This window comes from Sceloporus occidentalis, unplaced genomic scaffold (genome assembly GCF_023333645.1).
Source record: "Sceloporus occidentalis isolate IW3139 unplaced genomic scaffold, rSceOcc1.0.p SCAF_3, whole genome shotgun sequence".
In the NCBI taxonomy this organism is placed as follows: domain Eukaryota; kingdom Metazoa; phylum Chordata; class Lepidosauria; order Squamata; family Phrynosomatidae; genus Sceloporus; species Sceloporus occidentalis.
The window spans coordinates 220,150,995-220,295,173 of record NW_028316983.1 but is presented as its reverse complement, the minus strand read 5'-3'; the positions used below and the strand labels follow the sequence as shown (position 1 = coordinate 220,295,173).

At 40.6% G+C, this 144,179-nt stretch overlaps 5 protein-coding genes and 1 non-coding gene across 11 annotated transcripts in view; 3 read left to right on the top strand and 3 right to left on the bottom strand.

Annotated features, from left to right (window-relative positions):
• The window catches only part of POP1 (POP1 ribonuclease P/MRP subunit), a 27,724-nt gene extending 2,962 nt beyond the window's left edge, over positions 1-24,762 (bottom strand). The window contains exons 1-15 of one of the 3 annotated variants that reach the window (XM_089517690.1): positions 24,656-24,762; positions 21,711-21,857; positions 20,718-20,792; positions 17,290-17,465; positions 15,361-15,609; positions 13,764-13,851; positions 12,356-12,543; positions 11,081-11,334; positions 10,883-10,976; positions 10,242-10,353; positions 9,085-9,201; positions 6,428-6,543; positions 5,002-5,193; positions 1,916-2,070; positions 24-359 (exon numbers count right to left, since the gene is read on the bottom strand). In XM_089517690.1, the coding sequence (XP_089373816.1) occupies positions 24-359; positions 1,916-2,070; positions 5,002-5,193; positions 6,428-6,543; positions 9,085-9,201; positions 10,242-10,353; positions 10,883-10,976; positions 11,081-11,334; positions 12,356-12,543; positions 13,764-13,851; positions 15,361-15,609; positions 17,290-17,465; positions 20,718-20,792; positions 21,711-21,857; positions 24,656-24,680 (2,324 nt within the window). In that variant the 5' untranslated portion in view covers positions 24,681-24,762. Of the gene's footprint in view, positions 1-23; positions 360-1,915; positions 2,071-5,001; positions 5,194-6,427; positions 6,544-9,084; positions 9,202-10,241; positions 10,354-10,882; positions 10,977-11,080; positions 11,335-12,355; positions 12,544-13,763; positions 13,852-15,360; positions 15,610-17,289; positions 17,466-20,717; positions 20,793-21,710; positions 21,858-23,328; positions 23,386-24,258; positions 24,317-24,655 lie in introns of those variants that run through there. The other 2 variants (XM_089517691.1, XM_089517692.1) reach the window with 2 other exon arrangements.
• Positions 24,751-41,478, top strand: RIDA (reactive intermediate imine deaminase A). The gene is made up of 6 exons (XM_089517698.1): positions 24,751-25,144; positions 34,151-34,256; positions 34,856-34,910; positions 36,370-36,438; positions 37,652-37,707; positions 41,003-41,478. The coding sequence occupies exons 1-6, from the start codon at positions 25,080-25,082 to the stop codon at positions 41,063-41,065; spliced, it is 414 nt and encodes a 137-aa protein (XP_089373824.1). The 5' UTR covers positions 24,751-25,079; the 3' UTR covers positions 41,066-41,478.
• Positions 41,479-42,141: 663 nt separating this feature from the next.
• On the bottom strand, positions 42,142-56,634 carry ERICH5 (glutamate rich 5). Of its 4 annotated transcripts, XM_089517693.1 has the most exons (5): positions 56,470-56,634; positions 48,855-49,373; positions 47,145-47,254; positions 47,020-47,057; positions 42,142-43,919 (listed from the first exon to the last, which is right to left on the bottom strand). In XM_089517693.1, the coding sequence occupies exons 1-5, from the start codon at positions 56,561-56,563 to the stop codon at positions 43,910-43,912; spliced, it is 771 nt and encodes a 256-aa protein (XP_089373819.1). In that variant the 5' UTR covers positions 56,564-56,634; the 3' UTR covers positions 42,142-43,909. The 4 variants fall into 4 exon arrangements, with proteins under 4 accessions (XP_089373819.1, XP_089373820.1, XP_089373821.1 ...); XM_089517694.1 differs by lacking the exon at positions 47,020-47,057 and having other exon boundaries at positions 47,144-47,254; XM_089517695.1 differs by lacking the exon at positions 47,020-47,057 and having other exon boundaries at positions 42,142-43,916; positions 47,144-47,254.
• Positions 56,635-67,738: 11,104 nt separating this feature from the next.
• Positions 67,739-74,529, top strand: RPL30 (ribosomal protein L30). The gene is made up of 5 exons (XM_089517689.1): positions 67,739-67,801; positions 67,885-67,939; positions 71,092-71,237; positions 73,306-73,436; positions 74,429-74,529. Exons 2-5 carry the CDS (start codon positions 67,919-67,921, stop codon positions 74,476-74,478), a joined length of 348 nt encoding a protein of 115 aa, XP_089373815.1. The 5' UTR covers positions 67,739-67,801; positions 67,885-67,918; the 3' UTR covers positions 74,479-74,529.
• On the top strand, positions 74,081-74,213 carry LOC149317524 (small nucleolar RNA SNORA72). Its single transcript, XR_016280796.1, has one exon. It is a non-coding gene; the product is annotated as a small nucleolar RNA SNORA72 (small nucleolar RNA).
• Positions 74,530-77,356: 2,827 nt separating the features above from the next.
• On the bottom strand, positions 77,357-140,373 carry MATN2 (matrilin 2). The gene is made up of 23 exons (XM_089517688.1): positions 140,259-140,373; positions 135,570-136,139; positions 132,965-133,087; positions 127,446-127,568; positions 114,220-114,342; positions 113,569-113,691; positions 113,052-113,174; positions 108,958-109,080; positions 105,326-105,448; positions 104,919-105,044; positions 102,217-102,339; positions 102,002-102,124; positions 101,790-101,912; positions 101,577-101,699; positions 101,365-101,487; positions 101,154-101,276; positions 99,653-99,775; positions 98,185-98,598; positions 94,948-95,100; positions 93,031-93,093; positions 88,067-88,177; positions 80,956-81,052; positions 77,357-77,601 (listed from the first exon to the last, which is right to left on the bottom strand). Exons 1-23 carry the CDS (start codon positions 140,371-140,373, stop codon positions 77,544-77,546), a joined length of 3,429 nt encoding a protein of 1,142 aa, XP_089373814.1. The 3' UTR covers positions 77,357-77,543.
• Positions 140,374-144,179: the final 3,806 nt, after the last annotated feature.

Here is a 144,179-nt window from a genome sequence, read left to right as displayed (position 1 = left end):
GGAGATCAATGAGCTCTTCACACCTGAGAACGCAGAAGCTCTGGCTTGATGTGGTTTCATCTTCCTTGCATAAATCAGTCGCCTTTTTTTCTTCTTCCATCTGCATATTTTGGGAGGACATCTCTATTTGTTGATCTAATGCACATGTCACAGGAGATTCCACCTCATGTGCCTCAGAGCTGAGTCCGAGGGAAATCTCTTCTCCAGATGCAGAAGCTTGATTGTCTATAGCTGCAGCATCTGTGTATTTTCTGTTTTTACATCTAGCCTCCCAGTCATGGGTGAGCTTACTCCAGGGACAGAAAAAGGGTGCCAGGGTCCCATGTTTAACATAATTTGCCCTTTTCGCAGGAGGCCGCCTATTATTAAAAAAAAAATACTTTTCATTTTGTAGTAACAAAACATGAAGTTCAAAACAAAGTTTCCTGTTGTTATCCTTTACTGAAACTCATACATCCACTCTTTTTCTAACTAGCTATAATGTTTTTATGTCTTTAGTACAGATGGACAATTCTCAGTTTCACTTATTATTGGTTTCTCATTTCTTCCAGTCCTCAAAGCATTTAATCCCATTTCCAGATTCTGACTTAAAAAACAACAACATAAAAATATATGTTTTCATGCCTATTTCCCTTAATATATGCATTTTTGCACTTAATTTTGCCTAATGTATGCACTCTGCATGAGCAGTCCCCACGTTATGCTTTTTTCCTATTTCTCCCCATTAACACTCATTTGTGTGTACCGTACTAAGAAATTGGAATACATGAGGAAAATTGTGTTCCATTTTGCATACTGAATTGTAAAGTGTAAATTTGTTAGTACACACCAAAAGGTGAATAGAACTAAGTTTTTCCACATCTGTAGTTCTTAGCCTAGCCCTTTGCAGGGCTGAGTATCCCGCTTGATGGGGGTAATTAGCTTATAACTGTAAACCGCTTACTGCTCAGTGTGGTATGAAGCGGTATACAAATGAAGCTGCTGTTGCTATTTCCATATGAGCACCTTATATTTCAGTTTATATCTTCTGTCAGCCCCAGCCAGAATAGTCAGTGGCCAAAGATGACAGCAGCTATAGTCCAAAACATTGAAGACAGCAGGATGGAGACTGCTGTCTTAGTTATAATAAACTTCTAAAATTTCACTTTTAAAATTTCCTTTGATTTCTGAAAAGGTAGTTTCCTGAACATTTAACATGAATGTTTCTATAATTATAGCTGTTTCTATCAGAAGTATTATTAATTTTACATGCTACATATCTTGTCCTAGGTCATCCACATATATTTTAGTTTGTTTGGATTAATTGGGATTTCTGAATAGTGACTGAGCCACAAGAGAATGCCAAAGTAAATGTGTCCTTCATTATTACACCTTTAAGTCACTTGCAGGTAAGCCATATTGATTCCACTTATGTCCAGAAGCCTTCTGTCCAAATCCTAAACACAACTGCCAGGATCTAAAGGCAACTTTAAACACATGCTTAAATGGATTTGTCTCCAAAAGCAGACCCTCTGCTGTCCATAGGTTACTTATGAACAGCCCCACCCAGGTTCAAAAGAGATATACCATGCATGCAGCACAATGGGAAGTTCAACAAACAGGCACAAAACTCATATGGGAAGAAAACTATCTGGGAAGTTTTTGGGTCACAGTTATCCGCTAGCTCATTAATTTCACATGATTTCATTGAGACTACACTCATGATCATGATGTTATCCTATGGAGACCTATTTAATTTAATTTTATTGTTAGCTATTTTGATCGTCTTCATCTGAAGGGAGGAGGAAAGGATGATACCTTTCACTTTTTTTTAGTCTCCTCAAGCAAGTAAAAATTAAGAAGGCAAAATGCACAATCAACTGGGTTCTCTAAACATAATGGACCAGGCTTCTTAATCTAAATTGTAGACATTTACCTCTTAAACTTTTCAAGAAGATCTCTCTCTAGTTCATTGGCAAACTGAACACCAGCAGGACAGTCTGGATAATCGTGGGGCACATGAGGTGTTCTCTTATACAGGGAATGTTTCAGAGCCTCTTTCAAGCCACCTATTCGTGCACCTTGATAGATCTACAAAGCAAAACCATCACAATGTCTTGGAAGATTCCAGGTGCAAAACCTCCAAGAAAATTCTTAGACAAGTACTCCCTACTTCCCTTTTCACTATGGAGTTTTAGAGGGTTTATTTCAAAAGGATTGCCAAATTCCAGCACATGAGCAGTTGTTAACAGAAGTATCACAACTCTGGTCCAAGAACTTTTAACAAGAAAGCCAAACTTTCTGAGAACTATGCTCAAAGACTGGGACATATCCTAACCATCAACAGCTAAGGAACGGATTGTTCTTGATTTCCTTACAGCTCTTGAGGGTAAGGGCTGTTCGACAGTGGAACACAATTCCTTGGAATGCAATGGAGTCTCCTTCCTTGGAAGTCTTTAAACAGAGGCTGGATGGCCATCTGTCGGGGATGCTTTGATTGAGAGTTCCTGCATGGCAGGGGGTTGGACTGGATGGCCCTTGTGGTCTCTTCCAATTCTATTATTCTATGATCCCTTCAAAAGTCATTCTTGGACAAGGGTGGGCACAGTGTGGCCTTGAAGCTGTATGCAGATCCAAAGGCTGGTTTTGCAAAGATCAACAGCCTTTCCTGGAAGGCTGCGGGAGTATTGATTCACCTTTTTCACAGGTTGCAAGCATGCCCTCCACTACCATAGAGAAATATTCATTTGTTAAAATCAGCAGCAGATTTCCAGTTACCTTTGGGTTTCCCCTTAATTTTGGTTGTCTGTGTTGGTATCAGCTGAAGAAAATTGGCTCCCTGATCTAAAGCAGTTTGGCCCTCAGACCCAAAGCAGCAACCATCCACTTATGATAATTGGGAGTCCCTTCATTTATTAGAGCCTTCTTCTCAGATAACAAAGGGTTAAATGTGGAAGAATGTATAGTTACATTTTAATGAGGGATTACATCACAGCTGATAAAATGGCAATGGTCCAATGAGATGTGCTGTTGGGGAGAAGCATAAATTATTTGGGGGGAGGTTTTAAAAAGCCTGTATGCAACTTGAGGCTGGTTTAGGACTGCCTATCTGTCTGTTGGCTCTCATGAGGCAGACCACGAGAAAGCTGGTAGAGCTGGACAATGGAGTGCAGGCTCCCTGCTATCCACAAACATCAAACACTACAAATCCCATCTGAGCTCTGAGTAAGAATAGGAACATGTACCAGTTAGTGGCATCAGGATTTTTGGCCGGTTACAAACCGGCACTTGGGACGTCCACAGGACGTCCCATTTTAAAAAAGGGGCGTCTCTTCTAGACACCCCTGGGTCTAATACGGACTCTGTCCATACAATATGGCGCCGGCCGTTCCACACAGCCGGCGCCATCTTTACGTATCGGACACTGTGCGTCCGAACGTGTCGCGGCGCCTGTGACGTCATGAATGCGCCCCTGGCACCTCGTGACGTCACAGAGGCACCGCAGAAAGAAGCTCCATTTTGGAGCTTCTTTTTTGCTCCGTAAGGGAGCCGCGCGGTGTGGCTGCGACCCCGTTTTGTTTTACTTGTTGGCTGAAATGATTGTACTCTGCTACTTATACTGTCTGCCTGTGCATGTAGGACAATTTGGTCCTTTATGTAGTGATATCCTTTTGTTCTAGAACTCCTCTAGTTACAATAAAGCTTTTCTTTAAAGTACTCTGCCTCTTTGCACTCCTTTTCACATGCCTTACTTTGGCTAGTTCTTCCCTAATTTGGCCAGGAAAGGTCCAATGGAATTCTAGAAATGTCCCAAGGTGTTGCCAAGGTGTAACAAGTTAAACACTGGGTGGTAGCCATAAATTCCTTTTTTTTAAAGATAAAGGGTGGTCTTAAGGGATCCCATCCAGCTCAACAGGAGATATGGTGGGCTATACAGAACCTTCACACCAATGTGCCAGGTGTGGTTGGGCAATTACTGCTGGAGGGATACTTTGTGCATCATGTCCCACATTTCTGGTTCCAACTCATTCTCTTTTAATCATATAGAATCGCTCATTGTTTCACTGCAGAGGTTTGTGGAAGCTGCCACCACAAATATGTAATTTCATAATCAGTATAATGAACTAGATGTCAGTAGGAGCAAACGATTAGGTAGAAATACTTGAGTCAAGATTGTACGGTGTCAATCTGCTTGTACAACAAAGATCTAGATCATTAAACTGACAATGTCAACAGTTTTACATTTTCACTGCATATGCACTGTGGCATTCAGGACCTTATCACACAAGCAGAAGTCGCACTGTGCCAATGACAATCACTGCAGCAACAATGGCTAGAACAAATGAAGCCAACATTAGTATGCTAGCAGGGATTCTGCTCCATTATGACTCAGCAGAGTCTTCTTGGCACCAGTTCAGTTCCTTCTTTCTCATTTCCTGTGGTCAGGAATCTTTCAGCAGCTAGGCTATTAGGTACATTTATGTACATTTAAATAAAGCACACAAGTTATTATCAATTCGGAACAATCACTATTTTAGTTTGCATTTTTTAGCCTTACCAAGGACAGGCAGCGTGGAATCTGTGGGTCTCATGAAGTCTCCCTTGTTTGCACTATTGTTTGCACTATTGCTGGCAAATTTTGTTACGTTTCCTGGAAATGTGTAGGGAGTTCAGTCTACATTAAAAATGAGGTGTGCCGCCCTGTATGCCTTGTTTAGTTGAGAAAAATGCTTTGTCAGCACCCCGTGAAATTTGGGGTCACAGAAGATTCAGCAGCAGCATAAATAAGAAAGAGATCACTCTTGTAAAGGCCTGATTTTTTTTGCAGGTGGCTTTGGGAATAAGCCATGGGCTACATGATATCAAATAAGTAACAAATTGCCCATCCTGGCTTAGATGCTAGTATTATAAATATTTGGGGATGGCCATCAAGTTTCAAAAATCTTGAAAGAGCATCTCTATATGTTCATGTGTGTACAATATTAATTTTCTCACTATATTTCAATCTGAAACATCACTTACAAAAGGAAGCCAGAAAGCCATGCCCCAGCCTTTGGGGAGATAAATATCCCAGCCACTTCCCCAACCTGGTCGATCTTGTCCAGCTTTTTTTCCAGGATGCTGAACCAAGAGTATAGGAATTTTGGATTCTTGAGGGCCCAGGTCAAGATGTGATCCAGGCACCAAGAGTTCACTTCTTAAACGATTCAATTCCTAAGGAAAAGGTACAAAGTACTGTGAAGTTAGCTTTTCTTAAAAAAAAAAAAAAAACTTGAAAAACACAGAAAAAAGATTGTTGCTCCTAACTGTGAACACTCTGACCTATTGTTATCTTAAAATAAGTAGTTGAACATCCTCTGGTCCATTCACAGAATACAACATTTTGTCATTAAAGCTGGAGTTTCACATGGACCCTAGCCTCTCAATCAAGAAAGAAAACAAGGAGAATTGCAGGACCATGCAGCGTAGCTCTACACCCGTAAGTCCAGAAACCATGAGAAACTGATCTCCACAAATACTTATACATTACCATAGTGAGCCTCTATATCAGAAGGAGATCTCCCTTTGTTTTAGAGCACAAGCACTTGTTTTTGCTGCTGCTCTGCTGAATTTCAATTGTGTAGTGGCGCTATAAGACTAAAATCCTAGCTTTTTCAAATAGATGGCAAATCAGTGGCCATGATACAGAACATGTCAAATTATACAAATACTTTGGAGCAATACTTCAACTTTCCAGTGTATGGAAAGGGAAGTCTACACATATCAGGAATGCCTGGACCAGTTGCTGCCATTTTGGGGTTTTTGTTTTCCAAGGAAGGCTCAGATATTCTATGATAAAGTATTCCAGGAAAAAGTAATACCTCAAGTTTTCTATGGTTTTTAACTGTGTATTTATAAGGACTTTTTGTGTTATGTTTCACTTTCATTAAATGATATTAGCCTTCATTTGGTACCAGTATTGGCTGCTGTACTGCCACCCATGTTTATACAGTGTGCTAGGAATATTTGTACTTGTGAGCAGTCTTTGCTTTTCTTATTTCTTATTGCCTTGCAGCCATCTGGCTTGTTTCTAATCTGTGATCCTAAGAAATTACATTGTTATTGCTGCTGTTTTAGGAAGGGAATGCAAACATGTTTTAATTTCGAAAAATTATCTGACTTTACCTCTAAAGAACTAACAGCATCACTACCACTACTTACTTGCATTGTGTTCAAAAGAACCCTGCAAGGTAGTTTAGGCCACCAGTTCAACTTCTGGACTGAGAACAGATTTAAAGATGAGTCTTTCCAAACTAAGCACAGCACTCTAGCACTACACCACACTATGAAGATCCATAAGCAAACATTTCAAATGTATGGTTTCATATCCCAAAAGTAGGTGTAATATACACACAGACAAAGACAAACTATCTGTATCCCCGTTCTCTATGGTTAACGCTCAAGTTACCTGTTCTGGCATTTTGGTGTCTGTGACACTCTTACGAATATTCTGGTCCCAGAGAAAACTCTGTGCACATTCTGCAGGCACGCCTTCTAAGATCAGCTGTTTCACTTCCTTATTCTCTAAAAGAAAAATGGAGAAGCCCATTATGCCAGAAAGGCTAGCAGCTGGCAAACACACAACAAAAAAGTCCTGTGGAATCTTAACACATTTTATTTAGCCTACAGTTTTATAGAGTACAAGAGAATTGCACAAAAGCAAACTGTAGAGATTATTAATGCTTTTAACCTTAATAATTTTCAGGTCACAGCATCAGAGAAGTATTTGTATGTTTATCTTAAGAGCATAATGGCCTTTGTACTTGGTTCAAGAGGACAAAGAGCAAAAAAAAAAAAAAATGAATAAAAGCAAATGGACATTAAGGACTAGAAAAAATGAACATGACCATAACATTATTTCCAGGAGTTTATCGAATTGAAAAACTTCTAATTTTATGTAAACAGGAAACATTTTGAATAATATTTGCTTTAAAAAGCAGGAATAAAGATAACAAATTCTGCTTTCACTTTAGTGTTAAATTATGGAGTTCCTAGACCTTAGTTTATCAAATCAGATGCTGATGTGCCATTTGCTGATTCTACAGTTAAGCTTTATGAACACTTTGTCTAAAGAACCTCTAAACAACCTTTTACTCTGATCTTCATAGAGTGCATGCAGGAAATCAATTTGCCTGATCTTTATTTAGACAGCTGGCATTAGGTTTTTAGGGTGTGTAAGGACAGTTGCTGTGCTTATATTTAATGTTGACAGTTGTGAGAACATAGGTTTATTGTCTTCATTTTTGTTTATCTTTTGGTATGCAGGTTGCATACAAATCAAAAATGGAGAAAAGGGGGAAATGAGTTACATCCTTAGCATATCAGAACATTTGCCTAAAGACTATAATTTTGACTGTGCTATTCAGAAGACTTTATCAACTTTAATACACAGAATTTTTTTTATAGATGAATATTGATGTGATGAGAAATGTCGTTGCTCTTAACTATTTTGTAGAGACTGTAGAACCTTTGTGAATAAAATGCATTGCTCATGGGAAAGATTTTCTTGCCAGGTAAGAAAATGAAATAATAAACAATTATAGTGGACAATTAATTTGCAAGTATACAAAAAACAAATGCATTGTTTTCTCTGTGAAGATCATGATGACTCAAAGAAAAGCTGTGAAGCATTTTCTTTTAAAATGCTATCTTCCCTTTGGCTGTTTGCAAAAGGGGTCTTCAATCATCCAAGCCATTGCTGTGTTCCCCACATGTATCCATTTAAAATCTTCTCATTCTACCCCTTGTTCTTCTGCCATCAGCTTTGGCTCACATGCACTGCCTGCAAGCATGCACTGCCTGCAGAATGTCTTGAAACAGAAAGTGTTGTTAGATTCAAAAGTAAACAGTGAAAGGCTCAAGAGACTGCAAGTGACAATTTGCAAGTCCTGACATGTTCCTTCTGTCTCATATATCCAAAATTCAGATCCAGGCTTTTTAAGACTATAAAAGATGCAACAGACCATGATGCATTTGTGATTATAACACAGTCATTCACTAAGTATACATCAAACTACAACTGCTAGACAGCAGAGGCAAGGAGAAAACCACCTCTACTGCAGAGCACCTAAATTGGTTGCATTGGGTTCGGGGACAGAGAGAAGAGTCTGATAAAGGGGAGCACTCTAAAGGGACCACAAGTAAGCAAACACACATATGCTTTGCTCATAGAGAAACCAGGCATTAGTCTCTAGCTCAGTGGTCCCCAAATTGTGCTCTTTAAGGGATTTTGGACTTCAGCTTCCAGAATCCCAGATTATTGGCCAACATGGCTGAGGTTTCTGGGAGCTGAAATCCAAAATCTCTTAAAGAGCAAAGTTTGGTGACTACTGCTCTAGCTTCTTCAGTTAAAGGTTCCCAGACCACACAGCTGAGAAAATACTCTTCCCGTGAAGATACTAGTCTGGTAGACCAAATGTATTAACTACCTAAATTCAACTGTGGTACAGATATCTCAAGTGAGACTAGTGCCAAAATGTGGATGTATTAAGAATTTTATTTAAAAGTATGTTATATCCTCAAACCACACTTACAGGAAAACAAACAATTGTGTACAAATAAACTGTCAGAAGGAAAAAATTATGAACAAAGTAACACACAAGTAGGTTCAGTGACACCGAATACTGAATTCTTGGCTTTGTATTTCCAGTTACAGATAAGAATTTCCATATTTATGCATGCACTACAAAGCAAACATTTGATTTACTAGGAAGAATTATTAACCCTTCCCCCTGAAAAGTACATTCACAAGAAAATTCAAGCAGGTGGAAATGAAATACTGCATCTGAGGTTATAGCACCTGTTGGCCTCGCCAGGATTCGAACCTGGATCATCTGTACCATTTAACAGAGGCTTCCATTGAGCACAAGACCAGTTTGGTGCCAGGTCCCTTCCTCACAATTGCTACATAACCTCTACTTAGTGAGTGTGCATCTGTTGAATTTATTGACTACAATGCTAAGTCATAAGAGGACCAGTATGCTCAAACACACATTACCTTAAACTGGTATGAATGAGACTATTTTACTCTTCTACAAAAACATGATGGATAATGACATACTTTACCTTGATATTTTTCTGGATTTGGCATGGCCTTTGATCTCTTTTTTGGCAAATTCACTCGAGGATCCCCAACAGTCAAACCCAGTACAGTACCTGATGGAATGTCTGATGAACTTAACTCTTAAAACACACAAAATGGATGCATCATTAAAAAGAAAGCTCTGCCAGCAAGTATTACTAGTATACAAAGACATTCTCCATGGCATCTTCAGCTTTACCATTGTCTTGCTAAAATGCAAACACTATCATATGTGTGGGAAATGGTCTATGAGTATATCTATTTCTATACAAACTGCTTCTGACCTTAAACCCAGGACTTTTTATGGCATCAAACTGTGTCAACTGCTGTTCATCTGTGGTTTCATTGTTTCAGATATAAGAAAGAAAATATAACTTTTATTTTTATAAGTAAATTGTTGTGTTGTACATTAGTTTCAATTATCTCATTTCTTTAAAAAACTTCATTAGCTTTCCATTTCTTTTTGTTGCTTTAAAAGAGAAAATGGCATATCTGAAAAACCCCAGTCAAAATATCTCTAAAACGCCCCTGAAAACTAATTTTTAAGCTACTTCAAACTGGTACTCATTACACAAATAATTTAACTTCACCTCAACATGTTACATTACTTTTGGAATGAAAGTTCATCATGCTGCTGGTATCAGAAAAGATAGTACATTTCTGGTAACTGCATTACTTGCAACTGGTTACTTCTACAGTAATCTAAGCTCTAATCCCATTAAATAAAAACTCTGGCACTTGCATAACAACATCTCTCTTAGTATGTGATACTGTGCAGCTTGGACAAGGCAAGACTGGTTTACACCACATTTTATTATTTTTCAAACATTATGTGCACTTTTTCAGAAGAATGGAATGAAACTCTATTTCACCTAATAGTGAAGGAGGCACAGAGAACTAGGATGGCTTATCATAACTGTTCTCTCCACTGATGGATATGGCTCACAAGAGCATAAAGGCCCAGAATCTTATTTGAAGAACAGCTCAATAGCAACAGAAAGAGTTACCAGTTATCCAGCCCCAGCAGCCAAATGTCAAACAATCTAACATATTAATACAACGGACCATTGTTCAGTGAAACATTAGGAATGCATTAACAGCAGCCCATATGGAAAGATTAGGAGCACTACTAGCATTTTACCTTGCAGCAATTGAAACGTGGATTCCTGACGGAGATGAACGGACACCTGATTAGGGTTTTGGCATTTTTCTATCCACCAACTATTCATTTCAGAATCTTTGGAATCCATTTCCTAGTAAATCAATAACAACTTGTAAGGTATTGATGAAATGCCATCTTCTGCAAAGGATCTGTTTCTTCATATTTATCTAGAGCTAAGTTCAGGCAGCAATAAAGTTGTTTTCAGAGATAAATATAAATCCCTGGAAAAACAGTAATGTACTGACATGAAACCCAACTTTTGAAGACATGGCCGAAGGTTGGAGTAAGTATGCAACAAGAAGTCCAAAGCCTGGTAATACACAACGACACACCTACATCTCTGTGCACAACAGCAGTTCTTTCTCCTATATACTGAGCTATGGAACATGTACCAGGGCAATATATGAGAAGGAGATAGGCAGGCTAGATGTACTAAATCCATGGGTCTTCCTATACATACTGAAGCATGTTATAAGCTTCCAGCCACACAAGTATGTACACCTCTGACATACTTTGAATCTGTAACACAGGAAGTTGGATCCTAACATTTTAATTCTAGAAAATCAACACCATCTTGGGAATAGCAAAAGAATGAGTGTGTCAACTGCTGATCTACTTACTGTATGTGCAGAAGCAACTTTGAGTGCTTCTGTAAGAACACAGTGAGAGAGGGGACCAATTAATCGGTATCTGAGGATCTCCATTGTCAAATCACTGGAAGAGACAAGAGTTAGATATTAAAATGTGAAATACTGAGACAGCATGAACTGATTAAATAAACAGAGCTTTATCAGAACCTAATCAAGTACAGTGATTACCTTATCACAATCCCAGTAATCTGTGATGCCCAGCAATAGGGCTGGTGTGGATCTCTGGTTCCATCACCAATTATTTTTTTCACTGGGACAACCACCATTTCTCCTCCTTGGTTTTTCCTCTTCCTTTTCTGGCCAACATTTTCAGCAACATACATTTTACTTTCTTCTTGAGCCAATGTTGGAACAGGTTCAGGATTACAAATATCCATGGGTTCAGAACACTGGAAGACTGTTTTTAACTCAGCCAGTATGTCCTACAGAATAATGGGAAGAATGGCTGAAGTGTGAATGTCCTGTTTTAATGTTTCAGCAAATACAATAGTAGCATGCCTTGAAATAAATGAAGTCCTAAGATTACTTATTCTCAATGTTCTCTATTAGTCTATAAACTGAACACATCTACTGATTTGCTAGGCCTTACTGCCAAAAGGAGCCATGCTCATAAAAAGAATTTCAGTTGCTACTTAACAGTAGAAAAATGTTATGTAAAACATAGTGTATAAACCATCTTTCTAAGCCTGGCTTCATTTTTGCCATACCAGGTTTCTTCATGTATTTTTGCTACTACTTTCAGGAGAGGCCATAGGCAGATCAGTGACAGAACACATACTCTAGAAGCAGGAAATCATAAGATTCAGTCCTTGGCACCTGGTAACTGGTTATGTGAAAAATTTGTCAGAAATCCTACAGAGCCTTTCTTTGTTAGTACTAGGCTAGGTGGACCAACAGTATAATAAGGAATAAAGCAGCTTCCTATGATCGTCTTACTGTGGCAAAGGAAAAGAAGCTGGTACTCCATCATTTGTACGTAGCACTCCAGGCTCTAGGCTGTTAACATCGTCTCCACCTTTGCAGGAGGGATTCATTTGAGTTAGGGTTCCACATAATGTCCACTCACCCACTGGATTAAGATGCCATTTAGCTAAATAAGCATGTAGACTGGTCAGCTTACATTTTAAGTCTTTTAAATACAATGCAAGGGTTTTTTGTTTTGTTTTCATAAATAAATATACAAGAAAAACAAAATGAAACTTTTACCTTGTAAGTATTGAAATTTTATCTTCATTTAACCAATCTCTATTAGGAATTTCTTTTAAATTGCTCACTGTTTAATTCTTTTTTAAAGGTTATTTGTTCAATTTTATGATTGGTGGGAGGGTAGAAAAATTCTGATTGTGATTTTAATTGTCTTATGTTTTAAATATCTGTTGTAATCCGCCTTGATTCCCATTGGGAAAAGGGGAAATAGAATATATTTATTCTTCTTATTATTACCTGCTTAAAGGCTGGGTGTGTCCACATCCACAACTGTCTGCTTTGAGGAGACTCATCAGACCTATTTGTGGGATTCCAAATGAAAGTAACTGGACCAAGTGCATCTTCAGGGTAGCGATCTCTCCGGTATAGCATGACAGCACCTTCACGCTTCCCAGTAAGACAAGGAACAGCTGCAAATGTTGGACCTGAGGAACAGTGTATTCAAAAATGAACCATTTTCAAATCACACAACAAATGCTGAGAATAGTGCCCCTTTAGACCCCAGAACAGTTTTAGTTACTGGGGACTAGAACTATTCAGGAATATTTACACAAGCTGAAACCTGATGGAGTAGACTAGGACTATGAGGATTTCCCCTTATGATTTCAGAGCTGGGTACTCCTAATTTCTTGAGATTTTAAAAAGAATTTACCTGTCTTTTGGAAATGTGAAGTAAAAAGGAAAATATTGCTTAATTCCCTCTCCATTTTCCATAAGGTAGGCTTGTTACTAATCATTTTCCTACTCAGTTATGGCAACTAAGAATTTCTCCAGGTTATCAAGTGTAGACTTATTGGTAAATTAGAATGCTTGTTTCATTTCCTCTTTGTGTAGGAAATGTACCATGTATCAAACTCTGGGTGCATCACAGAAATAATGTCGTCACGCCACTTTAAATGTAGTAACTCCATCCTACAGAATACTGGGATTTGTTGTTTTACAAGGTCTTTAGCCTTTGCTGCCAAAGAATGCTGGTGCCTCACAAAACTATAAATTTCAGGATTCTGTAAGATTGAGCCATGGCAGTTAAAATGGTGTCAAACTGTATTATTTCTACAGTGTAGATGCACCCTCTGGTTATACTCTAAATCACAGTTGGGATGGTCTCCAACAAACAAAATATGCAAGTGCTCAGTAATTGCATCTCTCTTGCACGTGGTATTTTCTTCATTATTTTAACTGTTGCTTAGACAAGATAGCCAAACTGCTTTGAGCATCTCCTCCAAATCAGAATCAAAACTGGTTTGGATAATTATCTATGCATGTACATGAAAAGCTACTCTAAATATATGATAAGCAATTTGTGTGAGAAGGTTACATTTTATTTCATAAACTTACAATATACCTAATTACATAAATACATAATTTGTACATTATATAGTACAATAATGAACTATAATGATCAATATCAACCGCAGAATGGCTAATGCTAACTCCCATGGAAACAGTAAGTATCCAGCAAGATGGGAAGGGGGAAAAAACCTACTCAAAATACTTAGTTGTCTATTATATCATTTCCCTTTGACAATACTTGGCTGCCCAAATGTGAACAGGCTTAGCATTGCCCAGCTATAGAAAACAGAACTATTCTAGACTAAGTAGTCAGGATCAGATCATTTTAAAAAGCAGTCTGAGGACGTATTACCTGCATCTACATTACACATTCGAGCAAGTGCTGTCAGAAGCTGCTTCTCTTTTCCAATCAACTCCAGACAACAGTAATATGATAAATCCTGATATAAAAGAAGAGCTATTGAATTTCAAACTGTAAAAGAGAATCTTAGCATACCAGAGGGGCAAGCAGAAAATGGAATAATTTATTTTGTTTTTAAAATGTGAGCTATCAATTCCAAACTACTTTCAGGTGCTCAAAGAACATACAGAGGGAGGAAAGCACAATAAATCCAACAGAGGGACCTATATATCAAACCAATTATGCTGCACTGGCTGACAATGTCCTAGTAGCCTTTGCAGTAAAAGGATTTTTCAGATGGCAACAGGATGCAGGTAGAACCTATTAACTGGTAGTCTTAAGAGTTGTACTGGACTGGAGAAAGTTCAGCCCCCGGGTTGTATGTGACCCACCATCCCTTTTGCAGTCTTCTAGTCCCCACTACCCTGCTGAAAACCTCCATACCTTCCCACACACACACCCCAAGGGGGAATAAATCATCCAAGAAGAATCAACAACTGATCCAGGAGTGACAGATTACTTAATTTCAGTTTCCCAATCCTCCTCCCACCGAACAAACATGGAAATTGGATATGACTTTTTGTCACTTTCGAGTTGAATTTTGAAGGGCTCTGCAGGATGCCAGATAGGCACAGGGATAAGATGCTTGTGGCAGCAGCTCTTCCAAGTTGCTTAAATCCAAGATTTAGCTGCACTTCGAATACTGTGTAGAATTTTGCTGACCACATCACTGAAAGGATAGATTGCATAATCTGAAAGGATAGCTGAAATAACACCTCTTGATCAAAGGTGAAGGGGGGCTACTTAAGATATACAGTGGTACCCCGGGTTACGAAATTAATTCGTTCCGCCGCCGCTTTCGTAACCCGGAAACTTTCGCTAGCCGAAATGCCCTTAGGCGCTAATAGCGAAAGCCGCGATTCCGTGTGAAATCGCGCCGAAAAGCACCAAATTTTTTTTCGTAACCCGAAATAACCTTCGTAACCCGGAAAAATGTTTTTAAATGGATTTTTTTCATAACCCGGAAATTTCGTAAGGCGGCGCATTCGTATCCCGGGGTACCACTGTAGATAGTATTACACAGGAGCAGGAGAAGGTAGGTAGCTTACAAATTCATCGAGAATAAAGCCTCCAGTAAGGGATGGGTTCAGAAGCCAGTTTTCTGCCCTCCAAGTATCTCATGGACTATTAAAATGCCAAAAAAGGGGGGAGTGGCAGAAAGTCCATTTGTTGTTAGTCAAATTTGGATTTTAAAAGGTAAAAAGAGCAGGATGGCCCTGCAACATATTTTTAAAAGTGGCAAAGCCATTAATTATACCAAAAGTTGAGAATTTTGGACTGAGACAAGAAAATAATTAAAAATGTCAGGCACAGTATTAGATATTTTATGGTAAGATGGCATTAAGGACGTTGTGCATCAATCCACAATCTGTGTTCTTCCTACAAGCAACAGCTTCACATTATTAAATACAGCACAAAATCCAAAAATTAAACTAAGTTTTAAAGACAACATGGTATACTTTGCCCAGAATGGACAAACAAACAGTACCTGGAGGAGGCAATGATTGGTCATGGCTCGGTAGCAGGCCCGGTAGCTCTTTGTTGTGGGTCTGTCTCCTAAGCAATATCCCCATTTCTTCACCATATGAAACCTTTTTGCATGCCAGATGTGCGTTTCCAACCAGATATTTTTCTTTTGTCTGCGATTGAATTCTGCCACCAAGTTTGTATGGCGTCTTCTGGCTTTACGACATTTGCTCTTTGGGAGGTCTTTCTTTAAATGTTTAGATTTCTCTGTCTGTATTATTAGAACAAGAAATATTATTTTTCTTGTACCAACTGTAGGCCAAATAACTCTGATAGCATAAGGCACTAAATAGCTTGGGCCCAGGGTACCTCGAGGACCGCCTCTCCCCGTACAATCCGCCCCGCACACTCAGATCATCAGGGCAGCAATTGATAAGAATTCCAGAGGGGAAATATATGTCCACTTCTAGGAGGGCCTTTTCCATCTTGGCCCCCAACCTCTGGAACTTGCTGCCCTTTGAGCTCCGCTCAACCACTTCCCTAGCCCAATTTAAGAAGGAGTTAAAAACCTACTTATTTGAGCAGGCTTACCCCTGACCTCTGCCCCAGAATACTTCCTCCCCCCCCCTTTTTTTTCGTGGTCAGCATTGTTTTGCCGGTATGAATTTTATGAATTGTATTATTATTATTGTATTGTTTTAACCAATTTTGTATAGTTGTAATGTTATATGCTGCATATTTGCTGTACACCGCCTTGATTTTAAGAAGGGCGGTATATAAATAAAATTTTTATTTATTTTTATTTATAAGGGTGGGAGGAGACATGCAGAACCCAATGATTTATCTTGAAGAGATATTCATAATCCCTTGGGTGCTTGCAGCAAAGAATGAGTGCCAATGTGGTGTAGTAGAGTTTTGGACTGGGACTTGGGAATGTGTATGTGTTTTTATACCTACTTTTAAGGCACTTGTCAATTTGTGCCGACCCAATAATTTCATAGTGTTTTCTTAGACAAGAAATACTCAAGTGGTGGTTTTGCCAATTCCTTCCTCTTGCTATTCACTGCCAGACTCCCATCCAAGTACAAACCAGAGCTGACACTGCTTAGCTTCCAAGCTCAAATGGGATCTTGTGCCTTTAGGGTATTTAGGTCCCAGCAGGCTTGGGAGATCCAGGGGGTCATCCAGACTCTACGTTTTTTAAAGTGTGACTATGTCACTATCTCACTCACACATTCCATTTTTATTGTTCAAGCTATTTTTTTTTTTACTGGAACTACATCTATTTGCATCTCTACGAGATCTGTTACTCACATATGTCAGCACTGCAAATAAAGATGGATTCGACAATGCAATATGTTCAAGGCATGCAGAATTTTATCCCGGGTCTATTTGCATCAGTTATTCACACAGTTGACAATGTAATTTTTTGGGGAAAACTAGGGAAAACCCCAAAATAGTGGGGTTAAGTGGCTTTTTGGCAGCCCCCCACAAACTTAATGGGATATGTTCAAAATGCATCTGAACAACAAAGATTCAGCCCAGATTCTACCAGGATTATTTTCACCATCTGAATAACCCACAGGTTCAACACCCACTAAGCCATGAAACTCACTGGGTAGCCAGCCACTCACTCACTCGCTCGCTCGCTCGCACCCACACATTGTATCTCTCCCTAGCCACTCTGACAGTGTTGCTATGATGGTAAAATGGGGATGAAGGGAACCAGATATTCTACTTTTAGCTCACTGGAGAAAGGGTGGGTGATATATGTAATAAAGAAACAAGTCTGAAGAAGTCCCACAGAAGCCTGCCATGTCCTCTTATATTAGCACTCCCTTGTGATTCAAGGTAACTAGATTCCTACAAATTGTTTTAAAAGTAACAAGAATTATCATCCAGTATACCACAGTACTATAGCTGCAAGTTAATGGGAAAAATAAAGCAACACCTCTATTCTGGCAAGTTCATGGAGTCGCCTGGGTAGACGCTTGATATTGTGGCTCATAGCTCGCCTCCTCATGTGTCTAGGTAGAGACTGAAACACTAAGGTGTTGGATGACTTCTGTGAAACTGCCTTCAGCATAGCTTTCATTTCAGCAGCACGAGCTTGAACAAAAGGAGACACTGAAAGAAAAAAATAAGTTGCTCAGGCAATGAACCCTGATGAAGAGAAAGAGCCTAAATGAGTTCTCTACTTTGCAGCAGTGAGGGTTTAGAAAAGTCCTAGCACAACATTTTATGCTGTTCCATCCAACAGCTGTTGGGTGGTGAGGGAACTGACGGTGATGCTATCTACCCAGAACCCTCTACTTAACCCAACAACGGCCTGCTGTGATGCTTTTAACAACTACTTTGCAGACAAAATCTCTCAGATAAGAACCCATTTGGATGCCAACGTTGAAGCAAAACCAACTACTGAGGTGTCCAGTAAACCCGTTTATGAGATTAAACTGGATCAGTTTGAGCTTGTGAGTACTGATGACGTGGACAAGATCCTTGGAAAGGTAAAAAAGACAACATGCCTCTTGATCCCTGCCCATCATGGATGGCCGTCCAGGGGGGTGATGCATTGATGGCACTTCTTAGACGTATCATCAATGCTTCCCTTGGGGAGGGTCATATACCATCCGCTTTGAAAGAAGCGCTCGTTAGACCGCTCTTGAAAAAACCCTCCCTGGACCCACTGGAGATGAAAAATTATAGGCCTGTTTCTGATCTGCCATTTCTGAGCAAGGTGATCGAGAGGCAGTTGCTCTTCAGCTCCAAGCGGTCTTGGATGAAGTCGATTTTCTTGATCCATTTCAAACGGGCTTTAGGACCGGGTATGGGGTTGAGACTGCCATGGTCGCTTTAACTGATGACCTTCGTCTAGCCATCGACAGAGGGAGCGTGACTCTGTTGGTGTTGCTGGACCTCTCAGCGGCATTTGATACAGTAGATCACGATATCCTTCTGGAACGCCTGAGAGAGTTAGGAATTGGAGGCACTGCTTTGCAGTGGTTCCACTCCTTCCTCTCGGGCAGGTTCCAGAGGGTGATGCTCGGGGACAGTCTCTCTTCAAAAGCAGAGCTTAATTGTGGTGTCCCTCAAGGCGCCATCCTGTCCCCGATGTTATTTAACATCTATATGAAGCCACTGGGAGAAATCATCCGTGGATATGGGGCCGGGTGTTATCATTATGCTGATGACACCCAAATATATTTCTCCATGTCCCGGTCATCAGCGACAACGACAGATGGTATCTCTCCCCTCAACCAGTGTCTTCAGGCAATGGATTGGATAAGGGAAAACAAGCTCAAGTTGAATCCAGACAAAACGGAGGTACTTATGGTAGGGGCCCCCAAACCAGGGATTGGGCTGCAACCTCCAGTCCTAGAGGGGCTCACGCTCCCCTCAAAGGACTGTGTTTGCAATCTGGGAGTGCTTCTTGACCTGTCGCTTCAGATGAGGAATCAGGTGAACGCGACGGTCAAGAATGCCTGCTATCAGCTTCAGCTGATACGCCAGCTGTGCCCTTTCCTGGAACAGGGTGACCTCGAAACTGTAGTACATGCTCTGGTAACCTCAAGACTTGATTTTTGCAATGCGCTCTACATGGGGCTACCCTTGCGCCTAGTCTGGAAACTCCAGTTGGTACAGAATATGGCAGCCAGGTTGGTCACAGGAACAGCAAGGAGTGACCATATAACACCAATACTGAAGTCACTCCACTGGCTGCCTATCAGTTTCCAGGCACAGTACAAGGTGTTGGTTATCACCTTTAAAGCCCTACATGGCTTGGGCCCAACCTATCTCAGGGATCGCCTGCTTCCATATAATCCGCCTCGTACACTCAGGTCCTCTGGGAGGAATCTATTACAGCCCTTAAAGACCAGGTTGACGGCGACCTCCCAGAGGACATACTCTGCAGCCGCTCCCAACTTATGGAATGGTCTGCCGGACGAGATCTGTCAGATCACCAATCTAGAGAGCTTTAAAAAGGCCATTAAGACGGATCTCTTCCGGCAGGCCTTCCTGGAATAAAATGCTTGGCCACAAATAAGACTTCCCATTCAGTAAACTCTGCCCATGATGATTTTTATTTAGCTTAGTCGGTTTTAATATGTAGTTTTTAATCTTACATTGTTTAATCTTGTTTTAAGGGGGGGGGGGGGGTATTATGTATATATGGATGTATTTTAACCTGTTGTATGCCGCTTTGATTGCCTGGCAAAAAGCGGGATAGAAATAAAAATTTTATTTATTATTATTATTATTTATTAAAATCAACTTAAAATACATGAATATACTAAAAGAGGAGACCAAGCCTCAACTGGAGTTTTCAAAGGCACTGCACAACATCACAGACATGTAGTAATTAGACATCTTTGATTAGCTACCAAGGCTAGGTAAGATTTGTGAACCTTTGTTGGATTATCAATGCTTATGCAAGATAGTATTTTTTCCAGGAGAGTAGGAAAGTTAAGTTTTACAGAAGTCCATTCCTTCCTTTTACAAACCCCAAATAGATGGCTTAGGTAAATGCAGGCAGATAAATAAAAGTTGCATGCTAGTAAATTTTGTGGACTTGTTTTCTAGACTGCAAAAGGGATGAAGTCATTTTAGGACACTGCAGTATTTTATGAACAAACGTAACAATGACTTTATTCTACTTTTCACCTATTTTGACATGAACACCTCTATGATCATTACACTGAATTTTTTTTCCCCAAAAGAACTGCTGGCCCTCATCCCCTTCCCCACCATCACTCCCTTCTCCTTTTGTGTCGTGTCTTGTTAGACTGTAAGCCTGAGGGCAGGGAACCGTCCAATTAAAAAGATTCTATGTACAGCGCTATGTAAATTTACAGCGCTTTATAAATAAAGGTTAATAATAATAATAACAAAAGCAAGTTACTTTTGTGTGCCACTTATCCGTAGGTTAAACATAACTTCTTATGTTTTAAAAAATAATTTATTATTATTATATTTAATCTTAACACAAGAATCTGAGATCAAAGCTTTCGAATTTCTACTTGAGGACATGCCAAAAGAAGAGGGGGGGCACAAGAATTCAATGATCATTGCAGCTCACCCCTATTATGCTAAACCAGGTTCAGCCACTGTAGCCCTTGACATCCTGATGGACTGCAACTCTCATCAGTCTAGTTAGCATAGACAATGGTTTAATGTGATGGGGGACTTTTTTCCATGAAAAACAACTGACTTATGGGAAAAATCATTTGGGAACCAAGATTCAGGCACAGCTGAATCTGAAAAAAGGGTAAACAAACCTACAGTGCATCCAAGTCAAAAGGGATTGCACTGCCCTGGCTAGTACATAACTAAACATATAGGAACCACAGCAAAGATTGACCGTATTTTGTGGATGCTTACCTGTCACATATTTAGGTATTTCATGGAAAGGTTTCTGATTCATGAAGCTCTGTTGTGAGGTTTCAAAGCGCTTATCTATTGGTGGATCAAAGAAACAAATATTATGACCCAAGGTAAGTGAACTACACACTGGATACATAGCTACAATCCATACCAATGATTAAAAGACTGTAAAGGATACCATCTATACTGGTGAGCTTATATTATGGAGTCATAGTCCATTTGATCTATTAAGTATAAAAAAAAATTAAATATTTAAATAGTATTTTAAATACAGTATCTATACTACAGTATACTTGGACTACAATTTCCAACGTTCCTCGCTATCTCATTTGGAACAACACTGATAGACAACTGAGATGCTTTTAATTTTCATGCAGCCGTGTCTGCCTCTCTTAGTTTGGGGAGCTACTTCAGCCAGGACATTTCCACCCCCAGCAGATGTCTCCCTTTCTGTGACCATAATGAACTATCACTCCCGACGCTGCCACTAACCAACTTGCATTTATCTATTTATTTTGAGTATTTATATGCCGCTCTTCAGCCACAAAGGCCCTCAGAGCTTTCATGGCCCAGTATGCCAGACAGGTTCTTTTGGGGTGAGGAAGTGGGTGTCAGATTTTGCCCTGAGCTTAGCAGTCAATGGTCCAATACAGACAGGCCAAAATAAAGCTTCTTCGGGTCACTTTGGAGGAATGATGTTTAAATAATGCATGCGTCCTAAGAGTCCGGAAGCCGCACCAAAGCCACGATCCAGTCCTAAGGACTGGTGCACAGCTTTGGTGCAGCTTCTGGACCCTTAGGACACATGCATCATGTAAATAGCATACCTCCAAAATGACCTGAAGCAGCTTTATTTTGGCCTGTCTGTATAGGGCCAATGTTAAGCAGTTCTTGGAATAAGGATTCACTTTTACTATTTAAGTGACTCTTCCGTTCAATTTTTTAACTCCCAGGCTTATTATTAAAGTCAATAAAAGCTGTAACAACTACCTGTCTTCTTGTGCTGAGAGGTTTTGTCACCACCGTTGGGAAAGTATATTTCATTGTGACTAGGCCCACTGTCAAAGGGAAAAGTCACACTTGAAGGCTGATTCTTCATTTTCTTGGCTCTTTTCTTTTCTTTTGCCTTTGACATTTCTGCAGAAGAAAAAATAAGGCATTTAAGGTACAATCCCACATCCATTGCGTAGAGTCGGAATCACAGTGAACATACACATAGTGACACAAAGCTGACCAAGACAAGACCCACATTTCTCTGATAGCTAGCTGAGAGTCATCTCAGTGTTTGATTAGTACAATATTGCCAGTTCTTCTCTTCCATTGCCCTGTATGTTTTGGAGTCACTCTGCCATTCTCACACTGCAGAGCTAGATGCTGAGTCAAACACAGGCTTCTTGCCACTACTGCATTTCATCCTTTCCAGAATAGATTAGATCAGTGGTTCCCAAACTTTGGTCCTCCATTTGTTTTGGACTTCAGATCCTAGAAGCCCCAGTCAACTTGACCAACAGCCAAGAACTCTGGGAGCTGAAGCCCAAAACTTCTGGAGGACCAAAATTTGGGAACCACTGAGAAAGACTTAGTCTAGAACAGCAGAAAATCTTAAAACAGCAGCAGCTGTTTGGGATTGAAAAGGTTCTGGTTAATTACTATTAGTAAGAAGCCAGCGTGGAGCAGTGGGTTCGATTCCTGGATCAGGCATGAAACCCAGTGGGTGACGCTGGGAAAGTCACATGCTCTCAGCCTCTTGGGAAGGCAATGGCAAGCCTCCTCTGAACAAATCTTGGCAAGAAAACCCCGTGATAAGTTCGCTTTAGGGTCGCCATGAGTCAGAAATGACTTGGAGGCACACAACAACAACAACAACAACAACAACAGAGTAAGAGGCTAAGAGCTGGGAGGACATGTCTGACATTTCAACCTTCTGTCCAGGAGGGATTCCAAAATGTCCTCCATTCTGAGCAGGACTAAGAAGCCCAGTCAAGTAACGCCACATTTTCTGTTTCCCCTTTTGAGAAACGGATCCACTGGGCAGTCTGCCCTCATGGCAAACAGAGCGTTAGGATGGATCCTTCTAAAGTCCTTTATTCTTTGGTGCAGCAGCAGCAGCAGCAGGCAAGACTCGCACCCAGAGCTTGGGGTGTGTGTGTGTCTTGGAGGGAGGAAGAGGGCAGCAAACGGTGTTAGGCAATGAGCTGCTTGAGGACACAATGTGAATGTTGAAAGAGGACCCTCCTCCCTTTAATTTCAGCACAATGGAAAAATGGAAGGAATAATTTTAAACGTAGATTCAGTCAAGGGTTTGTTGCTAGTGAAGTACTATTGTAAGCCTTTGTCTTGCTGAGGGATCTGAAGGCCTGGGGGAAAATTAGGGGGGAAACATTTTTGTTTATGTTTTTCCTGAATCATGCTAAAATAAAGTATTCCATAATTGATTTTCTTCCTTTTTTCATCCTCCCCCCCCAATAAAAAAACAAATCTTGCTGAGAGTTCTGGAAGTCTCTTCCGAAAATAAGCTCTTCAGAAAAACATGGCTGAGAACATATTAAAAGACATTCTGTGTGACCCGAAGGCCGGCGGGGTTTGAGTGTGACTCATGCAGACCCACCGGGAGACCTTGGGAGAGGCACACTCTCTCGGCCTCAGAGGAAAGCAGTGCCAAAAGACCCTCTGAAGAGACTTGCCAAGAAAGCCCTTTGACAGGTTCACATCAGGGTCGCCACGAGTCTGTTAAGGTACCAAAACAGGAGAAACAAACAAACTAGGTCCGTGATCCAAGACGGCCTTTATCTGCATGCAAAAGAACACAGGGGAATCATTCACCAAGCTGTGCCCCCCCCCCCCCCCGACCAAAACAGGGAGCCAAGCTTTTATAGCATCCTGACATTCCAACAGGATAACTTTCGTTTCTATAAGCAGACTCTCCTTATCAGTCTACTATGAGGCTTCTTTGTTCTCCCGGGGAGCCAAGGACCTTGGGCATCTCTGACTCCCTTTTGCATCCCATCCTCCCCTGTGAAGGCCTCCTTCCAAACTATGCATTGATACCAAAGCTTGCTCATCATTATTCTTATTATGTGTTGAGGCTGAGAGAAGGAAAATGGGGAGAGGAGAGAAAGGAGGAGAGGGGGGTGAACTCAGCCAAAGGAAGAGCTGTGAGAGAGAGAGAGGGGGGGGTTATCAAACCCTCACAAGTCGGAAACGACATGAAGGCAAACAGCAGCAACGTCGAACACGGGACCAGGGACGTAGCCAAGGGTCCGGACCCCCCTTCCATTAGGAAAATGAAGGGTGCGTGCTGCTGCGCCGCCACACCCAAGCCCCATTATGATGGTGGCACTTAGTCTGGACACCCCCCCTTCCTAAAATCCTAGCTACATCCCTGACGGGACGCAATGGAACAAAGGACGGCACTTGCCCACAAGGAGCCCTTGGGGGATATTATCTGTTCATAGGGAAACATGAGGGATACTTGCCCACAGAGAATACAGAAGTCGGTGTTCTCCTACATCCAACCCCCAAAAGGCATCCTCCTCACCTGCCAGGCTCCTCGGGGCTGAATCCCAGGCCTCGGGGGAAGAAAGAGGGAAAGAACCCTCCTCAGCCACAGCCTCCGCTGCTCCCCTGCAGTCAGACACGCTGCGTCCACTTCCGCCCAGGCTTCTTCCGCTTCTTCTGTCTCTTTCTCAGCTCTCCAGACTACATCCCCCAGAATCCCTCGTCACAGTACGGTGGCCGAAGAGGTCCTTAGAGGACGAAATCCACACGTGAACCTTCGTCTTACCCGCCGAAACCTTATCTTTCTTTCCCCCAATGCTCCGGACTACATCTCCCAGAATCCCTCTGCGCACTACGGAAAGCGAAGAGGACCTTACAACGACAATGACAGAAGGGACGGCACGCTGGAAAATCCACACTCGAACAGCCTCACCCACCGACAGTCTTTTTTCCCCCTATCATCGACGCTCCAGGCAAAGGCAAATCCCCCAGAATCCCTCCTCGCTCGCAGGACGGTGGGCGAAAGGGCCCTTACTTAGAGAAAGACAGGAGCAACTGTCACACGCGAACAGACAGCGTCTGCTTTTTCCTCAACGCTCTAGGCAACATACGTACGGTGGACGAAGAGGTCCTTACCCAGAGAAGGTCAGGAGCAACGAAAACGCACACAAGAACAGCCTCATCCACCGACATCTGTTTCTGCTTCAAACTACATCCCCCATAATGCCTACGGTGGGCGAAGAGGCCCTAACGACTAAAAGTGACAACAACGGAGGAGGGCTGAGCGTCGCGTGAAGCGGGAGGATAAAGTCCAAAGGCGGAGGAAGGAGGCCTCCTTGTGTCGCTGCTGGGGCTTCTGCTATGGCCGCGCTAGTGAAGAAGATCATCGCCACCGCCAAGGCCCCCGCCGCCATGGGGCCCTACAGGTAGGGCTTCACGGGCGCCTCGCCTCGCCTCGCCTCGCCTGCGGAACTCACTGCCCCAAGAAGACGCTCCAAAACACACTGCAGAAGTAACCCACTTTGAGACCGGTTTAACTGCCCCCTTGGCTCAATGCTAGAGAATCCTGGGAACTGTAGTTTTGCGAGACGTTATGCCTTCTCTGTCGAGAGAGAGCTCTGGGTGCCTCACAAATAAACTACAGTAGTTCCCAGGATTCCCTAGCACTGATTCCCAGGATCCTCAAGCGGTCTCAAAAGGTGTGCTTTGGACCCACGAAAAGTGGAACTGGCTTTGTGAGGCATGGACCAAAGTCCATAGAGAAATTATAATAATCTATCCATTATACATACATATATATTATAATAACTTAATTATGTTTGTGAGCCGCCTTGGGTCCCAACTTGGGAGAAAGGCGGGTTAAAAAATAAAATAAGTAAAATAATAAATAAAACAATTCCCTTTTTAATGTACTTTTCTCTATGTTTTTAATAGTACTGTGGTTCTTTTAATGTTGTGAAGGCGCTCTGAGTCCCAGTTCTGGGAGAAGGGCGCTATACAAATAAATATAACAACAACAGCAACAACAAGCTGAGGGAGAGCAAGGCCAATCTAGCTTCCATTAAAAAGAAATAGTTTTATTGTCTTATTTTTGTTCCGAATGACTTTTTCTTTCCCCTCTTGTTCCCCTGAACTTGCCATCTTTTTCTGCAGGGTCACCAAATGTCACAAATGTTCTAGCCGCAAAGGAGGACAAGGCACCGTAAAATGTAGGACATTCAAGAAAAATTAGGGACATTACAACATAAAAGCATTCCTTTGTTGTTGTGTGCCTTCAAGTTGTTTCCAGCTTACAGCGACCCTAAGGCAAACCTGTCGTGGATTTTTTGGGGGGACAAGATTTGTTCAGAGAGGGTTTGCCATGGCCATCCCCTGAGGCTGAGAGAGTGTGACTTGCCCAAGGTCACCCAGTGGGTTTCCATGGCTGAGTTGGGATTCGAACCCTGCTCTATAGAGTGTTTGAATCCAACGCTCAACCCACAACACCACACACTGGCTCCATATGTACAGTATATACACTTATGCTTCCCATGCTTCTCGCATTCTCTCAGCCTCAGAGGAAGGCAAAGGCAAATCCCCTCTGAACAAATCTTGTCAAGAAAATCCTGTGATGGATTTGCCTTAAGGTTTGCCATAAACCCTGTGAAGGGTTCGCCATAAAACATTAAGAAATGGCTTGAAAGCACACAACAACAACAAGAAAATTTAATTCTGTCTTAGTGCTTTTTGTACATTTTACTGTATTACATTTTTAGTTTGTTTTTATTAACATACAATTTTTTTGTATATTTCTATTAAGAGAGTCCACAGAGTTGGACTATGACTCTGGAGACCAGGGTTCGATCCCCCCCCCCCCCCCCCGAACATAAAAACCCACTGGAGTGGCCTTGGGCAAGTCACACTCTCTCAGCCTCAGATGATGGCAATGGCAACCCCCTCCCTGAAGAAACTTGCCAAGAAAACCCCTTGGTAGGTTTGCTATAAGTCAGAAATGACTTGAAGGCACACAACAAGGCTGCCCAGAGGTGAGATAGTTTGTTGGTTATTCTGGGAAACTAGTGACTGGGCAAAGAGGTCCGTAGTTCCAATCCGCCAGTGCTGGATGCTTTGATGTTATTAGGATTGATTTTATAATGTACATCCAAGTGCTGAATGAGAAGGAGTGTAGGAACCTGACTTACATTGAATTAAGTCTGTGGTTCATCTAGTCCCGTTACCCAAACTGACTGACATTTTGAGCACAGTTCCCCCCCCCCCCCCCCGGGAGCTCAAAACCACAATCCAAAGCAGGTTCCCTGTGACACTTACAGACAGTCCTGAGCCTGTAGCAGCATCCAGAACAACAAAGTTATAAAGAAGGAACCATAGAATCCTAGAGTTGAAAGAGACCTCAAGGGCCATCCAGTCCAACCCCCTGCCATGCAGGAACTCACAATCAAAGCACCCCTGACAGATGGCCATCAAGCCTCTGTTTAAAGACCTCGAAAGGAGGAGATTCCACTGCTCTCCAAGGGAGTGTGTTCCACTGTTGAACAGTCCTTACTGTCAGGAGGTTCTTCCTACTGTTGAGACAGAATCTATCTCTTCTTTAAAAAAAATTACGTAAAATTCATTCATCATACATATATTCCTGAAATCAAATTGAACTATTATTAATCAAACATTTCTATATATAACTTCCTTCATGGTCTGTAGCTACCCCTTTACTGGCCAGACCAGGGCTGCGGCAATTTCACACCATGGCCCCAGTCCAGCCTCTGGAGAGTGCAAAAAGGAGCTGCAAAAAGCAGCTCCTTTTTGCACCCTCTAAGGGGCGCCATGGCTTTATGATGCCCCTTCAGCTCTGCATCATCTGGATGCAGGGCTGGAGGTGCATCATGATGGCGCATGCTGTGCGGACTGGTGTGTGCCAAAATGGTGCCCTGGGACCGGGGTTAGGGCATCCAGCATGAGGACGCTGCACCCTGACTTTCTGCCGGTCAGTACAGGGCCTCTGTCTCTGGAGCAGCAGAAAACAAAGAATTTTCTTTTGAGTAAGCATACATAGGATTGAGAGCTAGTGTGGTTTGAACATTGGACTGTGACTCTGGAGACCAGGGTTGAATTCTCCACTTGGCCATGGAAACTCACTGGGTGACCTTGGGTGAGCCACACACTCTCAGCCCCAGAAAACCCCATGATGGGTTGCCATGCAACTTGAAGGCAAGTAACAACAACAGTATATAGGATTGCAGCTAACACAGCATCTAGAAACTAATGTGCATTCCCACTGGTCCCACTTAATCATGTTTTGCTTTCTCAGGGCCTCTCTTAACATATAAAAAGGTTTAGGTTATTTCAGATATGTTTTGTTAGGAAATTTTTCCCCCCTGTATTCTTAAATTACTGCACTATTGGTGTCAGTCACAGAAATCATATGCACACACTCACACTCATAACTACCTTTGCTGTTTCAGTAGGGGAGACAATGCCTTTTGTTTGTTATCTCACATTCTCTATTTTCAACAGAATAAATCACTGATTTGGTCTACAGTCCCAAAACTAAAGTTAATGAGTAATGTTTAGTTTGCTTTGAGATTGTTTTCTTCCTTGCATAAGTTCACAAAATGCAGAGCTTTCAAGGAGGAAGCAGTTTAATCAATTTTGGCTGCAAAATAAAGATATGTTGAGGTCCCGGAAATTATGGAAGTATTGGATTCGTTTCATTTATCTCTTCTAAAATAAATATTTGAAAGTAATGTATCAGTTGTCTTGCTGATACTTGTGAGAAAAGAGGTATGAAATAAGGCATACGTACAATATTGCAATGTGTGGGCAATGAGAGTCTGCTGTCCACTCCTGTGTGAAATCATTTGGATTTTCTGGAGCTATATTTTGAATTGAAACAGTGCAGTCCTATGCCTGTCTACTGGAATATCAGTCACACTGACTGCAATAAGACTTATTCAAGAGAAATTATAGAATTGTATTCAGCATCGGTTGCATTGTTCAACATGATTCACTTCTGCTCTTAAAGAATTTTCACTTGTAAATGTAAGTGCAATTTACTTCATTCCAGAAAGGGCTACTACATACCAGGAGGGTCTAAAATGAGCCATAGGTTGGTGGTATTTTGAATTAAGACAATCCCCAGTGCAGTTCCTGAAATTACCAATTACAATGACCAGGCGCTGGATAAGCCTGTAACCTATGGAAGATTGCTAACAGAGCAAAATACTGTTATACTCTGGAAAACTACTGTTAGAGTAACATTCCTTAAATTAAACTTAAGGCCTGGACCCTGACTAGGGGTGCGTGGGGGCTGAGCATTTACACACTCAACAACCCTGCCACGCACCTCGGGCACCATCTTGGCATGCCCCCCTACAGACAGGTCATGCCACAATGTCTGTGTGGCGCAGCACCCAAAACAACACTGCACCACACTTAGGTCAAGGTCTCCCAGAGGCCACGCCATTTGGTTGGTGCAGTCTCCATCCGGGAGAGAAAGGGGTGGTGTCTCGCCACCCCTTTCTCCCCATCTGTCCAGCCCCTTAGTTGCTGCTATTATGTGCTTTCAAGTCAATTTCAACTTATGGTGAAGCAATCATAGCATTTTCTTGGCAAGGTTTCTTCAGAAAAGGTTTGTCATTACATGCCTCTAAGGCTGAGAGAAGAAAGTGCAAAGGCAAGGCATACTGCTGAACATAAAGAAAACAAAAATAATGACCATGGAGGATCTACATAAAGGAGAGAAGAGGCAGGGACAGCTCCACCATATCTAAGCCCATAAAGACCCTCCATCCATCTTAGAATCATAGAGTTGGAAGAGACTGCAAGGGCCATCCAGTCCAACCCCCTGCCATGCAAGAAATATCAATCAAAGTATACCATCCAGCCTCTGTTTAAAGACCTCTAAGGAAGGAGACTCCACTACACTCTGATGGAGTATGTTCCACTGTCGAACAGCCCTTACTGTCAGGAAGTTCCTCCTAATGTTGAGGTGGAATCTCTTTTCCTGGAGCTTGCATCCATTGCTCCGGGTCTTAGTCTCTGGAGCAGCAGAAAACAAGCTAACTCCCTCCTCAATATGACATCCCTTCAAGTATTTAAACAGGGCTATGATATCACCCCTTAACCTTCTCTTCTCCAGACTAAACATCCCCAGCTCCCTAAGTCGTTCCTCATAGGGCATCGTTTTACAATATTTCAGGTGCAGCCTGACCAGAGCAGAATAGAGTGGCACTATTACTTCCCTTGATCTAGACTCTATACTTCTATTGATGCAGCCAAACATCGCATTGGCCTTGTTAGCTGCCGCATCGCACTGTTGACTTACGTTCAATTTGTGGTCTACTTGGACTCCCAGATCCCTTTCACATGTAGTCTTGTTCAGCAAGGGTCACCCATCCTGTATCTGTGCATTTTATTTTTCTGCCCTAAGTGCAGTACCTTACATTTCTCCGTGTTGAAATACATTTTGTTAGCTTTGGCCTAGCTTTCTAATCTATTAAGATCATTTTGAATTTTTGTCCTGTCCTCTGTGGTATTAGCTACTCCTCCTAGTTTAGTATCATCTGCAAATTTAATAATTATGCCCCCAATTCTTTCATCCATGTCATTGATAAAGATGTTGAATAGCACTGGGCCCAGGACAGAACCCTGTGGCACCCTGCTGGCCACTTCTCTTAATCTGCTACCACCCTGGCTTTGGAGGGAGAGAAGAATCAACAGGATCTGCTAGACCTGATCCTTTTCCCCACTGCCATTCTCTTTTAATTTTGTGTCATGTCTTTTTAGATTGTAAACGTGAGGGCAGGGAACTGTCAAATTAAGAATTTGTAAACTGCTCTGGGAGCATTTCTGAAAAGCAGAGTATAAATACAATAAATAAATAAATAAATAATCTGGATAATGAAGAAATTGAAATAGTTAAAGACTTCCCATACCTTGGCTCAAACATTGATCAAAATAGACATTGCAGTCAAGAAATAACACTAGAAGTGGGAAGGCCAACCATGAAAGAACTAGATAAAAAATGACTGACTATATAAAGAACTAATATGTAAAACAGTGAACTTCTAGTAGAATCACAACTGGTGCAAGTTGTTTTTCCCCCCTGTGAAAAGGAATCTGTTGTAATCATCACATGCATGTATGTGAACAAAGAGTTCATATTAATATGGCATCTTCACTCACTTCAGTGCTTCTGTTGTGATTTTGTCTGAGCTCCGTGTTTTTAAATATTCCTTGTTTAAGCATATAGTACTGTAATAACTTCCCCACCCTCTGCAACAATTTAGTTGGGGTGACACCCCGTTACTTTGCCATTTATTCCTTCTCAGCTCTTTCTCCCTACATAAGAATCAGGAATTCATCATATTAGTTGCTTCATCTCTTATATTATGAGGATATTCACTAACGTTGTGGACCATATTCATGAATACATAGAAGGCTTCTTGCCTGCTTCAAGATGGGAAATGCTGTCATACATAATAGTAACTGATCTATTGAGCAAAAGGCCTGATTTGCTGTTGGTGCACTTTTCATTCATTAATGCAGAAGCTAGCTTAGATGAAAATCAATCAGTGTAGCAAATAAAAATGAGAGAGCCAAGCAGTCTGTATTCAAAGCAGAGTCTTGAGCAAGTTTTAGTACAATTACTTCTGACAAAAATGCTTCATAATCATCCTTGATAACATGCCAGTGTTGCAAAGGTATTTCCTTGTCCAACAAGATAAGATGATATTAATTATCTGAGTATGGAGCGTCATATAATAAACTGCACTGTCCACATACATGTTCAGAAGACTTGTGAGAGTATCAAGTTCTTTAAAAATAAAAACTAGGTTTTTTTTTAAAAAAAACAACTAAATGGGGTACAAAATAACTCAGTGAAGGCTGTTGTGGGCCTTCATTTCCAACTTATGGCAATCCTAAGGTGGACCTACCATAGGGTTTTTTTTGGCAAGATTTGTTCAGAGGAGGTTTGCCATTGCCTTCTCCTAAGGCTGAGAGAGTGTGATTTGCTCTCCAAAGTCATCATCCAACACTGATACCATGCCAAATGGTTGCTGGGAAAATGTGGTTGTCTCAACAGGACCACTCTGCAGCTTCTGTAGGTCCCATTTGTCATTCCTGAACATGAGATAATAAATGAGACAACAATCTTACTATTTCAGATAAAATAAAAGGCTCGTGTCATTAGGTGTTGAGCTAAAAGCCATGTGATTACCAACTGAATACCAACTGAAGAGATTTTTCTCCATGTACATAGTGAAAGCCAGTTTGTTCTAAATAAATGTCTTCAGTGTTCTGCCATAGATAGCAGAAATGCTGTTTTCAGAATATCCTTCCAGCATTTAATTTCATTTGAAAGCTTCCCCATTTATAATTGAGCATTGCAGTCTGCTGTTCCAAATGAGCTGGCACAATCACAACGTATCTGGAAGAGGTTCCAGTCTGCTGAACTTGCAAGTAATGGAGTGCTGGGTGACATTCTTGAGTTGTCTGTGAAGCAATTTAGAGAAGTTGCAAGAGGATATATCAGTTTAGATTTCCAAATGCGCTATTTAAATTGGCATTCTTGTACCTTATCATAGACTTAGTACTTGCTTTGCCTTGACAACATAAGAACTGCGGGGATGGACACTTCTGTACACAACCCTGATGGCCTGGAATTCCACTAGCATCACAACTTCAGCTGATTATGAATATCTTTGTGAGACAGTCACATAATCCAATATACATAGAACTCATAGACAATCTTGTTTCTGTCCCTGGATTTCAATTACTCTTACCGTAAACATTACCACTGATGTGAAGATCATATTGCTGGCTTCTCCTAGAGGACTCTTGAACTCCCTTCTGAATGAAGCCAGAATGGCCCCTCCTTGTTGTTATTCCATTGGCAGGCAAAACCCTTTTTATTTTGACAGGCATTTACTACAGAAAGGTTTTAAAGAACGGGCTAAGGGGTGCTCTTTTTAAAACAATTTTAAAATCTTTTGAATTGTATTTAAGTATAGTTCTAAACTATTTCATACTTTGATTGCTTTAATTCTATTTTAGTGTTCACTTTTTGTGGGTTTTTTGTTGTATTGTTCTTTTTATGGTGCCTTGAGTCCTAATTTTGGAGGAAAAGCAGGGTACTAACAACAAGAAGAACAATATAATGTGCTCTGAACTCACCCAGATCCTTCTGCAAATGGGCAGAGGCCCTAGAATGGGTATTAGTGGAATAGATCAGAGTTCTTGGTGTTGCTCTGGCTCCATTAAATGAGAAATGTTTTGGTCCTGAAGAGGAAAAAAAGAACTCAAACAGCATGTCCAGTTGAAGGCACTGTGCAATTTCCTGATGTGAAAATTAACCAGGTATAATAGCTGGGTGCCCCAAGTTGAGATATATGCAGCAGATAACAAGTCTGTGATTTTGCATGTTGTAATCAGATATAAGGAAGTTGATTAGATGAGTCACGCTAGTACATTATTTATGCTATGGGGCAGTGGTCCCCAAACTGGGCTCTTTAAGGGATTTTGGACTTCAGCTCCCAGAATCCCAGCAACATGGCTGAGGCTTCTGGGAGCTGAAGTCCAAAATCTCTTAAAGGGCACCATTTGGGGGCTACTGCTGTAGGGGTTAACTAAGAGCTGTGACTTTTACAATTACTAATTAAATATAATCTTAGAAATAATTTCTTAATTAGTGTGTGGGCAAAAGTGTTGGGGTTGCTACATGTAATCTGGTTTATTACATCTGTTTAATCTGGCTTGGTCCTGCAAGTTTCAAGCGTCTCACTTGATTCTAAGCTACACATTACGCTCAATTTTTAATGATTTAGCAGAAGTAAGAATAAATCCATGACTCTCAGTGGAGCGTCAGCAAGAAGCTTCTTTAAACAATCTTTAAGACTGTTTTCCTCACTCAAAATGCCCCCAGCTGTTCTTCCTCCACAGCACTATGCCTCTTAATACCAGTTGCATGAAACCCCACTGGGTGACCTTGAGGAAGTCATGCTATATCAGCCTCTGAAGATGGCATTTGCAAACTCCAGTTGAACTTGAAGACACTTACCAAGAAAACCCTGTGATAGGTTCGCCTTAGGGCCTAAAGCTTAGGCTCTCTATAAGTTGGAAATCATTTGGACACAACAACAGAGAACACAAGTACTTGCTTGTGTGAGCTTAGCCTGCTTGTGGGCTTCCCATAGATATCTGGTGGCTACTGTGAAAACAGAATGCTGGACTAGATAGATGTCTGGTCTGATCTGGAGGGGCTCTTGTTAGGATTTCCATGTAACAGTCTTAACTGCTTGTCATTATAGGTAGAAAATATGTGGAAATCAAACTGTTTCTAAAAGAAAGTGCTAAAAAGGACAAAAGAAGGTACTATCCAGCTTTTTCTTTTTTCACCTCTCATTTCAAAAACTCTCTACTGAACTGTTAAACCTTAGTCAAGCGGTATTGGTCGACCGGACTATGTACATCGCAGGACAGCTAGGCATGGATCCCGCCAGTGGACAACTTGTACCTGGAGGAGCAAAGGAACAAGCTAAACAGGTAAAACATAATCTCACTCTCATTATCTTATGCTGTGTGTTGATTGCTAAGGGCATGTCCACAAGGCTAGTAATTGACAATTGGGTGTACCATTTCACCATCCAGGAGGGCTCAATCTGCCTAAAGCTAGACCTATATTGAACAATGTAGGTAGGAAAAGTGATGCCTTTCAGTAGGAGCCCACAAAAGTGAAGGTACCCAGTGTTTCCAAGGCAATATCTGCACTTCCACTTGTGTGTTGCAGTGGTAACTAGGAAGAGCACAGAAAAATGTGGATGTGCCAAAAAATATTTTGTGCCTTTTCCATTGATTCCTAGCCTTTCAGGGAAGCCCCAGTCAAGAGAATGTTAGTTGCCCTTAAGTTCTTTTTGAAGTTAATAGGCTGCGAGTTATTTCCTTTAGACTGAGGCTTCATAGTTTTTAATATTTTCCTAAATTTTATTTCTTTCTTTACATATAGTGGATTTTTTTTGCAGATGTTTCATTTTGATGTAGCATGATGCTATCTGTGCTTGCATAGAATGTTCCCTGTCTTTAGTCCTAGGAATAGGTTATGAATAAATAAACCACTGGAACTCATTTGTGTATTTTTCCTTAAGGCCCTTCATAATATTGGGGAAATTCTGAAAGCTGCTGGCTGTGACTATGACAATGGTGAGTAAATTTCGATTGAAGTAAATAACTTGAGTTACCTTTTCATTTGAAGAGAAAAAGAAAGCATAATTTATACCATATCAGAAAGAATGAGTTCCCCTTTGAGGTCTCGTTTCATTTTTGACACAAGTTTTGATACAGGTATTTTGCTGGGGCCCCATTCTGTGGGTGTCAGGTTTTTGAAGGATTCCAGTACTTCATATTTTCTTTACTGAGGGAGAAAATTCTGAATTAACATTCATCCATGACTCTGGCAAGATGATCCATCAATGGCTGTTTCTTATACTTATGTTGTACTCTGCTGCCACATTCCAGAAATAAAGCAGTTTAACACCACTTTAACTTCCATGGCTCAATGCTATGGAATTCTGGGATTTGTAATTTGGTTGGGCACCAGAGCTCTCTGACAAGGAAGGCTAAATATTTAACAAAACTACAGTTCTCACAATTCCATAGCATTGAGTCATGGTAGTTAAAGTGGTGTCAAAGTGCTTTATTTCTGCAGTATGGATACAACCCAAATTGCACTGGAACACATAGGATTCTTTTGCCTGAGAAATTGAAGTCAAAACAGATTATCTTCATAAGCAAAGAAAAAAGCAGGAATTTGTATCATTTTTAGGATTTGTACACTAGGTCGGAAATAACTTGAAGGCACAACAACAACAACAAAACAGTGTTTTATATTTCCTATGCCTTTATTTCCAACTTTGGTCAGTTCTGTATAGAATGAAAGTTGTGAACAGGATTTGAAAAAAATTTGAGAATTAGATGATAGAATTCAGAAAAATGAACGACTGTGTTTTGAACTGCTTGCTACTTGAGTTGCTGGGATGACACAAGTTTGATGGTTGGAAAGGGTATCATATATGCCAGGGACATAGCTGGTTTAATTGAGACAGCAAATACCCATTTGGAATTGTGAGATAAGTTCCCAAATAACACTGTCCTCAGAGAGGAAAAATTGCTAAGTGTTCCATATAATGATATAATGCTAAAGCAGTGGTTTGCAAAGATTGGATTATTCTAGTTGCATGGGATTTCAGGTACAATAAAACACATGGCTTAGTAAATTTCATGCATGGTTCAGCTAATGGCAAAGATGTCCTAAGCACAGACACACTTCATCTGCTGGTTTACCTTAGGGCAGCAAGTCTAGTGCCTTCCAGGTGCTTTGAACTACTGGGTCAGCATCCACCCCAGCAATCTTGGCCAATTAGAGGCTAACCTAAGTAGACTTCTCCTTATGATTACTTGAAAAAAAATTAAGCCTTCACACAATCAAGAAATAAAACCTAGGGTCAAGTTACTTGCAGTGCATTCCTATATAGTTTCACTCTCAAATCTTCCTGAGTTTAGTGAGACTTACTCCAAACAGCTGTGCATAGCAGTGCAGCCTCAATTGTGCTTACAACATGATCATTTGGAACTAGTTTATAACTAGTGTTTCTAACTTCAGTGGTAAAGACTACTGTGCTGATGGCTGACATGAAGGACTTTGATGATGTTAATGAAATCTACAAGCAGTGTAAGTACCACTAGTGATTTGTAATATTTGCATGCTTCTGGTCACCAAGAGGAGTTCAGTGAATAAGGCAGCTAGGATAGGAACGTCATAGTGGCCACTGAACAATGTAGATAGGTTGTTTAGATTCCAGTACTCATTTTCTGTAAAAATTTTACTTTTTGTACTAAGAATAGAAAAATCCATGTTCAAATCCTTTTCCAGACATGAAGCTCCTCTTCTCTGTGGTAATCTGCTTTTTACTTCCTCCTTAGTTTCTAGATTTCTAATATCAAATATGTAAACCAGGAGTTGACAAAGTCTATCCCATATACCACATGTATCCCCCCAAACCATTTTTATGTTCCTCATGACTCTGCATGTTTTAAAAATCTAAACACTGTTTTCCTAGTGTTTTTTGCTTTAAACAGGTCATCCTACAAAGCCTGAAATCAAAATGAAGTAGGCATCTGATCACTTCTATTTTTGACTTTTCTTTCCATTATTAGAACATTTTTGTCATCTCAGGGCTTACTTTGATTACAGTGGCCAGACTGGAGATCACTCTTGTATGTTCAGTGGTTGTATAGCAGAAAGGATTTCAGCTAGTGTTGCTTGTCACACAACCAGATAATAAGCAAGGTCTCCTGGGATTCCCTCATCTGCACATCCATTAGTTTGCTGGTGGTGAAAATTTGGTTCCCTACTCCAAACATGCCCACCCCTACTATAATCTTTAATGTTCTGGAGATCCTCTCCCCAATAATGAGCTGCAGTTCTCAGTGTTTAATCAAGTGCCTATAACTACAAAAAGCACACATATTTTGTTTGTTTTAATCTCTGATGTAAAAATTTGTTCATGCTGAAGGCAATAGTAGAGCCTGTCTTTGGGATTAATACAATTATTCAACATGTGTAAGTTATTGCTTCAGTCAGATGATAGAAAGAGCTATATGGAGTAAATAAAGCCCAGCTCATTGTCTGCTGAAAATCATTCTGGTTTGCAAGACGTTACGTGGCACAGCCTGTGCGTAACATTTAAAAGCTTGGTTTAAAAATTAATTCTCAGATCACTGTCTTCAGTACAGTACTTGCATTGTGTAATATCAGAATACATACAGCCTTGCAATATAATTAATAGGCTTATTTTGCATAACTCAACAAGCTGCTGTTTAGCACACTCATGCAAATGCATTACTGAATATAATCAATATATTTATCTGTCTTCAACATACAGTTTTCAAGTGCAACTTTCCAGCCAGAGCAGCTTACCAAGTTGTTGCTCTTCCAAAAGTAAGTGCTGTTTTGTTTCTGCAAAAACTGATGGACTAAATTCTTGCAGATCTGGGCTTTGTTAGTGTGGCCTGTTACAGACTGCCCAAATAAAGCTGCTTCGGGTCTCTTTGGAGGTATGCTATTTAAATGATGCATGGGTCCTAAGAGTCCGGAGGTCGCGCCAAAGCCACACTCCATTCCTAAACATTGGAGTGCAGGTTTGGTGCAGCTTCCGGATTCTTAGGATGCATGCATCATTTAAACAGCATACCTCCAAAGAGACCTGAAGCAGCTTTATTTGGGCAGTCTGTAACAGGCCAGTGAGTCCTTTAAAATCCTTATGTCTGTCTACTAAGAGTGCAGTCCTATGCATGTGTACTTGGAAGTCAGCCCCACAGAGTTCCAAAGGGATTCCTTCTAGGTGAGTAACATGCTAAGAATCTAGTGGCACCTTTAAAAACTCAATGTGGCATTAGCTTTAGTAGACTAGAAGATATCATGAAAAGCTACCACAGTGAACACACTAATCTCATCTGATTTTGGCAGCTAAACAGGATCTAACGTGGCATATACTTAGATGGAAGACCAACAGGGATCTCTCAAGTAGTAGTAGGAGAGAAACTTTCCTGAAACTTTGGACAGCTGTTGCCAGTCACAGTTGACAGTACTGGACTATATAAACCAATGACAGTTTTCTATGTTGCTCTCCTCAATAGTTCAGTGTTTTCTATACAGAGATCTTCCAGATAGAGACCTTTATATAAGATTTTTAGGGTACATTGGAACCATGGCGGGATAGGTGGTTCACCAGCTCTTGGTAATATGTTAGTAGGGCTTGCATCGGATTGCACTTTCTGGAAGAAATATTTGTACTACATAAACAAGTATAAATTTAGTATCTCAGTTGCGTAGAGTGTATTTGTCTATCCACCCAAAATGGAAATGCTACAAAATTAGATGACAAGAATTGATTTAATAAGAAGAAGGAAAGAGACATTAGGAAAAAGATCAGAAAGCTATGAGTTTAACTTCAGAATAGAATAAAACCATGGGATCTTAGATGCACATTGTGGCGATACATTTATTGGGCTAGTGCTAGCCAAAAGGCATAAAATGCACAATGCTGGCCTTACCACTGGCTTTATCATGCAAAGATGGTTGGGAAAAAAACATGCAGGGGAAAAAACTGAGTGTTGAAATAGGTCTGCATCTTGCATTAGGTGTTTACTTAAGACAATCTTGAGGGAGAGCTGATTTAAATAGAAAAGGTCTGTTTGTAGGCCACTTACCCCATAGCCCAAAGGTGGCTGGGAATAAAGAAATGCAATAAAATTTCCTTTTTCGGTGGCAACAACCAGGCACCTCCATTTGAGATACTTATTTGACCATACGTACATATAGGTGAATAGATGTACAGTGTAACACGTAAACACCCCTTCAATTTTTACCTGTATAGCGGTTTATAAATAAAATTTATTATTATTATTATTATTAAATCCTCTCACTTCCTAATTTCCTCTAAAACCTAGTTACTCATATCACATTGTTCTAGTACTTTCCATTCTCAGCCAGTTATAATTAATCCAACATTCTACACTTCTCATTCCACTTCACACACTCTTCTAATGATAGTTGCTGTCTAGCATGATACGGTATGGAAAGGTTTGTTTCTACAAGTTATGTCCCAACTATTCCATTTCCTTTAAATAGGTTGAACTGCCCTTTTTTATGGATCATGTGCCAAGCACAAAACAAACTGCAGAGCATACACATCTCCCTATTGTAATAGGCAGGGGTAGGCAGCCTTTTTGAGTCGGGGGCCAGGTTGCTGTCCCTCAGACAACAGGGGGGGCTGAAGCCGGGGGGGTGGAGCTTCCACCCTCCAGGGGCAGAGCCACATGCCGGGGGTGGAGCTTCCACCTTCTGGGGGCAGAGCCACATGCCAGGGTGGAGCTTCCACCCTCCAGGGGCGGAGCCACACACTGGGGGTGGAGCTTCCACCGAAGCATCATCATCATCATCATCACCACCACCACCACCACTATCATTGTTACAGCAGACCTTTGTTACAGCACTTTGGAAAGTCACACTGTCTCACCTTCATAAATAATAAAAATAATGAAATAAAAAAACAAAAATAAGTGTTATATATTTTTAAAAATTAATGGAAAAAACCCAAGGCAGACCTGAAATGACTCACCTTTCCACCTCCTCCCCCTCTTTCTCATCCTCCTCCTCCTCCTCTTTCTCATTGAGAGAGGATTTTGCAGAAAGAACACCCAGGGCAAGTAGTAGTAGTAATAATAATAATAATAATAAAGTTACAAGCAAGGAAATTACTAAAATGCAATTGAAAATAAACTGCAGCATGCATGCACACAGTTTCGACCCAGAAAAGCCACAGGGTGCTGAGAGGGCATTTTGCAGAAAGAACACCCAGCTAACCCCCTCCCCCAATGAACCAACCTCTCGCCTTGCTGTGGCTGCAGCTGCTGCTCTGGCTCCCTGGCTCCCTTTCTCCCTTGCTCTGTACTCCTTCCTTCTGCCTCCTCCTCCTTTCCCTGCTCTTAGGGAGGAGGAGGAGGAGGAGGGCGAGGTGGAGCCTGCTGCAGGCCTGCTGCAGCCCCTGGAGCCCTGTTGGAGTGCTCCAGGGGCTGCACCGGGCCTCCTAGATGGGCGCCGCCATTATGTTTTTCAAAATGGTGGCCGAAGTCTCGCTTGACCTTTGCCATCCTGAGGTCACGCGAGACTTCGGCTGCCATTTTGAAAAACAAAATGGCACCCAGAGCGACGTGAAAACGCGGGAAATCGGCGGCAGGACTGCGCAGGGGCCAGCAGGAAGGATTTGGCGGGCCAGATCCAGCCCGCGGGCCGCAAGTTGCCGACCCCTGGTAATAGGGATTCTTTCCCCCGAAAGCATTCTGTGGAGTCTCAAGTCTAGCTTGGCAAAAGTGGTTCCCTTATGATTGAATGTACATGTCAGTATTGTCTACTATAAGTGCCAGAAAACAATAGTTGTATCCTTTCCTTAGTGCTTAAATTGAGCCCAGATTTTTACTCCCCATTAAGCCCTAGGAAGTTTACAGTTGGGATGCGGATCAGAAAAAAATGGGTGCCCTGGCTTATGAATACAAGTGTTGTTTGGTGATGCTGCAAAGCCATCTTTGGATGTAACCTACCTTCGGAGTTGTATTGACAAAAAACGTGTGGGAACAAAGGAAGCCACATTCTTGTGCAGCTAGTGGAAGACTTACACTTGAAGAGGGCTATCCTGTAGTGATTGTCTGCTGAAATTATTTGCCTTTTTTTATAGGGTGCACGTGTTGAGATTGAAGCTATTGCCGTCAAGGGACCACTCCAAGATGCTTCAGCATGACTATAAACCTAGTGCCTTTGTATTTCTCTCCCCTCCCCTTAATCTCAATTTTTGTAAGTGAACAAGTAGGCTATATACTTCTGAAGTGCCAGAATACATTGAGTGTACATTGCACTAACTAAAACTATACCTTTAAAATACTAGAACTGTGCCTTTAAAATATTAGAAAAACAATGAAGGATTCAGTCAGATTATTGTAGCAGAACAAAATGTTTGATCAGTTCACATTAAGCTAGAAACTTATCTGCTCTTGACATCTGAAATTACCAGATAAGCTAGTGTTCAAAGATGTTACCAAGTTTATAATGAAAAGGTTTGCGGTGTATTTTCTAAATCTTACATCACCCACTAGATATAACTTTAAATTAGCCTTTTTGCAGGAATGTTAAGGAATAAACAAGTTCCACAAAGTTTCATATTTGGGCCTCTCTTTTTTTGTTACTTCAGTTAAACAAATGTGTTTGGAATTTTCAGGTGGACCTACCCACAATGGAAAGCCCAGGTGGTAGTAGAAAAGCAGCCTTTCGCTTCTGAGATCTAGCTGGTACCACTGCACCAGGGTGTGCTCTCACTCATGTGTGTTTTTCTGTCAACTTACTAAAATTAGTTTAAAATAGTATACAACATAGATGGGCGAAGTGCATCCCACAAGATGCTGGATTGCAATTCAGAATTCATCACCACTGTCTATTAGGAATTGCAGCTCAGTGACATCTGGAGGGTCCAAACTATGGACCTAAAACATGGCAAGAATATCACCCATGCCTCCCAGAAGGTGTCTGAAGGCATTTCAAGGCAAAATATTTGTTTTATTGAGAGAGGGGACTGACTGCCCCCACACCCACCCACACACACAGTTTCAAATCCCTGATATAAAGGAATTACATATCAAATTAGTAGATGTGAAAGACACAAAGGATAGCCAACACATTAAAAGTCAAGCTCATATTTAAAAAGCTGGAATGCTGAACCCAAACTACTAAATGAGATTCAGCAAAGAAAAATATAAAGGTTTACATTTAGATACCTGCTCCCCACTCTATCACACACACACTCCTACCTACCTCAAAGTACAGGGTGGCAGGGGATAGCTAGACAATAGTGACGAGGACTCAAAGACTAAATCCACTTGTTGGTCCGAATTAAAGTAGACAAATGAATTGATGTTTACACATCTGAACACTTAGAAAGTCTGTATTAATTTTGATCTACATTAACTGGAATTAACAATTGTATTTAGGCCTATGTGTTCAGCTGCTTTGAACAATTTTTTGGAGGAAATGTCAGTGCATAAATTAAATATATTAATATGCAAACCTGTGGGATGTTGAACTATTACTAAGGCTACGTCCTGTGAGCCCCTGAAAGGGCATCCTTGTGGCTAAAGGATGATCTGGATCTCCCTCTGCCTGCAAGCCATCAAGTATGCCAGCCCTAAAGTTTGACTAGTCATTTTTCTTCCAACCATTTCTCCAGTGTCTTCTTTTGGTGCAAGTGTGGCAGGTCTTTGGTAATTCGATCAGCTTCTCTCTTTCCTACCTCCATAGGTTTGCCCGATCACTTTGAGTTTCATGCCACACCACACAGATACTTGCTAAGTATTTTCTTTATTTTGATATCTACAATTCTATTTTATACACTTTAAAAAGCCTAAGAACCAACTGTATCTTGTCTACACTGGCACAGATTCCCTCATTCAGACAAAAGGTGAGTGAAAATCAGTACTGCTCAGGTTCACTGCTAGTTTAAAGAGTTCTTTACCCATACACTGAACATTTGTCAAGTTGGTTTTTTTTTTTTAATTTCAATGTGAAATTCCTCTCAATTTCCACTCAGATTTGCTCTTCAGTCTTGAAGGATTCAATTTCCTAATTTACTATCCAAATTACTAGTGTTATAAAAATAAATGGAATTCATAAATACTATTGGGGGAATCTAGAAAATGTTCCATGAAGGCATAATTATTACACATTCAAGCCAGTAACACATTTGAATGCAATCCCTTAAAATAGATAGTAGTAGCACAGGGTGACAGAAGCATTCAGACTTAATGGATTAGAATCTTAATTATAGGCTTTTTAGTATTAATTTTAGAAATCCTTTTTGAAAAGGTTGCCATCCCATCCCAATGACAATGAAGCATAACTTCCTCATGTATTAGTCAATAATTATGAAAGTGTGCAGGACACAAATTTTGTTAGCAGGCATTATCATATTGTGCAGTTTCAGAATGCCATCATTTGATACTAGTGTTCTTCCCCAAGTATTCTGAATATTGCAATGACTATTTTAATTAGTTTAGAAAATGGGAACTTACAAATTGATCACCAGATGGTACTAAAACAACAATACAAAGCTGTTATACTGTAAGTATACATATAAGGGAAACTTGCAGTCATTTTATTTGTACAGTTAAATAACTCATGACTGCAAGATCGCTATTAGCATTTAATGTTTCTCATCCTACTTTAGATGATGCAGGTTCTCCTAGTGCTGTTTAGGCTAATGTTACATGTATCTCCTTCTGTATTTCATATTGCTGACATTATACCCTAGATTTTCCTTCACATTAGTTAATTTTCCTGTTGAAAGGCAAAAGTTGTTTTGTGACACATAATTTCATTTATGTGTGTGCAGAAGACACTATGGCAGACATGAAGGTTTAATATTGCAGTTTCTCACCAGTATCTTGGCAACTTGACTTCCTGAAATAAAATTCTTATAATGTTTTCTCTGTGCTCAGTTATTGTGATAAGTCTATAAAAACAGATTTTCTCAAACTGGAGTATTAATATTTGTGTGACCAAAGATGAAGTCCATTCAAATGCCATGAATCACTCTTCATTAGTAACTTCTGGGGGGAAAAAACAACCAAAAAGTTAAATGTAGCAAAGACCTTTAGACCAATGTATATACTATGTTTGTATACAAATTTCATGAAATAGTTCCTTGTTCTAATATGTACGGTTGGCCCTCTGTTTTCGCGGGGATCCATTTCAGACCCCTCGCGAAAATGAAGGCTTGCACTTATTCAAGCCCTATAGGCTTAAATGGATCGCACACCGATGCACACAACAAGGGTGCATGTGCCACTGCAAATAGCGGATGTTGCCCCTCCATGTATTTTCAAGGGTGCGGATCTCAGATCCACACATTAGGAGGGGCAACTGTATTGTGTCATCATATTATATTTATTTGTATCCCACTCTTTTCCCAGAACTGGGACTCAGAGCGGCTTTACAATAACAATGACACCAATATTGCAACTTTTAACTAAATTATTTTGAATAAGACATCATCTGGAAATAGTGGACAAACAATGTTATACTGAAACTCCCATAATCTTGGATTGTTGCCAATCTGGCTATTACTGCTTAGAGTTGCAATCCAACAAACGGAGGGCTACAGCTTGTGTGCTCCTGTTTTAAAGAGTAACCAACAATGCTAAGGAGCAGGTTGTTTTCTTTGAATATAACACTGAAAAATTCTAAACAGTTTTTGTTAAATTCATATACAGACTAAGAAGAAGAACCACACAGATAACAGATAAACATTTTATGTACATATAACCCATAGACAAATATAACGCACAGTTCCTCTAAAACACGAATTCCAATATAATGTACTGGCCACCAAGTACCTTTTTCTCTCAGGCACTATAAAGCAAGTGTCCACTATACCTGCAAGACTAAACCCACCAAGCTGTTTTATTCCTGTAAAAATGGAACAGTTATGCCATTGACTTTCATGGGGTGGGAGAAGGAGGGGAAGTTCCCAGCCGGGAAAAAAAATGGATGGAGAGGAGGTAAAGCCCACTCCCGCCACATATGCTATTGTCTCATGGTTTCTTGGTGGCTGGTGGGCTTCAACTGCATGTGGGATTGAATTTCTCTCCTATACAAATGGATGGTACAACATAGCCTCCAACATTTCACAGATGAAAATTGGGACACAAGTGGACAAGCAACATCAGTTTGTGGTTAAGAAGACAGAAGTGATTAATGAGGAAGAATACACAACCTAGGCTACAGTAAACTGCTTTTGCCTGAGCCAGAGATGCATCTGAGGCAGTAGACTGAAGTCTATGAAAGCTCATGCTGCCAACTTCTTTATTTCAGTGCATCTCAAAGATGCTATAAGATCTCCCTACTGATTCTACAGACTAACACGGTTATATCTTTGAACTGAGCACAAAGTACTTCTGCATGTTGGGTTCAGTTTGCAGCAACTGAAATAAACTGAGGACAAGGAAGAAAAGTGAGGAGAGAAACTGGGACATTTGAAAAGCAGCTGAATATGTGGGATAGCAGAGAATTAATCAGTACTGTTCCTGCCAAATTGGGACAGTTGGTGCATATGAAGCCATTTCCCTATTATGTCTTCCCCTCCCCATCCCCTATAACCATATCACTTCTCACAGGAATACAGTGATGCCACTCACTTGAATAGAAAGGACACATCTTGTGCTTCTGAGGGGAAAGGTCTAGAAAGGGAAATCTCTGCAAGTGACAAGATCATGGGATGGTGGGGGTGACAGGAGGGGGGTAAGCAGCTTCCCCCACTCTAGGATTTACCTCTGAGTAGTTTAAATTGCACGTCTTATACCTTTTAGTCTCTTCCTTTTTTTTTGTCCTTTAACCCTTTAGTATTTTTTGTCTTTAACCTTTATCCTTCTAGTCTTAATTCTACGTTATCTTTTATGTTTTGTTGAATTAGTTCAACACATTCATAGGGCTTTATCTTAAATGTTTTTTCTTGTCTTAAATTATATACGTTTCCCTTTCTTCTCTCACCTTCATTTTATTTGTTTCTCTAGACCCTACATTTTCATCCTTTGTTTTCTGAACTAGAGTGAGGTGGGGTAGGGAAGTGCAGTCCCAACATTTTATGACTGGCTACCCCACCCCACAGAAGCCATTTTGCGGTTGTGCTCACAGCAGTTTTTAAAAGCAATAAATGTTCCCCCAGATTCCAAAAAGTTGGGTATTTCTGCTATGATCCTGTCTTCGCCTCTGTTTTAATCCCAGTTTCTACCATGATTAATATGCGGGTTTCAATTTCACAGAAAGGAAATCTCTACCATCAGGTATGACTGAGGTAAATTGAAGAGATGTAATTTTAGAGTCTGCTTGAGTGATGAGCGCTTTTGCCCTCCTTTTCATCTGTTCTTCTCTGTTTCCAGTCAACCTGTACCTTGTTTTGTTTGTCCTTCAAAAAGCCATGGAAGTTAACTTCTGAAACTGACCCATTCCTGTCCCCAGTGCCAACAAACAAAAGGAGCAGACTGATAATGGGTAAATCCCTGAGCCATGCCAGTAATCTGATCATTAATAAATCATGTTTGGCAAATAGTAACTATGGAATTAAAAGTGTTTAATTAAGACTATCATTTTTCAAATATGTGTCCTCTGAAACCTTTTAGGTGGCTTATCTAGTTCAGGACTTAGTGCTACACTAGATGCAACACGTTCACTCTGAAAATTGAGGTCTAATTTTAACAGCAAGAGGGGAAATGCCCACACTGCCTCAAAATTGCTTTTATGCTATTTGCCCTCTTCCTATATATTTATTTGCACCTGTGTTCTAATTCTAGAAGTAAGCCCACTTAAGGAAGACTGTTTGTGGGAAGCTAAGAAGAAAGCCGAAGGGCTCTGCATTAGTACCTAATTTGATTTTTTAAAAGTAGTACGTTTTTAAAGCCTGGCAAAGTTACCTTTTTGATTACAACTGCCAGAATCCCTCTGCCAGTATGGTCACTGGGCATGTAGGCTGGGATTTGGGGCCTGTAGTCCATGAGTAATGTTGCCACGCTCTGCATTCTATATATATGAAGTTAGGACAGATCCAGAGAAGTGTGCGTGTGTTTTTAAATGATTGATGACATGTCTAATTAGGTCCTCAAACAAACAAAATTTAAGCAGATGCACAGATGAAGAGAAAATTATGCTACCTACTGAATGCTGTTTAAGCATCTGGTAAGGCAGGAAACATCCACAATATACAAATAAAAGATTATGAATACTAGTGCAACTTTTTGAGCTCCTCATGTATTAGTACTTTACGTCTCTGTCAACATACCTATCTCTGTTGCTGTTGCTGTTGCTTCTCCCGTTTCTTCTTCTTTTGTTTCAGAGACTTCATTTACTATCTCACAGTACATCTCAGTTTCCATCTTTTCTCCCGTCTCGCCTGGAACAGTAACCATAGAGATCAAGGCAGGGAACACTGAAAGAGTATTACGTGCACCAGCACTTTACAAACCCTAATTTTGTCAGTCTTATGTTTTCCTTTATAACATGAAAAAAAATAAAGATAGGTGAAGCACAAGAGGCATTCAAGAACCTGCTAGCTGATATATAACATCTTAAATGCCCCTGTTGCTGTCTTCTGCTAACCTTGCCTTTCCATTTAGTCTATTGATAATGCATACATTTAAAAAAGTAACTTGTAAGTTAACAATCAGTTACAGAAACTCATTCTATGGGTTTTGTCTATCTGTATTTGTTGCGTCAGACACATAGGTCCATGTAAATAAACTTCCTATTCACCCAAGCGTTAATCAGTTTGGATGTTGTCCAACTCATACAATTTTGTTTCCTACACAGTACATTTTGCAGAGATCCTATCACTTGAATGGCATGAAACAGGTGCAGTAATACACCCTCAAGGACAATAGTAATCGTGCCTAAATTTAACCTCCACATGGAGTCTACAATGTGAAAGGAAGACTTGATTTCCTTCTCCCCCCACCCTAAAGCTAGGAAAGTCTCAGCTTCCCTTGAAATGATCTGGAAAAATTGGACTACCCATACTCCTATGTAGTTAAGCTGAGCCTCGTCAAGTACTATCAATCAGAGGTGTACTAAAAGATCAAGCACTAAGAAATATTAAGACAGCCATTGCTGGGCCCTCCCAGAAATAATAAAGGCTGTCTGCAATCTATCCTAAAGCACACTTACTTGGGAGTAAGCTACACTGAACACATAAAGCTCACTTCTAAGTTTACATTCTGCTTGTAAGAAGCTTTATATTTAAGGATGTTTCACTGATAGTGGATGGGAAAAGTAATTCACACTTTGCTTGCAAATACCTGTAAGGAGGCAAAATTAATAATAACCTGCCTGCCAGTGCCTCCCACCTCAAAAACAGGAGGATCCCAGTACTTCCATGTCTAGAGGCAATATATTTCCAATTCACAGGTGTTAGGACCAAAGAATATTCAGGTTGCTATCATTTTCTCCTTTTAGGTAGCTTTGCAAAGGGCATCTTTTTGTTCATGGCTGCAGATGAAATTGAATAAGGTGGAGGGACCCCTGGTCTAAGTCAGTTAGGAAATTCTGAAGAAATTATATGGCACTAACAGGCTGAATCAAACAGTGTTGTATTTTTGGCAAACAATAATATACAAACATCACAAGATTTTGACTTGAACCAATTGGGAATTTAAAATAAGAACATAATACTTTGATCTCAGTGATATGGAAACAGCTTTGTACCATTTATATTATGTATACATGTTTTCGGGTATATGTCCCCCTCCATTATTGTCTCCTGTCTACTTGCAGTATTAATTTATGTAAATTATTGGGGTGAGGAGGAAAATGTTTGGACTGAGAATGCAAGGAAAAACAGCAGGTAGTACTAAGCCCAGAAGAGTTCTTAACCATGTTCTACAAGATGAAACATACTTTCAGCTACCATTTTCCCCAAGCCTTTACTCAACCCACTGGGCAAGAGAGTCTGCCCTCAGGTATTCTCATAAATCTCTATATGTAGGGCAGAACCTGACCTTCCGAATCTGCATTCACACAGTTGTTATCCTCAGTTAGCAGTTCCTCTTCACTTGTTTCCAGTTCCTTCACAATTTCTGTTACAAGATTAACACTTGCCACTGTTGTAGACTCGGGTGGGTCCTCCTGCAATGATTCAGCAGGTTCAGGCTTATTGTCCTCTACAATTTCTGGAGGCAAAATGTTGGCAGTTTCTCTCACACTTTCTGGAGGCTCACCATCCTCTTCTGTAGGTTCCACAAACCGAGGCTCACCAGCTTCTAAATGACTGGCAGATAAGGACCCACACCTGCTGAACTTTTCTTCCACTGGCTGTGGCTCTGTGCCCTCAGGGTCTACTCTTTGAAAGGTAGAAAGGGCACAGTTTGTCATTCCTGGAATCAAAGCATCTGCCACTTCTTTGGCAAGACTCTCACTTTGTTTTATTTCAGGAGACCCAAGTTTCACTTCATCCATTGCTTCAAATTTGGTCTGGTCAGGTATTGTGCCATTTTCATCTGTGATGGGCAAGCTGTCATCTGATTCAGCAATGTTGATTATGAGTTTTGAAAGGAAATAAGGGGAGGAACATAATTTATCATAAGTAAATAATGTTAATACTGTTAATAATGCAATTGTTAATATCAGTACTATCTCGATTTCATTTTCCTCTAAAAACATCGACTTTTTAAAGTATATAGTCCTGCAGTCCACAAAAAATATTTCACATCTGATGAGGAGGATTTTAGGGGCTCGACAGACCAGACATTAATGCCAGCCTGGGGGTGGAGTTGGGGCATGGTGCCCACATGATGCATGCCCCAACTCCGCCCCCAGGCTGGTGTGATGCTGCGCACCGCTCTACACGATGCGCGGCATCATGGAACTCCTCTGGTGCTGCATCTACATGGTGTCATCTGGTGCTGCGTTTAGCTGTGCGCCGGCAGCTATGGCGCTCTTTCCAGTGCACAAAAAGGAGCCACTTCTGCGGCTCCTTTTTTGCACCATGGAAAGGAGAGATCAGGGCCCTGGCATGTAGTTGCTGTGGCCCCAATCTGCAGCCCCAACCTGTTGAGCCCTTAAGTCCATAATGACTTGTACTGTATTACAATAATCTGAAGTCTTTTAAGGCGTCACAAGAATCTTTGTTGTTTTTGCTGAAACACTCTAATCTAACTATCCCCAGGTAAAAAACAACAACAACATCAGTGACAACAATGTCTGTGGAGCAGCACTTGTATTTTTAAATGCATATCTCACTCATCTAAGCATTATTCTTTCAAATACTTGGTAACCATACTCACCCAAGAACACATTTGAAGTAATCAGTCATGGTTACTCCAAGGCTTTTGTTCTGGTGGCTTCCATGGGTCTAGCCATGTTAGTCTTTTGCAGGAAAAAACAATAAAAAAATCTAGTGGTAGCTAAAAGACTAATAGGTTTTCTTTGGCAGAAGTGGTTGTAGACTGCAGCCCACTTCCTTGGATGAATTAATCACTGCTGTATCTTTTACTTTAAATATCCTTAAATTAGATAGTTTTGCTCATTAAATTATTCCATGTGTATGCACAATCTAGCTCCTCTGCACACTTTTCTGGAAATAAAGTCCTATGGTGTTCAATGGGGCATATGACTTCATTTCCAAGAAAAGGAAACCATAGTGGTGCTCAGACAATTGAGCTGAGTTCTATGGTACAATATAAGTTAACAAGTAACTGTTAACTGTCCTGCAAAAAGTGTTTCAAGCAAATAACCTTTCAGGGAATTTAGGAGGAAAGTTTTATTAATAACATTTCAAAAATAAAACTGCCATTTTTGACCCCTGGTATAATGACCACATGCCAAGTTTAAACCCAGATGGTTTTATGTCCATTTGAATTTGATATGTACTCTACTGTCTTTATTATTTTTAAGTTTTGCCATACATGGACTTAGTTTTAATTAAAGCCATGTCCCCCCCCCAAAAAAAATGTAATGAAATACCTTTCCAATTAATTTATCTATAGCCATAATTTTTAATTACACTTTTTCTAGATTTTCCTTATTGGTCTCTTAAAAGATTTCACCCCACCATGTAGTTTGGCATTTGTTGGTTTATCATCCCCTCTAGAATACAGATTTTGGCCTGGATACATAGTGAGGACCAGTAGGTTTCTCACAGAAAGCTGACCCTTTATAAAAGTGGTAGAAACTAATTTGCTGAAGTGTATTTCCCTGTTTCCTCCTTTCCCTGGCAGCCCTGCAGTCCTAAAAATGCTGGGTATTTCTGGATGGGATGAACACAGAGTCTTAGAGGAAAAGAGGAGAGAAGTCTCCCAAAAGATCAGGAATATGCACCTTATGAGTGGGAATTGTCTTCTTTAAGTAGAAAAAACACTGTTGGATACTACCCAGGATCAGCTTAATACAGTATATTCCTGCTTATAACTCAATCCACAACCAAGCCATCTCATTCTAGAGCAGCTAAAGTTCCATAGTATAATATAATTGCAAAAGTTGAGAAATTACGATAGTATGCAAAAAAAGGGGGGACTTTAATATTAAATGATGCTATAGTCAAAAGGTGGCAAAATGTACTCCCAACTACAACCATCAACTGAAGATCCAAGAGCAAAGCTTGAATAAGAACTGATCCATGTTTGAAGTGTGACCCCATGTAGGACAGATGAAACTAGTTTTCTCAGCCTCCATCATAAGCAATTTCATCTTATTTGTCTTGAATTTTAGTTTTTGTTCCCTCATCCAGTCTACTACATATCCAAACTGCTACAGCTGGCTCTTACATAAAAATACATTGAGCCAGTTGTATCACCAATGTATCAATGACATCTTGGCCCAAATACCCAAATAGGTAGTTTTATCAATAGGATGAACCATAATAAACAGGTTGTATTATTTCCTGCATCAGCCACAGAGACCATAAACAGCAGAAGGGATCAAAGTTAAGCCTTTGCAGTTTGTGATATTCCAGCCTCACTAAGATGACCAGCCACGGTGTCTTGGGAAAATGGGAACTATAGTCCAACACATTTGGTGAGTCCTAGGTTATGGAAGACTTGGCTAGAAATAACCTATCATATGTGAATAAAGTAAGGACTGTAGAGAAAGAGGAAAAAGGTAAATTCAGACAGCAAGGTACAGGAGAGGACAGGGCTCTTTCTAACTGCATAAAATGAACATGTTCACACTTAGAACTCTTCTGTTTGCTGTGTTGGCATTCCCTTGGTAACTCTGCCAGCCCCTTTATTCTGGATGCCTAAACTGTATTTTGAAATGCTCCACTGAAGTTTTAACTTACTGCAATGTCAGAAATTTGGGGACTGGAGGAAAATCTCATGGGGGGACAGCAGAATTATTATTTGGGGGGACAATGTCCTTATTTTCCTTCTCTCCAGATCCTTCTTTGCATACTATGAGGGGAGGGGGTCAGACCATAATATGTAGTTGTTGTGTCGATTTATTGTGACTCTAAGGTGAACTGATCATGGGGTTTTCTTGGCAAGAGTTGTTCAGAACATGTTTGCCATTTCCTTTGCTACACCATAAAAATCTTTTAAAAATATATTTTTATTAAACATAGAAAAGGGCAGCTATTGAGCTAGACAAGATCTTAAAGATACACAACTAAAGTTAGAATTGTCCAAGCCATTGTATTCCTCATCATCATGTATGGATGTGAGAGCTGGACAGTGAAGAAAATAAATTCATTTGAGATGTGGTGCTGGAGAAGAGTGTTGAGGATACCATAGCCAAAAAGACAAACAAATGGGTCCTTGAAGAGATCAAACCAGAAATCTCCCTGGAAGCCAAGACAATCAAATTGAGGCTGTCATACTTTGGACACATAATGAGAAGGAATGAAACACTAGAAAAGACAATAATGTTAGGAAAGGTAGACGGTAGTAGAAAGAGAGGAAGACCACATACTAGATGGATGGATTCTATTAAGGGGGTCATGGGTATGAATTTGCATGAACTAAGCAGAGCAGTGGAGGATAGATAGTCTTGGAGATGTCTCATCCACAGAGTTGCCATGAATCAGGGCTGGAGGAAAGTTAACAAACAGTGGACAGTCCTCAGATCGCAATGCCTCCAAATACACTACCTAACTTCTTCTCCTTCTTTAACCTACTCATATTGCCCATCTCATTCTTCTTCCTTACCAGTCCTACTTTTTCCCTTCCTAAAACCCCTCCTCCAGATTCTGTCTCTTGACCTTCTCTATCCCATACTCATACATTTTATCAATGACTTGGATGAAGGAATTGGGGGCATACTTATCAAATTTGCAGACGACACCAAATTGGGAGGAGTAGCTAACACCCCAGAGGACCTGAATAGACTAGAAAGCTGGGCCAAAGCTAACAAAATGAACTTCAACATGGAGAAATGTAAGGTACTGCACTTAGGGCAGAAAAATAAAATGCACAGATATAGGATGAGGGGGGGTGTCACCTGGTTGAATGAGACTACATGTAAAAGGGATCTGGGAGTCCAAATAGACCACAAATTGAACATGAGTCAACAGTACGATGTGGCAGCTAAAAAAGCCAATGCAATTTTAGGCTGCATCAATAAAAGTATAGTGTTTACATCAAGAGAAGTAATAGTGCCACTCTATTCTGGTTTAGTCAGGCCCCACCTGGAATATTGTGTCCAGTTCTGGGCACCACAATTCAAAAAGGACACTGAGAAACTGGACTGTGTCCAAAGAAGGGTGACTAAAATGGTGAAGGGTCTGGAAACCATGTTGTCCTATGAGGAATTACTTAGGGAGCTGGGGATGTTTAGCCTGGAGAAAAGAAGGTTAAGAGGTGATATGATAGCCCTGTTTAAATATTTGAAGGGAAGGGATGTCATATTGAGGAAAGAGCTAGCTTGTTTTCTGCTGCTCCAGAGAACAGGACCCGGAGCAATGGATGCAAACTGCAGGAAAAGAGATTCCACCTCAACTTTAGGAGGAACGTCCTGACAGTAGGGACTGTTTGACAGTGGAACAAACTCCCTTGGAGTGTAATGGAGTCTCCTTCCCTGGAGGTCTTAAAACAGAGGCCGGATAGCCATCTGTCGGGGATGCTTTGATTGTGACTTCCTGCATGGCAGGGGGTTGGACTGGATGGCCCTTGTGGTCTCTTCCAACTCTATGATTCTATAATTCACACTCACTTTCTAAAACATTCATCCACATTGCCTCCCTGTCACTACAGGTCCAATTTGGTTATCTGAATGACTTTCTTGTAATAACAACTGCTCCAGAACAACCTGAACCCTTCTTATAGATCAGTGATTCCCAAAGTCTGATCCTCCTAAGTGTTTTGGACTTTAGTTTCCAGTAGCTATTGTCTTGGCCAATGGTCTGGGAGTCTGGGAGTACGTATAGAGTTTTTAATATACTTTAAATTTTAATGTGTCACTTTTTAAAACATTTTAAACTTGCCTTTGCCTTCCTCTGAATCTGAGAGGGTGTGACTTGCCCAAGGTCACCAGTGGGTTTCCATGACTTAAAGTTGAACTCTGGTCTCCATAGTAGTCCAATGTTCAAACCACTACACCACACTGGTTCTCATATGGTGACCCTATACTAGCTTTTTTAAAAGACATTGTATTTACACTTTTGTGCTTTGTATATTGCTTTTAACTTAATAAAAGAACACTCATCTCTCCATATTTGTGGATTTGATTATTCATGGATTTGATTAATATGATCTCTCTAGGAATATCTAGGTCCTCCAGTGCAACTCTATGGTAAACTTTAACTAAAAGTTGCACTGAAGAACCTAAATATTCCTAGAGAGCATACTCTACTAGGCATTTGTAGTTTCTCCAGTTCAGTTCTATGGTCAGTGTATGTTGGACATTGGCCACAGAGTTGCACTGGAGGACCTAGAGATTCCCAGAGAGGTGTCCTCTCAGGTAAAAACATAGTGTTTTTGTTATTTGCCATTTTTCTATATTCATGGGGGTCTTGTGCCTCTAACCCTAGCAAATACGGAGGGACAAGTGTATAGTTTAATCTTAATAGAAGCATAGAAATATAAGAAATAATAGTCTAAATAGAAGTATAGTCTAATCAAAAGAAGTATAGTGTCTAGATCAAGGGAAATAATAGTGCCACTTGGTCAGACCCCACCTTGGTCAGACCCCACCTGGAATATTGTGTCCAGTTCTGGGCACCACAATTCAAAAAGGACATTGAGAAACTGGAGCGTGTCCAAAGGAGGGCGACTAAAATGGTGAAGTCTGGAAACCATGTCCGATGAGGAAAGACTTAGGGAGCTGGGGATGTTTAGCCTGGAGAAGAGAAGGTTAAGAGGTGATATGATAGCCCTGTTTAAGTATTTGAAGGGGTGCCACATTGAGGGTAGAGCAAGATTGTTTTCTCCAGCTTCAGAGAATAGGACCCAGAACAATGGATGCAAGCTCCAGGAAAAGAGATTATGCCTCAACATTAGGAGTAACTTCCTGACAGTAAGGGCTGTTTGACAGTAACTATGCTTCCTCGGAGAGTGGTGGAGTCTCCTTCTTTGAAAGTCTTTAAACAGAGGCTGGATGGCCATCTCTCAGGGGTACTTTGATTGAGATTTCCTGCATGGCAGGGGGTTGGACTGGATGGCCCTTGTGGTCTCTTCCAACTTTATGATTCTATAACTCGAACTGTTTTAAATTTTACAATATAGCTTTGTTAGTCTGTAGAATCAGTATGCAGAGAGATCTTAGAGCACCTTAGGGACTCACTGAAAGATGTTGGCAGCATGAGCTTTCCAAGACTTCAGTCTACCCTACATGCATCTGAGGAAGTAGACCAAAGTCTAGGAAAGCTCATGCTGCCAACTTCTTTATTTAAGTCAGTCTCAAAGGTGCTACATGGTCTCTCTACATAAAGTTTTAAATTTTCTTAGCCGCCTTGAGACCCTATTCCTGGGAGAAAGGCAGGCTATAAATAAAGAAAAGAAAAGGAAGTAGTAGTAGTAGTAGTAGTAGTTGTTCAAAACACCTGGAAGGGCAGAGTTTGGGAATCACTGATCCAAAACACACTGTCAAAATGATCCAGTTTGAGACTGCTTTAACTGCCATGGCTCAGTGCTACATAGTCCTGTGGGTTGTATGGGGATCCAGTATGGTGATCCAATGAATATATGGGCATGTAAATGTTTAATTCAGTGCAACCAATGAAATGTGATTTGTAGTTTCCTTTGTTCACTCTGGAATTTGGGGTTCCCAGAATTTGGAATATGGATTCTCTTCTGGGAACAATGCTGCAGCTGAAAATGAACATGTGTCCTTTCCAAGTCTTGGTCTCCCTGCTGTTTTCTGGTTAAAGCTCTGGGTTTAAGATAATCAATAGCCTATAACAGTTTACTATGGCACCAGTGCTCTCTGGCAGAGAAGGCTAAATGTTTATTAATAAATAAATAAATAAATAAATAAAAATGAACAACAACAATAATAATAGGAAGAAGAAGAAATAGTATTAGTAAAAGTAGTAGTAGTGCAAAAGACCTGGAAGGCTAAAGTCTGGGAATCCCTGTGACCTGCATGGCTCCCCATCCATCCATCCATCCATCTATTCTCTGCCCCCCATTTTGCAGAGCTAACGCAGTGCTCATCCAAGGGGCTCCTCTGCCACCCACTCACCGCCTCTCTGCAGCCCGTTGGCCTCCGGGGGCACCTTGGAAGCCGGCCGGCTGAACTCCCTCACTTGGGTGTGAGCGCTGCTGGCGCAGCCCATGACTCGACGGCGGTCAGGAGCGCACTGACAGCAAGGGAGGCAAGGAAGGCAGCGAGAACCAGGGGTGCGAGAAGGGGGCGTGGCTTCTCTTTGGGCCAATGGGAAGCCGGGACGGGGTCTCCACTGAGGGGGCGGGGCTGCTTCCTCCTCTCTCTCTCTCTCTCTCTCTCTCTCTCTCTCTCTCTCTCCCCAACAACTCCAGAGGCGCACGTGCCGAAGAGGAACTTTTCCCTCTCGCCGCCGCCGCCTCCTGAGCGTTGTTTATGGCTCGAGCTCAGTTGCCATGGGAACGGCGCGGCCTGCCCCTCCCCCGCCCAGCCATCCTCCCAACCGCCAAAATGGAGGACTTAGTTTTAAGACGCCTCAAAAAAAGGATTACGTGGCCAAATGTTAGCAATAATAACAATAATAAAAAAGCTGAAAACACTCCTAAATTCACGCCTCTTTTGTTGTTGTTTTGTAGAGAGATCTCGTAGCTCACTGAAAGAAAGAAGTTGGCAGCCTGAGGCTTCCTTAGACTTCACTCGACTTCCTCAGATGCTTCATAATAATGCAATATATAGAGAGATCTTGTGGGACCTTTGAGACTCACTGAGAGAAATAAGTTGGCACCGTGTGCTTTCCTTCGACTTAAGTCTACTTCCTCAGATGCTTTATAACAATATAATATTATATACAGAAAGATCTTGTTTCGGTGAGTCTCAAAGGTGCTACAAGAGCTCTCTCTATATTATATTATTCTATTATAAAGCATCTGAGGAAGTAGACTGAAGTCTAAGGAAAGCTCACGCTGCCAACTTCTTTCTTTCAGTAATGTAAGATTTTCAAGCCGCCATTTCAGTTAACTTTGGGCCTATTTGTCTCCTTGCTGACATGTAAAGGGATAACAGATCTTAAACAAGATTAGGGATCTCCTTAAAATGTGTACGAAGCAGCTATAAGGTTCCTTTGTATATGGATTTTTCTGGATTCTTGCAGCAAAACAGCAATTATGAATTACCGTTGATCCGTCTTTCCACTTCGGACCTGGAATTTTTCTTACTGCAACTATGTGAGGAATGCTAGAAAAAATATTAATGACAACTCAGGTTTACCCAGATAGTGTCATGCCTGACTAAGGATCTGAATGCACATCTTATTCTACCTAATGGACCATAACAGATCTCTCAGTGTGTCCAGCACAAGAGTTTTGTATATATGTACTTTTTATCCCACTATTCCTTATATATAGTTGTATAGTTGGTTAGCATGAAATGACAAAAGCTAATTCCCAAGTGGATTTACATGTCTGAGCTGGGATTTGAACCCTGGTCTCCAGAGTCATAGTCCAACACTCAAACCACTACACAACGCTGATAAGGCCAGCTACAATCGGCAAAAACATGCTTCAGGTTTTTCTTCCCAATTATTGGTCCAACTGTCTGCCAGAACAAGTAATCCACTGTTAGTGTTGTCGTGTGTCTTTAAGTTGTTTCTGACTTATGGTGATCCTAAGGTGAACCTATCACAAGATCTTCTGGGGCTGAGAGTGTGTGACTCACTCAAGATCACTCAGTGGATTTCCATGGCTGAGCAGGGAATTGAACCCTGGTCTCAGTTCCTTGCTCTCAGGCTTACAATCTAATTAAGACATGACATACAAGGAAAAAGGGATGGTAGTGGGGGAGAGTATTAAATCCAGAAGATACTGTCTATTCTATCTACATAGGCGTGGGACAGACTGTTGAAAAACGGCGGCCTGCCGGCGCCTGTTTTTCCACTGGAGTGAAGCCGCTGCTGCCAAATTGTGCACTTGTGACATCACAAGTGCAGTGCAACATGTGGATGCTATGCGTCCATCACATAACAATGGCAGCGCCCATATACACGGGGGCTCTGCCATTGTTGCGGTGCTGTGCCGTACTAGGGTTAGGGACTGTGTGGTTGCCGCGTGGTCCCTTAACCCTAGTACACCGCCAGCATGGTGCATTTGGCACGTCTGTACCACGCCATAGATTCTTCTATGACTATCTGAAAGAACTGTTATATAAGAGCACGTGTTACTGCTAGTAACTGTTTAACCAAGTCTGAAGCAATAGCATGGCAACATAACAACAGATAGATATGACTGATCAGGGACACTGGCTGATGGAGACAAGTTTGTGAAAAACTACAATACAGTACCAAATAAGACAGCAATGCAGTGGGAACATAAATGAACACAAATTGAACATACTATGTCAAAACATTAAACAATGTGATACCCTGACTTCCTAAATCTCACTGCTGTTAAAAGTTGTAAAAGTAAAAGGGAAAATTAAGCATTTTACATGATGAAAAAGAGAAAACAACAACAGCAGCAGCTTCTTACCTACTTCTTCCCTACAAAGTATGTCAGCATTACTTTAAATGTTGGGAATTAGCTTTGCAAGAGGCTGGGTGACCTTTAGGATCATTAGCATTTGTGTCTACTGGAAATAACTGAGGAGGACTCCAGATTTGGGTAAATTAAGGTTTTATTAAGAAAAATGCAGAGTGCAATCACACATACTATAGCAATTCAAACAGACACAGCATTCAGAGCTAACTGAAATGGAAATATGAAAATAGGATAGCTGAGTTTGAGGGGCTTGGAAACACCAATATTTGCCCATCTGATGAGCAGACCACAGAAAGTGGGAGTGGCTCAGAATGAGGTCTGAGAGTGACAAAGAACATGCATGAAATGCAGTCTGGGACAACTGTATGCATCCTTTATGTACAGAGGCTAGGTTTTTGGGACTAATATTTATACCTGAAAAACGTAAAAAATATGGCCCAAGGTAATCCTTCTTCAACCTGGTACCTTCTAAGTGTCTTGCACTATAATTGCCAATATCTCCAGACTCCTTAATTTAGTTGCCTAGTTGGGATGTAATCCAACACATTTGGAGGGCACCAGATTAAGGAAGGATAGTTTTAGGTCTTGTTTCGTTGGGTGCCTTAAAATTGCCTCCGACTTATGGTGACCCTAAGGTTAACTTATTATAGCAATAGCAACAGCAAGTACATTTTTATGCAGCATATCAGTGAACTAGCACTCCCTGAGCAGTTCCCAATGTGTAAACCAATTGCCCCCAACAAGCTGAGTACTCATTTTACCAATCTGTGAAAGAATGGAGGGTTGAGTGGACCCTGGAGCCCTGCTTGGGATTGAACTCACAACCTTGTGGTTGTGAGCAGCTGCAGCATTATGGGTTTTTCTTGGCAGGTTTCTTCAGAGAAGATTTGCCAATGCCATTCTCTGAGGCTGAGAGAGTGTGGCTTGCCCAAGGACACCCACTGTGTTTCCATGGACCAGGGGATTTGAACCTTGGTCTCCCAGAGTCATAGTCCAATGCTCGAACCACTACAACACACTTAGGTCTAACGCATAATAATTTGAGTAAATTTACAAAAGTAAATTCAGGCACATCACAGCATGTCAAAAGTGTATCTTAGTAAAACATGTCATCCTTTTGGAAGGCTGTATTACTAGTGCAGCTGCTGAACTCTGCATATCTGGGGATGTACTCAAACTGACAGTCAGTTTCAGGTTTTTCTCTGTATTCCTATAGGCTTCATCCCTTTTTCTATTGTTCCTTTAAAAAAATAACCCTGTTATTTGGGTGACTGAATGACAAGAACTGCGACTGTTGATTCAGCAAATGCCATCTTTGTTAGTATCCCAAATTCCTCATTGTGCTGTGTTTGGAACTTTTTTCCTGAAATAAATGGATAGGACAACAAATGAATCAGGGCAAACGGAATCAACATGTTTCCACTTTGCTTTAAATATGATCATTGTCATAAAGCTCTGTCTGCTACTTTTAAAGCCCAGAGAAAGAAAACAAATTAGCATGTTTTCTAGGCTGGTGGAAAATGTACAGAAGTACTAAGTTTATTATCTGCCTGTTTTAAAGACAAATCAGACAGTTCAGGCAGATTTTAAAATATGACATAAAGAATATGATGTCCACATTGCTAAAATACCTGTACTGTTCAATGCTCTGTCCACTGCATCTTTGTACATTTTCAGTCTATGAGAGAATGTACTTGAGATTACTTTGCAATTTGAGAAAAATAGCTTCATGCTCCAAAATCCAGTGCAGATGTAACTTTCTTCATCTCTAATCCAGTCTGGAACAGTTATTTTTGTACTATAATTCTCAGGATCCACCAAATGGGCTTGATAGCGAGTCTGGAAATTGTCATCCAAGAATAACTTTGCACAGTTTTGTTCTAACTATGGCTTTTGAATAGCCACAGAATTAGAAACTGCCTTTCCTCCAAATTTTAAAATTGACAGCAGGATTGTTTTAAAGTGCTCTGCTGCTCTCCACTGCCAAAGTATTTCTCTTTACTTTCATAGATCAGTTCTCTCTCTTGTATAGAGGTATATGTTGTTGTTGTTGTGTTTCTGACTTATGGCAACCCATCTACCGGCCTGAGAGGGAGTTCGCCAGGCAAGACCAGCTCCATCAGGACTAGCCTGGAAGAAGGAAGAGCCCTCCCTCCAATCCATCTGCCTTGGTCCAGGCCTTAGAGGGAGAGAAGAACCACTGGACCTCATCCCCTTTCCCTCCATCATTCCCTTCTCCTTTTGTTTCGTGTCTTTTAGATTGTAAGCCTGAGGGCAGGGAACTGTCTGATTAAAAATAATATTGTAAGCCACCCTGAGAGCCATTAGGGCTGAAGGGCGGGATATAAATACCTAAATAAATAAATAAATAAACCCTAAAATAGGGGTTTCTTGCCTTAATTTGTTCAGAGATGGTTTGCCATTGCTTTTCATTCTAAGGCTGAGAGTGTGTGACTTTTCCAAAGTTATCCAATGGGTTTCCATGACTAGCCTGAAGAAAGAGGCTCCTCCCTCCCTAACTGTCATCTTTCGGCCTCTGAGGGAGAGAGAAGGCTGGCCTAGTACCATCGGGCTAGCCTGAAGAAAGAGGCTCCTCCCTCCCTAACTGTCATCTTTCGGCCTCTGAGGGAGAGAGAAGGCTGGCCCAGTACCATCAGGGGCTAGCCTGAAGAAAGAGGCTCCTCCCTCCCTAACTGTCATCTTTCGGCCTCTGAGGGAGAGAGTAGGCTGGCCCAGTACCATCAGGGGCTAGCCTGAAGAAAGAGGCTCCTCCCTCCCCAACTGTCATCCTTCGGCCTCTGAGGGAGAGAGAAGGCTGGCCCAGTACCATCAGGGGCTAGCCTGAAGAAAGAGGCTCCTCCCTCCCCAACTGTCATCTTTCGGCCTCTGAGGGAGAGAGAAGGCTGGCCCAGTACCATCAGGGGCTAGCCTGAAGAAAGAGGCTCCTCCCTCCCCAACTGTCATCTTTCGGCCTCTGAGGGAGAGAGAAGGCTGGCCCAGTACCATCAGGGACTAGCCTGAAGAAAGAGGCTCCTCCCTCCCTAACTGTCATCTTTCGGCCTCTGAGGGAGAGAGTAGGCTGGCCCAGTTCCACCAGGGGCTAGCCTGAAGAAGAAGAGCCCTCCCTCCGGTTCATCTGCTTTGGTCCAGGCCTCAGAGGGAGAGAAGAATGCTGGACCTGATTCCCTCCCCCCTCACCATTCCCTTCTCCTTTTGTGTCGTGTCTTTTAGATTGTAAGCCTGTGGGCAGGGAACTGTCTGTTATCCCCTCTATTGTAAACCGCTCGGATTCCCAGTGATTGGGCGGTATATAAATAAAACATATTATTATTATTATTATTATTAAGTGGGAATTTGAACCATGGTCTCTCAGAGTTCTAGTCCAGCACTCAAACCACTGCACACACTGGTTCTGTACAGACATGTGCACGCCAAACTAAAATCTGTATGCTGTGCCCATGCAATCACAATTTTGTGTCCAAAAAACCAACCAAACAAACAAAAAGTTGATTCTATGACCTATAAAATTATGGAAATCAAATACATTTGATCTGTTTGGCATGAACCATTCTACAATTTGGCAGGTTTGAAAAATTATTTTATACTCCCATTTTGGGAGAAAGGCGGGAGGGATAGAAATCCAATAAATAATTAAATAAATGCTGCTATTCATTTGCATCTCACGTTTCAATTTAACAAAAAATCTGCTAGGTGATTCCCAAATTATTTATGTTTCAACACTGTACACATATCACTTAATAGGGCTTACTTTCTGAGCAAACATGTCTAGAATTATACTGTTAAAGCACAACAAGGGAGGGAGGGGGTGATTCTACCAGTACCTTTCAAATACCAGTTTCAATTTTAGCATGCACTTTCATGGATATCAGTCCAGTTCTTCAAATGCATTGATGAAGTGATATTAAAGTCAAAAATTTTAAACATAATTAGAGTGGTGGTGGGATAGGATGTAATAGGATACAGACAGATGAAAACTGTGATCCTGGCAATAAATCTTCAAAGAGCTGTGTGCAGTGATACAGCCTTCTAAGTCTTTAGTCAGTTACTATTGATGTATGAAAGCAATAAAATCTGCTTACCAAAAGTCAGGTCCTGTGGAGCCAAGAATTTCCTCTGAGAAGAGAACGTTTTGTTATATGTACAGTTGTGAATACACATGTATTAATATATGTAGTGTGTCACTAAACCATTATCTTCATTCATATTTCTGTTTAAAGAAATACTTCCTCTCACTCAGGGATAACTGGGGCATCCAACACTGTGCATAGAAAAAGCAAAACAAAATTTGCTAGAAGGATACTACTGGCTCCAGGATGTTATTAAGAAACTTAGCTTGTATTTTGAAATAGGTTTTTAAAATTTAAAATACAAGCTAAGATACAAACGCTCAAACTACACAGATATACTTGAATCTAGGAGGGCGATGCCTGCTGAAATCTGATCGGCCAAAGGAGTCTATCTATACTGTAGAAATAATGCAGCTTGACACCGTTTTAATGGTGATTTGTAGTTTTGTGAGGCATGAGCACTTTTTGGAAGAGATTACTAAAGAACCTATAAAACTACAATCCCCAGGATTCCATAGGATGAAGCTACATCATTTAAAGTGGTGTCAGTATTGAGCCCATACAGACAGGCCAAAATAAAGCTGTTTCAGGTCACTTTGGAGATATACTGTTTAAATGATGCAAGTGTCCTAAGAGGCCAGAAGCTGCACCAAAGCCACAGTCCAGACCTACAGACTGGAGCGCAGCTTTGGCACAGCTTCTGGCCTCTTAAGATGTCTGTGTCATTTAAACAGCATACCTCCAAAGTGACCCCGAAGCAGCTTTATTTTGGCCTGTCTGTATAGGTCCATAGATGCGTCTGAGTCAGATTTCCAGAGCTTTGTGACCTTTTGATGTAACAGCATCCAGACTAAACTGCTGCATTGCTTTCTATATGGTCTACATTTTGAAAGCTTTTATGGTCAAAACACACTGCAGAAATAATCCAGTCTGAGACAACTTTAACTGCCCTGTCTCAGTGCTAGGGAATAATAGGAATTGTAGTTTATTGTGGCACCAAAGCTCTCTGACAGAGAAGGCTAAATGTTTCACAAAACTACCATTTTCTAGCATTGAGCCAGGGCAGTTAAAGCAGTCTCAAACTGGATTATTTCTGAATTATGTTTTGGACCTAAAAGTCTACTCCTCTGCATATTTACCTAGGAATAATTTAAGTAAAATGAAATTTGGTGACCATAGTAAAATATTTGGTGAATGTAGTTAATATTATGTTAATATGGTTAATATTTGGTCTTGTTAATGTAATTATTAGATTTGTTAAAATTCTACAAATTGTCAAGAAAAGGCCATTCTGTTCAAAATGACATTGTCACATTTGCCTTGGCAGGTATGCTAAGCCCCCTTAACCTACAGGTAACGCTGCTTTGTGTGCATTTTTCCTGAGCTACCTCCACTTTTTACCTGCTCATTACCTTTTACTTTGGTAAACATTCTTGAGCTATGCAGCATATTCTATACATTATGAATTAAATTTGTCTTAGTGGGATTCATATGGGGCTCTTCCATATCCAGGGATATCTGTAATATCTATGTGCCTGTGCCTTCAAGTCGCCTGTCAAGTTATGGCAATCTTATGAATTTCATAGGGTTTTCTTAGGCAAAGAAGACCCAGAGGTGGTTTTGCCACTTCCTCACTACTGTATATATACTTGCCCCTCCATATTCGCTAGGGTTAGGGGCTCAAGACCACCATGAATATGGAAAAACCACAAATAACAAAAACACCATGTTTTTACCTGAGAGGACGCCTCTCTAGGAATCTCTGGTCCTCGAGTGCAACTCTGTGGTCAACGTCCGACAGAACTGCACTGGAGGAGCTACAGATGCCTAGAAGAGTATTCTCTCTAGGAATCTCTAGGTCTTTCAGTGCAACTTTTAGTTTAAGTTAACCACAGAGTTGCACTAGAGGACCTAGATATTCCTAGAAAAAACATATTAATCAAATCCATGAATAATCAAATCTGCAAATATCAAAGCCACAAATATGGAGGGATGAGTGTACTATAAATTAATCTCACATATAAATCAAAGGCAGGTTTTGGGGCCAAAATTATGGATTTTGATATGACCCATGGATAAGCTGAAGGTAAAAGGTGCATGAACAAAGGATCTAATGAAACAAAGGAAAACAATGCCAAAAAACTTTCAAAATTTCAGCAGGCTGCTTTGTGCTCATACTAAAGGCTGGAAGGATGAGAAAGTAGAGGAGGGTCAGTGCTTCTGGGACATATGACACTCTTGCCTTTCACCAGGGAATGGGTTCTTTTAAAAATAAGAATTAAAGTACAGGTTTTTTTTGGGGGGGGGGGGCGGGTTGTCAATTTTTTGACTAAAAGTTCTAGACTTACAGTATACATGAGTATATAAAGTACTTCGTATTTGGTATGACGATGTTGAAAGAGTTACTTCCACTAGAGGGAAGACTTGTCATTTTAACATTATTCTTTCCCTTTAGCAAAGGAATCTTGTAGCACCTTTGAGACTAACTGAGAGTCCAGAGGACCCTCCACTCCATGTATCTGAGGAAGTAGGCTCAAGTCTATCAGCTTATTTCATTCAGTTTGTCTCAAAGATGCTGCAAGATCCCTTTGCATACTGTAACTGAGAAGAGATGGCTGATTAAGAGCAGTGTTTTGGGTAGTGATTTGAACATCACCACGTGCTGCTTGAATTTGGGTGGCCATGTGTACTCTTGCCCAGTGATCCTGCATTAGAGAGACTGCAGAAAGCAATCCTATTTTTGAAGGGGTGTCCAGTCCAGTCTCAGACCGATGCAGAGAGAAATAAGTTGCCCTTCTACATAAATTAGTGCCTCAAGAGCCCACTCGCTCTAGCAAGAGGCATTGCATTTATTTAAATTTTAAAAAGCATTTCTAATTTTGAATCTCCACATATAATTCAGAGTATTTGCAGATTTATGCTATTGCAGAAACCATGGCATAGTAGTGTTCTAAGAAATGGCTGTGTAAGTCTGGAAAATCAGTATGCAAAGGGATCTTGCAGCACCTTTGAGACAAGCTTTGAGACCCATGAAGAATTTCTCTTAATTTCGAATGAAAAGTAAGTGGGGCCAGAACGCATTTACATGAATTCGCTAATTCAGCGAATTTACGTGAATGTGAATTGCATTCAAACTGGCTTCCCAATAGCATGCCATTGTCCGAATTTGTGTGTAGTAGTCTATCACGCAATAACATTAAACCCCATGATTGTGTTCGGATTGCCATAGGATTATACAGTCGGCCCTTCTTATACACGGATTTTTTATACACGGATTCAAGCATACACGGTTGGAAAATATTCCAAAAAAGTATAAATTTACCTTGATTTTCCATTTTTTATAAGGGACACCATTTTGCATTTTGTCATTATATTTAATGGGACTTGAGCATCCACGGATTTTGTTATACACGGGGGATCTTGGAACCAAACTCCAGCGTATAACAAGGGTCCACTGTACTTCCAATTGCCCTTGTCTGATAACGCCCTATCTTAGGTCCAAAACACACTGCAGAAATAATCCAGTTTGAGACTGCTTTGACTGCCCTGGCTCAATGCTAGGGAATCCTGGGAACTGTAGTTTTGTGAGACTGTAACTTTCTCTGTCAGAGAGCTTTGGTGTCATAATAAACTCTCAGGATTCCCTAGCACTGAGCCAGGGCAGTTAAAGCGGTCTTAAACTGGATTATTTCTGCAGTGTGTTGTGGACCAAAGTCTCAAAGGTACTGCAAGAGGTGCTATACTCTATTTTCAAAGCTGTTAAGACTCTGTTCTGCTTTGGTCAGGCCCCAGCTGGTATATTGTGTCCAGTTCTGGGCAGTATATTGCAAAAAGGATTTTGAGAAGCTGGAGCGTGTCCAAAGGAGGGGGACTAAATGGTGAAGGGTCTGGAAACCATGCCTTATGAAGAAAGTCTTAAGGAGCTGGGGGTATTTAGCCTGGAGAAGAGAAGGCTAAGGGGTGATATGATAACCCTGTCTAAATGTTTGGATGTCATATTGAGGAGGCAGCAAACTTGTTTTCTGCTGCTCCAGAGACTAGGACCCAGAGCAATTTCTTTATTCTTTTAAGAAATGTCCGGTTAGATATTTAAAGAACTAGGAAAGAGCCTAAAGAGTAAAGATATACACTTGAGTGTGAACGTACAAGGCTCTGTATTCCCCGTCACTTTATTTGGGTGCAAGAGATGGACAACAGAAAGAAAAGCAACTCATTTGAGACGCGGGGCCAGAGAAGAGTGCTGAGGAGACTGTGGACTGCCAGAAAGACAAACCAATGGGTTCTTGAACAGGCCAATCCAGTATGAGACCGCTTTAGCAGCCTTGACTCAATGCTATGGAATTCTGGGAACTGTAGATTTGTAAGACATTTAGCCTTCTCTGTCAAACAGCTCTGGTGCCACAATAAACTGCAATCATTCCCAGGATTCCATGTCAGTTAAAAGCGGTGTCAAAGGTGCCAGAACACAGTGCAGAAATAACCCAGTCCGGGTCCACTTGGAGAGCCCTGGCTTAATGCCTTCCCTCGTGTCTGTTCGACTGAGAGCCGGAAGAGCCTTCTTTTTTGCATCGCACTTCACTTGCCTCTTTGGCGCCCTCTTCAGGCAAGAACAACAGCGTCCGACTGCGCATGCCCGAAGGCGCCGTCATGGCAACCTGGTCGGAGGGGGGAGAGGAGGAAGAAGAGTTCATCCTCTCGCGAGAGTAGCTCTTGGCGGCGTGGGCTTCGCGCGGTGCATTGTGGGTGCTCCTTCCTTTTGCTCGCTGCCGGCCATCTTGAGGGGCCTCTCTGGTGAGGGCTCTCTTTCTGAAGGGGCGGGTTAGTTGTTTGTCTGTTTGAGGGCAGCGTTAACGCTCCTGTTTTCCCTTCTGCAGGTAAACGGCAGGGCCTTCGTCAGCAGCCGGCAAGATGGTGGCCGCCAAGAAGACGGTGAGTGGAGGAGGGCGGAAAGCAAGCGGGCCGGGCGCTCTTCACGTGGCGCTGCGCTCGGTCCTCCTCCCGGCGCCGGGCCTCGGCTTAAAAGGATGCGAGGGAGGGAGGGAGGCCTCTGTTTGGGGTTCCCCGAGGAGGCCGCGAAGCCTGGGACTCAATTGGGTGCAGAGGGCAGGGGAGGATGGGGAGCAGAGGGAGCATCCGGGGGCCCCAGTCAGTGGAGTCAGACGCAGACACCCGTTGCCCTGCTCCCTTCATGTCGCACTCTACGGAAGCCTTAGCGATGCCTTGTTTGGGGGTACGTCCTAAAACAAATGACACTACTTCATGGACTCATAGGATTGGAAGAGACCCCAAGGGCCATCCAGCCCAGAGCCCTGCCATGCAGGCAGATAAGCCTCCCATAGAGAGTCATTGGGAAACACTTGCCCATAGCAAGTATCCTCCAGGGATGCCATTTGGGCAAGTATTTCTCATTAACTCTCTCTGGGTAAGTATTCTCCAGGGATTGTCTTATGGAGTACTTCCGTTTTCTCTGGATTCAGACTGAGTCTGTTTTCCTTCATCCAGCCCATTACCGACTCCTATGTAGCTGACTCCTATGGGCAAGCACTGTCATTTGTTTTAGTATGTGCCTTTTTTGCACCAATGTTACTCATCAATCATAATTCCCATATACAGTACCACTGAATTCAATGATTATTATTATTATATTTATTTATATCCCACCCTATTCCCAAAACTGGGACTCGCAACATTAAAAAAACCCAGTGCAACTAAAAGCATACAAAAATAGCACACTGAGATAGAAATGTTAAAACAAGTTACGCATTAAAAGAATTAAATACAGTTAAAGATAAAAATGTTTAAAAAAATACTTTAAAGCAATGCAACACCATCCCATGCTTTAAGAACTTGCTGTTTTAAATCCGTGTCTAAACAGGTGGGTCTTAGCCTCCGGCGGAAGGATAACAAGGAAGGGGCCCTTCTGGCCTCCCTGGGAAGAGCGCTCCAGAATATAAGGGGCAGCCACAAAAGAGGCCTTTTGTTCTGACGTAAACAACTAGCAAAATTAAAATCATATCTTCAAATTACAATATCATACGCACAGCTTAAGTGTATTTACATATACATAGTGAACATTTGGTTAAAATGTGATGTTTTTAAAGAAAATTTAAAAAGAATATATTTTTTAAAATAAATTTAAAAAAAATTAAAATGTTGACATTTGAAGCTTTAATTAAAAAAAAACCCTGGGGCCTCTCCTTTCTTCTCCCACTGAGGTTCATCCCAGTCCCACTATCCCTTAAAGCATTTTAAAGGGAAGTAGATGAATGCCACAGCCCCCTTTTGCCAAAAGGTAGGTGTTAACCTGCTGCAGTCTGTACTCCTCTAGTGACACCACTGTCCCCAATAGTTTCATAGGCGGTGTCCCATTTGTTTGCAGTTTTGATTAATTTGCGATTAATACATTCTACCTGGGAGTCTAGGTCCTCCAGCACAATTCTGCTGGAAGTTGACCAAAGAGTTGTGCTGGAAAACCTAGAAGCTCCTAGAAAAAAACACTTCTCCAGGCATTTGTAGGTCATCCTTCATGATTCTGTGATCAATTTCTGGCAGGTGTTGACATAGAGTTGCATTGGAGGACCTGGCTATTCCTAGATATGTGTTCTCTTAGGTAAAAAGAATAGTGGTTTTTGTTTACTGTTTTTCCACATTCACTGGGGGGGGGGTCCTTCACCTCTAACCCCAGCAAATGTGGAGGGACCACTGTATAGAGTCCCAGAGTTAGAGGAGACCCCAAAGCAATAACTTAGTGAAAAGACAGATGAAGGGCTTCAGAGGGAGAGAAGAAGCAGGCACAGTTCCACCAGGCCTAGCCCCAGAGGAAGATTAAAGGCCTAGAATCTCCTAGAAAACCTTCATTTTAAGTACTACCACCCTGGCCTTGGAGGGAGAGAAGAACTGTCAGGATCTGCTTTACCTGATCCATTTTCCCACTGATTCCCTTCTCCTTTTGTGTCATGTCTTTTTAGATTTTAAGCCTAATGATGCCAGATAAAGACGTTCCTTTGCCTATTAAGCGGAGAAGGACTGGGTTTTTAATGCTGGGCTAACCTATTGTTTTAATATTTATGGTTTTAAGTGAGTGGCGCAGTGGTTAAATGCCTGTACTGCAGCCACTCACTCAAAACCATAAGGTTGCGAGTTCAAGACCAGCAAAAGGGCTCAAGCTCGACTCAGGCTTGCATCCTTCCGAGGAGGTCGCTAAAATGAGTACCCAGACTGTTGGGGGCAAATTAGCTTACAGTTGTAAACCGCTTAGACACTGCTTAGGCAGTATGAAGCGGTATATAAATGAAGCTTGTTTTGTTTTTTTAAATTGTATATTTATGTATTTTAATATTTTGTATTTTTTAAAATGGTATTATTTTATACTTGTTCGCCACCTTGAATACCTATATTGGGAGAAAGGCAGGATATAAGAAAATAAAATAATAATAATAAACAAAAAGATTTTGAATCATCTTGAGACCACTCAAAGGCTTCTTCCAAAATGCATCTAGGGAAGACTTACTTTCATTAGCCTCCACTTACTAAATTATTTTTGTTTTGGTGGCCAAACATGCAGGTCTGTGCTGCTGCTTCTTTTTTTAACATGCAAGGGAGTACCAGGAGAGGTAGGCTGGTCTCCCCCTTTCTTTCTGTTTTGCTGTTCACACATGCTCAGTAAGGGATTCTGAGCTTTTTTACCTTGCTTGTTGTTGGCAAGTGCACACAGTTACAGTAGAATTTTCTAGATCAGAATTGTATTCTGGCCTAGCTCAAGCTTTATTGTGTTGATTACTAAAGACACACTGCTGCAACCCAAAAGTCTTATTGGTCCCTCCCTCGCTCCTTCTTCATCCTCAGTGCTGATACTGCTAAAAAAAGCTTCTAGCTAGATAGAGGTGGGGGGGGGGGGGAGCAGGCTGGGGCAGGCATAAAAAGTCTTTGCATACAGGAGTTTCTTTGTCAGAGGCTTTGTTAACAGGTATGCCTGTGTAAATAAGTCCAGGAGCTCTTTTTGTATGTGTGATGTAATGTACAAATGCACTATGAAATGCTGAAATAATCTCAAAAGCTATATATTATTATTTTTTTTGTAGAAAAAGTCCCTGGAGTCCATAAACTCTAGACTTCAACTGGTTATGAAAAGTGGTAAATATGTACTTGGATACAAACAGACTCTGAAAATGATCCGGCAGGGCAAAGCTAAGTTGGTTATCTTAGCCAACAATTGTCCTGCTTTGAGGTAAGTGTGCATTTACTGGATGCTGTATTAAATTTAGATAAATAAGGCATGATGTTTAGATTTTTTTAAAAAAAATATTTCTCAAAATATACTGCAATTCATTGTATACCTGGAAATTACACCCATTGAAAATTTGAGTAGGCATATCTGAGTAAACATTTATGGAATTGTACTGGTAGCCTACCTTTCATAAAGATGAAGATAAGTATTATGATAGTGATAACATAGCAAGTTACATACTTTTTGCTTACCACCATCACTCTGGTAAGTGTTTCATTTAGGACAATGGTTCCCCAACTTTGTTGTTCCAGATATTTTCAACTTTAGTTTCTGGAATTCCAGACTGTTGGTCAAACAGACTGAGGCTTCTGGAGTTGAAGTGCCTTGAGGACCAGACTTTTAAAAACTATTGATTTAAGGTGGTGGGAGGTTTTCTCTGTATTCAGAGTAGAATACTTGTCCATAATTGAGCTGAGTATTAGTATGCTAACTGGTGAATATTTTTGCCCCTCTTGTCCTGCTCTCAGGTTTTTCCCAAAAGAGGAAGCTTGAAACTGGCTATTTTTCTTTTCCCCCCCTGAAAATAGGTGGGAGAAGTGATAGGAATTTAAGCTCATATCTGATAAAAATATTGAAGCCTTGTTCTTGAGTAATTTTTATTCTTGTGTAATCCTTATAACACCTGCTAGTGAACTATTGTAGAGCAAATTTCAAAATTGCTATCACTTCTTTTTGCTTTGTTTTTTCAGCAATGTGAAGTAATGCTTTAACTGGGCTAAGTTAATAAAAACAGATTCCATTAGGCTTGATGGTATTATAATACAGTTATGAAAATGTCTTTAAGACTGTAAAACTATTAGAATAGTTAATCATAGAAAAGTGTCCTTTGTATTTGTTAGGGAGAAAGAGTTTCAAAGCACCTGGCAATTAAATAAACCATGAGATGTCTTTTCATTCTTGAATATATTGTAAGTGTGAGAATGGCTTCTTCATCACATTAGAGTGTGCAAAGTGTACCTTTGGGTTTATTCTGCTCATCCAGTATGTATGTAGAAGCTGTAATTGGTGCAAGAAATTTCAGGGAACTCTTCCTCTTGCTAGTAGCTTCAGAAATCTAGTTAGATATACCTGGCAGGGTGAGTTTTGAAGGATGGTAAAAACTGAAAGTCCTGAGCAGTATGCACACCAGAGGAATGTGATGGAGTCTTTTAGTGTTGGCCTGTTCTTTGGAACGTATGTGCATTGATGTAATACGCCAAAGGTATACCATACCAGAGGTATTTATGCTATGGCACAGAAAGATTTTGTAATGCTAACTAACTATTAATTCAAGAATAAGCATGATATAGTGGTTTGAGTATTGGAGGATGATTTTGGAGACCAGGGTTCAAATCCCCACTCAGCCATGGAAACCCAGTGTATGACCTTAGGTAAGGCAAAGGCAAATCCTCTCTAACCAATTTTGCCAAGAAAAACCCATGATAGACTTGCCTTAGGGTCGCCATACGCTGGAAATGACTTGAATGTACACAACTATTATTTCACCCTCTTCTAAAAATGTAAGTCTATTTTGGGTGTAAATCATGGAGGCCTTCAACTAGCTGGAAGAAGCTTTGTTTTAGTGCTCAAGCGAAATTTTGACATGTATGCACTCACATTCCCATCTCCCGTGCTTCCCCTGTGGGGACTGGCTTCACTGCTGAAATTTGGTGGCTGCTGCCAGAGTTGCCATCAGAATTCAGTAGCAACTGCAGCAGGAGGATGCCAAGCAGAGCATTGCTGTCACATCCAAACAAAGGGAGGAAGGAAATGGTTATTTGTTATGCTGCCAAATTTCAACACCATACTTAACTGCAGTTGCAGTGTATTGAGGAAATAGGACTGCAAAAATGGCTGGGAACACATCTGATTCTCAGCATGCATATTGGCCACCCTCTTTTTGCTTCCTGTAAAAAAAAATGAGAATTTTGTTCCATTGATTTAAATGCTGTTGAATTACAGCTTAGTGTGGATACTATGCAAATAATTTAAGCATACATGTTAACTTTTGTGTGGGTTTAATTCTCAGGAAATCAGAAATTGAGTACTACGCTATGTTGGCCAAAACTGGTGTACACCACTACAGCGGCAACAATATTGAATTGGGTACAGCTTGTGGAAAGTACTACAGAGTATGTACATTGGCCATCATTGACCCAGGTACGTTTGTGTATTGTATGTGAGTTACATGCTTGGAAACATTTGAGATTCTTAAATGTATCTAATACTTTTCGTCTAGGATTCTCTGGCTTTCAGCATTTAAATAAAGAATGTATAATCTAGTGCAGATTTGGTATGACTTGGCTTTGATTTAGCAACATCACTTTGACATAATTAGTTATAGATTTGCATAGGTTCTTGCTGCATCCTAAAATCATTACGGTAACTTATGGAAAAGTTCTTCTGTTCATGAATATTTTGTGAGAACTGTTGCTAGTATCAGATTAACAGGCCAAATTTTGTTTGTTCAGCTTTTTTCTACAAACCTCAGAACTCCCAGACACTTTACATTGATTTTTTTAAAAAAAGTCTTTAGGGAAAAAAAATTGATCGAGATTTCTGAAACTGATCCATGGCTTATATAATTCAGTGGAAATGGGTAGTTCTAAATGAGGCATTTGATTATTTTATTCCAAGATATTTTCTGGACTCAGAGTATGCAGTCCACAGCAGGCCTGAGCCTAGAAATTAATCCTTCATGTAGCACCTTTGAAGCATGAAGTATATTTAATATAATTCTCCTGTGAAAATCCATTGTATTTAAACTGTGCTTTCTAATTCCACATTATGGAATTATAAAAACAATGCGAATATTCTCGCTGTCTTGATGCTTCAGTGATCAGGGCAGGCTAGACATTCGCTATATTATTACTATGCAGTGTGTCCCCAGGGCTAGTTCATCTCCCTAGTCCTGGTTTTTAACTGCAAGTAACATCTACATGTTACACTATTCAATATATCTGGAATAATTGGGAATTATTTTAAAATGTAAACTTAAAATCTAACAGTGTTTTAAAATTCATGAAAATAGAGAGAATGTGTTTTTGCTGTGCTACGTTCTTTAACATAGGGGTTTAGGCATCTTCATTATGGAATTGAGCTTTGCTTTAAAGCCATTGATACTAAAAATGTTTTTTTTTCCTTCCCAACAGGCGACTCTGACATCATTAGAAGCATGCCAGAGCAAACCAGTGAAAAGTAAACATGGCAGAAGTTTAAATTTTATGTAATAAAATTGGTTATAACTCTGTTATTGGCACGTGCTTTCATGAGTTGGATGCATGAAGGTGTGGAAGTTTTGTTGGAAGGCAAAATAGTTTCCCAGTAAAGATGGAAGTCAAAGGAAAAGCAAGATAATGTAATTTAGTTGGAAATTAAATGTGTCAGTGTGACAGCAAAGCCAGAGAATGCAGCTGCACAGTGGATCCTGCTAAATGCACACTTGGTTCTCACCAGTTGTACATTTCTGTTGTGCAGACAAGTGGGCATGACTTGGATGCTATTTTTGGGGCTTGGGTTTACATTGTTTGACATCCAGGTGTGGTGGAACATGTTATTTAGCAGTGCCATTATGCATGGCACTTTTTAAAACGCAGTCAGTCAGTTCAAGAAATTTACAATGTAAATGTACAGGTGATAACAGGGTAAATGAAGTGAGGTAAAATGGGTTAACTTCAGTTGCATACTTTATTTTAGGTAAACTGAAATTAGGGCTATAGCAAGCAAATTGTATGTAGACTAGTATAACTGATGTAGAGCCAGTGTGGAGTGTTGGACTAGGACTCTGGGATACAAGGATTTGAAACCCTTCAGCCATGGAAACACATTGGGTGATATTGGGTATGTCACACTCACTCGTTCAGCCTTAGAGGAAGACAGTGGCAAACCTCTGAATAAATCTTGTTAAAAAAACACACACACACACACACACAAAACAAACACCCTACAATAGGTTTGCCATCAGTTGGAGTTGACTTGAAAGCACATAATAACTAGCTGATGAACTGATTTTAAAATGTGTCATCACTAAAACTTTTATAATGACCAACTTTAACTTGGCTGTTGAAAACAGGCCCCAGATCTAAGGCCTTGCAAAGGGTTTCCAAAGGCATTTCTTGGGCTTGATGTTCCGGGTTTAACAAGGACTAATATAATATTTGATTTGATGGGCAAGCCAAAGGCATGTTACTAAATGAAAATGCAAATTTTGGCTAAATGTAATTGTTTGTCCTAGCTAGAATAGATCTGATGAATCAATAGAATTTGTTAAATCAAATTTACAATTCACTATATTTACTCTAGTTGGATTTAGCCGAATGACTTAACATTCAGGAGGAAATAATTTTGTGATTGGCGGGCGGTATGGTGCTATGCCTTTGACAGTGCGTGCTAAGATCTCCCGTTTTAATCTCTGCCAGCTATAGCTGTCTCAAAGTGTGATAATCGTAACTCAGCTGTGCAAATTTGGGTGCTCATGCTTGGTTCAAAACATACTGAAGGATGGAAAACATTAATCAATCAGTGAGTTAAAAATGAAAGCCAGCTAACAGTAGTGTTGATGTTGTAGTGAATTTTGTGACCATAGTTGTCTGGCATGGCAGCTTCCTCTCTAAAGAGGTCCATTCTAGCCATGACATTGCAAAGCAGGACTGCATTAATCAAGTATCAACTTAAAAGTGCCCTAAGCACAAGTCTTCTGAGAGTTGATGCCAGTATAAATAATATAAGATTGGGACATTCTCTGCTCTGAACTCAAGTGGGTAGATTGTCCACAAGGTTACATAGCATCAGGTATTCAGAAAGAAACATACTCAATTTAGAAAGACTCTTTGGATTGCAAATAGCTTATGGTAGTAAGTTAAATTTTCAAACCATTTAAAAGGGGGAAAAGGCAAATGAATTGCTCATTACTTGGAGTTTGAAGTAATGCGAATTTCCTGGAAAAGGGGTACAAACAGCTTTTGGGGTCCACAGCACCCCATTAGCAAAGGTAGGGTTAAACACCAGAGGCCAGAAGGCTTTTATGCAGTGAGGCATATCTATTCATTCTTGAATCAGCAACAGCTGCCATTTGGCAGAAGCAGCCTGGATGAGCTTGAGATAAAAAAGGCAGCAAAGAACAGTAGATACTGGGAAAGGAAACAAGATTGTTGGACTCATAGTTTGTTTTCAGCATAATTCAAAGTCTGAACAGTCTGTTTGTCTTTTTAAGTATTAATGCTGATTTGTATTGAAAATTGTACTAATAACCCAAATGTACTTTCTGGCATAAACCCATTTCCCCATGTAACAACTTTGCTCCTTCGCCAGTATTTTTATTCAGGAAACGACAATACATTTTTTGGGGGGGGAAATGCTGTGGCTTTTAGAATTTTAAGGTGAAGAACTAATTGTGAGACCATTATGTACAGCTCCTAAATGTGCATCTGCTGATTAACAACAACAAAAAAAAACCTAGATTAAGTGGGGAGCATCCAATGTTTTTCCCACAAACTAATTCATAAAGGGCAAACTGCGGATGAGTGAAGGGTCAAGCCACTTCTGCATATGCTTCTGTTAGCGTGACAGCAAAAGCATGGGAAATTGCTTTCTGTGTTTTTCAGAGAAATAGTTCAGTCATTTCAGCAGGAAAATTGTGATATCCTAAAGATTTTGTTTCATATACAGTGAGCCCTTGGTGTCTGTTGGAGTTTGGTCCCTGGACCCCCTGTGGATACTAAAATCCATGGATGCTCAACTCCCATTAAATATAATGGCATAGCAAAATGGTGTCCCTTATATAAAATGGTAAAATCAAGGTTTGCTTTTAGGAATGGATGTATTTTGAAAATATTTTCAAGCTGAGATGGTTGAATCCGTGGATAAAGAATCCATGGATATGGAGGGCTGACTGTACACTTTTTGGATGTATGAGGAAGTGGGTTGTACTGCACAAAAGACTTCAAACTCCACAAGACTTCTTGTTTTGCCTTTTAAAGTCCAATTATGTCTGCATTCTGCTCTAGAAAAAAGAATACGAATGTCCTTACAGATTTCTAAACTAGTTTAAATGCTTTTTTGTAGCACCATTTTATTATATTACATAGCTTATCTCACTTAGAAAAAAGTCTACACAACATTTCTTCTCCAGACAATGCAAAAAAATGCAATACGGTACTAGAGTTAAACATTCTCCTTTTTAATGGGAGAATCTAGACATTTTACGGATAGCTTTGGTACATTCGCTTATGAATATCCAACACACTATGCACTTCTGTTCAGAACACTTCATCGGTATCTTAATCGATTTTCCAGGTCTTCCATTCTTTTTGACATTTCTTCTAGTAATTGTAAGTTAAGGAAAATATCTAGCCTGAGTCAGTATGTAATACAGTACGGTAGGCATCAGATTGTGTAATACAAATAATTACAAAGTTTCAGTATAATTACTAAAGCATTATAGGCATGGATATCCATACGTTCATCTGATGACCCAGAGACACTGGATAAAGTAGGCTATGCTGTTGATCTGATCTAGCATGAATGGTTTTAGTTCAGTGGTACTGATAAGGGTATTGAGCTAGCGTGTTGTAGTGGTTTGAGTGTTGGACTATGACTGGTTACCAGGGTTTAATGTCCAGGTTGGCCATGAAGTGACTGGCCAAGCCTCATGCATTCAGTTTCAGGGGAAGGCAATGACAAACCTCTGAACAAGTCATGCCAAGAAAACCTGTGATACGTTCGCCTTAGCGTCACCATATGTCGGAAAGGATACACAACAATAATTAATCTTCGTACTAAATACATGCATGCAAGCCAATATTATTTATTTATTGTACTTATTTCCCACCCTACTCCTCAAACAGAATTCAAGGCAGCAATATTAGTATTTGTCATGATATTCAAATTATTGTTTAGTGCTACGCATCAAGTAATGCATCTCCAGGCAGCAATTTCTGTGATGTTCCTTTCCTACATGTGAAGTTCCTATTGGCAACACTGGGATAGCTGAAATTGTATCCCATTCTGACTGTTTATTTTCACTTCAGATCCTACAGCTGATAGGATCTGGGTGCAAGATTCACAACATTAAATCCAGATTTGTCGTCTTGTATGTGCAGGCTTCTTTTATTCAGAAAGAAAATGGGGTCCTGCAGTAATTTTACTACTAGAAGATAATGGGGTGGCAATTTTGTGCCAATGACTCCTTCCACCCTTGCAATCTCCCACTGTTCCAGAGGAGCTCCCAACTCTTAATTGCAACTCTTAAGGTTGAATGGTGGTGGGGAATTAGCTGCCTCATCCCATCCATCTGAATAATTGAAGCTCTTGGGTATAAGTCTATCCAATCCAGTGTATTTCTCTGGATTAGTATAGCACTATGCATACCTACTGTCATTCTAAATTTTGAAACTGCAGCTAGAGGGAGTTGGTGCTTCACATTTAATTTCACTAACATTCTTACAATGTTATGATGCATCAGTATGGCTGCAAAATTTTAAGGGACACTTTGCTTTACTCACTTACTTGCACAGACCATATTCAAGAATGAAACATTGGGATCTAGCATCCATTTATCATTGTTCCCTGTAATTGAGCTTGAATATTTGCATGTCAAAAGGATTGGAGCCAGAGCAATCCTGAGAAATTGAGAAGCTATCAGCCTGTTCAGGAAACTGAAGTTTGCAGCAGTAAAAATAAAAAAGAACCAAATAAATAAGTATTCTGCCTCCCTCAACCTCCCCCCCCCCAAACAATAACAGTCCACTGTGGACTGAATGTTGAATGTTGGTTGCAAAACAAATACAGGAAGGGGGATTTGAGTTCTTTAATTTGGGGAAGGGAAATGGGTGGCCTTGCAGATGATGTTGGACTATATCAGCATCTTTCATAACTGGCTATTTTGATGGGATTGGAGTTCAGCAATACAGTACCAAAAGAGATGTTTCCCACCAGGGACATAGCCAGGATTTTGGGAAGGGGGGGGGGGGGTCCAGACTAAGTGCTGCCATTATAATGGGGCTTGGGCACGGCTGCACAGCAGCATGCACCATTCATTGTATCTAATGGAAGGGGGGTCCAGACCCCACAGACCGCCCACCCCCCTTGGCTACGTCCCTGTTCCCACTTCTGATCTATTTGTGAGGGGGAAACTTCTCAAAACAACTTCAGTGGTTCCAGGAACCACAGAATGTTAAACATCAATTGGGAGGAAAAGGAAAATGTGAACCTACAATCAATTACAGTATCCCAAAGGAAGATAGGCCAACCTGGAACCCTGCTGTCATAGGGTCAGGTTACAGCACTGTGTAAATTTACAGCACTTTATAAATAAAGGTTAATAATAATAAGAATAATTAAGTTTCAGCCTAAACAATAATATTGGACAACAATTTCAGATATAGCCTCACTTTTCTGTATGAGCTTTCTCCCACACATATCAACCTGTCACAACTGGCTTCCTGTGCCAAGTGCCCTCCACCAACAGAACACCTGCCTATGCCAAAATCCAGTGTGGCAAGTTTTATTTTGAGGGATCCAAGCTGGGTCACACCAAAGGTGTGAGTGGCTTCCTATGGGAATTATAAATGTGACAATACACAGCCATCATGATAAGCAGCCATTACTTCTGATTATCTTTGCAAGCCTCCACATAGCAATTAATGTGCCCCTGCTTTAAAACCTCTGCTGTTCTTTTCTATAGTGTAAAGATTCTCCTTCTGAATGCTCCCTTGGCCTTTTAAATTGCATCTGGGAGGCCGAAGAATAGGTAGTAGTGGCAGGACAACTTTAGGGTGTGCTATAACCTTCAAATAGTGCACTCTTATATATGCAAAGAAGCTTATCACATGAACTTTAAAACCTCAAGCATCCTGGGCTGCAGCTGAGACGCAGGATGAAGGTGGGGATTACTGCATGCTAAATTGCTGCCTACCATCAGCCTGGGTCCCAGCTGCACTCTGCCAGCACTTTTTAGAAGCTGGAAAGCTTCCAACTTCAAAAAAGTGCTGGCGGAGCGCAACTGGAACCTGGGCTTATAGCAGACACCCTAAAGTTGTCCAGCCACTACTACCCATCTTCAGCCTTCCAGATGCAACTTGACAGGCCAAGGGAGCATTCAGAAGGGGAATCTTTACACTATAAAAAAGAACAGGAGAGGTTGCAGCAGCTCAGAAAGCCATATACCATGTAAAAATAGCTTTAAGGGCTGTACATGCAGTCCCTAAGAGGCGGCATGTAGCCGCCCCTTCTTCAGCCAGATCAGGGCTGTGGCAACCTCACACTGCGGCTCCAATCTGGCCTTTGGAGGGCCCTCCAAAAGGTGCCATAGCCACAGTGATGCGGCTATATGGCACCCCTTCAGCACTGCATCATATGGACATAGCGCCAAAGGCGCACCATAATGCTGCACACCATCTGGAGCAGTGCACAGCATCATGGATCCCTGGGAGCAGAGTGAGGGCATGCGTCATCAGGACTGTTGGTCTGTGTGGGTTCTTACATTGATTCCCTTCATGGTGCTATCAGCAAAAGATGTGCAGATGTTTCCCACCAAGTTAGTAGAGGGAGTGATGCTGCTTTAGAACCTATTACTATACAACTATACATATAGGTATTTGTTTAGGTGATACTGTATTTTTACTTTCTCCCAGAAGGTATGGATTTGTGTAATAGACATAGGTACTAACAAAGGATATGTTGCTGTGTTAGTTTCTGAACTTCAGCATTTGCAAAATTCTGGAATGTCACAAGATTTTCACATTTGCATGGGTCTTTCTTATCTTCTGAAGGTTTGCCTGAAAAGTATGTTCAGAAAAAAAACAACCATAACCAGAACAGCAGTACTACATTTATTATGTTTCCAAAACTTAAGAGATAATTAGCAACACAGTATGGAGGAGCAGAAAGAAGGCAAAAAGGTGACAGTTTCAGAAGATAGGTTTCCTGTTTCTTGCAGATGTTTTCAGCTTTTTTTGTACATCCATTCATCCTCAGCTTACAATTGACTGCTTAATTCTATTCAATTGATTCAAAGAGTAACTCATAATGATACTTTTTAACTGGAGGTGGTAACGACTGAATCAGGTACCTTCTGCAAATAAATATTGGGAGTAGATACGAGAGACAGAGAGTCCCTAGCATTATTCCTGTCAGGAAAGCACTGGGTAGTTTAGCTAACTGTTGGAAACCTGGAGTTATATTACATTAATGAAAACAGAAAAACGAACATTGGCTTACCTTATGAGATGTTTGTTTTCAGCGATGAGGGCGGAGACATCCTTAATGAGGGTTGGTTCTCCCCTTTTGCTCCAATCAGGCAGGATCTTGACTTTGGGCATCATCACAGGGAGACACACCCCCACTCAGTTGCCCAGTCATTGAAAAGCCAAGCAAAGTAAAGGTAAATCTAGAAGACTAAACGTTCTCATATTCTTAATCTCTAAAATTTGTGAAAAACATGAAAACTCAACAAGCCATAACTAGAAAAAACTTAGTTGAACTAACAGCCTATCCCCCCCGGCACCGGGGAGAATATTTCCTCAGTTTCGGGAGGGCAGGATGTCTCCGCCCTCATCGCTGAAAACAAACATCTCACAAGGTAAGCCAGTGTTCGTTTTTCCAGCGTTGAGGGCGGAGCCATCCTTAATGAGGGATATACCAAAGCTCTCCAATGGGCGGGGAACTGAGGCAATCAGAAATCTATAAAATGGACTGAAGTATCCGCCTCCCAAACGACACCTCAGCCGATTGGAAGGCATTGATTCGGTAATGACGGACAAATGTGGAAGGGGATGACCATGTGGCCGCCCTACAAATATCTGCTAAGGGAGCATTAGTGGCAAGGGCAGCAGAGGTCGCGGCACTGCGAGTGGAATGTGCAGTGACCCTTCCCTGGAGTGTGGCTCCGGAGGATGAATAACATGTAGCTATGCAGGAGCGAATCCATCTAGATAGAGTGGAAGATGAGACCTTTTTCCCCATGTAGTTTGAACTAAAGGACACAAACAGGCGATCTGATTTGCGGGTTTTGCGGGTACGCTTGATATAAGTGAGGAGAGCCCGTCTAACGTCAAGTGTATGCCATGTCTTTTCGAGTTCCTTTTTGGGATCTGGAACAAAGGAAGGCAAGATAATCTCTTGAGATCTATGGAATGTAGAATTGACCTTGGTCATAAAAGTTGGGTCCAGTCGAAGTAAAACAGAATCTTTTCTGAATATGCAAAGTTCACTTCTAGTTGATAGTGCTCCCAATTCTGATATTCTACGTGCCGAAGTGATAGCTGTAAGGAAAAGAGTTTTCCAAGTCAAGAACTTTAGATCTGTTTTGTCTAAGGGTTCAAAGGGAGGTTTAGTCAGTGCCTGAAGGACAATGTGTAAATCCCAGTTAGGGTATCTGTGGATCGTAGGTGGCTTGATGAGAGAAGCTGCTCTCAGGAACCTTTTAACATAGCGATGGTTCGACAGTTTGAAGGCCAATTTTGATGGAAGAGCTGACGTAATGGCAGAAATCTGTCTTTTCAAGGTATTAGGTCTGAGACCTTTGTCGAGACCATCTTGGAGGTATAGCAACAGTGTGTTTATAGATACCGACGAGGAGGAAGTCTGATTAGATCTACACCAATTATAGAAAGATCTATAAGAGTATTCGTAAATTCTCTGAGTCGCTGGTCTCCTCGATTGGATAATAGCATCTGCGATTCGAGGAAGCAGTCCATCTTTAATTAATAAGTGCCTCTCAATTTCCATGCGTGAAGGTTTAGCCATTCCGGGTCTGGATAAGAGACTTGACCCTGTGTCAACAGGTCTTTGTGGATTGGAAGCCGTAGAGAGTCTAGAGCCATTTGGGATATCTCGGAAAACCATGCCCTCCTGGGCCAGTGTGGAGCTATCAGAATGATTGTTGATCTTTCGCTTCTTAGCTTTTGGAGGCACCGTGAAATCATTACTGTTGGTGGGAACGCATACAGAAGGCCCTGGGGCCAAGGTGCGTTTAGGGCATCCATTTGTTCTGCGCCCTGAGTCAGAAAACGTGAGAAGAACCGAGGGACCTGGTTGTTCACTGGGGATGCAAACAGGTCGACCAGAGGCATGCCAAACCTCCGTGTTATCAGGAGGAAGGTCTCTGGATGGAGGTGCCATTCTGCTTGATCTATGTCCGATCTGCTTAGTTCTCCCTTTATGTGTTCTGCTTTGAGGGAGAGAAGGTTGGTTTCCGCCCAATGAAGCAGTAACGATGCTTCTTGCATCAAGGTTGTCGATCTGGTCCCTCCTTGTCTGTTTATGTGTGCCTTCATTGTTATGTTGTCGGTGCGAATTAGAACCGCTTTGTTCTTTATGTGTTGAGAGAACGCTAGAAGTGCTAGTCTTACTGCCCTTAGTTTGAGCCAATTTATGCTGTGAGCTCTTTCCTTTGAGTCCCAACGTCCCTGTGCGTATCGGTCAAGTAGAGTGGCCCCCCCAGCCCCTCAAGCTGGCGTCGGTTGTTATTAAGATTGGGGAGGGTGGTTGAATTGGACGCCCCAGATGGATGGAGCGGGAGTTCCACCATCGTAGTGAAAGTTTGACCTTGTGAGGGAGTGGAACTTGTTTGTTTATCTTGTGCGTGATTGATTTTTGATGAGGTAATATCAGCCACTGTAGAGGGCAGGAATGAAATCGGGCCCAGGGAACACATTGGGAGGCCGCTATCATGAGCCCCTGTAGCCTTGCGAGAAGGAGGAGGTTTGCTGATGGATTCTTGGTTATCAGTGCGATCGTGTCTTGAATCGTTTTGATCCTTTGCGGTGGAAGGGGTATTAGACTTCTTCTGGTATCTATAATCACTCCCAAATGATGTATGCATTGGGTATGGAAAAGGTGGCTCTTCCCAAGATTTACCAGAAAACCATGGTGATGTATAAATGTAATTGAACGTGTGCAAACTAAGTTCCTTAGGAGAATCTTTCAAGTTGCCCATTGTGTTCCGAACGCTGTTCTCAGAAGGGAGGCTGGGACTATTAAAATAGAATCTAGTCTGTGGATTAGTATACTCACCTATTGGCAAAAACTGCATAAAACTTCTGGAGGTCTGACAAATTTAATTTTCCTGGATTCCTTTAAATCCTCTTGGGAAATTTCCCTCCTTAAGAAATTAAATGAGCTTGGTCTCAATAAAAATGAAATTTTAAAGCTTGACACTGATAGAGCCAAATCTACTATTAAAAAAAAATCCTAGATGCAGAAAGATATATGGACTCAACTTCCCTTTCAAAATATGTCATGTTCAGTGCTCAAGTTTTGGTCCCCTCCCCAGCTTCATATCTGTTCCATGTTACTCTCCCGAAGTTCAGAAGGGCTCTAACTCTGACACGCTTCAATGTGTTGCCCACAGCCATATTGGAAGGTAGATTTAAAAAAACACCTTTTGAAATCCGTTTTTGTCCATGTGGCTCGGGCACTGTTGAAACCAATGAGCATGTTTTCCTTTATTGTCAATTTTATAGAGACATTCGTCACCAACTGATTAGCCCACTACTGTGTAAATTCCCAGACAAACCTGACTCCTTTTATTTACGCCTCCTATTGGACAACAATGATCCTACAGTATCCCTTAAGGTGGCTAAATTTTGTTATATTGTTTGTAAACTGCGCCCTCAACTGTCAAATGGCCATTTTATTACCGTGTAGAAAGAACTGTTTGATACCGTACATGTACAGTCTACTATCAGTTTATATTTTAATTTGTTATTGTTATATTGATATGTTGCTTGTGTGATTTGTTTTTATACTGGTCAATGACCGAATAAATTTTATTACTTAAAAAAAAAACAAAAAAACATGGTGATGTAGTGATGAGAGAATGACATTGACATCTTTTGTCGCCTGAGATGGAGAAGGGGAGGCGATCAGGAGGTCATCCAAGTAAGGGAAGATGCGGATCCCTTGCAGTCTGCAATGGGCTACCAGAGCTATCATGATTTTGGTAAATACTCTTGGAGCCGATGATAGGCCGAAGGGAAGAGCTCTGTATTGGAGGTGAGTTTTGTGGTAGCAGAAGCGTAGAAACTTTCGGTGGTCCCTGTGAATTGGAATATGCAAATAAGCTTCGGTCAAATCCACAGAGGCTAAGTAGTCGCCTGGATGTAGAGATTCTAGAATAGTTTTGAGCGTTTCCATCCGGAAGCGACGTTTGGGAACATGTCTGTTGACTCTTTTCAAGTTGAGGACTGATCTCCATGATTTGTCTCCTTTTGGGACTAGAAAAATGATGGAATAGGACCCTTTCATGATTTGAGCAGGGGGAACAGGTTCGACTGCCCCAATCTGTAATAGATGGTTGATTGCTTCTAACATTAACTGGTGTTTGTGTGGCCTTTGGGATTTGGGGGAAATGATGAAATGATCCCTTGGAGTTTGAGTAAAGTCTATCTGGTATCCCGAGGACAGGGTAGACAGTACCCATTTGTCTGAGGTAGTTGAGGACCAAGTCTGAATAAAGTGTTGTAGACGGCCCCCCACTCTGGTGCTGGGATAGTCAGGCTGAAGTATTTCGCTGCTTCCCGGCATTGTTGTTATTGGATTGGCTGGTGTTGTTTTTGGAAAAGGAACTATTGTTGTAGTGCTGTCGTGAGGAGGACTTTCTGTCGGACCACTGTCGTCCGCCACCTCTGGTTCCTCTCCCCCGAGATGAGTTGTACGTAGACTGGGGGGAACGAAAGGACTGTTGACCTTGACGGGAGGGTCTTCTATCATCTCGGCGAGTGGTAGATGGAAGAGCCTTTTTCTTATCTTTAGTCTCAATAAGTACTGGGTCTAGGGCTTCACCGAACAATTTAGTTCCACTGAAGGGAGCCAATGTCAGGTTTTGCTTAGAGCGAGTATCTACTTGCCAGTTTTTTAGCCAAAGGTATCTTCTGACTGGTATTGAGGCCGCCTGAGCACGTGAGCTGAATTGAATGATGTCAAGGGAGGAATCAGCAGCGAATGCTAGAACCTTAAGTAATTTGTTGATTCCTTGACGGAGTCTAGTGTTGCCCTTGGGGACTTCTAGTATGAGGTCTTTAGCCCATAGATGTGCTGCCCTGGTTAGAATGGAGGTAGATGTTGCAGCCCTGATTGCAGTGGAAGAGGCCTCAAAGCACCTCTTAAGGGCAGAGTCGGCCCTTTTGTCCTCAGGCAGTTTGAGTGATTCTTCCCCATCTCTAGCGTACACGGCCGATGTAACAAGAGAGGAAACCGGAGCATCCACTAAGGGGATCTGTAGTTTGGTCATTACACTCTGAGGCAGGGAATAAAACTTTTTTACAGAGCTAGGATTGGGTCTGACTGTGGCAGGTTTAGACCATTCATCTTTGATTACTTTCATGAAATCAGATGGAAAAGGAACCTCATCGGATGATGGTGAGGGTTTTGGAAAGGATTCACCTTTGCCTTTAGGTAGATCAGTGTCATCTTGTTGGGTAGGCTGTGGTTTGGCTTCAAGCTCAAGGGCTCTGATTGCCTTCTTCAATAAGATAGGGAAGTCATCAGCAAGGAAAAGTCTAGCTGAAGAGGAAGTCCCAGCAGGGTCTTCATCTTCATCTTCATCAGACCACTCTCCTTCCTCTGATTCAGAGACAGAACTGGATTGTGATTTGGAAAGGTTCTCATCTTCAGATGATCTAATGGGCTGAGGTTTGGATTTTTTGGCCTGAGATGTTTTGCCACTAGATGGCGCCCTTCTCTTAACTTTGGAGCCCAGGGAAGAAGAAGAAGGAGCTGAAATGGCCTTTTTCCCTCCCTTTTTCCCTCCTTTTCTGTGTTTGCCCGCCAAGGAACTTTTGGGCATGAATTTGTCCCTCTCTGATTGGGGGATGGGATCCCTGGAGGAGCGGGAAGCAGGAGGAGAGAGGGAAGATTCTCTGGCCCTATGGGAAAGGTAGCTATGTCTATCTGACCCAGACTCTTGGGCCGAAGGGGCAGCCGAGGCTTGAGCCACTGGGTGGAGGGAGGCTTGGGAGGCAGTGGAGGAAAAAGCTGCTGCTTGCATGGCAATTAAGGAAACCAGGGCAGAAAGCTCTGGTGGGAGCATTTGGGGAGGAGGGGTGCCGCTCGTTGCGGTGCTACTCACACTCCTGGATTTGTCCTCCATGGCAGCCACTCCCTCCCGATTTCGGGACAGGTTGCAGCGGCTGGACGCGGTCGAGCGCGGAGACGAGGGATATCCCTCCTCCGGCTGTGCCAAGCGGCCTTCATGCTGCAGCCGGACCCCGTCGTTCGTGAGAGGCCCTCTGAGCATGTCCAGACTCACCAGACATCCCGGGGCTATCTAGGTCCTCCATTAGTTCTAGTCTGCCCCACAGAGAGAAGAGAAAGAGAAAGGATTTTTTTTTTTTTTTAAGTAAGGAAGAGAAAGCTTGAAAAGCAGCCTGACGGAGCGAAGGCAGGAACTAGACTGGGCAACGGAGTGGGGGTGTGTCTCCCTGTGATGATGCCCAAAGTCAAGATCCTGCCTGATTGGAGCAAAAGGGGAGAACCAACCCTCATTAAGGATGGCTCCGCCCTCAACGCTGGAAAACCAAAATTATGAAGATGAAAGGTGGACCTGGAGGGTATAATACTAACATTTCTAACGTTAAAATCTGAGATATACAATATTAGAAATCCTTATGTTGGACATACATTATGAATGTTAATTACTTTCAGCAACAATTGCAGTAGCATAAATTTGATACAGAAACAATAGAGATCAACTAAGACCAAAAGACTGAAAACTATAACCACTGCTTGAACAAGGACAAATCACTACACCTATGCTAAATGACACAAACACAGAATGGAAACGGGTTTACCTGATGTTACTGTTGATCTCAATTGTTTTTCTTCAAAAAGATATTTATGGTGAACAGCAAAATTGGAACAAGCAAGAACATCTGTAATTGCTAGGGTAGCGGCTTCAGGTTCTGCAGTGAACCAAAGAAAATAACTGTGATTAAAATAATTAACATAATTAGGCACACACACACACAGAGTTTCCTGTTCCTTATTGCCACCTAACTTCTTTCTTCATAGATTCTGTATAAACGAGTGTTTTCTTTCATTGAATAAAAGCTTTTAGAGAATACATAGGCACTGAGATAAAATATATCATTTATTGAATGTTTAAGTGTTATTCAACATTGTAGAATACTGTGGGCAGAAATATTCTAATGTAGAATAAAGATACTGTCATATTCATATGAGGCTATACAGGCATACCTCCATTAACAAAGCCTCTAACAAAGAAGTTCCTTTTTATGAATCCTTTTACCAGCATCTGCACTGAGGATGATGAAAGAGAGAGGGCTGGACAAACAGGTTTTCGGTATCAGGTTGCAGCAGTGTGTTTGAAGTAATCAATGCAATAAAACTTGATCTGGGACAGAATTCTTTTCTAGCCAATCCTACTGTTGCAGCATATGCATGCCTACAACAGGCAAGATGAAAAAGCAACTGCCTCAAGAATCCCTATCTGTGAACAGCAAAACAGAAAGAAAAGTGGAAACCGGCCTACACCTCGTGGTACTCCTTAGAATAGGGTTGCCATAAGTGAGGACCTCCAAACCGGGACAAATGTAGGACAAATGCAGGACAACATTTTCAAATGTAGGACACATTTTAAAAAATGGAGGACACACAAAAAATTGAGGCTTTTTTAGAAATGCTAATATAAATCCATGTTTCTTAGGCATGATCAAAATGGAGGACATTTTGACATTATTCGTAGACAGATCACGGAAATGTACTTCCCTTTCTGGCCACCCCCCTCTCCCCATTCCAAACAGCACATTTGAGCATTGAACATGGCTTTATTTTAACATTGCCTCTTGCATATTTCAGAGGCTTATTCCACAAACAAACCCTTTGGTCAAGGGACTTTGGTTTTTCTTCATTTTGACTTGTTTTGTCTGTATTCCACCCCACTAAATAAAGGAGACATGAAATGGAGTTAATGGGTACAAGTTGTTAAACAAAAAAGTCTTGTGAGACTCTGTAGGCAAGAGGTGCACCATGTTAAGAACTGCATTAAGCACACTTAGGCTGCTGCCACACTGCTTTCACTCTCATCGCTCCATCCTATGGAATCCTGGGATTTGTAGTTTGTTGTGGTGCCAAGGCTGGGCTTTGAAATCTCAGGCATAAGAGAGGCAAAAGGCTTGGGCTGCATCTACACTGGAGAAATAATCTGGTTTGAGACCACTTTAACTGTCTTGCCTGAATGCTATGGAATTCTGGGAATGGTGGTCTGTTCCAGCACCACAGCAGAATGGCAGTTAACCCCTGGAAAGCTCTCTGGCCAAGGTGACCAATGCCCTCACCCCAAAATGTAGGACATGGCCAAAAATAAAAGCTAAAAACACCCATGTACTTATAAATCCATGCTTCTTAGCCATGATCCAAATGGAGGACATGTCCTGGAAAAGGAGGAGGATGCCTGGTCACCTTGTCTCTGGTCCAAAACACACTGCAGAAATAAAACAATGCTGGACTGAAATGCCCAGAGTTCCTCACCAAAGCTGCATCCACACTGAGGAAATAATCCAGTTTGAGAGTGACTTAACTGTCCTGGGTTAGTGCTGGGGAATGCTGGGAATTGTAGTACATTGTGGCCCCAGAGCTATCTCTGACAGGGAGTCCCATAACCCTCCAAACGTAGTTGAACTGCAGTGCCCAGAATGCCTCCCTAGGTGCATCCACACTGAGGAAATGGTCCAGTTTGAGACTGCTCAGTGCTGGGGAATCCTGGGAGTTGTAGTCTATTGTGGCCTCAGAGCCATGACTGACAGAGAAGTCTCAATGTCTCCCAAACACTCGCATTCCCAGGATTCCCTAGCACTGAGTTAAAGCAGTCTCAAAGTGGGTTATTATTCCTGCAGTGTGTGTGAGAGATATAAAAGCTAGGGAGTGGATTCATTTGGAGGATCTCTGTGTCCAAAACACACTGCTTGGACTGCCAGGGCTCAGTGCTATGGAATCCTGGGAATTGTAGTTTATTGTGGCACCAGAGCTCTCTGACAGAGAAGGCCAAATGCCTCACAGACCCCAGAATTCCAGAGCATTGAGCTTTGGCAGTTAAAGGGGTCTCAAAGTGCAGAGGGGGGGGGGGGAGAGAAAAGCCAGGGAGTGTGAATGAGCTCTGAGAGGAGGAGGAGGAGGAGGAGGAGGAGGAGGAGGAGGGAGGGAGCCAAGGGAAGTGGCCAGGACCACCAGAGGAGCCCCTGCTTTTCCTCATCATCGCAGCCTTCTCACTGCTGGCAAGAGGCTCTGCCCCCAGCCAGGCAACGCCTCCATTCAGTCTCCTTTTGTCAAAAGAGCTCTGGTGCCACAAGAAACTACAATTCCCAGAATCCCATAGCACTGAGCCATGGATGTTTAAGGGGGGGGGTCAAACTATTTCTGCAGCCTTTTGCAACCCCAAAGCCTTCTATTATTTACCAGCAACTTGCAAGGCAAAATCTCTTCCTTCCAAGCCCTTGAAAACCAACCCAAGGGGAGGGGGGCTGATTGCTTCTTTCCCATTGGTCAGCTTCGGGAGAAATTTGCATATTACAAGGAAAGGTGTTTAGGGCCTCAAAAACGACCCTGTGATAAAGAATTACAACAATACTGAGTGGTAGACATTTAAAAGATGAGGAGGCATTTAGACTCCCAGGGAAACAGGAACGATTGATGGCCTTTTTTTTCTTTGCTCACTGTAACCTGAAAGTAATGCCTTTTGCAGGGTATATATACCAAGTGGGCTGGCAATAGCTCTGAGTGGCAGATGTCTTTAAGACCTGCTCTCTAGCCTTAAGTCAGGCAGGGAGGCGGGGAAGATGGCACACAGCCATGGGGAGGGCTGGAGCTGCCTCCAGGGCCTTGCTGGGGGGGGAGGTCCCGGGGGAGGGGCCAAACTGGGGCAGGACCGTGTGGCCCCGCCCCAAACCGGGAAAGTCCCGCCCCCAGGCGGGATATGGCAAGCCTACCTTAGAACATTTAAAAAATAAAAAAGCATAAATCTGAATGTTAGCCACCAAAACCGAGGAGATGATGATGATGATGTAGAGGCTTCTTCTTCAAAAATGCATCCATTTTGAAAGAAGCCTCTACTTCTTTATTATTATTATTTCTGTTTTGGTGGTTAACATACAGGTCTATGCTTTTTTATTTTTGGAATAAACCTTCAAGTCGTCTGAAGAAGGTTCAAAATGCAAGGCTTACCTGACCTAGTTATTTCATTTCTTCTTTGTGGTCTCTATGAATCACAAATTGGGCATTCTATCCCTGTGCAGTGCACTTCCAGAACCTTCTAGTATAGTTACATAAGATTTTTGGCAGTAGCTCTATCACTTCCTGCTCTATCCCTCCCTGTTGCTGCTCCTTTACCTCCTTTCCTTTTCATCTGCCATGTGAGCAGCATTGGTATAGGAAGCTGTCCCTATTCTTTCCATGTTATTTCTGCCTCTGGTACCAAAGTTTCTGTTATAGAAGTCGTGCCCAGGAACACACCTACTTTGTTAACTGAAGTATACCTATATAATGTGTTGCAAAAGTTCTTCATATGTTGTGTGTGGGTTTGCACTGAGATACCAAAACAGAGCAGGATCCAGTGTGCAGGAGACAATTGGCCCTCTTCCCTACTCACTGCCATTTCTAAACCTGCTGCAGACACCTGCAAACTCTCTGGCATAAGTTGCAGGATGGAGGGTAAAAAAAATTATCCTGCTAGAGGATGTGCACTAATATAATGTCAGATTTAGGCCACAGTTAAACAAACCATTGTTTCCACAAACTGTTGCGTCAATAAAATTAAATAAAAAGCATTCCAGTGAATGTGGCCCATTAATGCTTTCTCTGGAAAGGACACACTGTAGAACATGCTTACCAATGGCGTCATCAGGGTTAGCACTTGGTGCATTTACTCATGGTGACACACACCCCCATTGACCTCCTCCCATATCACACCATATAGAATCCTTAATAGTATTTTTGTATTAATGTTACTTGCATGTAATATTATGTATACTTAATCCCTGTATAACGCCCAATGTAATGGCAATTGTTGTGACATAAACAACTAGCAAAAGTAAAATTATACCTTTAAATTACAATATCATACACACAGTCTAAATGTATTTACACATATATAGTTTCATGTGGGTAAAGTGAAAATTTTGTAAGTTGTGATTTTTTAAAATGAAAAATTTGAAAGAATAATTTTAAAAAATTATTTTAAATGCTAAAATTTGTTTTTTTTTTAAATTAAAAAAACCTTGGGGCTCTCCTTTCTCCTCCCACTAAGCCTTACCCCACTAACACCATCTCCAGTATTTTAAAGAATGTGAGTGAACACTGCAGCCCATTTCTGCCCAAAGGCAGAAGTTTGGGAAGCAGTGGTGTCACCCTCCTCTTAGGGTGTCACCTGGTGTGGCCTAAATTCCCCACACTCCCTTAGTGGTGTCCTCGATGCTCACTAAAGAAACAGATGATGTGGAAATATAGCAATAGCAGTTGCAAGTACCTTTCTTTACCACTTATCAGTGCACTTAAGCACTCCCTAAGCAGTTTACAACGGTAAGCTAATTGCTCCCAACAAGCTGGGTACTCATTTTAGCGACCTACAGAAGGATGCAAGACTGAGTCGACCATGAGCTCCTGGCTGGGACTGAACTCACAACTTTGTGGTTTATGAGTGAGTGGCTGCAGTACAGGCATTTAACTACTGCGCCACCAGGGCTCTATATATACTATATACTATACCTTACATACTATAGTACATAGGGTGGAAATCTCAAACCTTCAGAATATGAATCCATTGAATGAAGCAAACCTCCTGGAAAATCCTGGTGATTCTTCAGTCCTGGAAGACATATTGTTAAAATGAAGTAAAGGCAGAATGGATTTGTATAAAATAATCTATACAGCAGTGCTACTAAAGTGATGGTCCCGGGTTTCTGAGCTAGTGCTGCTGGCCTGTGTCAAGTTTCTAGGAAAGAAAAAAATAGTTGTTGCCAATGGGCACAAGTATGGTGCTGGTCCCTGGCACACGGGGAGGAAAAATGACAATTGCTGGTTCCCCATATCACATAGCTTGAGAAGCACTGATATATTGCATAAATTAGTAATGTCAAGATAACATATTACAAATGTGACTTGGGAATTCATGGATCTTTTCAGCTGCAGAAATCTCAATGACCTCAGAATGTGATGACATGTTTCCAGTATTACAGATATTGTCATAGAAAATATTTGTGAAACAACTTGAAGAAAGGGAAAATCTATCAACATATATGTATGTGGAAGATAATTGAAGGTGGTAGGAAGAATTTCCTGACAGTAAGAGCTGTTTAACAATGGAACACTCTCCCTGGGAGAGTAGTGGAGTCTCCTTATTTGGAGGTTTTTAAACAGAGGCTGGATGGTGATCTGTTGGGGGTGCTTTGATTCTATGTATTCCTGCATGGCAGAATGGGGTTGGATTGGATGGCATTTGTGGTATCTTCAAGCTCTATGATTCTATGTGGCATGAAAAAAAGGGTTTGTTCGTTTGTATGTTTGTTTTAGAAGAGCTGTTAAAGATGTGGATGTACATGGTAAAGAATCAGTAAAGCCCATTAGGACAAGAACTCTAGCATTTACTGGGTAGGAATAGTAGGTTTGAGTAATTTTTTGTTAAATTTAATTGCTACGTTAAATGTTTTGTCTTCCACACTACACAGCTAAAGCACTTTAGCACCATTTTAATTGCCATGGCTGCAGTCTATGGAATGCTGGGGTTTTTAGTTTGGTGAGGTACTAGAATGCTCTGGGAGAGAATTCTAAACACAAAACTACAGATCCCTTAGGATGGAGCTATGGCAGTTAACCATGATTGTGTAGTGTGAAGAGACTTAAGACTGAGAATTGTCACAAGCTGAATCAGGTTATTTTAAACTGATGTGGGCCTACTGGTAATTTTTATTTTCAGCAAGATACAAATGAAGGGGCATAAAAGAAGGGAAAGAGTGTTGCATTGCAGAACGACACCCATTAACATTAGGGAGTCAGGAAATTGCAAAATATCCCCTGGAAAAGAGTTATAGAGGACATGTTCCATTCTCTGACCAAATTCCTTCTTGCTTTTGAGTCTATAACAGAAACTTCTTGTAAAATTTGCAGTTGTGCAGAAAGGAGATGGCACAAACAAACTACCTACAGAAATCAGTAAGCTTGCCAAAAGTTGTGGTGAAAAGCTACAGAAGAGGGATTTTATTCTGTCATCAATTTGCTTTGCTTAGAAATGGTATTAATACTGACCATCAAGCCATTGTATAAATATTACCAAGTGCTTGCCCAAACTTCCTGAAGAAATATATTGTGGTGTTTTTTAGCAGTACAGATGATCTTATTACAGTAGATGGGAGAGGAAGCGTGTTATTAATTCTTCTGGGTTTTTGAGCTGCACATTTTGTACATGATATGTTAAATTGGCAGAAGAAATGCAAATGATTGTATATGTTCCTGGCCTTAGACTAAAGTTATATATTCCCTCAGTGATAAATAGCTGAAATATTACTCCTTCTGGCAGCTTATTGCTCATCATGTTTTACACGTATCCCTGTGATTTTGCAGATGTTCAGAACAAATGGTCAGACTGCTCCTGTCAGATCCAGAATGCAAATTACCCGAACAGTTCATTCAGTTTTGTTGTATCAGGAAAAACACATGATAATACCTTCACAGATTCGTTTTTGGAGCTTTTCAGTAATCTCTCCCATGGCACTGAAATTCTCTGCATACAGAATATGTTTTTCCGGAGGTTCTGAAGCAATTTCTCTCAATTCTTCCTCTATTGCTTTCCCTATTCCAATGGCATACATGGTGATTCCTAAGAAATAAATGGCATATTTTCATTATAAGCGACAATATATTACTAAGACATAGCATAGTTAGATATAGCATAGTTAAGACATAGCATAGAAAGGAAACTGTTTCTGTGTTATTATGTGACCCCTTACATCAGTGCAAGATAATTCTGAAGAAGTGGAGAAGAAGATAAATGATGTTGCTTATTTAAGAGGGCTAGGTATTTAATTTCAATTCTATCATAGTGACAGGACTTGTATTCAGATATGTACCCTTGTACTCAGTATTTCAAAAGCAACAATAAACAGATAGCAATCTAGAGGAACACAGTTGCACTTACATGCTACTGAAATAAATGGGATAAAATGGTCCTGATGAGCTTATATCCATTCATTTCAAACATGATCCTCTTTTTCTGGACTGAGGATAAAATGTAGTGTTCTTCATTTCCTTATTTCAACTGTTAATTCAGTGGATCATGGATGAGTTTCTAAAAATCACTATTAATTTCCCATTATTGTTTTAATTTAATTTACCAAAAGATTTCAAGTGTAAACAAAGCCTTGAACAGTGGTGAAGTGGTTCACATACATATGTTTATGACTTACACATCTGAACCGTGCCATTATGGATCATTGCCAAGGTTGCATTTTAAAATAACATCTCATCTAACTCCAGGACAAACTGACTCAGGAGCTTACTATATATTATATACATAGCTCAGTAATTAAGAGATGGATGTTTAGCTCATACCCCGTTGGTTCTACTCATCCACCTGTCCACATCAAGAGTGAGGTTCTAGACTACGGTGACTGTGATATTGTTATATCTTTATCTTTGTAAAATCTCATGGCACCAACTCAGGATTTCTATGAAGCCAGAAACATCTGTTTTCTTCCAGACTGCTCTGACACTAGAAAATCCTTTTGGGAATATTTGACTATCAAGTATGTTTTGTCCCTTGCATTTAATTAATTGTATTAAATACCCCACAGTATAATTAGAAGGGGGAAAAGCATATCCAGAGTTATTCTTTAAAGGCATCAGTATTACTAAACATATCTGTAGATATCTGAAAAGACAGCTATAGCTGTCAGTTTCTTTCAGTGTAAACCCTGGGGAAGAGCGTGCTCATCTAGCAATAACATGCTTGCTTGTTGCCTTCTGCCATATTGCTTCTGTTCCAGGAAAACAGAATGATCTCTTTCCCATTTTGAATTTCTGCATTAACATTCCCTAAACAGTCCTGTGTTAGCCAGGAACACAAAATTTCAGCCTTCATTCAAAAGACTTGCTTTATTTTATGAATAAATTATTAATGCTGGGGAGTCTGTTTTTTGTGACATGTCAATAATAAACTTTCCAGATGAAAATTTATGTTCAGCGTAACTCCACTCATAGTTTCATAGGACTCATTCTGATAGAATTTTTGGCATGCTTATTTATCGATGGGGAAAGCAGCACCATGTGTCATATTTTATTAACAACTTCAGCATATGTCTTTCGATATATATTGAGGCCTGGATAATAAACATCTCCTCAGCCTCAGCCAATCGCACAACCTAGTTCCTACTGATAGACAAAATGTGGCTAGGCACAAACATCCCAGATACAGCCCCAGAATCCATGCAGTTTATCAGTCTCTAGCAGATTCCCAGGTATGAGAGCCAAGAGAATACACATACCTATATATTTAGAGCTCCTAGTGTAACTGGAAAAAAACCATATACAGCTTCTCCTGTGTTTCCTCCCCTACCCTATCAACCTCTTTCCCCAGCCTACCATGAAAGGATCCAGATATGCCAGGAGATGGACAACAAGGCTGAGGAAAGTAACAGGCAGGAATTCTCTCATCTACTGCCACACCATAATACTAAATTATAGGCCAAGGCTATGGGAATGAATCTTGACAAGTATTAGGTTTACCATTTCCCCATCCTCCTCTCTTCTGATGTGGCTAGTCTCAGGCATCCCAGAAACAGCCTTACAATAGATGCAGTTAATCTGCAACAGGAACTTTAGTCCCTTTCAGTGGCTTTCACGAATATGCAAAGGGTTTTAATTAAGGATAGGGATGTGTACAGGCATATAAGCTTCACATCTCAATGTCCACAGCGCTGGAAGTAGGTTAGACATTCATATGACTATAAAGATCTGAATGCTCTGTAATGATGTTCAGCGGAATGCCATTACAAAGCGTCCATAACTGGGAACTCTGGGGAAATTAGGTGGGAGTTTTATAACCTTATTTAGTTCTGCACAGTTATAGAACCCTGTTTATATTGTGCACAAAAGCACAAAGGTCTAATTTACTTCTGGATACTCAGGGACTTGTGAGTCTGAGGATTATATGCTGCCCACATCCACAATCCCAGTTTTCATGTGTCTAGACAAAGAACTAATTTTGGAGCTCCACTGGAAATTCTGCTGGGTTCATGTTAGGAGAACAGAAATAATGTTTGTACTTCTTTTTGCTACAAATGTGCAGAACCAATTCCCTCTGTGCATTCACCCTGGAGAGCGATAAGAACTGAAAAAATGACAACACTTTCAAACCTGGCCCTATTGCTGAACAATTATTATTTCACTACTATATCTTCCAACATTTCACAGATAAAAACTGTGATACATAGGGCCAAGCAACATCAGAGTGTGGTCAAGATGGCAAAAGTTATTGAGGAAGAACAGATAAGCCAGGAGAGACTGCAGCAGTTTGCTTTTCCTTGAGTCTACTGGGAAGAGCAATGTTCTACTGTAATTCCTCAAGTTTCCTCCCACTGCGGATTCAACTAAGTGCAAACAATTTTGCTTTTTGAATTCAGTTTGCAGCAGTAGAGGTATGCTGAGGACAAAGGGGGAAAGTTGGAGGAGGAGAAAGAAACGGGTGAATTTCAGAAGCTACTGAAAAGAGGGAGAACCAAGAATTAACTGAGACTGTCCCAGACAAATTGGGACAGACTGTGGATATGCATTACACCTTTAGGAACTTTGCATTATCACTCTTTTAGTGCAAATTTGCAAAGAAACAATATGGTACACATGTTGGTACTCAGGACTTTAGCAGATGTCCTTACAATTTGTAATTCTAAGTACATTTTTATCATACCACGTTGCTTTGCTTTAGTAGCCCATTCAGAGACTTCATCTTGGGCTCGTCCATCTGTAAAAACCACAGACACTCTGGGCACCTTCGCTGAGAAGTGTCTGGCCCCCTCTGCTTCAGTGAAGCTTCTCTCTGTCATTTGCTTCAGGGCAAGTCCAGTCATGGAGCCTTTCCCCATATATTTCATTTGGGATACTGCTTTCTTCATGTCTTTGGCTGTGCTGAATTGCTTCAGTGTAAATTCTGTGCGGACCTGAGTGGAGTATTGCAGCAAACCGATTCTTGCAGCTTTGGGTGATATGGTAAGAGAGTCCAAGATTCCCAAGACAAATTCCTTGACAATTTCAAAGTTATTCTCTCCCAGACTTTTTGATCCATCTATCACAAACACCAGATCGACTGGGCCTTCAGTGCATCCTGTTAAAATAAAATGAGAAAGGAAGAGCCAATGAAAGAACCAACAATATCAACAGAAAGATGAAATAATCTGTTTGTGAAACTTGGAGCCTTCTCATTCTATTCTGAAAATTTTATACTAACAGCAAGTAAATTAAAAGGAAAAAATGGTATCAGAAATGATGTAAGCTTTCAATTATAACTGAAGCATTAAAAGAATGGAAGCACTTGTAATTAAGTACAGACACGTTAAAATTAAAAGAAGATGGTATTGGGTGCAGTGCTCCATTTTCTGCAGCCAATAAAGTTGGTTACAATTTCATTGTAAACATAGTACAGATACTTTTTGTCTAGTATAAAGGTGGATCATGGGGGAAGAAATCCATATTTGGGTGGTTTATATGCCTGTAGGGACCACAATTCACACATGGAGTTCCATGTCAACAGGGACTATTCTGCTCTCTTCAGTATTAGGATTCTTCAGTAAGTGGTTCTACTCTGTTCCTGGACAATTCTTCAGTACTGACAAAACACTGCTGGTAGCGGCTGCAATAACTGTTTTGTTTTTTTTGGTGTTTTCTTAAACAGATACCAGCTTTTGTCTCTTATAACTCTAGAGAGATACACAATCAAAGGATGATTATCAAGTATCAACATGCTGTTCTTGATATCCAAAATTATGTACGCTGGGCCTGTAAGGGCCTAATTACATATTATGTGCTGCTATACATAACTGAGTTCAGATACATTTCTTTTTTTTTCTTTTTTAAAAGAAAGCAGCTTGGAGGTCACAATGTTGACAAAAGAGGAGGTTTAGGAGACATACTTAATATTATTCCTACTATTTCTCCATGTTGGTATCAAAAATGACTTGTTCCCTGTGGTACCCAAAATGTTTTGATGTTTATTCAAAAGGGCAATCATTTTTTTTTGGGGGGGGGGGATCAGTACTGTACATTATAATTACATTTAGATCTTTTCAATGTATTTTATTGATTTGAGATTTTATAGCACTTTATGTATGTTGGATCCATTCCTTTTCAAATTCAAAGACATCAAAGAAAGGTTGCCTTACTTCTGCACATTTTCCCATTTTCTTCCAGTATGAATCCCTCATGGCATTTGCAGATGTATGAACTATTATTATTTACACAAACATGTTCACAGCCATGCTCAATGGACTTGCAAACATCTTTACCTGGAAACAAAATAAGGATCTTCAATTATATATTCAATTATATACATATGAATATATTTTTCCAAAAAATCAAAGAGTGTAAAGTAGTCAGCCTAGGTGCTTCAGTCCCTTTAATCTTATAGACAAAACCACAAGGATGAAGAAAAGAAAGAAAGTTTGGCTCTAGATCCTTCTTCAGTCTTTGTTAAACTTCCTAATCCTAACATGCCTTCCAACGAACCAGAAGGATTCTCTCTAAAGAGGATGTTGCCCTAGACCATAGTAGTAGTAGTAGTAGTAGTAGTAGTAATTTATTTCTAGCCTGCCCTATCACAGAGAATCCAGTGGTTCTTAACCTTGGTACTCCATTTGTTTGGCCTTTCAGATCCCAAAAGCTCCAGCCAACCTGCTCAATAGTCAGGAATTATGCGAGCTGAAGTCCAAAACATATGGAGGATCAAAGGTTGGGAATCACTGCCCTACACAAGAGTGAAGAACCTACAGAACATGGTCCAGATTCAGACTCCAATGCCATCTTATTCAAACTTTGGTGAATTTCTTTCCTAATAATGCTCCTTTGGTTATTGTGGTAGGGAAATAAAAGAAATGAAAGAAGAGATGACATCAGAACTTGGAAAAGTTACTTTAAAAATCCTAGACTCCCCGAGCCAGAGTAGTTACTGGCAAAAAGAAAGAAAACTTTCCGGGGTTATGAACAGGGCCAAAAATAATTGGCAAAACTCATGCTATGTCTCTAGGCAGCTCCCACCCTCTAGCTCAGGGGTGAGAATTGTGTTATCCTACAAATGTGGCTGGACTCTAAGCAGCCCAAGCACAAAGAGCTAATAGGGATGAATGCTGGGAGTTGTAGTTCAACAAGATGGGGAGGTCTACATGATTCCCACTCCTGCTCTAAACTCTCTTGGAGAGTGATGGAGAGTAAAGGCTAGTGAAACATTTGCAATGATCTCAACATCATGTTGTTTGTGCTTCGCTTGTAAAACAGTTTATGGACTGCTACACTTGTGAATGTGTGTGTGTTGTCCTAATGATAAATGCTTTTGGCAGGAAGGGGATTGAAGGACTACTGACAAGTCTCTACTACTAGGGCAGGGAGAGATTCAGAATAAGATGAAAATGATAAATGTTCCTATATGTATGAATTTATCTTCCCCTCATAATCCACAGAAATAGATGCTCCCCAGTTTCTTCTCTAGTGTATGCTGAAGAAAAGGTGTCTGTATGTGTGCTTGAGCTTCAAGACTGAGCAGGCTTGTTTTTTCACTAAACTATGGTCTATCATGACATTTAAGCTGGGTGTGCATCTCTACAAATGCAACATTAGTAAAGTAAACATGCTGTTAAATCAACAGGGAAGGAGGGGAGATTAAAATCTCACTTCTACATGTTCTCCTGTCTTCCTGTAATATAAATCCCTCATGGCATTTACAGGTGTATGAATCTTCAGTATTAATACAGACATGTTCACATCCATGATTTGTGGACTTGCAGACATCTTGATCTGAGTATAACAAAAGAGATATTCAATTAAAATGTTTCTACAGATACAACAGGTCAAAATATTTTCTAATGCAGATCAAGTTGCTTACTTCTGCATGTCTTCCCATCATCCCTTAATATGAATCCCTCGTGACATTTGCAGGTGAATGAATCTTCAGTATTAACACAGACATGTTCACATCCATGACTGGTGGATTTGCAGACATCTTGATCTGAATATAACAAAGAATTATCCATTTAAAATGTTTATACAGATGCAACCGGTCACAAAATATTTTCTAGAGCAAATCAAGCTGCTTACTTCTGCAGGTCTTCCCATCATCCCTTAATATAAATCCCTCGTGACATTTGCAGGTGTACGAGTCTTCAGTATTAACACAGACATGTTCACATCCATGATTTGTGGACTTGCAGACATCTTGATCTGAGTATAACAAAAGAGATATTCAATTAAAATGTTTCTACAGATTCAACAGGTCACAAAATATTTTCTAATGCAGATCAAGTTGCTTACTTCTGCATGTCTTCCCATCATCCCTTAATATAAATCCCTCGTGACATTTGCAGGTGAATGAGTCTTCAGTATTAACACAGACATGTTCACATCCATGACTGGTGGATTTGCAGACATCTTGATCTGAATAAAACAAAGAATTATCCATTTAAAATGTTTATACAGATGCAACAGGTCACAAAATATTTTCTAGAGCAAATCAAGCTGCTTACTTCTGCAGGTCTTTCCATCACCCCTTAATATAAATCCCTCGTGACATTTGCAGGTGTATGAGTCTTCAGTATTAACACAGACATGTTCACATCCATGATTTGTGGACTTGCATATATCTTGATCTGAGTGTAACAGAGAGTTTTCTCATGAAAACGTTTTTACAGTTGCAACAGGTTTTTAAGAGCTATTTTCTGATGAAGATCAAGCTGCTTACTTCTGCAGGTCTTTCCATCATCTTTCAATATGAATCCCTCATGGCACTTGCAGACATAGGAGTAATCATTGTTGACACACAGATGCTGACAGCCATGAGCTACTGAGTTGCAGAGGTCTTTACCTACAGACGATGTTGATAATTGACACAGTTTGTTGGATGATAATAATACAGATTAAAAAAAGAGAGATTAATATGGCAAACATTAAATAAAACTCAAATAGCATCCTGACTTTATGCAGTTGTCAAAATGAAATTGCATGATAAATAACAGAGCACTATTCAGTGTGTAATTTCTGCAGGTTATCTTCCTCATATTGAAGATGTATGAACTATTTCATTGCCAACATGTGTTCAAATGAACTGCAAAGATTCTTTCTGGCAAGCAACACCTTAGATTAGGAATGGTCAACCAAAGGGCAGCAGCCAGAAGCATCCATTCCACAAATTGGATTCATTGCATTTCCTAGCACTTTCCCAGCCTTCTCTTTAACATTAGGGGGGCTGAGAATCTGCACACTGTTTCAGAAGCAGTGTAAAGCAACATGCATGTGCTAATCAATAGATGGATAACATTTTTGGTGTTGAGGATGGCATTCCCAAGAGGGAATCAAGGGCCACATATTGTCAGAAGTTGTGGGCAGTCTTTCTTTCACTAACTTTTTATTTCAATCCCTCTTCCCTTTATTCTCTTTTTCGTGCCTGTTCACACAAACTCAGCCCTACTAGAAGTAGAAACAGTGATCTTGAGCCTTCCAGGTTTGCTAGCAGGGGTGGAAAGTCAAATTAAAGGCTCCTATCTCAGCAATCCCAGTGAAGACCACTATTAATTTTGGCTGCTTGAGATTCAGCACTATATCACACCAGACTCATAAAGCACTACAGTCTTGTTAATTGGGGACAATTATTATCGTACTGTACAACTCATCAAACACGTGATGCTGCTGCTCCTGTCCCGGCTTCTGTCTCCTACATGCCAGCTGCCATAGCCCTGCCTCCTTCCTAGCATACCTTTCAGTCTGTGTTTGTTTGTTTGTTTGTTTATGTTTAGCCCAATTGCTTGATCATTAGATGAAAGAAAAAAAGAAAAGACAAACAGCCTGCTTGGGAATAGTGAGGGAGAGGAGGGGAGCATAACTATGCTTACTTGGACCATGTGACTGCTTATTACACTCACTTAACAGTGAAACCGATTACACTTGCTATTGAAACTTATTACATTTGCTTAACAGTGAAAAAGCTGCACAGTTTGGGACCCATTGACGGGTTTTTCTCATCAATGAAAAGGAACACTCCAGCAGCAGATGGACTACAGGCCAGCTACTGGACAGGCACAATATCATCTGGTAAGGTACAGCCACAGAAGCTGCTATCCTGCTCTAATTCCATTTTTCAACCCGAGTGTGATAAAGTCCTCAATCTGGGTAAGGTGCAATGAAACCCTCCTCTCCATAGAGAACTTTGTGAAGATCTTTCTCCACCATCTGGCTGCAAGCCATTCTATCTGGGCAGCATGGGAAGTGAGCTTGGTCTTCCTGTGGTCTACACAGAAAGTAGACAATGGCCAAATTTGTGGCCTGCAGACTACAGGTTGTCAACATGTCTACTATTACTAAAAAAAAATTTGCAAGCATGGAGGAGGCAAAGCTTGCTTTTAAAGAAAAAACAACAACAAAAGATGCCAGCCACAGATGCTGGCGAAATGTCGGGAAGAAACTCTTCTAGAACATGGCCACATAGCCCAAAATACCCACAAAAGACTAACAACAATCTTTCTTTCTCCTTCTCTCATTTGCTGTGGATCTAATTGAAAGTTACCATAATCCAAGTGAGAGAAAAGTATAAAGAAACTTCAGTTCACATGCACTGCAGTTTCTTGTATAGAACACAAAAAAGAATATTTTGCATTTTCCTCATGGGAAGAAACATGAGCTCTAGAAGCATACAGCAAGAAGTCAAAAGCATGAGTTCACTTTGGCAACAACTAAGGATCAGGGTCATGTCCAGACCATGACTTCCTATACTTCTGCATGAAGAGTACAGTGTACAAGAGGAAGCATCCATACAAAAATAGACACGGTTTCTTTCCCCAATAAAACACCTACTGTATATACTCATGTATAAGTCTAGAAATTTTAGAAAAAAATTGACCCCAAAAACCTGAGTCGACTTATCCATGGGCCATTGTAAGTTCTGTATTTTAACTCATAAAAAGCGAACCATCCCTTGGTGAAAAGCCAAACTGTAATCCATCCTGAAACCACTGAACTCCCTCTGCTCTCTCATCCATTCAGCCTTTAGTGGGATCACAAACAGTTATGCCTGCTGCAATTTTGTTTAAATTCTTTGGTATCATTTTCCTTTGCTTCATCCTATAGATCCTTTGTCATATGCCCCTCAGTTTTACCCTCAATTTATATATGGGTGATATAAAAATCCATAATTTTAGTCCCAAATCTGCCCTTGGTTTATACATGAGGCCGATTTATTGTTGAATATATATGGTATGTGTTCACCCAAGGTTGAACAATCTGAATAGGCCTCACTGGTCCTCCATTTACATATCCCATTAACTGAGTAGAAAAAGATGAGATAAACAGCACCTCATACCTGAGCTATGGAGAACAAAGTACTGAAATGGTCTCCCAGCCTCTGATACCAGAACCTTCAGAATTAATAGCTATTTCTTCATCTTTACTTACTTCTGCAGGTTTTCCCATCCTCATTCAGCATGAATCCTTCATGACATTTGCAGACATAGGAAATGCCATCATCACTGACACAAAGGTGTTCACATCCATGCTCTACTGATTTACAGATATCTCTACCTAAAAAAAAATCAATACATTTTTTCAACACATATTACATAAATACAGAATTTAAATGGACAGCGAGCTTCTATTCTGCTTTTCAACAGCCTCTTCTATTCATGGTAATATTTCAGAATAGTGCTTAAAAATACTAGTCAAATCTACATGCATTGCTTTCCCATGAAACATTTTTTAAACTTGGTAGGGAATGTGTTTTCTCATAATAATAGTTAGTGTTCCTGTTATTTATCTATTCTACACAGTGCACCAATCAACAAGAATCAGAGCATCCAGCTTACGTTTACATGTTTTCCCATCTCTATGCAGCATGTATCCTTCAAAGCACTGGCAAGTATAGGAGCTTTCACTATTCACACATAAATGTTCACAACCATGGTCAATCAGCAAACAGTAGTCCACTCCTGGGGAAGGAAGGGTGTGAACATTAATCTCTGTACATGAGCCATCTATAAGCATTTGACAAAGGGACAGACCCTATGCTTGGGTTTTTAAAAATCTTTAAAAGGGTAGAGAAAATCAAGGAAGGAGTAAACATAATAAAAATATATTATGATTTTACATATCTATATGTATATTCCTGTGCCAAAATGTATTTGCTTTCGAAAATAAGGAATTAAGGAAGAAGCTCCCAGTGCCACAGTGAGGACTAAATTATAGGCTGTAATAGATGTGTAGCTTTTTTTTTGTCGTGAACTTCCCCTTTTTATTTGCAAATAAACATGTATTGCCCACAGTCTGAATCAAGACCAGTGTGTATGGATAGGGGAGATTCACTATAAAACTCTGTATAAAATACAAGGATTTTTATTTGGTTTACTATTTCTTGCCAGCTTCAGTTTGAGATACTGCTTGGGAATTAGATGCTTTGTTTGCACACATGGCCACGAAACTATTTAGCAAAACCATTTGGTTTTCCATATTGCTGTTGATTTAAGTAATTATTACTCTGGTTTGCACATAATGCTAAACCAGGTTCTAGCACTACATTCACAAGTTTCTGTAAGTCCAAGCTTCGTATGCACCCCTGCCCCCAATGCATAAGTGGGGAGGAATCAATCATGATTCTGTTTCACTTGTTCCCATTTCTGGATAGTGATAATGACTGAAAGAAGAATTGTAGTTTAAAACCAGGGCTTCAAATGAGTCCTATGTGGATTAAAATTCCCAGAATCCCCACCCATAGTACAACCACTGGGGAATTCTGTAAATTGTATTTAAAAAAACTAACTCTTCGAATTGCTGTAAAGAAAACCCAATCAAGTCTAAACAAATGAAATTTAGTCACTATTCCTGTTTTGTAAGACAGGAGTAAATGAATGTGAAACTGAATCATGGTTTATTCTTCCTCTTGATTTTGTGGGAGGTGAGGAACAGTCTTATTTGAGCCCTTTCACACACAAAATAATAGAACCATGATTTCACTTTAACTGCCATTGTAAAATTCACATAGCTACAAATCCCAGGTTCCTTAGTCATTCTCTTTAAAGTGGAATCTTAATGCTATATCTGTTTTGTGTGAAAGGGTTATATATGTAGCGCTAAACAGTGGCATAGCACTGCATGCAAACTGCCCTTTCATGACATTTAAGTAGAATGACCCAGAAGGTTCTTTTTAGCAGCTTTGCAGGAAACCTGAGGCAAAATAGAGTCTGTTTCTAAATAATGAGACATATTGGCACATAAAAAGAATATCCAGGAGGAATAATCATAAAATCAGGACTTAATACACAGAAGCCTAGCAGTAAATGTACAAATTTAGAGTTCTTGATGGAAATCCCAAGTGCTGCCTGGAGGAAAATAAAACACCAGAATGAATAAACATTTTCTCTATTGCCCAGGAAAGAGCTCTTTCCATTAGTAGGCTGATTTAACTATTTCAGACAGCAAGTGTGTGTTTTTAAAAACTAGTATGGATTCAAACAGACAAGCTGGCTTGGATTAGGACAGTTAGTACTAAAAAGTTATACCCCTTCACCTTAATTTTGTTCTACATTTTCTTTGGCCTACGCCATCAAATTTTCTGTTTTACCTGCTCCACCACTGGATCTTGAGAAATTATTAATACAGCAGGATTTTTTCTTTAGTGATATACTTGACCTTGGGCAAGTGACATGCTCTCAGCCTTGGGTGAAGGCAATGGCAAACTTCCTTAGAACAAATCTTGCCAAGAAAACCCCATGATGGTTTGCCTTAGGGTCACCCTAACTCAAAGACGACTTAAAGGCACACAACAACAACACAGAGAGTCTGTGAACATCTAGAAGGCAATGCCATAATCACAAAAAGTCAACATGGGTTTCAGAGAAACAAGTCATGCCAGACAAATCTAATCTCTTTCTTTGATAAAATTACCAGCTTGGTAGATGAAGGGAATGCTGTGGATATAGTATATCTTGATTTCACTAAGGCCTTTGACAAGGTTTCCCATGACATACTTGCAAACAAGCTTGTAAAATGTGGGCTAGACAAAGGAACTGTTAAATGGATCTGTAATTGGTTGACCGGCCGAACCCAAAGGGTGCTCAACAATGGCTCCTTTTCATCCTGGAGAGAAGTGACCAGTGGGGTCCCACAGGGTTCTGTCCTGGGCCCAGTGCTATTCAACATCTTTATCAATGACCTGGATGACAGAATTGGGAGCATATTTATCAAATTTGCAGATGACACCAAATTAGGGGGAATAGCTAATACCCCAGAGGACAGGATCAAGATTCAAAATGACCTGAATAGACTAGAAAGCTGGGCCAAAGCTAACAAAATGAAATTCAACACAGAGAAATGTAAGGTATTGCACTTAGGGCGGAAAAATAAAATGCACAGATATAGGATGGGTGACACCTGGCTGAATGAAACTACGTGTGAAAGGGATCTAGGAGTCCAAGTAGACCACAAGTTGAACATGAGTGAACAGTGTGATGCGGCAGCTAAAAAGGCCAATGCTATTTTAGGCTGCATCAATAGAAGTATAGTGTCTAGATCAAGAGAAGTAATAGTGCCACTGTATTCTGCTTTGGTCAGGCCCCACCTAGAATATTGTGTCCAGTTCTGGGTGCCACAATTCAGAAAGGACATTGAGAAACTGGAGCGTGTCCAAAGGAGGGCGACAAAAATGGTGAAGGGTCTGGAAACCATGCCCTATGAGGAACGACTTAGGGAGCTGGGGATGTTTAGCCTGGAGAAAAGAAGGTTCAGAGGTGATATGATAGCCCTGTTTAAATATTTGAAAGGATGTCATATTGAGGAGGGAGCAAGCTTGTTTTCTGCTGCTCCAGAGAACAGGACCCGGAACAATGGATGCAAGCTACAGGAAAAGAGATTCCACCTGAACATTAGGAGTAACTTCCTGACAGTAAGGGCTGTTCGACAGTGGAATGCACTTCCTCGGAAGGTGATAGAGTCTCCTTCCTTGGAGGTCTTTAAACAGAGGCTGGATAGCCATCTGTCAGGGATGCTTTGATTTGGATTTCCTGCATGGCAGGGGGTTGGACTGGATGGCCCTTGTGGTCTCTTCCAACTCTACGATTCTATGATTCTATACCTGTGCTAGCCTTGTATCGATTGGTAGCATGATAGTTAATTCCAGACAATGGCCAGGTAAACTGCGTGTATCCACACTGCAGATATAAAGCAATTTGACACCACTTTAATTGCCATGACTAGGGTTTATAGGTTGGTGTGGTACCAAACTTCTCTGTCAGGGGCTGGTACCATATTTGTGTGCATTGACTACAACTGCTTTCTTTCTTTACTAGAAATGTGCTGCAGCCTGACAGACAATAACTTGCAGACTGGCTCTTGTTCATGGACCATGATGGTGAGTAGCACTGCCTTAGAGGATACCAAACAATTTAAGCACTACCTTGTATTTAATCTGCTTAATTATACATGGAACTTCAATCAAAGGACTTACGTGAACAAGTCTTGAGGTCTTCATTAATGATGAATCCTTCAGAACACTGACATACATAGGACTCCCTGGTATTCAGGCACAGTTGTTCACATCCATGATTCGATTCAGCACAGTGGTCTATTCCTGAATCATTGCATGTTAGCAATGGAACAGAAAACAATGGAAATTATTCAAGCATTAATATTCAGATTAGACAAAGTGTAATCATACATTAGCTCTATCCAGTTTTTCAAATCCAGTAGGAACAATACCTAGGAACCTATCTCATGGGGTTAAAAGAGCTGCTTATCTTCCCCGAATTCAGAATTAATTCAGGAAGCAGCACTAATTCAGGAATTCCTATCACACCTAAATCACCACTGAATCACCACTGGGGTCCATCTCAGATGTAGCCAGGGTCTTGTAAGCCACTTCTCTGGCCATTTGTAGAAGTCAGAAGCTTCCCTGGCTCCATCCGGGATGGACCTGGGTAGCAAATCGGTGGCGATTTAGGTGTGATAGGAACCGGCTGCCTCCCGAATTAACACTGAATTCGGGAAAGGTAAGCCGCTCTTTTAAGCCCATGAGATAGGGTCCCTACTGTTGTTGTCAATGCTCACTTTATTTTAAGATTATTGTCAAGATTGTAATTTTTACCTTTCACTGCCACCTAATTCCACTTTTAATAATCTTTTCTCATCACACCCTACCTTTCTAAATCTCTGCTAATTGATGACGACACGTTGTGCATTTGATGATGTGGACTCTTTTCTACAAAAGTTTATGCTATATTAAATGTGTTAATATTTAAGCAACAACAATTGTGTGTGTGTGTGTTACTAAAAAATCTTAATGCAATTAACCACCTGGTTAGTAAGAACAATGGTACTCTTGAGATTAAATCATTTTGAGCATGTGATGTTCCACTACACTACTGTATAGATATTCTTAGCTGAAGTTCTGTTTGGTGAAATCACTACGAAGTGATATTCATGATGAAATCCTAACTTTATTAAACTCATGTTTTACTGCAGTATGGCTAGAATTTCAGCATATAAACTCACTCATTTATACGTTGTCATAATTATGTTTTCATGGTTCCCTTCAGAAAAGACAGAACACCAGATATGAATGCAACAGGGATTTGCACTCTGGTCTATGTCTCAGAGGAAAGAACAACTGATACGTGCTTTCATGAATGTACATTTTTCTGTATGTTGGCTCAGGCAGTACAGAGCTTAGCTTTTAGCACTTTTCTTTTTTGAAAAGACAACTAGATCCAAAAAGTGGGGGTGGGGTGGGAAGGAAAGAGAGAAAAAGTTCTCCTTCAAACCAGCTGCCCTAGTACATTTTTGCCAGTTAATACTTTTCTGGTTTGAAATTGCTAGAAGACTGGACTATTAAAATGTACAAAAATAAGACTAACCCTGAATATAGGAACATGTAAGTGCAAGATATAAATTTCCATTTCACACACCCTGGCTGTGATTTTTATGATTGTGATAGAGCTTGTTACTTGTGTACTCTTGGGACTAATCCATATGGGACATCAGGATATTTGTGACTGGATGTCTTTCATGGTTTTAGCAGAATTGCCATCTTGAAGCTGCTATCTGTCACATGTAAAATAAAATGAAATAGCAATATCACAGAGATATGTTTGGACTGGGGGGCTTGTGTGTGCGTGTGTGTGCGTGCGCGCGCACACGCTTCCCCCCCCCCCCAGAACAAAGGAGGTAGATTCAGAAGAGGAAAATGGTATGAGGGGAAAGAATTAAAAATATTTTCCTAAGTGGTACACCACCAAGACAAGCACCAACCACCTGCAACTGTATTTACCATTAAAAGAAGGGGGCGATGGGATGACTTGCTTTTATTTCTCAAGCATGTCAGTGATCATGTCAGATAATGTGCCCCATTGTCAAAACCTTTCACATTTTAGAACCCATAATTTACCTCCTGTATCTGCTGAAGCAGCAGCAGACTTGTTTCAGACTAGAGGAATTACACGATTTGGTTAATGGAGGAGGGAGATAATTTAGGAATTGGGAAAATATGTGCCAGATGACTTAAGAATAACAAGTGTATAGTGTTTCATGGCATGCAAAGCACAACCAGCCAGTTTAACAAAACAATATTGCTTGCTAGATGTAGCAGTGTATGTCTGCAGGTAACAAAGTCTATAGACTTGACATGTCTGTTAGGAAAAATTAATTCACAGTACCTTTATAATGAAAATAAATTAGTTTACATCTGAAATATAAGAAAGAGAGGAACAGATGGGAGGGAGAGTGAGAAATGGGAGAGATCTGTCCCATCTGTATTTTATAATGATTTTAAAAACTCTAAACTATTTAAGATAAACTCTTATCAAATACTATACTTCAATGTTGTTGATTTCTGTAATAATGCATGAAAATTAGCATCCTACACAGACACAAATATTTCTGGCTGATGTTTTGGTGCATTGTAATAAATTCCAGTTGGCTCATTCTATGTTTTGGCAGTTTGGCCAAATAAAAAATTGACCTCCAAATAAAAAATGGACTTTCAAATAAAAAACGGACCTTCATAAATTGTCACTTTTCTACTTAAATGGATGTTCAAGACAAAAATTAAACTAGCAGTACAATAATAAAACATTGCAATCCAGGGGTAGGCAACCTTTTTGACCAGGGGGCCGGGTTGCTATCCCTCAGACAATTTGGGGGGGGGGGGAGCCCAAAAAAATAATTAAATAATTTTTAAAAATTAAATAAATAAATAAACCGGGCCAAATGTAGGAAAAAATTTAAAATGGAGGACACTTTTTAAATAAAAAAAATGGAGGACACAAAAAAATCTGCTGATTTTTTAAAAAATGTTAATATAAATGCATGTTTCTGAGGCTTCTATAGACAATTGCCCCCCTTGCTCCCCCTTGCCCGCCACTTGCCCCCACTTGCCTCTCCTTGCCCCCCTTGCCCGCTGCTTGCCCCCACTTGCTCCTCCTTGCCCCCCTTGCCCGCTGCTTGCCCCCACTTGCTCCTCCTTGCCCCCTTGCCCGCTTCTTGCCCCCACTTGCTCCTCCTTGCCCCCTTGCCTGCCGCTTGCCCAAACTTGCTCCTCCTTGCCACCTTGCCTTCCGCTTGCCCTGTGTGCAAAGGTCCCGCGCGCTTGTGCGGGAGGCCAAAGGCCCCGCGCGCTTGTGCGGGAGGCCAAAGGCCCCGCGCGCTTGCGCTGGAGGCCAATGGCCCCGCGCACTTGCACTGGAGGCCAAAGGCCCCGGTGACAATCTGCGGCAGGGCCGGGCTGGGGCCGTAGGTTGCCGACCCCTGCAATAGACTAACAATCAATAGATCAAAAAGCCAATTGAAACCATAGCAGCAGTATTGCTACTAGGGAATGTTAAAAGTGTGGATAAATAGGACCGAATTTTGAAGGTTCCTCAGCTATGGAATTCTCTCTCAGGCAAATCTGATTGGGAAGGGAATTCAGCAGTTCATCTTCCACAAATGAAAAGTAGTAATTGATGCAGGGCTTGGAAAATTGCTGCGAGAAAGTAATTTGTTCCATTTCTTGTTATCACTCTGATTATCCAACTTTTTCTTTTTACCATCAGTAGCAAGACCAGAGTAACATGTTATGTTATCATTTGATGTTAAATATTATTTGTTATTTATAATCATGGAGAAAATATTTTTGTCTCTAGGGATTTTTTAAAACAAAAGTAATGCACCCCTTCAACAAAAATATATCTCATCCTGTAATGTCATGAGCTGTTATTACATCAGAGATGTAGGAAAGGAAACAGAATGGTCCAAAAACAACACACACAAAAAGTTAAGAATATTCTCATTGTTTTATATATCTCTTCTCTCAAAGATAAGGCCCTCAAATATGTCCAGCAACAAGCTGTTTCTCTTTCTGGAACTACTCAGCAATTTTCTTATCTGTCAGGTAAACAAACACATTTAAACCATTTGCTAGCAGTACCACAGTTAAACTACTCTTGCTGTAATAGTAAAAGCATCTTTAAAAAAATCAACTCCTAGGATATTTCTAGCAGAAGTTTGTTTATTTCAGAAATCAGTCCACCATACAAATTAACTCTTCCAGAATTCCAGTGTACTTACTTCTGCATGTTTTACGGTCACGGTTCAGGGTGTATCCCTTTCGACATCGACACACATATGAGCTTTCAGTATTAACACATTCATGTTCACAGCCATGTTTTTCCAAGGCACAGACGTTTATTCCTACGACAAGTGAAAACAAGTAATCATATCAGCTAGCAATGTTGAAAAGCAAAGAATGTTTTAAAGCATTCAATAAGTCTTGTTTGTCATAAGCTAATGCAATTTTTAAAAGTTTCACAGTGCTATTGAAATATGGTTGCTCTTAGGTTTCAGAAGAACTCAAAAGAAAGGAGTCCCACAAATGTGAGGCAAATGAACTATCTGTATATCAAGGGGTGGTAGATTGATTTTAGGGATTATAATGGGACATAGGGAGGAAGCAGTTTCTCAGATACATTCAGATCTTTTGCTTTATGAGATAAGATATCAACAGTTGTGGGACTGGGGGAGGCTATGACAGTAATGTTTAAAAATAAAAGCTGATGAACTTACTATACACTTTAGGACAACATACTTTTGCAAGTTCTCTTATCTGGATTAAGAGTAAATCCTTGCTGGCATTGGCAGAAATAAGATTCATCTGTATTGACACACTCCTGCTGACAACCATGATTTTGCAAAGCACAGTGGTCTGGTCCTGTAGATTAGGGAAGCATGTTTAACAGGACAGCAGAAGATACAAACAATGAGCACACTATCATAAAAATGAATTCCTCTTTCTCAGCTAGCACCTGCCTAAAATAAGTTTTGGTTAAAAGCATAATAGTATCTTTTCACTAAAACTACATAAAGTTTTATGGATTCCTATATAGGAACAGAATATATTATATGTACACTAGGAACGTATAATGTTCCCGTGAAAAACATGGATTTTACACTACTTGTATCAGATGGGTACACAAGAAAGCATTAAATATGCTTAAAATATTTTTTACTATTGTCTCATTTAGCTTAGTGTTTTCCCCAAGACAAAGAATATGTTCCCAAGAACCCCTAGCATCTATTTCATTGGAAATGCTATGCACTGAGTCTGACATGAACATAGTTTTGTGTGGAAAGAAGTGCTCTGCCACGTAGCGATGACCCTTTCCCTTGCATGTGACAGTTAATATGTGTTTGTCCTCATTGCTTATTAACTCTGAGACCACAAATGTGAATAACTTACGTCGACAGGTTTTTTTATCTGGATTGAGAATGAATCCTTGTCGGCACTGACAGTAGTAGGAATCTTCAGTATTAACACACTCATGTTGACAGCCCTGGTTATTCAAAGCACAGTAGTTCACAACTGAAAAAACAATAGCAAATTTAACAGATACTTGCCCAGGTATTGACATTTACAACTGAATATACGTTAAGGCAACAACTAGTCTCGGGTACTGCTGAAAGTGGCAAACATTTTTGTTTTGAATTTAGCCACTAAAAAGGAGTTCCATTTAGACTGCTGTGCTTTATTCAAAGAGCATAACACTCATTTAAACAGACCATCCTTCCAACATTATATCTGTAGTCCTATTTGTGCAGCTGACACAGACTTCATTCTTATGTACTTTCGGATGGTGATTTCCCACACCTTGGATGCACCATTGTAGTACGCAATTGGGAAAGAAATAAATGTCCCGGAGAAAAGAATTTCACCCTTCCCTGGGTGCTAATTAACACAGAAGTTAATTGTGTGAATCAAACAATACCTACTTATTCTGTGCAAGTTCCTATCAGAGGTGGATTAGCAAGACACTAGTGAGAAATGAAGAACTTTTGAACTGCAGGGGTTGGAAAAATTGATGTAAGGCTGCCAGTTCCTCCAGTAATTGATACCTTCATTAATGCTTAGATCACACAGAGCACATGAATGTAGTAATTGTGCTGTACTGTGTCCAGGATACAATAAGCCTCTTCTTGGTCACAGTAACATAACTTTAAGCATAAGTACAATCAATGAGCAACTTGGTTCCTTGAATATTGCAGCACAACCAAAATACATTAGACTCAGATTGCTGGGTTTAACTATTAAAATTTTGCTTGTGATTGTGCAGAACAACACGCAGTGTAGAAGGAATCAAAACTCATACTGAATGTACAATAGCAACAACAATATTTACAAGTCTGGCTGCTTTGAGATGGATTCAATTATTGGAATAAGTCTACTATCACATCATACAACAGAAGCGAGAAATAATCACACATGTTCCTCACTAAAACTGAGTGCCCCAATGTCTTCAATTTTTCTTTCAAAATTGAAATGCCTCCACCCTTTCTGAGCCTAGGAAAGGCCTTTTTCTGAAGAATTTAATGAACTGGAAGTAACTTCTGGGTTTGAAAACCAGGCCTCCCTTTGGCCCACAATGGCCCAGGTATTGTTGTTACGTATGACTTTTCTGACTTATGGTGACCCTAAGGTAAACCTTTCACAGGGATTTCTTAGCAAGATTTAGTCAGAGAAGATTTGCCATTGCCTTCTTCTGAGACTGAGAGAGTATGATTTGCCCAAGGGCACCCTCTGGGTTTCCATGGCTGAGTGGGGATTTGTACACTGATTTCCAGAGTTGTAATTGAGCACTGAAATCACTTCAATAGTTCTCAGCCTAGGTGTCCTCCACCCAAAAAGATAGGAAGACTTTCCCCTCCCATCCCCCAGTCCCCAAATGGGTGAGAGGACATTCCTTTTTTTTTTTTTTTTTTGGTGGACATTGTTACCCCCCCCCCCCACACACACACAAATTACCTTGGCTGTCTGGCTGTACCCCATGGCCCACATTTCCCAAGCTGTCATACAAGCTGAAAGCAGTAAAACAAGCTTCCATCTGCTGACAGAAAGACATTAAGTGAGCCAGTCTGATCTACCTAAGCAGAGGGTTCCAGACTCTGCAGGTAGCCACCAAGAAGCCCCCTGCCCATATTCCCTACAGACATGCCTGTATCAGTAACAGGACTGCAAGAAGGTCTTCCCTGGACAGGCTTATATGGGACCATACAGCTTTATAAGTCAATCAGTTTTACATTGTGCTTGGAAATGGACCAGTAACAAGAGATTGTGCACTCTCTGTAACCAGCTCAGTTAACAATCTGGCTGCAGCCCTTTGGACCAACTGAAGTTTCTGAATATTCTTCCAGGGTAGCCCCTTGTAGAGTATGTTTCAAAAACCCAAACAGGATGTAACTAAGACACATATTACTATGGGCATCAGACAACTCTAGGAACAGGTGCAGTTGCTATTCTAGTTTTAACTTTCCAAAGGCACTCCTGGGCTAGGGTTCTCAGAGTGAAAACTGGAAAGGGCTCCTGTAATTTTAATGGTTGTGTACAAGTGAGCTAGTGTAGTGTAGTGGTTTGAGCACTGGACTACAACTCTGGAGACCATGGTTCAATTCCCTCTTTGGTCATGGAAACCCACTGGGTGACCCTGAATGAGTCACACACTCCCAGCCCCAGAAAACCTTGTAATAGGTTTGCCTTAGGGTTGCCATAAGTCTGAAACAACTTGAAGGCACACAACAAGAAGAGTGACACTCAGCAAATGTTTCTTTTTATTTGGTTGTGTGATAAGCAATACCTGTCAAAATTCCCTGTTCTGCACAATGATTAACTAAGGATGGCATCTCTCCTCTAGATGCCTGCTTGGCGTTGGTAATGGGCTGGATGAGGGAGAACAAACTCAATGTGAATCCAGGGAAAACGGAAGTACTGGTGATAGGTCCCTCGGTTCCGGGTGGTGAGATTTGTCAGCCTGTCCTGAATGGGGTCACGCTCCCCTTGAGGGACTCGGTGCGCAGCTTGGGAGTACTCCTTGATTCGTCGCTCCAGCTAACATCTCAGGTGGATGCGACGGTCAGGAGTGCTTGTTATCAGCTTCGGCTGATACGCCAGCTGTGCCCCTACCTGGACCGTCGGGACCTTGAAACTGTTGTACATGCTTTGGTAACCTCTCGATTGGATTTCTGCAATGTGCTCTACATGGGGCAACCCTTGTACCAAACCCGGAAGCTTCAACTGGTGCAGAATATGGCAGCCAGACTGGTCGCTGGTCGTTCCAGGACGGACCACATAACACCTATTTTAAAAGATCTCCACTGGCTACCTGTTCGCTTCCGAGCTCAATACAAGGTGTTGGTTTTGACCTATAAAGCCCTAAATGGCTTGGGCCCAGGGTACTTGGAGGACCGTCTCTCCCCATATAATCCGCCCCGCACACTCAGAACATCTGGGACAAATTTGTTGGAGGTCCCTAAATCCCATCTGGTAAGGACCTCACAGAGGGCTTTTACTATGGTCGCCCCTTCATTGTGGAATAAGCTCCCTGTAGAGCTCCGTTCCTCTGCATCTTTAGTTTCTTTCAAGAAACAATTAAAAACACACCTATTCCAGCTGGCTTTTTCACTTTAGGCAATAGTGTTTTTTCTCTGCTCCTTGTTCTTTGTTTTTTGACTCCGGACTAGTGCAATACATTGTCCTTTTCTTGCCCCTAGTGAATTGCGATTTGTATAGATTCCCGTTCATACCCCTTGTAATGATGTTTTTAGACTTTTATATTGTGATGCTTTTAACTGTGTTTTATTATTCTTTGTTTTGTAAGCCGCCTTGATCATGCAATTGGAAAGGCGGGGTAAAAATAAAAACTATTATTATTATTATTAAAAGTATAATAGTAATCTCCAGTTTATAATTTGGCAACCCCAGTCTTGGCTACTGTTAAAAGTTTACTTACTGAGTCTATAGGTTCAAGAATGCATCCAAACTCAAACTATGAATCCACTTCAGGCAAGTGTAACTCTATCCAGAACAAGCTGAATCCCTGTCTCTAGTGCATTTTACAACTGGCAAGGAACATCTCTGTTTTGTCTGAATTAAGCTTTACTTGTTCGCTCTCATCCATTACTTAGAGAATGATTTAGAAAGGAAACAGCTTCTTGGATTTACATGGAAAAAAATAAAGTTATCAAACATTTGCTTCATATAAACAAAAAACACTTATTACAACAGAGAAAAGAAACACCTACTTAAGTAATTTCTTCCTTGCTTTCATTTTGGCAGATTCATCAATTAAGTTATTAAAAGAGATTTGTCTAGCAAGTGTAATTTCTTTAGGGAGTGTGTTAAATCCTCCTGGCAGATTTTAGGTAACCCTTTAGCAGTTTCACATTACTTAAAGCTATGCTAAGACCAGGGGGACACTACCAAGCATTTTTACTTTATTTTTAAAATTATATCCCAGTTTAGTTTCTTCCAAGGAATGTAAAGCAGTGTTGGGGCTCAGTTGCCTTCTTTTCCACTCAGTGCTGTTTGTTTCGGCTTACAGTTGTCAGCCAAGGAATCACTGTAGCATTGCAGCTAACCTGCAGGATTTCTTGGATGATGTCTTTCACTTGATGGGTCAAGGTGCTGGTTGTCCCAGTCCCTCCTGGGAAACGGAGAGGGAGCTTGCATCCCTCAGTTTCCCTCCCTGCCAGGTTGGCACCTTTGACAACAAGCCAGGGGTGGAGGAAAAGCAAGCATGACTAAATGAGTGGAAAGAGGAAACACAGACAGCAGCTGCATTTTCTCCTTGTGTCCCAAGTCAAGAGCACTTAAAGGGATGAGCAACAAAATCCAGTGGGATCCAGCTCTGCCAAACTAATGATGTAAACCTTAATGGTTCATTCTGATTTGTTTACTTATTATATTTTACCCAATCTTCTTCCAAGGAGCTCAAAGGGACATGCATACTATTTTGTCCTTAGTCTGTGAGATAAGTAAATCTGAAGCAAAGCAGTAAGACCCCAAGATCACTTGCCTTGCAAGTAGTTACAAAATCAAACAATCACATATTCTATCAATCATATATTCTATCAATTGTATTTTTAAAAAAACACAATTACAGGCAGTTCTCCAAGGGGGGGGGATGGTGGATCTGTCAAAACATCACCCCTCTGCCATTTGTCCCTCCCCTCAGAAAGAATTGATTCTGATCGGAATCACGTCAGAACTGATTCTTCTCACCTCAAAATAACTGCTACCAACCCCCCCCCCCCCGGGCTTTTTGCGTTTGCTCCGCTTTATTTCCCCTGGAATTGATCCAATGAGGATCAGAATCGATTTCCAGTGGGAACTAGGGGCATATACCCCGAATCAGGAATTGGAGCTTATCGTAGTGGGAATGACCCCAGTGTTAGGCTTCCTTTACAAAGCAAAATACCAAACAAAAATGATGTGTGACTACAAAAAGGCAAACGTATCTTGTAAAGTTGTTTTGTTTTTTGCTGGATCACAGTTCTTGTCATCCTCTGTGTTAACCCATAGTTTGAAAGATTTTGGCTTCAATGTGATTGGTGGTCTCAACTAGAGTAAAGCTACTGAACCCATGAAATTTACCTATGTACTGATCCCCATTCAACAGTTGATTCGGAGGCTGTACAGACTGGTCATTAAGGCCAGCCTGGGTGTGGAGTCGGAGCATGGTGTCAATATAACACATGCTCTGACTCTGCCCCCAGGCAGGTATGATGCCGCGTGCCGCACCACATGGAGCGTGACATCACAGCGCTCCTCTGAGGCTGCGTCTAGATGACGCAGTGCCAAAGGAGTGCTGAAAAGCCACAGTGCTGGTGGCTACGGTGCCCTTTCCATAGTGAGAAAGGAGCAGCTTTTTCTAGCTCCTTTTTGCACTGCGGAAAGACAAGATTGGGGCACGGCGTGCGGTTGCCATGGCCCTGATCTGGTTCTAAAACGGGAGGCTGCAGGCCACCCCTTAGGGGAGGTCCGTACAGCGCCTCAGTGGGCCTATTCTGTTTGGGATTAAGCTATAAAATTAAGGTCTCTATGTAAGTGTGTAAAGCAGAGGATTTAAAAGTAATCTCCTTTATGCATGTGTCCTTAGCAAATTTCTACTTCTTATCCAAATTTCTACTAATCAAAAGAGACACTCCATACCATTTGTGAAATTCATTCTATGAATTGCATAACCAAGTATCCAAAGAGGGTTCCTGTTAATAAGATCTCCTGCAGAAAATTCTATATTCTTCCATGAATTCTTGATACTTGAAAGAGATTTGTATTTATCTCTATAGAGCTGTGCCAGTTTTTATAGAATTAGGCCTATTCTGTTTTGTTAGTTCAAACTAGAATAGCTTCACTGAATCAGTAAAACTTTCCCAAGTGCTGATTTACTGAATGCCCATTGTTTCAATAGATTTGGTCATACTGGGGACTAAAACTGTGTTTTTTTTATTAAACATAGGGTATATATCAAATCCTGAAATGATTTCTTAGGAGTTTATTTGGACCAGTTAGAAAACCAATATTTCAAATTTTACCCATGAAAATAGCATGTTCTGTTTCATATAAACCCTATGGAATTAGGCTTTCTTTTCACTGCCAACTAAGCCATTATGATCAAGATCCTGTTATATTTCTTTTTACACTCTTAAATTACATTGCTTTTAATTTTCATCAGTTTCATTTTGTTTGGATTAATGCATCCCCCCATAATCCAAGAACTATAACTCTGCCATGACCTAGGCTGCCTTGGGAGAACTGTCCAAAGCACATTTCACCAGACAAGCAGATGATGCTATTCTATCTCATTATGGGAGTTTCTGCTTACACTGAATTAAGTAATGATTTGAATCCAGGCAATTTTACGCTTTCCATCATGTAGGATGTGTAACCTTTTTCCTGGCAAAAGTCTTCCTCTTTCCAGGCTGAAGACTGTCATATGGAACATTTATTGAAAATTAAAGCAATTATTAGCTTTCCCTTAAAAGACCCAGCACAAATTTCCAGATGACATATGAGACAAAAAGGTATTAATACCAATCTGCTCTAACCATAGCATTAAAGTACTAATCAGTAGGAAGACATACATCACAACATTATTCTGAAACTGCAAAAGCAGTTACTGACTTGCCCTTCATCTAACATATATATATATATATATATATATATATATATAAGTTTTACCGTGTTACATAGTACAAAATTAATCAATGGTAAGCTCGTTGGAGTCTTTGTCTCCCAAGCTCCAATACCCAAGTCAACTAGTAATAGTAAAGCAGAGATATAAGTAGAAATAAGAATCTATATAATTCTAAAAATACTTTGGCAACTGTTGAACAATCAATATTTAGCCCCTTCAGAAGATACTGCCTCTTCTATTCCTCTATGCTTGGTGCACCTATTCTTACATTCCCATGACAATGGGTACACATTATAGTCAAAATCTGGTGCATTTGTTGTGTAGATTCTTTCCCCCAGATGCTTTTAAATCAATTTATTTGTTAAATTAGCTAACAGTCATGCGGCAACTATAATATGCAGATTGGCACTTGCACAGTAACTCTGTCATGCTCAAAATATTTCTAAGGATAAAAGACAAACAATAAAATTACGTAGGCTGCAAGATACACACAAAACATGTACACGCACCCATGCGTATGTGTAATGTTGTAAAATTATGTCATTGCTGTCCAGTATCTTGCAAACAGCATTAAATGAGAAACCATTCATCTAGATATATTTTAATTTTGTTAGTGCACCCCAGGGGTTTCAGGTCTGTTTTCATATTGATTACTGTTTCTCTGATGGGTAAAATGGATATGTTGAGGCATACTTACTAGTCTATGTCTTTGAAATTTGTAATATTTGGCACATTTTTAATGTTTAATCTGACACATTTACCCAGCACTAAAGAAAAGCAATGTGCAAAAATGGAAGAGAACAATCTTTTCCCTTGAACTTGTCCAGCTTTTTTATTATTCTTGTATAATGACCTGTGGTATACCATTAAAATACTTCAGTACATTACCCTAATTCAGTACATTACTCTAATACAGTGGCCCTGCTAGGGTTTGGATCCAAGACCTCTGTGGATACAAAAATCCATGGGTGCTCAAGTCCCATTAATTACAATGGCATAGTGAAATGGTGTCCCTTATATAAAATGGCAAAAACAAGGTTTGCTTTTGGGATTTTTAAAAAATATTTTCAAGCTGTAGATGGTTGAACTCAGGGATAAAAAATTCTGAGGATACTCAGGGCTGACTGTAGTATCATTTGAAATCATCTTTAGATTGTTTCAAGTATTTCTTCTATGCAACAATTGATTCCACATTTACAAATGTTTTAGCAAAAACTGGCATTGTGAAGTCGAAGGCTTTCATGGCCAGTATCCATAGTTTTTTGTGGGGGTTTTCGGGCTACGTGGCCATGTTCTAGAAGAGTTTCTTCCTGACGTTTCTCCAGCATCTGTGGCTGGCATCTTCAGAGAATGCTTGCCTGGAAAAGTTATATATATATACACACACACACACACATACACACACACACTGTGTGAGCCTGGGAATGCAGGAGTGATTTGCATGTGTATTGTTCTGTTGCTGATAGCAGGCCTCAGGCTGAGAGACTAATGCAAAAGAGGATTAGTGTCTGCTAACTGGTGATCATTATCTGCTGGGAAAGCCCCTGACTCTGAGTGGTTTCCCATTTGCATTTGCTGAGTCCTTATTTTGCTATTCCTCAGGACTGGTAGCCAAACCTTGTTCACTTTAAGGGTTTCTTCTTTCCAGTTGAAATTATCCAGATGTTTGTGGATTTCAATGGATTCCCTGTGCATCCTGACATGGTAGTGGTTGGCATGGTCCAGAACTTCAATGTTTTCAAACAGTCTTTTATGCCCAGGATGGTTTGTGGCATGTTCTGCTACTGCTGATTTTTCTGGCTGGCCCAGTCTGCAGTGTCTCTCATGTTCCTTGATTCTTGTTTGTACCTGCATTTGGTGGTCCCTATGTAGACTTGTCCGCAGCTGCATGGTATGCGGTTAACTCCTGCGGCTGTGAGATGGTCTCTCTGGTCCTTGCTGAGCGAAGCATTTGCTGGATTTTCTTGGTCGGTTTGTAAACCATTTGAAGGTTGTGCTTCCTCACCACTTTGCCTATTCTGTCTGTGACTCCTTTGATGTATGGTAAAAATACATTCCCTTTTGGTGGCTGCTTGTCTTCATTTCTCTGGGTTTTCCTGGGCCTGGCAGCCCTTCTGATGTGGACCAGGCTCTACAGGCTTATCTCATGGGCAAGTAAAGCAGAAATATAACAGGATATTCATGCCTCCAGAAGGGGATTACCACATGTTGTTGTTGCTCTGTTCGTCTTACATTCTCCCTAGTTTAAAAAATGCTCCTTCACAAAAAAAAATCCATTAATGGTCTCCTTTGCTGTCCCTTTTGCACTATGATTTCCAGCATGAGAGTTAAATAGCACTTGAGGAATGCTCTTGGAGAGGTCATGGCTGCACTTTGGAGAACTGGTCAGTGGGTGTGCTGTGGATGGGAAAATGCCAGTGGAAGTGGGAATTTCAATTTGGGCTACCAATGGAAGCTCTCTCCTCCAACCCTGCTTCCACCAGGGAAGTACAATGCAAAGTTCAGATGCCTTCTTTTCCAATCCCAATCCAGGTGTTTTCTTCTCCAATATTTCTCAGTCAAGCAACATGGCAAATGTTAGGAATAGCAATAGCATCTTCATTTATATACTGCTTCATACCACACTGAATAGTCTCTAAGTGGTTTACAGCTGTAAACTAATTGCCTCCAACAAGCTGGTTATTCATTTTAATGATCTTGGAAGGATGCAAGGATAAGTTGACCCGGAGCCCCTGTCTGAGATTAACTCACACCCTTGTGGTTTGTGAGTGAGTGGCTGCAATACTGGCATTTAACCACTGCACCACCATGGAATGAGGACGAACAGACAAGCAGGAGAGGTTGCAGTGATTTCCTAAACTTTTAGACCTTTTTTCCTTTATGGAAAAACGACCGCTCTCCCCCACCTCCAACTGGGCCTTGTCAGAGAAGCCAAAACTTTGATCACTGCCCCCTTCCTTTCCCAACTCTGTTTGTTAACTGCAATATAATAAAGGCCAGTGGGAAAAGCCAAAGGAAGGTAAAATTTAGCAGGATGGGGTGAGGGAGATGTTAAATAGCTCTATTTTCTACTTATTTCTGAACGCAAAAATTCAGAATCACATTACCTAAGGGCTCCTGAGCCCACAAGCCCCACCTTTCATTCTTGCCTCCATGTGATATACAGCATCCCTATGTACGATATTGAGGAGAGCAGTCCCGATTGCCTTGCTGTTGTTGTTGTTTGCCTTTAAGTCATTTTTGACTTATGACACCCCTAAAGATTATGATATCATGGGATTTTCTTGGCAAGATTTGTTCAGATGTTTGCCATTGTCTTTCCCTGAGAGAGTGTGACTTGCCCAAAGTCAGCAAGTGGGTTTCATGGCCGAGCATGAAATTGAACCAGAGTCATAGTCCAACACTCAAACCACTATGTCATGCTGGCTCTGCTATTTCAATGCTAGAAAAGGCCCATGTGATAAGGCTCCAGCTCAAATGGGTAACAAATTCAAAACAAACAGCTTATGTAAAAATGTCTTGGGAAATTCTCTGGCAAATAGTTCAGCAGGTGCTTGTAAGCAGATGCACTTGTCTGAGCTCTTCCTACTGTCTCAGTATTAAGGATGAATACAGTCACTAGGAGATTGTTTGTCCACCAAAAGAGTAGGTAATTATAAACCGATACTATAATCAGTCTTTAAAAATGTATGAAAAATGTCACCTTCATGCTCTTATCAGTTTTCTAACTACCAGAAAGTCTCATGGTGCTTATGCAAGAGATTTGGACAATAAAAAATGTAATTACGTTTATGGGAGTTCTACAGTTTTAAGGAAATAACAATCTCTCTACCTCTGCACAAATTTAGGATTAAATCCAATATTGCACTATTCTCCCCCCCCCCCATCCCTTCCTACATCAGCAGTCCACCACAATATCTACACTAGAAGGTTTTCTAGTCTTTCATAGCAGATTTAGATGTAATCTGGAGTATGCCCTGGTAGGCAGGGTTACTTACGAAATGGCTTCCAGCAGCAGATTGACATGACTGGATTCAATGAATTATGAACAAACAGTATATTAAAAAGAGGGTCTTTGGGAGGGATGTCATTAGGGCCTAAAATATCAGGTTTTCTAACAAATGTACAGTGGACCCTTGTTATATGCTGGGGTTTGGTTCCAAGATCCCCCGTGTATAACAAAATCCGTGTATGCTCAAGTCCCATTGAATATAATGACATAGCAAAATGGTGTCCCTCATAAAAACTGGAAAATCAAGGTTTGATAATTGAAATTTATACTTTTTTTGAACATTTTCAAACCATGTATGCTTGAATCCGTGTATAAAAAATCCGTGTATAAGAAGGGTCGACTGTACACATCTTTTAAAAGCCTAAAAAGAATGCTGTTGGTAGATATAAAATGCACATATATACAATTGCATAAAAACTTGTTTGTGCATTCAGCAACTGGAAGGTTGCATGTAAAATACTCATTACAATTCAGAATGACCCATTCCTCATGCAAAGTGGTAACATAAAACAGCTGTTGCTGTTAACAGCAGTATGTTTTATGGGTTTTAGCCTTTGAATGTGAAGATAGCAGAAGAGAATGTACAGCTGTGGAAAACTGTTTTGGTTACAATTGGAGAAGTCTTGGGGTGTGACTGTGTTTATGAGTCTAGTTTCCCCCCCAACCTTGAACACATGATATAATCAGTATGGTTTTATATACTTTTTCAGTGTGCTTTTTGAAACTGGAAAAGGCAAAGATCTAGGCTCTAGCAGCACTTCTTAATAAAATAAGATGTTCTTCTAAAAGCCTGATAAAGAAAACAACATAATGGAAACAGCCCAACAAATCATGACATTAGAAACAATATATTAACTACCACTGTTCATAATACAGTCAGCCCTTGGTATCCACAGGGGATCCATTCTGGACCCCCCTGTGGATACTAAAATCCGTGGATGCTTAAGCCCATGTTGTCCTCAATGGTGGTGTGCACACATGACCACACCACCATTGAGGACAACAGAGAGTAATGGCACACAGCCACATGCATACACTGCCATTGGGGACAATGTGGGCTTGCCATTCCACAGATACTGAGGGCTGACTGTGTAAGTCAGTGATAAAGCATATGTTTTGCATGTAAATGATTCCAGGTCCAGTCTTAGAGCCTTCAGGCAAAGCTACCTAAAGCCCTGGAAAGCAAGCCCAAGATAATGTCAACAACCCTAGGCTAGATGAACCAATAGCTTTACTCTGAATAAAGAAGGTTCCGTGAGAGCTCCTTTTATTAATTACATGAAGAAGATGTACCATTAAAAGGTGATTATTTGGGGAACGCAGCTCTAGGTTTTCCTGCCTCTATCAGGGTTCTGCTACTTATAGAAACTGCTGCTGCTCATGACCTCCTTTCCAATCTTATCCCCATATGCTTACATCATATGAATGTTTACATCACATTTAAGATTTTTGTGGTCACTTTTTTTCCATCAAATCTTGTATTTCCACAAGGAATGTGTGAGCTGATAGCTTATGGATCTCAACCATAGCAGTTTTGATAATCTCTCATGCTGAAAAATGAACACTGAAAACTAGAAACGTTGGTTTCACTGTAGCTAATAAAGTTCATGTTACTTTCTTCATGAGAATGGAAATGAACTTTAAGAAACCAGCATGACACCATGGTAATATGAAAATTGGTTATAATTAGGAGTCAAAATACACTATCATATGCAGCTAAAGCTTTCTCTGATTTTTTAAAAAAATTCTAAGGTAAGTATGTGTGGTCCCAGTTAAGATCAAGACTAGCCCATGCACGGTGGAGATTTAAACCATCCTCTCATCTGGTTTTTATCTAAACAGCCCTTTTCCTCATGCATAGGAGCTGAAACAAGTAACTAACTATTTTGACACCAATAAAACTGTCTTTCTTTTTAAATCTGCCACACAGAGGTAAGGCGTACAAAAATAGGCCTAGGAGATTTAAATAACACATGCTTAGTTTAGAATAAGAAAGTGATTGCTAGCTGCATACTAAGGACTGCACACAAGGGTGCAGTCTTGTGGAAGAAGGTAGTGAGCAAGGTTCAGAGACATACACATGGACACAGCACCACCAGTTAAACTTCCATATGCCCTCACCATGATGCTGGTTAATACTAGATATGATCCAAAGAACTGCAGATGGCTATGGATGATGTGAGGTTATGTGATTCACTAGCATCCAATCTCACAAGGCAAACTGCTTTTGAAACTGGAAATACTTTCTTTTGGCCATTTCTGATATGACATAATTGCTTATGTTTGAAGACAAAAAGATATTATTGCTGCGCTGCACAAATCTTTGGGTGTGCCCAAAGATAACCTTACAATTCCAAACATAATGGTTACAATTCCAAACATTAAAAAAGCTTAATATGCAAATAAGAATACTTTCAAGAGGTAAGAGGAATGTTAAAACTTTTATCATAGTAAATTTGTAAGGAGCAACTGGAAACAGATACATACGGAAACAGCTCTTTCCATCTTCCAGAAGTTCATACCCATCATAACATTGGCAGACATATGATCCGGGTGTATTTACACATATCTGTTCACAATCATGGTTTTTTACCTCACATAGATTCTGGGCTGCAAAAATTAAAAATAGGTTAGATGTTATGAAATTCACTGACAAACTGGCTGCTGTTTTTTGCATTCTCTCTATCCTTCACTTCAGCCACAAAATGCAGATTAGAAATGTATAATCAAAACCAATGAATAAAAGATACATGAATAACACATATAAACCTGCCATGTCAGGATAACATGAAATTCTAAACCATAGTTTAGGCCATAAAGAAACTTACTGCTGTCGGATTCTGCTGCAACAGACTTTGAAAACCTGTTGAAGTTCAATTTAAACCACAGGTAGGCAAGCTCAGCAGGGGGCTTTCCCCCATTTTCCCCAGAAGCTACTATAGACCATATACTAAAATGAAATTGAAATAAATGTAAGTTCTTCTGTGATATGTTTACTTTCAGCAGCAGAAGAAGCACAATCTCAAGTATGTCACGCTCACATAAGGCTGTCCTTCCTCCACTGCAGAGAGAAAGAATAACATTGTGCATCCTCATGTGAGCAAGAGAGAGAAGCAACCCACATGAAGATGTCCTTCCTGCAGTACTGGAAAAAATGTCTGGGGCTGCATCCGCACTGCAGCAATAATCCAGTTTGATACTACTACTTTAACTGCCATGGCTCAATGCTATGGGGTTCTGGGAATTGTAGTTTGTTGTGGCACCAGCGCTCCAAGGTACTACACAATTGTTTCTAATCAAACCAAAACTTAATGCATTACTTGCAGACTGGTATCAGTATATATATTACTCTCTGAAGTCAGCCCTATTACCTTAGAATTTTTTCTTTCAAATTAGATAATTGGAAAACAATTTTGCAATATGTATTTTTTTTAAATCTATTACCATTCAGATACAGACAACTCACTAAACATTAAGGCTTAAATCGAACTGTTGTTTTCAAACAAAACAGACTCACTGAATAAATAGGAGCTTGGTTTATACTAACTCTTCTGATTCAATAGGTCTGTGCTAGCAGAGAGTAACAACTGGATTTATGCCTATGTTTAGAAATTCAATATTAACAATAGCCCCTCCTTCAGTGACTTAAAAAAGTGGTCTCATCCTTTCACGTTCAGATTGTTTTTACAGCCTCAAGAATTTATTAACAGGGAAATCTGGACAAATCTAAAGATTAATGTTGGAGAGACATGGATATAAACAAGTCATTTTTAACACTAGTCCAGTATATATAAACAGTGTCGTTGAGAGTCCCCCCCCCCCAACTAAAGTTGGTTTTAGTTTTAGAAACTGATGTGTAAAACTGTTTTTTTAACGTTTACATACAACTTTCAATAGAAATGAACTATTTGGTGAAGGAAGCAGCTGCTTGTTTATAAAGGAGCATGATTATTTATACATTGTATACAGGCTTTCCCAGAGCACTGCATACTTTCCCCCCTATTAAAACTTGTTATAGGTTTGGATTTTTGTCTAGATAAGCAGAGAGTTCTTTAAAATGTTTCTTTAGAATGTTGTTTATCTATAAGATGCACTTTCCCCCTTAGGAAAGAAAATCATAATGGCTCTATATATTGATTTCCAGTTGATATTTTATTTTATGCTATCTGTTTATTAATACAAAAATACATATCCTAAAGCATTCTACTGATGCTTTACATTTGTATATGTCTGCCACTGCATAAAAAAACAAGGCATGAAAAGTCATTTCAGGTCCAGGATCTTCTGCAAATCAATGGTAGCCTATCAAAGAAAGGAATTAAAATATTGAAAGTTGCAGCCTTAAAGCCATTTATTTGAGAAGGCCGAGTCCTGGATAAGTCATATTGCCTGTGTGTATAAGTCAGCCAATTAATTCAATGGGCCTTACGTGTTATAAAAGGCTTCAGGATGCAACCACTGAGTGAAATCCATAACTTATATAATCAATGTGAACTTTGCTACTGATTTTAATGAAATATGGACTTTGTATAGTGTTTCTGAAGGTTTATTAAAGAGTAAATGGTTTGACGACTGACAGCTTAATGTAGAATTAACTGACAAGTGATGCTCACATTTAACTAAATAAATCTGGTTTATGTTGATAATGTACTATCAAAGTACAGGACTGGTTTATTTCTGCAGAGGCTCAGAGGTCATGTGAGGAATACATCTTTGACCTTGTTTGCTCCTGAGCTTCCAAGAACAAAGTCACATTAACAAAAAATCTTGGATTACATATTTTGGGGTGTCAACCAACCCTCTCATTAAAGAGAAATCCACAGACTGGGAATAGCCACCAAAAAGAGTCTATTCATGTCCTTACCAAATGGGCCTGCAACAGTAGTTCAAGCCTTCCCTCTGGCTGGCTCATATAGGGAGATACAGTCTTTTAGGCATCCGGACCCAAGCTCTTTAGGACTATAAAGTCTAGAAATGAACTAGTGGCCAGTTAAGCTGGGGTGTTATATTATCCCTGTAGTCAGCCCAGGTCAGTAACCTGGCTGCAGAATTTTAGACCTGCTAAAGTTTATGCAGTATCCCAAAGGTAGGCTCATATAGAGTGCATAACAATAATCCAAAGGGGATGTAATCAAGGCATGTGCCAGTCACTGTAGCCACCTGACATCGCAAAGATGGGTGCAGGTGGTGCAATAGTTTTAGCTATGCAAGCACACTCCTGGCCACCACTGAAACTGGGCATTCAGGGAGAGTGAATAGAATAGAATAGGCTGAATAGGCTGAATACCTATTCAGTGATTTGCTTAATGACTGATCAGAAGTAATCTGTCTTGTCTGGATTAAGTTTCATTTTCTTCACCCTCATCCAATCCATTACTGACAATAGACACTAGTTTTATACTGAAACAGCTCCTTTGGAGTTAGATGGAAGGGAAAGACAGAGTTGGATGTCACCAGCATACTGGTGACACTGAACCCCAAATCTCTGGACCACTTTTCCCAGCATTTTCATGTAGATATTAAACAGCATGGGGGACAGAACTGAGCCCTAAGGGACCCCAAAGTCCAATGACCTTGATGTTGAATGGGCATCCCCTTAAACCATTTTCTGCTCTTCCATGAAGGACTGGAGCCACTATGGAAAAATGTGCCCCCAGTCCCATCCCAGAGGGGCAGCCCAGAAGGAAACTGTGGTTGATGATATCAAAAGCTCCCAAGAGCAGGGAAAGAGCCACTAAATAAACAGAGAGGATAAAAATGTCGTTGTGTTTGACTCAAGATCCTTTTAATAGCCTCAGAGAAAATGGTTATATATACAGCAGTCCTCTGTGAGTGTATACACATTCAGCAATGCTATATATATTACAGAAAGGCTGTAACACGTTTTGTATAGTATTTGGTGCCCAAATGCCCTATTGCTCTAGCTGACAGAAACACACTGCTGCAGTGAATTTCTTTCTTTCTGTAGAATGAAAAAAACAATGAAAAAATCTTCTTTGGGGTGAAGATCTCATGATTCATGTTTTTTTTAATTTAAAAAATTGTTTTTTAAATATTTTTAAAAAACCTTTATTCTAGGAAAAGGTAAGCAGCAACAATGGCAATATTTCATATGAAATTTAGTAATGGATATTTTTTTGTAAAGGGAAGTATAGAGGTCACTACCACAGATGAAAAAGAATATGTGAGACAAAACAATGTCATGTAAAAGGTTTCCCAATTGAGAGAGAGAATCATGTGAGGAGTTTGTTTATTTGTTTAATTGATATCCTGCCTTTCTTTTAGTATGGGACACAAGACACCTCTCAAGAAATTAAAATAGGGTAGAGCTAAAATGTTACTAAACAATAATTAAAAGACAATTAATCAAACAATTCTATTACAAGTAGCAAGTGAATTTTAAACATAATAAAGAAGATAAAAGCACATAACAGCACATTGAAACACCCTTCTACCACATGTTGAGAGCCATAATAAACAGTTCACTGCCTGCCTGTGGAAAGACAGCACATAGCACACTAGGAGCTATAACATCACTTTGTTGTCATGTGTCTTCAAGTCATTTCCCACTTATGACAACCCTAACATGAAGCTATCATGGGGCTTTCTTGACAAGATTTGTTCAGAGGAGGTTCATCATTGCTTTCCTATTAGGCTGAGAGAGCGTGACTTGCCTAACGTCATCTAGTGGATTTCTATGCCAGAGAAGAGATTCCAACCCTGATTGGTATATTAATTCAGTATCAGTCAGCTTTCCTATGATGTTACCATGCTGAGCATTTACCTATCTTTGGGGCTCGACAGACGAGCGGCTCCATGCCACCCGTTTTTGCCTCACATTGTTGCTGTAGCAACCATCACTTCCAGCCAGTGCAGTTTGGGAACTGTGCCATGCTTGCGCCATCAGAGTGCCACCCGTGTAGACGAGGGTGAGCAATGATGTTGGCCCCCTCGCGCAGTAGGGCTGCTGGGCATGTAAATGTCCAGCCTCATCTAGCCCTGGTTCACCGGGAGGATGCTGCTAAGCGCCTGTCTGTACCGGGCCTTTGTCAGTAGCGGCAAATGACAACAAGTAGAGGAAAGCACAGCTTAATGGCATTAAGATATAAGTTACACTGCATAGGGTATTGGTTAGGGTGATGGACTGTGGATATCAAGATTTACGCCTCCACTATGTCATGAAATGAGGAAGAGGATTGGACATGTCATCTTGTGTTCACTGAAGGAAATGTGGGCTGTGACTGCAACCAATAAATAAAAACAAACTATGGCCTGTTACAGACTGCCAAAATAAAGCTGCTTCAGGTCTCTTTGGAGGTATGCTGTTTAAATGATGCATGCATCCTAAGAATCCAGAAGCTGCACCAAAGCTTCACTCCAGTGCTTAGGAATGGAATGTGGCTTTGGCGCGACCTCCGGACTCTTAGGACCCATGCATCATTTAAGCAGCATACCTCCAAAGAGACCCGAAGCAGCTTTATTTTGGCTGTCTGTAATAGGCCTATATTAATGTGCATAAGTGTGTGTGCATGTATGTGCATGGCATGTGCGCACGTGCACACACAAACATTTACACAACCATTCTAGTTTGTAAGAAAAATTATGAGAAATCAGGCACTCTAATTCTCTAACTTTATAGCCTTTTTGGGTCAAAAGTGAGAGAATCAGAGTGCCTGAATACAAAAGTATTCCAGACTGTATTAACAAATAATATTTAGGAGAGACAGCAAGCATTCTTAGTGGTTTTAGTGTTGGATTACAACTCTGGAGACCAAGGTTTGATTCAGTCATGAAACCCACTGAGTGACATTGGGCAAATCACACGTTCTCAGCCTCAGAGGAAGGCAATGGCAATGGCAAACCTCCTCTGAACTTTTCTTGCCAAGAAAACCCCATGTTAGGTTTGCCTTAAGCCAGGTCACCATAAGTCAGAAATGACTTGAAGGCACACAACAACAACAACAACAACAACAACAAGACTTAGGAGATAAAGGTACAAAACTCACTATTGCAAGTCCGCTGGTCTGAGTTCAAAATATATCCCTGTTTACATTTACATACATAAGAGCCAGGAGTGTTGATGCAGAAATGATCACAGTTATGTTTAATTACACTGCACGTGTGTTGGACTGCAAAAGAAAAACAATATTCTAGTTAGGACAAAGATGAAATCAAACAAAATTATCTCTTCTAAGGGATAATACATGAGTAAGCTAGGATGTCCGAAACATTTTTTAAATAGACATGGAAAAATAAATATTAAAGTGAAGTTAAATAGTAAGATAGAGAGAGCCAGTTTGGTGTAATGGTTTGAGTGTTGGACTATGACCCTGGAGACCAGGATTCAATTCTCAGCCCCTTGGATAAGCCTCACTCTCTCAGCCTAAGGAGAAGGCATTGCCAAACCTCCTCTGAACAAATCATGCCAAGAAAACTCGATGATAGGTTTGCCATAGAGTCACCTAAGTTGTTTCCGACTTATGGTGACCCTAACATGAACCTTGCATTCCTCTGAGGCTGGGAGAGTGTGACTTGCTCAAGGTCACCCAGTGGGTTTCCATGCAAAGTCGGGATTTAAACCTTGGTCTCCAGGGTTGTAGTCCAACTCTTGAACCACTACACCATGCTGGCCCCCAGAAGGGGGAAAAATACTGTAGATGCATATAAGAATATAATGGATATGCTTCTGATTCACAATTATTTCTATTAGGAGCTAGCCTGATTTTGACATAATGACAAACTATGGCCCGATTTAAACGGGCCTTTGCGCCACCCCCATCATGTGCTAGGGGTTGGCCGAGGATGCAGCGTCCATACCAGCCTCACCCTAGCACGTGATGGGGGCGTCAAAATGGTGGCGCCCTGTACACACAGGCGCCGCCATTTTGACGTAATGGCCGCATCGCACCCAAACGGTTCATGCGCGGTGCAGCCGTTATGTCTTGGCGCCCTTTCAGTGGCGCCGAAAGGAGCTCTGTTTCAGAGCTCCTTCCACTGCACATATCGCTGGTGCGGCCTTTAAACGACCGCACCAGCGATACACAGAGAAAGGGGCCAAGTGGCCCCTTTCTCCCTTTTCCTGCTGCTGTCGGGGTGTCCTTGGGGCATGAAGCCCCAAGGACACCCCTTTCCAGGCTGCAGGGAAGAGGCGTTTTGCCGCTTCCTCGAGGCCTGGAAAAGTGGTGGATCGGGGCCTCTGGGTTTGCCACTGTGGCTGCTGAGGCCCCGATCTGTTGGGGAAAGGGGCGGGTGCAGGCCGCCCCAAAGGGTCAGTCTGTATCCTGCCTGTTTTTCCTTATGTATATGTGAAAAATAAAGCCTTGTGCTAATATGCTCTACCTCCTCTTCCTCCCTTCTTAGTGTTTGAGAGGAAATTAAAGGGTATGGTCTTTAAAAATTGCAAATTTCCATTTCAGCTAAAATGTGGAAAATTTTGCTTTGCACAAACTAGAATTAATAAACAAACAAGGATAAGAAAATACGGTTTGCTCCTGGAATGCACATATGAATCAACCAGTTTTACCATAGTCAGATAAAAATGGGTAATAGTGGCTTGCTACAAAATGCAACAAGCAGCTTTAAATTTCTTCCACATGTGTAAAAGAGGAGTGTTCAAGCACAAGACTCACTGTGAATCTATGCACATAATTACAAGCCATTTGTTTGTTTGTTTGTTGTTACATCTGAATTTATTGCCTATGGAGATTATCAGATGGGGGGAGGGGAAAAAGGCATAGTCCTGGCTAAATCATACAATTGTGTGGAATATTTTCAGATGATATCATGCTCATCCAGTTTTACCACTCCCGTGAAAAACTAGGAATGCTCCATCAACAAACCATTCACGGGAAACCCTGTGAAAGGCTTCTCAATAGGGCAAATGAAGCATGATTGCAAGAGCGTGAAAGTTAATCGTGCTTCATTTGCGCTAATATGGAAGCAACAAGGGATACCCAGAATTCATTGCAGTGGAGGCTCTCTCCCAGCCTCAGAGTGTTCTTTTTGCCAGGATCAGTTTTGCAGTGGATTTTAGTCTTCTTTTGAGGTATGGGGCACAATTTCATTTACACTGGATTAAAGCAATATGGTGAAGTAATAAATTTTCTTTTGTTGTCTTTTAATTCTGTGCAGGATGGAAACATGATTTCAAGACATGCACCACAGCACTGAAACAACATATGCATGAAACCATCAATTCCATGTACTAATGATTCATTCATGGATGTGTGAGAAACGTGATTGCAATATTATATGGTAATGCCACAATAATCGTGTGAATATGTGACTGTGTGAAAATATGGAGTGCTATAGCGCTAGTGTTGTATTAGCTTTCATTACTACGATTATTGCTGAATTGGCCCTGGTGTGATAGTCTCTTATGGTACTGTATTTATCAAGAAAGCCATCTATTTTCTACAAAGATTACAACTTGCTTTTACTGATATATCTGATTCCAGAGCCAAAAATTCTAGCACATCCATTTTCTTTTTAAAACACTGTTTTAAAACACTGCATATCTCTATTTATGCATATAGATATAATTGTTCCATTTCTTTTTAATGACTGAATAACTTCAATAAAGCCTTTTCAGTGTACAGTTAAATGCCTTACCACAGATTTTAGTCTGGAACACAGAGGTCAACTTTTCAATCTGGCTGAAATTTGCAACCAAAAAGACATGGTCTTCATAAGGTTCACTCCCAATAGATTTCAGTGTATTCATATCTACTTTTCCCACACCAATAGCAAAAATTAGGATTCCTGAGTTCCGGGCTTTTGCTGCAATATCTGCAACAGGGTCTTGCGGTCTTCCGTCTGTCACTATCATTATAACCCTGGGCACATTCTGACTGAGTGGCCGAGCTCCTTCAGTTTCTGAAAAGGCAATGTTGACTGCATATTGAATAGCTAATCCCGTCATGGTACCAGTGGCAAGGTACATCATTCTTTTCACTGCTCTCTCCACATCCTGCTTCCTCTTAAATGTCTTCAGGGAAAATTCATTTTTGACTGTGCTGCCATATTGGATAAGTCCCACTCTAGTGGCATCTGGCCTGATGTCCAAAAACTGAAGGATGGTTAAGATGAATTCTTTCACTTTCTCAAAGTCATAAGGGCGAACGCTACGAGAGCTGTCAATGATGAACACAAGGTCGAGCTGTTTGTTACTGCAAAATTCTTCTGGAAAAAAAGAAAAGTAAAATAAAATATACACATGAATTACACGAAAGAAACCTCTACCAGATTGAATTGAAATTAATTGCCCAATTAAGTTTTTTTTAAAAATGACAACTAAGAAAATGAAAATGTACTGTATAACCCACATATTGTAGGCTTCATCAATCAGTGATTATTGGGGATGTTCTTTCCTTTATATAGTGGGAGGTTAATACTGTGGTCTGGAATTTAAAAATTAGGCTAGTGTTAAGTTACATATAATTTAAACATTCAATGTTATAGGCTCATAATTGCAGGCTGGACTTTATGAAGTAACTACTCCGTCACAAAAGCAACCATGTTCCATCTTATGTGTTTTGAGACACAATGAAAGAAAATTAGATTATATTGGTTTTTGTGGGGGTTTTGGGCTATGTGGCTATGTTCTAGGAGAATTTTTTCCTGACATTTTGCCTACATCTGTGGCTGCCATCTTCAAAGAATGGTGGCATGAAGGTGTGTGGGGTATGGAGGTGTGTGGCCCTTGGTTGAGAGGAAGTGATTTACATGTTAATCTGTGTGTTGGTCTGCTGGTGAATGGCAAGGCCTCGGGGTGGGAGGATATGAGAGGAGAATTTGTGTCTATTTAATTAGATGTAGGCAAAATGTCAGAAAAAAATTCTTCCAGATAGTCCAAAAAACCAACAAAAAACTCTGGGTGCTGGCTATGAAAGCCTTTGACTTCACATTAGATTATATTCTTTGTGTACTATCACGTTTTTTAGTAAACTGTTGAGAGATATTTACTAACCACATGGTTCTGTGACTTACTGAGAGACAGGAAATGTCCAATGTTTCCAGTAGACTCATTACAGAACTTTTCTCAGCAACCCAAGAAATGTGTGGGCATGGAACAAGGATACCATTTGTGGGCTATGAAGTAACTGTATGGTTTTATTAATTTGCAGCTACAATGTTGCTTTCTTCTCAGATACAGGATCACAGAAAGGTTGCTAGCTTTTTCATAATCAGAGGTTAATAAACATGTGCCAAAATGAGCATAATGGCATTCCTTTGCTAATGCAATGCAGAAATGCTGGCATATTTATCCATTTTCCATATTATTATCTCCCTGCTGTACCTAATTATTTCTTCTCTGGAATAGAAGTAGAATAAAACACTAATGATTACAGTGTAATAACTGTGCACAGATAACATGTAAGGGATATTTATAGGAGTGAAGTCAAGGAAAAAAATAGATATGAAGGGCTATCGTTAGTTTAGTCATCATTGGAGATGAGCCCAAACTAGGATGTCTGGCCCTGAACCTGAGGAGTTTGATGTATTTTATTGTTTTTTCTTCCAACCATGCCTGAAGCTGGAATTCTCTTTGTTGATTCAGATGTATTTGAAAAATGTCAGAAGGTTAAAAAATAGCTTTATACATGGCTCAGGATTTGGGGTTAAACATTTCACTGTTCCTTTCTGTGAAACCTTTTTGTGCTCCAAGTACATGGGATATATGAGATGTGATGTAAATATACTAGCAGTTGCCACAGATCCCTAACTAGATGTCAGTTTACAGTTTCTTATTCACTTTGCCAATGGGACAGACAACTGGATAGAAGAATTGCAACCACATCAGGCCAATTAGCTGAAGTCTCTGAAGAAACCTCCTAGACAAGGCACCATGGGGAGTGAAACACCTTTTACTTCTTCCTATATAGTACCTACAGAAATGCCTCTCTCTTGCACAGTGTACTGTCAAAGAAAGCATTTTTTTAAAAAAAACACAACAACCCTAACTCAGCTCCTTATGGCTTCACACCTAGAGACTCAACTGGTTGTTCTGATTTGTCCAAGAAAAGTCACTTTGTTTTTTACATTTCATTTGCCATGGACTTTGAAATTCTCCATACCTGACACTTTAGCTTTCTACTGCTTATGAAACCAGATTCTGCTAAGTATAAAGGACAGAGTAGGCTCTCTTAAGAACAGGGTACATACATAGGCCACATTCCCACTTACAAATAAATTGCTTTGTGAGCCAAATCGATGGATCGGTTCGGCAGCGGAGCGTGGTTCACACTACACTTGCCCCAATCACATTTTCTTGCTGCAAAATAAAATAAAATAACCTGCTTGTGGTTCACATTGACAAATGAATTGATTCAAAATGGACTCACTCCAGCTGGCTGAAGGGCAAATTTAAATTGATTCTGATCTGCATCTGGTTCACACTTGCATGGAATCGATTTATCCAAAAAGACGCAGAAAAAATCAGCGTCAAAAAGATGCAGGTTAAATGGGTCTAGCGCATGGCCCCCTCTCCGAGTTGCTTCAGCGATTTGGTTCAAGTTTAAATAACAGGTTCAAACTGATTTGCGATCCAGTTTAAAAGGTAGTGGGAATGAGGCTATAGTCATTTTCTGACATATTAGTCTCATGCTCAAAAAGTTTAAGTCTCATTTCATACATTCAGGTAGGTGAAGCAATGGGTGCGCTGTAATATGGAAAAGGAGCTGCTGATTCAAAACTTCTAGGACATAATAATGAGTCCATTCTGTGAGTGTCCATGGTTGTGGGACTGTTTCCCATTCATTTAAGAAGGACGGCGAAGGAAAAGACTAACACAAACTTATCTTTGTATGAATTCAAAGACATAGCCGTGTGGAATCTGTATGTAGAGATCTTGTAGCATCGTTGAGACTAACTGGAAGAAAGCAGTTGGCAGCATGAGCTTTCATAGACTTAAATCTACTTATCTTTGAAAGACTTGGTTTTGTATTTAAAGTGACATGCAGTTCCTCCACTCCACTTTGGATGGCCTATGACTGCTTACATGAACCAGGGCCGAGTTCATTTCTCCAAAAGGCATCGTTCTGGAATGCTGCTAATGGGTTTTGGCATCAGCTTTTTAAACTGTTGAGGTTTTGAACACTAATTGTCATACGGAAAGGGCTTATAATCTTCTGCTAAGGCTATTAGAATTCCAAAGCAGAGGATTGTTTACATGCACTATAATTAGCTATATAAATTCTTAGAAATAAGAATATATTGGAACAAATGAAAAGTTTTACCCAATGATACAGTTGCAAATGTCATGTGGAATGTAGGACTACTTGCTTCAATTGACAATGCCCACATATCTAAATTTGATTTACAACTAATTTAATTTAGTCAAAAAAGGAAAGAACAGGAATGTCATTCTTTCCCAACCCTCTTGCTACCAGAAGCTTTATAAGTCCGTTTCAACAAAGACAATAATATTAAGAATCAAATAAGAATTGTGAACATGCAACTAACCTCTTTAAATTAGATCCTAAAACTCTATTGGGAATTTAGTGTTTATTATAATCTCTTAAGCAACAGGGACAGAAACATTCATGAGCTCATGTAGCAGAATAAATTAACCATACAAATTCATTCCAAGGTTATTCAAATAATTAATCTTATTGACAGCAACACTTTCCTAACATTAATGCTTCATTCTAAGTGCAAAACTAGACATTACACTACAGAGCAACACAGCAACACCCTGATGTGCCTTTTTAAATACTGTAGAAAAAAACATTTGCAAAAAGAAAAAAGAGATCAGTGATGAAAGAGGGATCTTTCCCTTCCTATTGATTCCCTTCTCCAAATCAACCTCTTGCTACTTTTCCGATCCCACTGCCACTCTGGAGAAAATTCTGAATTTTAAAAGAGCAGTTGTAATAATGTTAACTTGCATGCAATATTTGTCCCAATATATTTCAGTCCTGTCTCTTTTTCCTTTAAAAAGCTACTTAAAATATCCACTCCATGGTCAGGCACTGCAAAGACTAATTGGAATTCGGGTTTCTTAATTTCTCTGTGTCTGTTGTTGCCAATGGTTACTTTTTCTTTTGGAATTATCACCCAGCTTTACTTTCTAAACTGAAATAAATAGAAAAGAAGTTTGCAGAAATCTATATTATTGCAATTTAAATACTACTTGCCACTCCCCAAACAAGTATCCTTTTCTAAAACTTACCTACTTTTCCCTTTCCCTGCCTTATAACTTGCTCTTACATCCTCCACAAAACCATCCTAAGGGGGGGAAAAACCTTAACTTCTATAGAGTGGTTTTTGTTTGCTTGAGACAAATTCACTGCAACTCACCAAGTACCAGAGCATCATTTCTTTGACTTGAAAGTATCCCTGGAAGACGTCTCTCCCTGGCTGAGACAGGAAAAAGTCCAACCAGCAACAGGAAGCATGAGATCGTTTCCTTCATTTTGCAGGAAGAAGAAAGAGTGGAGTAATACAATCAGGACACAACACTGTGCAAACAAGAAGAAATGGATGAACCTTCTCATCAGCCAGCCTCTGCTAGAGGTATGGTTGCTTTCCTTTTAACATTTAACATTTTTTTAAAAAGCAATCATATTTGTAAAGTGAACTCTAAAGAACTATAATTTTTTAGGTGTTTCAGGGATTTGATTGGTGACTTAGCTTTCTTCCAAGGACGTTTATTTGTTTACAAAGTTACAGTGTATGTAACTTTAGTACTTGTTTGTCAAGTGGTAAGTGATACTTTTCAGTTTGTACAGATCCAGGATGTTGACAGAATCCATGTGTGCTAGACCCTTGCCTTTACTGGCTCATATAAAAGACTGAACAGGGCTGCCTGAATGGGTAGAGAGAGTGTTCAGTGCCTTGCGACCTCTTTCCAACATGCCTAAAGGAGGGAGTTATAAGGGTGTTTTTGAAAAAGTATTTCCTAGATCCCATTTATTGGATTAATTACTGGCAATTTCCAGGAACAGTACTGTAGTCTGTGCTGGCCTTCCAGATATAAAGAGCTTAAGATTAATCTAGATAATTTCATTCTGGATTCAGACAGAGGTATGCTGGGAATGAGACAGAATACTATGTCCCTATTGGTTCTGCTGGACCTCTTGGCATCTTTCAATACATTCAGTCATGGTATCCTTCTGGGCTGCCTCATTGGAATGGGGTTTGCAAGAACTGTTTTACAGTGGTGCTGTTTGTTTGTTTCTTGATGGATGAGCCCTGAAGGTGATGTTGTGGGACTCCAGTCTTAAGCTTGGTTATTGGCCTGTGGAGGCCTTCAGAGTTCAATTTTGTCCCTCATGTTACAGTTAGCCCTCCATATTCATCATCCATGGATTCAAGTATCCATGGCTTGAAAATATTCATGAAATATATAAATTCCAAAAAGACACCTTGATTTTGCTATTTTATATAAAGGATATCATTTTACTGTCTATTGTATTTAATGAGACTTGAACATCCACGGATGTTGGTATTCACGGGGGGTCCAGGAACCAAACCTTAGCAAATACCAACGGCCCACTATTTTTAACATACATATGGATATGTCTATGGGAAGTTGCTTTCAGGGGGTCGAAAGAACTGTAGTCAATCTGCTGACTGATGCTGTTTTTATGAAGCATACCAACTTCCCTTGTTGTAATAGATTTACTGGCTGCTGGTCTGATTCCAGGCACAGTTCCAAATGTTAGTTATCACCTACAAAGTCTTATGTGGCTTGGGTTCAGGTTATCTGAAGGACAGCATTCTGCTATGCCAGCCTGTCTGGGGTTTCTAATCTTCATGGAAGGATTCACCTCACCATCCTCAGAAGTACTTCTGTGGATGCAGGAGAGGGCTTTCTTGGTGACTTCCCCCAGGCTCTGGAAACCCCTTCCTACATATTTGATGATCCTTCCCTGATGTCCTTCCAGTGGCAGATGAAGACTTTCTTATTTCAACAGGCCATTGTGAACTGATGGAGGTGCTTTTGCTTTTAATTCTGCTGATAATTAAATTATACTTTATGTTTTACTGTTGAAATATTTGATCTGTACCTGTAGATTTCAGCTCTATATTTTAATATAAAATATTTATTAAAATATTTACCAAAAATTTCTATAAAATATACAAAAAAGTGACATGTATTTTCAAATGCACATATAAAGGAAGGATAGGTGCCAAATATTGGACTGCAGTCAGTCAGTACAGTGGACTGCGATGCTTTATTGCTTATTTAGATTTCATAGAATCATACAGTCACAGGATTGGAAAAGACCTCAAGGGCCATCAAGTCCAACACCCTGCCATGCAGGAATATATCATTATAATATATAATTAAAGCACTCCCAACAAATGAACATCCCACCTTTGTTTAAAAACCTCCAAAGAAGAAGACCCCACCACACTGTGAGAAAGTATATTCCACTGTCAAACAACTCTTACTGTCAGGACGTTCTTCCTAATATCTAGGTGGAATCCCTTTTCCTGCAATTTGCATCCATTGTTCTGTGTCCTAGTCTCTGGAGCAGCAGAAACAAATTAAACAATTTACTTTGCTTTAATCAGAGAGCCAGCATGGCTTAGTGGTTTGAATGTTGGAATAGGATTCTGGAGACCAAGGTTCAATTCTCAACTTGATTCCCACTTTGATTTCCCACCTCGATTCCCATTGGGTGACTTTGGGAAAGTCATACCCTCTCAGCCTCAGGAGAAGGCAATGGCAACCCTCCTCTGAACTGCTTTACCATATACCTCTACACTATGCTATAGGATTCAGGAATGAAAATAAGAAGAAATGCAAGAGTGAGGACTTGTGTTACTCTCTATAAAGTATCTATATATTTTAATTTTATTACCTCCTTGAGTCCCAGTGCTGGGGAAAGGTGCAAAATAAACAAATAATGAACTCTTAAGGGCTTTGCACCAGGATGACCCATGTCCTAGTATAACACTCTACACTACAATTACTTTCCCATATGAAATTATGTGTTTATAATATATATGTGTGTGTGTTTATATATGTGTGCACACAAATCATTTACTGCAAAATTAGCAGTCTTCATTCTATTGCAGAAAGACAAGTTATACATTTTTAATGAGATGGATACACAATATTATATGCATTTACAAATGTGCATGGAATGCAGCCAAAGACTGGACTGCAGTTAGCAGACTACAGTGTTTTATTGTTTACTAGATTTATTTAGGGTTAATTAGCCCCAACCCCTTTATTCTGTGGTGTTGCTGCTCTTCATGACCAAGCTTTTGGGATAAGAAGAAAGGCAGGGCTCAGGACTAAGAAAAATTCATACTTTTTATGGGCACATCCAGATGATCAATAGTTCTGTGAATATTGGGCTGCTCTGCTTCTAGATTCATGCCTTATAATGTTTATAATGGTTCTTCCCCTGCCCCATGCTCCTCTCAGTATCTACTTTCCTGGTCTGGTAGGGTTTTTTTAAAAAAAATATTTTATAGTCATACTGCAAAATGCCACAGAGGTAAAGCTATATTACTTTAGCACTATATTTGTCAAAAGTTGAAGGAAAGGAAAAGTTATATTTCATCAAAGCACAGTAGCCTGGTAACCAAAAATGAGGAAAGGAGGGTCTGAGAAAAATGTCCATGGCAAAGGTCATGCCCCAAGTCAACCTGTCAACAGTGGGACCACCTAGAAATTTTGGAGGAACCAGGATAATGGATACAAACATGAAAGTTTACCCCTACCTTTATTGGAAACTCCTGGAGCAGGGAGAAAAAAACCACCCTCTGGCCTGAGTTTTTAAAGTTTCACCCAATTCTAGAAACTCATGAGAAATGGACCAGGACAGGAGGTATACAATATTAATACAATACTAATAATTGATACAATTTCTAGCAAATCCTGAAGCTTTTGGCCAGCCTGGATGAGCCCTATGTGTGATGTCATGGTCACTATCAAATAGCTGTCAAATAACAGATCTACCAGCTAATGAGCTATTCCTAGTTATATCCAGCAACAATGTCTGGAAAAATGAGTTTTCTTAAACAGAAGCATAACCGCATGTAAAGGTACCTGCATTGCCTACAACTGAATGACAAGAGTACTTCTTTGACACAAGATGTTGGATCAGTTTCATAAGCACACCCTTTTCCTGTCCAGGTACAAAAAAGGGAAAGCTTCTCATTCTCAATCAAAAGTGCAATATTGCATGCCTCTGCTCAGGCTGCATTGAGAAAACCAGAAGTCATATCCCTCAGATTGTATCTGGTGCTACTGGGATC

What these genes read in the sequence shown, in the direction of transcription:
- RIDA (XM_089517698.1), top strand. Translation starts at nt 25,080, where the DNA reads ATGGCCGCGCTAGTGAAGAAGATCATCGCCACCGCCAAGGCCCCCGCC. An exon ending in TGGCTGTGACTATGACAATG is followed by an intron (nt 34,911 to 36,369) that starts GTGAGTAAATTT and finishes TTCTAACTTCAG; the next exon opens with TGGTAAAGACTACTGTGCTG. An exon ending in TAATGAAATCTACAAGCAGT is followed by an intron (nt 36,439 to 37,651) that starts GTAAGTACCACT and finishes TTCAACATACAG; the next exon opens with TTTTCAAGTGCAACTTTCCA.
- ERICH5 (XM_089517693.1), bottom strand. Translation starts at nt 56,563, where the DNA reads ATGGGCTGCGCCAGCAGCGCTCACACCCAAGTGAGGGAGTTCAGCCGG. An exon ending in CAACGGGCTGCAGAGAGGCG is followed by an intron (nt 49,374 to 56,469) that starts GTGAGTGGGTGG and finishes TTGCTGAATCAG; the next exon opens with ATGACAGCTTGCCCATCACA. An exon ending in CAGCAACAGCAACAGAGATA is followed by an intron (nt 47,058 to 47,144) that starts GGTATGTTGACA and finishes TTGTATATTGTG; the next exon opens with GATGTTTCCTGCCTTACCAG.
- RPL30 (XM_089517689.1), top strand. Translation starts at nt 67,919, where the DNA reads ATGGTGGCCGCCAAGAAGACG. An exon ending in TGGTGGCCGCCAAGAAGACG is followed by an intron (nt 67,940 to 71,091) that starts GTGAGTGGAGGA and finishes TTTTTTTTGTAG; the next exon opens with AAAAAGTCCCTGGAGTCCAT. An exon ending in AACAATTGTCCTGCTTTGAG is followed by an intron (nt 71,238 to 73,305) that starts GTAAGTGTGCAT and finishes TTTAATTCTCAG; the next exon opens with GAAATCAGAAATTGAGTACT.
- MATN2 (XM_089517688.1), bottom strand. Translation starts at nt 140,373, where the DNA reads ATGAAGGAAACGATCTCATGCTTCCTGTTGCTGGTTGGACTTTTTCCT. An exon ending in GTTCCAGACTAAAATCTGTG is followed by an intron (nt 133,088 to 135,569) that starts GTAAGGCATTTA and finishes TTTCTTTTGCAG; the next exon opens with TCCAACACACGTGCAGTGTA. An exon ending in AGACCAGCGGACTTGCAATA is followed by an intron (nt 127,569 to 132,964) that starts GTGAGTTTTGTA and finishes TAATTTTTGCAG; the next exon opens with CCCAGAATCTATGTGAGGTA.